We start from the raw sequence: 119,305 nt of genomic DNA, 5'->3' as shown, positions 1-119,305 counted from the left end.
CCATGAACAGTACACGATGTGCTGTGATTGGTCCAAAAAAATTTGAAAAGTCAAAGTTTGCGGCTACTGTTCATTGAACAGTAGCCGCAACACCCAAAACGCTCCAAAACGCGTGAAAAAAAAAAAAAAAAAAAAAAAAAACGTAAACGCAGACGCAGAAGTTTTCATCCCAATCCAAACGCAACCTTAGTGGATTAAAATGATAATTACCAAACTTATAAGGTATAAATTATATTTTACCAAAAAAAAAAAAACTAGATTTTGAAAGTTTAAAGTGCGGACTCCTAAAATTTGGTTGGATTATGCTAAGTACTTATACTTACAAAGCTAATTACAAAAATGTTAATATAGATCATATATAGGATCATATATATGAGCCACTATTGAGAAATTGAGGATAACCTCATTTCACTATGATCAAAAGATTATGGTTGAAGACACTTTTTTTTTTAGAGAGATAATTATAACATGTTGCTAACCTTGCAGCTCAAACCATTTTCCCCCTAAACCCTAAGCATTTTGTACATGGGGAGGTACCAATTCAGCTACAAGGTCTCTGGCATGGTTGAAGACACTTATTCGATCCCTTGAGCATCAATTAAAGGCTTGTCAGAATCTTCAACTTTTATCATCTTCATTTATTTTGGATTTGTAATCTTAAATTTTTGATGGCACATTTTAAATTCAATTAAAATTAGATTGAAATTTGTTAATCTAGAACTTAACATTAGCCATTGAGAAAAGGACGCAAAAGGAAAGATGCTCTAAACATTATGGTAAACAAAATAGGTATCGTGGGCTACCCCTTCAAATATATATATATATATATGTCCATTTTATCTATGATTTGAATCTCAATAATTTGGGTAAATATGCTTCCATGTTGTAATGGATAAGCTTCATGACCAACTGTTTGCTACCTTTTCTCTAGTCGTTTTTGTTTTTCTTGCCACCTCAATTCAATACCTATCAAATCTTGCCTACCCCATTGAAAGACAGGAATATTAATGCTTTTTAAAAGAAAGCTCAATATGCACAGTATGAGCTAAGAAGTATTATGTCAGAAATATCATGTATGGCTGGATTTAAAAATCCATTTGAGACTGTACTGTTTAATAAGAGAACTATATCAACATTGCATGCAAATCAGACTAGGTTGTTCCAAAGAATCGAATAAATTATACATTATTTAGTGCAAAAAAAAAAAAAAAAAATACATTTTTTATTTTGGTATTTCTAGAAGGTTGATATTTTAAATACATTTTTTCTAACGAACTTGGTTCTTTTATGAATTAGGAACGGAACCAAAAATTATATATATATATATATATATATTGCAAGAATTTCTTTTTTTGTCCTCTAAACTTTTTAAAGAGTTTTTTGTTGATAACTTTTGTTTGGTTTGAATTAGCTAGATTCCAACCCTTGCCAAAATTTTGTATAATTCGAAACCTATAATTCTGACCTGACGACGGAAGTTCTGCCAAAAATTTGGTTGATCCAAGCTTGAAATCCAATCACATTGTGGAAGTGTTGTCGAAATGCTACTAAGAAGCTGAGCTATGATCAATCATCATTTTGAGTTTTGCCAAGCTAGTTATCCAAGTTTAATCCTAAATTTTGTCAATAAATGCTTAATTTTTTAATACTTGTTCATGTAAAACTCTAAAAATTTCCATGAAATTAATAAAAAAAAACTATAAATGTCTTATCACTTGCAAGAAAGGTGGTCCCTAACCTATGAAGGCTGAGCCTCCTGGTTAGGGTACCCCGATACCAGTCTTCATAATTATATGTGATAGAAGTTAGAGCCATATAGTAGTCATATAAAGAGCTATAGGAGTGTTATGATGTTTATGGTATCACTAGTTGGGGTAGCACGTGCAAGGCATGTGCTTGCCATTATACTTAATAGTCACATAAAGTCAAATATAGAACCTATTATTAGCTTGTCTCTATAACATAAATTCCAATTTAGATCAAACCCACTTCTACAATCAAATCCTAATTAAAGAAGACACATATATTCTATGTCATGAAACAATATACTTTTCAATGCCATCAAAGCATTGAACATTATCAAAATTCGAAACATCATAAAGAATTTATAAACAATGATCTTTCTCTCAACTTTTTATACTCTTAATCTCATTTGCTAATCCACACTTTCTACTCTGTCAAAGGTTTAGGCTCTTAAGTACCTGTAGTGTTAAGCCATAAAACCTTCATGAATTGGCACCTCCATCATAGCACATTAGGTGACCACCTGTTAATGGAATGAATGTTGTTTACTACAACATACATACAATACAAACAAAACAAAATCGAAAAATATATTAAAACATTTCTCCTTTCATATTTGGAAAGAATGCCTAATATGCGTATATATACAAAACAAAACCAATAAATATATTAAAAACATTTCTCCTCACATATTCGGAAAGGATGCCTAATATGCATTGTAATGGTATAACCAAACTAAACTAAAACTATATTCAATTAGCCAAGAGTCCTGTAACTCAATTGGTTGGCACCTCTTAGTGTTTTCATCCGAGACATCAAGGGTTCAAACTTCAAATTGCCTCTCCCACAACTATCGAATTATATATATTTTTTAAAAAGGTTATATTCAATCAACCGGTTTCAATTTCATAATTCTATAACCATTTGTAATATTAAACTAAACTAAACAACATGTAAGAGACAAAATCAAAACATCCAAAAAGGAATAGAGCTAATTGATTCACAAAACTCTCTCTCTCTCTAGAGAGAACGAAGATATCAATTTAATTTTTTTAATTCTCAAAGTTAAATTCCATCATAGAGTTGAAAAAATTTCACCAAGTGACCGAGCTAATTTCTCCAAGTGCATTTGTTTCAATCTTTTTAGAGCTTCTTAATTTAAATGAGGCTGAAAACTATTTGAATTTCAGCATTGAGAGATTTAACATAAACAATATAATACTTTTGGTTCAATTCAAATACAACTTCTGATTTCCAACTGAATTTACCAATTACTCTAAAAGCTCAAGCTAAGAGACAAGAGTGTTCGCTACTTATTCACAAGTTCTAATAACCTCATTGCCTAATTATGCACCAAGTTTGATCCTTATTGACGAATTAAAAAAGAAGAAGAAGCATTCACTTAATTTTATTGCTTAAAATTCGAACAACCTCTCCTAAGAGAGGCAAAATTTTTAAGCTCTCCATTTGTTTACTTAAGAATATGAAAGAAAGCAAAATTTTGAGCAATTCATTCTTTTTTCTTCTGTTGGGATTTTCATATTTTAACTTTGATCTCAGCTTCCTAAATTCATAGCTTTGACAAGACAAGTAATAAGCTCAGCTTCTTTTTCGATTTTTCTCTTACTAAAAGACCTAAAATCCAAAATGACACAATTTGGACTATTATTTTTTTCTTTTCTTTTCTTTTTTCACCCCTCTTAAATTTCTCATAATTGAACTCACATCACCTCAACTAAGCTTATAGCTTCAACAAGAGAAGTAATAAGCTCACTTTCTTTTCCATTTTTCTCTTACCAAAAGACATCCTTAAATAACAAAACTTGTACCATTTCATTAATTTATACTTTTGTCACCTTCTGGATTTATTATAATTTAATTCTTACATAAACTAATAGCTTCAACATGACAAGTAAAAAGCTCTCTTTCTTTTTTATTTTATTTTCTAAAAATCCAAAATTACAGTAAAACACACACACGTATAGATGTGATATATAAAAGACCATGAAACAAACATTAGAAAAAAATGATATTCGGCCAAAGGAAACAAACACAACCTTATATATCAATATGTGATGTGCCATAAATCAAAATTATCCATTCCTTTGGCTTCCTAATTACTGTTTACAATTCTTGTGGCTTGACAAGCAAGAAAGGAGCTTTAACTCCAAGAAGCACATTTTTCTAAAGAAGTCACATTCACATAATTTCTTACTTTAACAAAGAAGGCATAATTTCAACAAATCATGTAAGTTAAATTTCATTTCTCTATTTATCTTGGTGGCAAGAAATAAAAAGAGAGTCAAAATTATGGTTGAATTAAGTTTAAATTGCAAAGAGAAATCTGATTTAAACATCTACTATATCATTTGTCTTAATGACAATTGTGAACCATGAAATTGTAATATTCCAATGCCAAAATAGGCTTAAACCACAAGCAAGTATTATGTAGTTTCCTATATGATAGGCCAAAAACGTATTGACCTCTTGTGATAAATTAATTGATTAATTAGTCAAGTTTATTAATTAATCAAATTAACATGCAATTGCGTGGTAGCACAAACAAATCACCAACTAAGTTAAAGTGCAACGGAAAATAAATTTGACATAGGTGATTTGTTTACGAATGGGGAAAACTATCTAGGCAAAACCCTACCGGGTGATTTTAAGGTCACCATTCCTGAGAATCCACTATTATCACAACAAGTGGTTACAAGTAAAAGAATCTCAGTACCTTATACCAACCTACAGTTGAACCCTTACCCCAATACCCAATTGGACTTGTTCTGTAATGACAATATCTCCTTGTAATGCACGACTCCTAGTATGTGACTAATCAATTGTGCAGATCCTAGTACGCAACTTTAATCACCAATTAGAGAAGGTTGTTGGCTATAAAGTTCTTTAGTTCATCAAGACGATGAAGATCGAGAAGATGCTTGGTCATAAAACCCTATGGTGTACAAACACAACAACTTCTACACAAGAACGATGAACTAGGGCAAACTCTGTCTCTGGTCACAATTTGCTTGAACAAACTTTGCCCAACACTTGTGCAACTTGTTCCCACTTTGACGGCCCTCAAAATAATCATTTTATATGTCTAGGGTTGTGAGAAAAGAAAGCCTAAACACATAATCACGGATTAGAGTCGAAACAGAACTGAAAATCTGTTTTTCTTAAACCTCAACAGATACCCTATCTGTTGAGCTGCTGTTGAGCCACAGCGCTGGAACAGCTCTTCAAGCTCGATAGATGGCTAGTTATCGAGTTTTAATAACATACATTTTTGAAACTTGAATCTTGGACAGATTTGCATGGCTTTAATACTTGATCTTGAAACAAAGTTTCTTGAAGTATTAAACACATCCTAAATTTACCCAAATAAAAGTAAAGTGCGTTTTGTCAAAAGATTAGCCAATTACATAAAATAGTGTCATATGCTCCTAACAAGTGAATCACATATATCCTAACACTATAAAATTTAACGAATGAGGAAAAACCAACATTTGCACAACTATTAACAAAGACATATTTATGCAATATTCTTATATTAAACAAAAATTTAATTACAAATTACAAAAAGTATAAAAATAAATAAATAAGTGAAAAATGATAAGGCAAATAGAAACAAAAAGGGAAAGATAATATTTGAACTCCAAAAAAAAAAAAAAAAAACACTTATAACCCAAAATATCTAAGAATTGTAAAATTCAAATTTGTAATACTTTTCTTCTTATCCTTTCTTAGTTACCAAATAGACTTCCAATTCATTTTACAAACTTCATTTGCTTACTTAAGAAAATGTCAAAAAATAAAAGAAATCAAATCCAAATTTTAATACTCACCCTTCGCTATCCCCACATCTGAACAGACACACACACACACACACACACAACCCAAAAGATCTAAGAATTTTGAAATTTAGATCTCTATACTTTTCTTCTTATCCATTTTCAGTAACCAATAGCCTTCCAATTGATTACACAAACTTCAATTGGCTAAATTAGACAATGCCAGAATATTAAAAGAAAACAAATCCAAATCTTGCTCTTAACCATTCTCATCTCAAAAGACATACATGCAATATTTTCAAAGCAAAGAAAAGAAGCATGGATATAGCTATATTCAAACGAAAATGTGAAATCTTACATGAGGAAAACTTTGGGCAGAATCAAGGACACCTTCTCCATTTGCAATGTACATAAATGGTGATTTTAGAAGCATAACCACAAAAAACAGCCTTGGAATCAGAATATACAGTAGGAGGAAAGAGAGATGAGATATGATTGAACCTATTCTGCCATGGTTAGGGTTTGCCTAGATTAATAGAATCCGATCCTTGATAATTTGGATAAATTGGCACTTTGGTTTTGTCAAGCTCTTTTTAGTTATGCTAACTTGATTTAATGCAAATAATTTTCCAAGCCAAATTTGTAAAAAAGACCTAGGATTAGAATTGGGATTAGCAACTCAAAAATCTCACAAATCAAAAAGGCAAAGAAATTAGGTATGAAACATCTTAACAGAATTCTGATGATGTTGTTCAAAATTAATATTCATATATGGGGTAAAAAATTTAGCCATACACACCGATTTAATGTACAAATATGCTTCCGAAGTTTAGAACACATAGTGTAAGATTTCCCATTTAAAATATAAAAGATTTAAAATATAAGATATATATATATACACACGCACACACATATATAAAGATTAGATCAACAGCTAAACTAAGCTTAAATAAATAATAAAAGAACAAACTTGATCATCCTCCCAAAATTCCAAGAACTATGAAACTAACATTCCAGAATAACAGAAATACAGAGTTAAATAAGAGAGAGTGACAGAAGCGCATTTTTAGAAAGAAGAAAGATGAGATGAAATCCAAAACCCATGATGAAAATGAATTAAACAAGAAGAAAAAAGATTAATTTGAGTGACAATTAATTTGATTACGGATCACTGATCACGTTATGCCTAGAATCAATATATCAAATATTTACAAATTGTAAGGTTGAATTTATTCAACCATCTAATTGGCTTTATTCCGTGCCAAATTTGTTTGTAATTCAGCATTTAGTAACCCTGTATTTAGGTGGGTTTGTTGTAAGGGTAGTGAGTGAGATAGAGTGAAGATTGCTCAAGAGTGTGCAAGAAAACAGAGTGTCGCGGCTGGGACTCGCGGGTGGACTCGCGGCTGCAAGCCGCCAGAAGCTACACACGTGCCAAGCATGCTGGAAGATGAACAGTCATGCTAGCTGGAGCACTACAGGACAAAACAGGACAACTGGCCATACGGTTATCTCGCGACTGGATCTCGCGACTTGGTCAAGCCGCGAGGTCAAGCCGCGAGCCACCCCTGTTTTGTAAAATCCTGACGTTTCACATTCCTCTCCACTCCAGTATAAATACCCCTTTAACCCACAATTGAAAGAGAGGTTCCAGAGAGAATTTTGAGAGAGAAACCCTAAAGAAAAACCAGATTGTTTTACCCACAATCTATACCTTAGAGTCTCTTTAAATTCCCTCACTCTCTTCCTCTCCATTGTCAAAACCTTGAGAGGCTTTATACCAAACCTGGTTCTCACCATTATCATCTCTGTGAGACAGTCGTTTGGAGTTCTGGGAAGCAGTTAGGAAGGAGTCAATCTTCATTGGTTGATGCTACGGTGTAGTAGCGGAATCCGGGAAGCTAGAAAAGAAAAAAGGTTCGGCGCAACCTCGTTGGAGCAAGAAGCTTGGAGGGCTTAGGTGCACTGGGTAGATTAGGCTTGGAGGGTCTATTGCTATCCTTGTATCCCAACTGTATTTTCTAGTGGATTGATTACCGCTTGGAGGGCGGCGGAGAGGTTTTTCGCCGAGGTCTTCGGTTTCCTCTTCGATAACACATCGGGTGTTATCTTTGTGTTTGCATCTTCCTTCCTCTCTATCTTTGCCTTTACATTATCTGCTGTGGTTTTATTTTGTTATGGCTTAGATAGTTGTTTAACCAATTTCACATTATAGCATATGTTAAGTTTCCGCACACTTATTGTTTGACATATTGCTTGTGTTGGTTAAGTTAATTTTTGGGGGTCTAAACGTTCAAAAGTGTTTTTGTACACGTTTTTGAACTTTCAATTGGTATCAGAGCGGGTACACTGCTGTTTGGTTTCATTACCATTGTGTGATCCTTGACTCCCTTTTGAGATGGATAGGTCTCAATCCCTAAATGCACCTCCATATTTTGATGGTAGTAATTATGCTTTTTGGAAGGTTCGTATGAGAGCCTTTTTGTGTTCTATTGATGAATCCGTGTGGGATGCTGTTGAGATTGGTTGGACCAAACCTGAGGCAGCCAAATCCACATGGGATAAGGCAGCACTTCCTGCATCTAATGCTAACAGTAAAGCACTAAATACTATTTTCTGTGGTGTGTCTCCAGATGAATTTCACAGGATTTCTCACATTACCATTGCCAAAGATGCATGGGAGATTCTGGAAACAACTTATGAAGGCACGAAGAAAGTGAAAGACACCAAGTTACAAATGCTGACCACTCGGTTTGAGGAGCTTAAAATGAGTGAGGATGAGTCTTTTGACTCTTTCTATGGGAAGCTAAATGAGGTGGTTGTCAGTAAGTTTAACTTGGGGGAGAAAACGGAGGACTCAAAGATTGTAAGGAAGATCCTTCGATCATTGCCGGAAAGTTTTCGTGCTAAAGTGACAGCCATTGAAGAGAGCAAGGATCTTGACGACATCAAAGTACAGGAGCTGGTTGGTTCTCTGCAGACTTATGAGATGTCGCTGCCCAATCAACGGAAGAGTAAATCCCTTGCTCTAAAGACCATTAATGAGAAGGTGGAAGATTAAGACTCATCGGGAGAAGATGTGGTTGACAAAGATGTAGCCTATCTTGTTAAAAATTTCAGAAAGTTTTTGAAATTAAAAAATAATGGCAAATTTGATGATAAGAGAAAATTCCAAAATTCTGGAAGGGAGAAGAGGGATTTCAAAAAGAAAGATGGAAAAGAATCCCAATCCACACAAGGTGTCACTTGTTTTGAATGCAACGGGCATGGACACTTTAAGAAGGAATGTCCGAATTATTTGAAATCGAAAGGCAAAGTGTATGCCACGACCTTGAGTGACTCAGACTCGTCTGACTCAGAATCTGAAGAGAGCTGTGATGGAGAGGGGAACTATTCAGCTTTTATGACAATTGCTCATGTTGAGTCGTCGGATGAGTTGAATTTGCTTGTACGAGACCTTGGAGAACATAGTGATGATGAATCACTAGGAATTGTTGAAGAATCAGAAGCTGAAGAAGAAGAAAGCACAGCAAACCTTCAAGAGAATTATAACTCACTCTTGGAGAAGTCGGGTGAATACACAAGGGTGGCCAAGGCTGCTGTGAGAAAAATGAAGAAGGCTGAGGAGGACTACAAAAGTCTCCTAATCCGGTATAGGGAGGCCAAATGCGAGATTGAAACACTGAATGGTGAGCTGTCCGAAGCTTACACTAAAGTGAGATTTCTTGAGAATGAGGTTGTGCAAGCAAATGCAAAAATAGAGAGGGTCACCACCAAGAAGCTAGATGATGTTATATCATCTCAAAAGAGCTTTTCAGACAAATCCGGACTGGGATATACCGGAGGAAGTAGTTCATCTGGAAATGTCACTAAAGAAGTGAAGTTTGTAAAGGCCAAAGATCCAGTTGTAGATGACCTTACTGGTGTGAAGCTCGAGGTGGAGGAGAAGAAGAATGTGGTGGACCAACGGATGCTGAATCATCGTAATCAGTCTGTGGGCAGGTCTGAATCTCGTGCCAAGTCACGTCCACGACCATAAAGAGGTCCTAGAGGAACGTATGTGTGCCATTATTGCGGACTTCAAGGGCACACTCGACCAAATTGCCAAAAGCTGAGAGCAAAGAACAGTGCAACTCCTCAAAGGTCAGGAGGACCCAGAATTGATAGGAGAACTTGGGCAGGTGATCAATCTAGAGAGCAAAATGGAGATCCCGGAATGATGAACGTGATGAAGATGATTGGTGCATTCACCAACTGCTTGGAAAGCTTCTCACGAAGGTTTGAAAGCCCTAACTCCCGTACCCAATCCTATAAGGAAATCACCCCAAACGCAAGTGACGTGTGGGTGAAAAGGGGTACTCATGCATAAGCATTACAACATGTCCATGCATTAATACTTCCTATGCTTTGTGACTATGTTTGTTTGGTATGCTTGTTGTTTTTGATTTTGGTTGTTTGATTATTCTCTTGTGAATATTTCTTAATTTTGTTTTATCATTCTTTTTGTTTCTTGTGTCAAAAATCCAAAAATCACATAAAAAAATTAGAAAATCAAAAAGCTTGATTGACTTTGTTGAGTTTTGTCTCAAAACTTGTTTTGCCTTGTACCTTTGTGCTAATGGCTGTGTGCATTTTCGAGCATTGCTTGTTTTCATGCACTCATATTACTGTGGGAAAAATCTTGAAATCTATGTGATTGTTGTAAATAGATCTTCAAACTTGTCATGAATGATTAGTGAATGGTTATGTTGATCTTGAGACATGCATAGACTTGTGTCTATATATCTTCCCACTTTTTATTTTTGTTTTGCTAAAAAGAGCTCACCAAATGTAAATCTCCAAATGAAAAGAGATATTGAGCTGCAAAAGCCTGTCGCACATTCTAGTATTTGACTAGGAAAAAGGGTAAGCGACCTTATATTAAAAGTGAATGTTCATTCAAAAAGGCCAAAGGCCTGTTCTTTAAAGAGAAATGTTATATATCCCTCTCACAATGAGAGATGATTGCCTCAAAAGATCAAAAAGATCAAATGTTATGATTGATAGTGGAGTCAAATGAAAAGCTCCAAGTTATGTTATCAAGATGTGTGGGAGGTCATATATTCATATTTCTATAATTGAGATTGGTCACATGATCTAGTGCTAATTGTGTATGCCTTGGTTGAATTGATCATTGAAGCTTCACATTAGACAAAGGACTATCTCATTGTTGATATCCACACACAACACACAAGTTTATGTTCAATAAATGCCATATTCATTAGTGTGATTGTACTTGATAAAATGTGTTTTCACATGCTCAATCTTTGTTAATTCAAGCACAAAAAGATTTTTGAGTGTTTTAGGTGTTTTTGGAAAGTATTTTGTTTGAAAAATCTGAAAATTTCAAAAATACAGTTTTGCCCTGTTTTGGCAGCTCAGTCGCGGGTATGTCAAGTCGCGAGCCTCAGTCACATCTTCGCTGGTCATTTTTGGCGACTTGTTCGCGAGTGGAAGGTCCAGTCGTGAGGTTCACTCAGAGATTTTCGCGGCTCAGCTCGCGACTCACTCGCGGGTAGACCTTCTAGTCGCGAAAAACACTTAGAAAAATTTTTCAAAATTTTGTTCTTGAGTGCTTTGGTGGCTTGAGCTGGCGACTGTGTGGCGACTTAATCTAGTCGCGAAAATCGCGTGTTTTGCAGAAACAGGAGCAGTTTTTAAACTTTTTCAGTTTTTCCCTCGAATTTTTGTGACTGTTCATCTTCTCTCTAAACTCTCTCCCTCCCAAACACTCCGTGCTCCCTTTTCCAATCTCTAGTGTTGCACTCTTGTAGCTCAAAATCGTCAAGTTACAGGTATGGGTTTTCTGTTTTACACTCTTTTCTACTTGATTTTGTGCTTTTACCCTTTGATTTTTCGCATATGATTGTGTTTTTGAAATGGGTTTTTGTTTCGGTTTCTGCTACCTGTTCTTGCTTAGCTTGTGGATGCTGTTGCTATAGTTTGTGTTAATGATAGTCATATTCTTATTGCTCTTCATCTTGTGCTTAGCTAAGTGTTTCTTTTATTTCAATCTGAACTTTGAGCTGTTGAGTTGTTTCTATTGGTTCTTTTTGAGGTTGTGAGTTTTACTGTGCTAGATTTGCATGTATTAGTGTGTTAATCTGTGGAAAGTTTCTGTTAGGCTCAATATACTGTTTGTGTGTCATATCATTTTTCCATTATCTGTCTCAATGTCATTTATCTGCCTTTAGGATAGTTTCACCATGTTGTTCATGTGTTTCCTATCCTAGGCTTGGTTTATCCATATGCTTGAACTAAGTAGCTTGTTGTTTAAGTTTTTAAAGTTCATTTGTATGGTTGATATCTCTTTGTTAATTACATGGTACTGACTGGTTATGCACATATATTGCTCTATGTTGTTGTGGCCTTTTCTGATTGTTCACAGATGGCTCCCTCACCTCAGAAGAAGAAATCTACTGCAAAGAAGGCTGACAAAAGATTAAAGATGGATTCTAGACTGTTTAGATCAGTTCACCACTTTGAGAGATACAAGGATAACTTCTTGAATGCAGGAATCATTCAAGAGAGATTTGTAGATTTGGAGGACTTAAGGCAAACATTTATTCCCAGCTGTTTTGAAGGAAGAGGATGGGAAAAGCTTCTGGGTGGTTTCCCTGTTGTGTGTGAACCCTTAATTAGGGAATTTTACTCAAATGCTGTGATAAAGGATAATGAATTGAGTTGCTGGGTGAGGGGTAAAGAATTTGTCTTGGATGCTCATGTCATAGATGATGCATTAGGGCTTGAAGGATTAGATGATGAAGAATTTATCAATTACAAGGATAGGAGTGTGTCTATTGAAACAATTCAACAAAGGATAGGTGGGCAGAGAGAAGGGAAATGTTTGAATACCACTGCCTTTCCAGTGGACATGAGGTGCCTTACAATAATTATGATGTTTAACCTCTATCCCATTAAGAAATTGACTACAATCAATTGTGCTAGAGCAGTCTTTCTGATGGATCTCAAAGAAAAGAACTTCATAGACATAAGTTCCCACATTTATGACACCATTGTGGATGAGACTAGAACCACCTCTAGGCCTAAATTGATCTTTCCAAGTTTGCTAATGAGGATTTTTAGGAGTAAGGGTGTTCCAATCCCTCAAGACATCAGTCCCATGTCTACACCCTCTGCAATAAACAAGCTTACCTGCAAAAGGATAAGTGTTAGGCTTCCAGGAGAAGAAGATGAAGGTGATGAAGGAGAGGCTGCCCCAATGGAGACTGAAGCAGAGGCAGCAGGGCTTGCATCAACTTCAACACCTAGGAGAAGTGGCAAAAGACACAGAACTTCAACTTCTGCAGACACACCTCCAGATGCTTTCCAGATCATTCTGGAAAGGCTTGATGGGATCAGGGCAGTCCAAACTGAGCACTCTGACAGGATGAGAGCTATGCAAGACCAGATTGATGTCTTGGCTGCTACACTTGACAGCTTCACAACTCAGCATGACCAGTGACCCTTTGGCCATTCCTGTCAAAAAGGGGGAGAAGTTCATTGATGATTGAGAAGCAGAAAAGCAGCTCTTAAGGGGGAGTAATTAGTTGAGGGGGAGTAATGTGTTTATATATGTTTATGTTGGGTATTTTTAGTGGTTTTATGGTTTTGATACACTGTGTTTTGGTGTATAACTGTTTCTAACTCATTTCATATACTCTTGGTTTAAACTTTAATATATGTTGATGATGTTATTCAGGTATTTGTTGGTTTGTACCCATGTGCTTTTGTAAGCTTTTAGGGTTAATGGTTTATGCATAGTTTGTAGGCTTTATGGTATGTACCTTGCTTAAGTGCAGCCTTTATGCTATGTTGAAATCAGTACTTTAATCTAAATGTTCTGCATTTTGGTTTATGTACTGTCACTCTTGTGCCCTTGTAGGATTGTTCCTAGATGCATATGCCTTGTGTGCTATGCATTGGTTGAGTGTTGAGCATACAAGTGTCTTGCCTTGTGCTTGTTAACTTGTATGTCCTTGTGTTCATTCCAAGTGTGAATGAGCACTGTGATCACTACCTTGTGGTGTTCACTTGGTTGATCAAGCCATGGTTTGTTTATTAACTCCATCTTTGCTTGATCACATATTGCCTGTTTCATATGCATTTATAATTTTCTGCTTACAATGATCATGGTGTATTGTTGTGTTTCAGGAGTATTATGTTCATATGATTCAAGTGCTTCACAGCTTCTAGAGTTAGGTGTGAGTGAGTTTTGTTCAACTGTTCCCAACTCACATGTTAAGTCTAGAGTCTGTTTTAGGGTTTTGTCACGGAATAGCCAAAGGGGGAGATTGTAAGGTTGAATTTATTCAACCATCTAATTGGCTTTATTCCGTGCCAAATTTGCTTGTAATTCAGCATTTAGTAATCCTGTATTTAGGTGGGTTTGTTGTAAGGGTAGTGAGTGAGATAGAGTGAAGATTGCTCAAGAGTGTGCAAGAAAACAGAGTGTTGCGGCTGGGACTCGCGGGTGGACTCGCGGCTGCAAGCCGCCAGAAGCTGCACACGTGCCAAGCATGCTGGAAGATGAATAGTCATGCTAGCTGGAGCACTACAGGACAAAACAGGACAACTGGCCATACGGTTATCTCGCGACTGGATCTCGCGACTTGGTCAAGCCGCGAGGTCAAGCCGCGAGCCACCCCTGTTTTGTAAAATCCTGACGTTTCACATTCCTCTCCACTCCAGTATAAATACCCCTTTAACCCACAATTGAAAGAGAGGTTCCAGAGAGAATTTTGAGAGAGAAACCCTAAAGAAAAACCAGATTGTTTTACCCACAATCTATACCTTAGAGTCTCTTCAAATTCCCTCACTCTCTTCCTCTCCATTGTCAAAACCTTGAGAGGCTTTATACCAAACCTGGTTCTCACCATTATCATCTCTATGAGACAGTCGTTTGGAGTTCTGAGAAGCAGTTAGGAAGGAGCCAATCTTCATTGGTTGATGCTACGGTGTAGTAGCGGAATCCGGGAAGCTAGAAAAGAAAAAGGTTCGGCGCAACCTCGTTGGAGTAAGAAGCTTGGAGGGCTTAGGTGCACTGGGTAGATTAGGCTTGGAGGGTCTATTGCTGTCCTTGTATCCCAACTGTATTTTCTAGTGGATTGATTACCGCTTGAAGGGCGGCGGAGAGGTTTTTCGCCGAGGTCTTCGGTTTCCTCTTCGATAACACATCGGGTGTTATCTTTGTGTTTGCATCTTCCTTCCTCTCTATCTTTGCCTTTACATTATCTGCTGTGGTTTTATTTTGTTATGGCTTAGATAGTTGTTTAACCAATTTCACATTATAGCATATGTTAAGTTTTCGCACACTTATTGTTTGACATATTGCTTGTGTTGGTTAAGTTAATTTTTGGGGGTCTAAACGTTCAAAAGTGTTTTTGTACACGTTTTTGAACTTTCAAATATATATATATATATATATATATATATTCAAAGACCTAACATTTTTACCAAAAACACAAAGCATACCTTATCTTTGTGAGGATGATATCCAAAAGATTAGTCCCTACTTTTGAATCAAATAGCTCAGCTTGATGGCTGCAAATCGAATTTAACAAATTAGCACTTCAAAAAAATTTGTTTAAACCAAAAAAATAAAAAAGAGGAAGATTACAACCCCATGACCAACCACATCACCACCACCACCACCATTACTGGAAACAAAAACAACAACAATTGATATATTCTTCTAGAACATTATAATTGTATGGTTCTTTTAATTCTTTCTACATGTAGGATCATTCATTTATGTGTATAGAGAGAAACATAAAGCACAAATTTTGCTATGAAATTGATGGAAAAACAGTAACTTTACAATCAAATGGAGTAGGTAGCTTTTCTTTTTGGCAAAATTGGTTTTGTCTCTAGTGTATAGGTCTGTATCATCAGTCCAATTTTTCCCATTGTTAAAAAATAGAGAGAATGACATGAGATTAGGCAAAAATGGAACCAAATTATGATTAGTGAAACTTCAAAGTGGAAATATGAGAGAGAGAGAGAGAGAGAGAGAGAGAGAGAGCACTTACCTATAGTGTGTTAGCAGAAAATACCAAAAATGGAACCAAATCCCCTTTCTTTATGATTTGTTTCTCTGTCCCTCTTTCAATATCTTCTCACCTTAGAAAGGAGAAATCCACACACACACACAACTCCATACCCAGCAGCTAAAATTTTAGAAAAAAAGAAACCCAAAATACCCATATTAGCAAATGAAAAGAAGAAATCAAGGAAATCATAAAGAAGATAAATTTAGAGAATGTAAATTCCTATGGTATGAGTTGAGAGAAAAACCAAAGCCATAAACCAGACCTTTGATTCTTATAATTGTTGAAAAGCCCTCTCCATCCAAGTAGGCAAAGCCCTCTCTGCTCTTTCAGCAAATATAGTGCGGAATTAGTGAGAGAAACTTAAGAGTTCTTTCAGCTCTGCTATCATTGATGAGGTCTCTTGTCTTTCACCCCTCTTTGTTTGTCGCTCTCACCCACTCCCATCTTTGTTTCCCTTCCACATGCAAAAAATAACAAAACGAATGACACCCAAAATACCCACTTAAGATCAATATCATAAACCTAAAAGACCCGTATTAGCAAACAATCAAAGATTGAAACCCACAAGGAAAAAAAATAAAAACACAGATCTTAAGAAAAAAAAAGAAAAAGAAAAAAAAGGAAATTTTGAAGAAACAGAGAAAAAAAAAAAAAAAAAGAGATACTTACTGGAAAAATTAGTCGATTTTCTTCCCTTTTTTTTTCTCAGATAGAAATTTGACTTCTGCTTGAGCCAATCTGGTCCCAAGATTTTGAAACCCGGAAAAACCTCGAACCACTCATTTTTGCGGTTCTTTTAGCCTCAAGAACCGCTCTATGGGAAAAAAGCAGGGACTTGTGTGAATCGCGGTTGGACCTCACGGTTCTGAGAACCATGACAAGACCGCTTCTCATGTTTCCCTACTTCCATTTGTATTTGAACCTTAAAAAAAAAGAAAAAAAAAAGGCAACGAAATGGACATTTTAGACCAGTCAGACCTAGGCTTTTTGTTTGAAAATATTCACTGAAAACTTGCTGGAAGTTTTGAATCTTTCATCGTCGAGAGGGTTATCTTGTTCGCTAGAAGCCGAAAGTAGCAAATCTTGTTTGCTAAATTGATGTTTTAGGGGAGATTTTGCTCGGATCTTGTTTGCAGACGACACAACTCCTTCTTCCTCTTTGTTTCTTCACTGCTTCTTCTTTCGTTCTTCATGGTCTCCTAAGTCCTACCTTCAGTTTAAACTTTAAATTAGATGACTTCTTTCAACTTTATTTTTTCTTTTTAGTTTGGTGAGCCTAGCACGTGTGACATGACAAAGCCTTGGAAAATTTCCATCTCATTCTGACTTATTGCCCCTCCCAACGTGACATGATGGAGAAGTGAATGAGCCTAGCACATGTGACATGATGGAGAAGTGGATGATGACAAAAATGAGTTTGAAAGTTGCTGACTCATTGCCCCTCCCCAACGTGAATATTAATATATGATTGTTTTTTAAATTTTGACTTTTTGGTTTTTTATTTTTTTTTATCATTATTATTATTATTATTAAGTTGGATTTTGAAACATTATAATAAAATTAGTGATATAAAAATGCATTTAAAAAAGTATTTATTTAGATTATTTAGATTATTTTAGTCATTTTTTCTATTTTTACTAATTTAGTATTTTTATTTATATTTAAAATAATTATGACATCATCACAGTTCGACCCCAGTTCGACCTCGGTTCGACCTCAAAAATCTTGAACCTTTTCCTTTTACGGTTCAATGAGTGGTCCAGGTCTGAAAACCTTGTCTGGCCCTGATTTGATAGAGAGAAAAGAGAGAGAGAGGAGATACAGAGAGAGTTCCAGACCCTTTCGCCTCTCTCCCTTTAATTGTTATTGTTTTATTCAGCCCAAACGCATTGTTTAGCCCTCCACAAACAGACAAAAACTTGACTAGACAAAAGTTATTGTTCATAGAGCATTCGCTCTTTTTATATAGTTAGTAGATGATATACACACCAAAAAAAGGACAATTTGGGAAATACACACATAGCACAATTTATTTTCTCTCTAAATGGTAAATTAAAAATCCAAACCACCATTTGACTGACCACATTTTTCAAAAGGCTTCAGCCTTTCTAGGTTAATGAGATCTAGAAATATGGCCAAACAAAGACAAGCCCCAAATTCTAGTGGGTAATATTGGAATTTCAAGTAGATCCCCCCATTGATCCACTAAATCCTACAAATGCTAAGAGCATTACCATCAGGTGTGCTAAATGCTATAATATTTATCATTGGGCACATCAAACACAAAAAACAGAGCATCATCAGGTGTGTTATATGTGCCAAAATTATGAGACATGCTATAGTACGCTCTCATTTTTGAGAGCGTACGGATGAAAATACCATTTCCGTTTATTATTATTTTATTCATCTTTCTCTCTCCATTCTCATCACTTTATTCCTTTTTTTCCCCCCTCTCCTCTCTCATTCTTCCTCAGACATTCCTATCAACACATCTCTTCTTCCACACTTTTTTCTTCTCATTGTTGTTACTTTTCTCTCTTCTGTTCAGCCTCACCGCGTCACCTGATGCTGATCTCTGTTGCTGTGGGGGTTTTTTTTTGTGGTAGTGATTTGATGGGTGGGTTCGGCAGTGGGTGGCTTTTCTCTCTTCCGTTCAGCCTCGCCGCGCCACCTGATGCTGATCTCTGTTGCTATGGGGTTGTTTTTTTTTTGTTTTTTGTTTTTGTTTTTGTTTTGTTTTGTTTTGTTTTGTTTTTTTTTTTTTTTTTTTTTTTTTTTATTTGTAGTGATTTGATGGGTGGGTTCGGCAGTGGGTGGCTTTTCTCTCTTTCGTTCAGCCTCGCCGTGCCACCTGATGCCGATCTTTATTGCTGTGGGTTTTATATTTTATTTTTTATTTGGCAGTGATTTGATGGGTGGGTTTGGCAGTGGGTGGCTTTTCTCTCTTCCGTTTAGCCTCACTGCGCCACCTGATGTCGATCTCTGTTGCTGTGGGTTTTTTTTTTTGGGCAGTGATTTGATGGGTGGGTTCAGTAGTGGGTGGCTTTTCTCTCTTCCATTCAGCCTCACCGCGCCACCTGATGCCAATCTCTGTTGCTATGGTGTTTTTTTTTTTTTTTTTTTTTTTTTTTTTTTTTTTTTGCAGTGATTTGATTGGTGGGTTCGGCGGTGGGTGGCTTTTTTCTCTTCCGTTCAGCCTCGCCGTACCACCTGATGCCGATCTTTGTGTTTTTCTGTGGTGGTGGTTTTGGTGTTTTGCTGTGGTGGTTCTAGTGTGAGATGGTGGTGGGGTGGGATGTGGGGTGTAGATGGGTGGGTGGGTTGGCGGTGGGTGGGTTAGCGGCGGCAGTGGGTGGGTGTATGGGATGCAGTTGGGTTGTGTTTTTTGTTGTTGTTTTTGTTTTGTTTTGTTTTTTTGTTTTTTTTTTTTTTTGGTTTGTTTTTTTTTTTTTTGTTTGTGTTGTTTTTTTTTTTTGTGGTGGTGGTTTTGGTATTCTGTTGTGAGACGGTGGTGGGTGGGATGTGGGTGGGGCGTTGATGGTTGCTGGCAGCGGGGGTAGGCTGTGGGTTGTGGTGGGGGTGGTTGGTTTTTTTTTTTTTTATTTTGTATTTTTATGTATTGTTGGATTTTTTAATGTTATTTTAATATTGGAATATATTATTTTAATATATAGAATTGAAGAATAGAAGATGTGATAAATGGTGAATGGTAAAATGATGTGCTAAAATGATAAAGTAAGTTTTTGGTGTGTCAAAATGGCATTTTTATGAGAGAGCTGATGAGAATATTCTAAGATAATAAAAGTGAAATCAGAAGCTAAAAATATAAGTTGTCCAACAAAATCAGAACTCATTTATAGCCCTACTTTGTATCTTGGAAGAGAATCACGAAAAGGTTAGGAGACCTTGTTCTTATTTTCTCTCTCTCTTAATTTATTAAACTTCGGTTCAATGTTCCTTACTTGGGCCAGAAGGTTCCCAAGGCTGGCTTGCTGGCTATATAAAGGGGGCTTCGTCTGTAACCTTTGTATCAGGAAAACAAGACAGCTACAATAGATTTGTAATCTGTTTGTTCTGTTCTTAATAGGTCCTAGATTGAAGTAATGTGAGGGTAAGAAAAGGAAAAGAATAAATGGAAGCACAGCATTAGCATCACAGTGGTGTTGCCCTTCATCCGTCCTTAGGTATCATTTTCCAATTGGGAATTAGGGATAAAAACTTATTCATTTTCCCAAATTTCATGAATCATCAAAAGGAGGGATGTATTTATGTATCGATCTAATTTATTTTTGGATAAAAATGCCGGTGGATATGCTTTCGGTTGTTTTTTTTAGACTAACATGCAATACGAATCTTATTATGCCTTCCCAAAAACATCAAATACCTTCCCCTCTATAGATAATCGAGAATATTTTTGCTTTGTACTAAGAATATCATAAATAAGCTATTGGCACAACTTGTACACGTTGTATGTTTGAGGGAATCATCAAGCTTTGATGATAATTATCCTTTAAAAAAAAAAGAAAAATTAAAACAAGTGAGAAATAGTGACTCAAATCCATAATTAGGTTAGAGTAGTGTTTATTATACATAAATTGTTTAACACAATTTTACACAATTCAAAAAACATGATTTCAGTTATTTTTTAGGATGTTTGTAAAATAGTTTGTGTGCAACAAGTTTAATCTTTACTTTATAAGAAGAAAGAAGGAATGCTATAGTCACTAAATCACAAGACTCATAACTCGAAGATATTATCTAACCATATATAAAAGTTGTTTTTTTTTTTTTTAAGATACAAGATAGAAATTCTACTCTAACCTAATCTAAGTGTATATGTGTGTGAAACTTCCTCCTGAAAACTTGAATCTCGGCCTTTGTCTCCCATACTCCACAGTGACCATCGCACTAAGGGTGTGCGGTGGTGTTGCCGTGTTGCTATTGTTAATATATATAGTTGTTTTCCTCTTTCATTGATTGATGTAAATTTTTAAATAATATGATGTTAAATTTTAAAGAGAAACCTTGGTATTTTTTTTTCCCCTTAGTAGATCTCAATAAGTTATACTAGTCACTTCATATATAAAAGCAACCTTGAAGTATTTTGAGATATTTGTAGTCAAGTTAGTAGCCTCATTAAATAACTTAACTGCCAAGAATTTTATAACTCAACTGACACCTTTAAGACTTTTTAACAAAGACATTCAAAAGTTCAAATCTTCTACCTCTAACTAATGAATTATAAGAATAATAAGTATAATTTTAATTAAATAAGCATTCTTAATTAAAATTACAAGTGTACATGTATGAAAATTACATGAACACATTATTATATTCAGGCTTAGCTTGTTTAATAAACAAGCTTAAACTTAGGCTTGAATTAAAATTATTTATTAAATAGATAAGGAAAAATAAGAATTTTCTACAAGTGGATTAGGGATCTATTCATAAAAATCTAAGCTATCTCTACTTTGCATCTTTGAAGAGAATCAGCATTCACCATTGGTGGGAGGCTTCGTTTTTTTCTCTCTCTTTTTTTACATTCTATTCAACGTTCTCTATTGGGCCATAAGATAGGAAAGATAGAGTCACTTGCTGGAAGTTCTATATAAGGGGGGGTTTCATAACCTTTAACTGTATCAAGAAAACAAAGATAGTTAATTCAGTTGTATATCTGTTTGTGCTGTTGATCTTTTGAGCAATATGGCATCTCAGGCAGACCTTATTAAGATTGGAATGGAGGGCTTTGCTTTGTTAGATGAATTCCATGGCCGGTCAAGGAGGCCCAGTATTCATCACCGAAGTCAAGTTCCAAAGAAACAGCCAGAGATGATGATTGTTTGCAAAATGCCAGCTCCAGAGATCAATGGTGGGACACTGGTTACGGATTTCACTAACGAAAAGGTAATTCGCTTCGGTACTGGGCTTAAATACTAGCTCTTTCTTGCATATACTTTGTGTAAACTACTATAGATACTCCTCTTGTATTACAGAAGTAATATGTATACTCTTCCGTAGCAAGTTAGAAAATATGCTATGTAATATAGAAAGCAGAAGCACTTTTTGGTAGCTCGCTTTCATGTAATCATGCAAGCACTCTGTATCTTCTAACAGCTCTCCTGTGTAATGATATAAGAGCTTATTTTTTTATAATCTTTGCTTTACTGTAATTATGCAAGTGTTTAGTCTGTTAATTTCTTCTAGCCCTACTGTACATATAGGCACATCTCCTCCTCTCTTCTTTCCCTCCATTAGACTTTCAGAGGATTGTAGAATCAAGAGCAAGGACTATTGAATAGAGTGACGTATATATCAAAAGCAAGTGCAACCAATTCGATTTACATATTTGATATTGGGTAAAATATGGTAGACATAGTGTGAGTAACAACCATCGCCCTTTGATATTAGGAGACCATTAAAGTGAACTAATTTTTGTTACTCTATATATATATTAATTAACCTAAAAATAGGTAAAAATACAATCCACACCCTATTAGTTTGTTGAATTGTCATTTTAGTTCATTAAGTTTAAATTTCGGTTTAGTTTGTTAACTTTGTCAACGTGATCATATTATTCCTTCTGTCCATTACTTTTTAAAAAACACCATTAATTCTCTTAAAATGGCACAACTTAAAATCATTTCTGATGTTACAAACATGAAATGATGTTGTTTTAATAGGATTAGTGTTGTTTTTCAAATTTAGTTGTATTATACTTAACTCTAAACTCAAGGATAGGATTACTCTACATGTATTTTAATCATATGACCTTTTAAATCACCAAAGCAAATTACAAAAATGTTATATAGATCATATATTAAAAAAAAAAAAGATTGCTAGTGGATAATTAAATTTTTATAAACTACTTAAAGTAATTTTTCTCCAAACTAGTTTGAAAGAAAATACTATAAAGTACAATTGCGATGAGTGATCACATCATAATATGGTGTGACCTTAAACATGCAATAACCCTACCTAATAGATGGTATTGATTCTTCACCAATGAACCACTATCGAGAAATTGTCGATAATCTTCTTTCACTGTGTTCACAAGATTTTTGAAGACACTTGTTCGATCACTTGAGCATCAATTAAAGGCTCGTTGAAATCCTTAACTTTTATCTTCTTAAGTTGTATCTTGGATTTGTAATCTTAAATTTTTGATGGCACATTATAAATTCAATAAAATTAGATTGAAATTCAATCTAGAACTTAAGATTAGCCATTGAGAAAAGTATGCAAAAGGAAAGATGCTTTAAACATTATGGTAAAGTAAACAAAATAGGTATCGTGGTCTATGCCTCCAAATATATATCCATTTTATCTATTATCTGAATCTCAATAATTTTGGGTAAATATGCTTCCATGTTGTAATGGATAAGCGCCATGAACAACTTTCTGCTACCTTTTTTTCTAGTCGGTTTTGTTTTTCATGCCACCTCAATTCAATTCCTATCAAATCTTGTCTACTCAGTGGCGGTTCCAAGATTTTTTCTTAGGTAGTCATGAAGAAACTTAAATTAAACAAAATCAAATAAAAAAGATAAATTTACATATTGACAACAACCAAAAATAAAAGCAAAAAAAAAAAAAAAAAACCCCAATACATAATGTCTTACAATTTCTTTCTACAAATATTTTTATTTGAAATCGTGGCATGATAATCTCATTATCAATGCTGTAAGCTACATCTTTTTCAAAATTTTAGTTAAATAAAATTTTTCTTGGATTTTTTTTTTTTTTTTTTTTTTTTTGGGGGTAAGGGCTCAATATATTGTTAAGAGGAACCAAGTTTGAGGACAAAATTTGACTACAAACTTAGTTGTAGCCTAAGATTATAACTTTCATTAAACAAATTAATATGGCTACATATTTTGAAAATCTAACTGTTAAATTGCATGTTTTTTATATTCTTAAAACACATGTCAAATTTTATATCAATCGGATGTTATTTACTATTTGATCCATAAACTTATTCTTTGTATATAATTTTATACTACAACAACTTGAAATTTAAACATTCGATTGATGACATAAGCTATTGATCTTTGATCTTCTTGAAGTTTAGCAAGCATGGAGGATATTAAAAAAAAAAAAAAAAATCTAATTGTGAATTTGTCAAAATTCATATTAAATAAAAAAAATATTGAGTGGAGTTGTAGCCTTAGTATAAAAATTTAGTGGGTTTAAAAAAATTATAAGGGTGGTCACACATTTTTTTAAGGGTAAAATAATTCATATTTTTTTTAATTATATATATATATATATATATATATATATATTTTCAGGTCAGGGTGGTCCTATGACCACCTAGCTCTAACGTGGAGTTGCTAGTGTGCCTACCCCATTGAAAGACAGGAATATTTATGCTTCTTGAGTAAGCTCAATATGCGTTCCTCAAAAAAAGAAAAGAAAAAAAAGTAAGCTTAATATGCACAACATGAGCTATGAGGTATTACGTCAGAAATTTCTGAAGGGAATAAATACAAAATTTTAGATTTGTGAGATGCAAAAATAGAGAAAAATATGCGCCAAAGAAAACAGTCACACAAAACAATATTTATGTGGTTTGATAATTTGTCTACGTCTACAGAGTTGCAGAGATTTTACTATTCACAGTGAAAATTACAAGATGCGATAGCCGACAGTACAGTTTTCTCTCTAAAAAACTACATGAAATCCTAATCTTCAAAACAACAGTTTTTCTATCTTGCGCATAGGATTCACAATGAGTTACAAAATGGGCCAAATTTTTTTATCTCGGAGCATTACTCCCAAACTCCCAAGCCTTTACTGCATGGACTAAATCTCAAAAAATCTCCCATTAAAAACCATAGTAATATTATTTCGGGTTAGATCATAACCCAGATCAAACACAACTAAGCTCCACAAAACCCAACAATTTCACATATTGCAGGATTTAAAAATCTATTTACAGATTGCACTTTCTAAGATAACTATGTGATCATTAATTGCATGCAAATTAGACTAGATTGTTCCAAAGAATCGAATAAATTAAATACATTATGCAGCACACACAAAAAAAAAAAAAAAAAAAAAATTATACATCCACCGAAAGACATAGACATCTAGATAACACACTTTTTTTTTTTTTTTTTTTAAAATTTTTTATGCTCACCTGTAACTCCAAATACAATTTTTTCTTTGTATTTCTAGACAGTTGATATTTTAAATTCATTTTTTCCTAAATATATGACTCAGGGACGAAACCAAATATATATAATATTGCATGAATTTTTTATTTATTTTCATCCTCTAAACTTTTTAAAGAGTCTTTTGTTGATAACTTTTTTTCAGTTTGAATTAGCTAGATTCCAACCTGACGGCAGAAGCCCTGCCAAAATTTTGTGTGATTCAAAACCCGATTCCGACCTGACTATGGAAGCTTTGCCAAAAATCTTGTTGTTCCAAGCTTGAAATCCAATCATACTGTGGAAGTGTTGTTGAAATGCTACTAAGAAGCTGAGCTGCAATCAATCATCATCTAGAGTTTTGCCAAGCTAATTATCCAAGTTTAATCCTAAATTTTGTCAATAAATGATTAATTTTTGAATACTTGCTCATGTAAAACTCTAAAAATTTCCAGGAAATAAACAAAACTATAAATTTCATAAAACTTGCTTGAAAGGTGGTCCTTAACCTATGAAGGCTGAGCCTACTAGTTAAGGTGCCCCTATATATACCAGTCTCCTTTATTATTTATATGAGATAACAATTGGAGCCATAAATAATATAATATGTTAGTCTCTTACAAATGTCGAAAAATTTGACTCTTCCAATCTCGAAAATTTAGATGAGTAGAGCAATTCCACTTAATATTAGGAAACCAATTCTTTGACAATTATATATATATATATAAAATAAGAATTAAGAAAACTGAATTTCAAAGTATTTAACAATATATTTTGGTAAAACATAAATATTATACAACAAACTAAGTATTATAAATAGGTCTTAAAAAACATAAAAAATATTTCAAATGAATTTGCAAAGTATCCACGGATAGCATGAGAAATTATCTAGTTAACTTATCCATCAAGAATTTTATAATTCAATTGGCACATTTGAGAAATTTCAAAGAAGACATTTAAAGGTTTAAATCTTTTACCTCTAACTATTGAATTATAATAACAATAAATATAATTATAATTAAATAAGCACTAACACAATTATTTTTTTCATACATATATGAAAATTTCATAAGTACATTATAATATTTAGACTAGCTTGTTTAATAAACAAGCTTAAACTTAGGCTTGAATTAAGCTTGTTTATAAAATAGATTAGAACAAATAAGAATTTTCTACAAGCGGATTAGTGATCTATTCATAAAATTCTAAGCTATCCCTACTTTGCATCTTTGAATAGAATCAACATTCACCATTGGTGGGAGGCTTCGTTTTTTTCTCTCTTTTTTTACATTCTGTTCAACGTTCTCTCTGTTGGGCCATAAGGTGGGAAAGATAGAGTCACTTGCTGGAAGTTCCATATAAGGGGGGTTTCACCTATAACCTTAGACTGCATCAAGAAAACAAAGACAATTAATTGAGTTCTATATATGTTTGTGTTGTTGATCTTTTGAGCAAAATGGCATCTCAGGCAAAGGCAGGCCTTGTTAAGATTAGAATTAATGAAGGGCTTTGCACTATTAGATGAATACTATGGCCGGTCGAGGAGGCCCAGTATTCATCACTGAAGTCAAGTTCAAAAGAAACAGCCAGAGATCATGATGATCGTTTGCAAAATGCCAGCTCCAGTGATCAATGGTGGGACACTGGTTACAGATGTTACTAACGAAAAAGTAATTCTCTTTGGTACTGGGCTTAAATACTAGCTCTTTCTTGCATATACTTTGTGTAAACTACTATAGATACTCCTCTTGTATTATAGAAGTAATATATGTACTCTTCTGTAGCAAAAATGCTATGTAATATAGAAAGCAAAAGCACTTTTAGGTAGCTAGCTTTCCTGTAATCATGCAATCAAGCACTTTGTATCTTCTAAAGCTCTCCTGTGTAGTGATATAAGAGCTTATTTTGATAATCTTTGCTCTCCTGTAATTATGCAAGCGTTTAGACTGTTAATTTCTTCTAGCCCTACTGTACATATGGGCACATCTCCTCCATTAATTATCTTAGTCTCTTTCTCTCTTCTCTCCCCCCATGCATGGACTACCGAAGAGATCGACTGATCGAGTACTGCCGTATATATTAAAAGCCAGTGCAACCAATTTGATTTAGATATTTGATGTGTAACAATCATCGCCCTTTGATATTAGGTAAGATTTTGAATGTGCTCCAATAAAGTGCAGACTGCCCAATTCAGAGACCATTATAATGAACTAAATTTTTTACATTATACTCCATACTTAACCTAAAAATAGGTAAAAATACAATATACACCCTATTAGCTAGTTTGGTCAATTGTCATTGTAGTTCTTTAAGTTTAAATTTTAATTTAGTCCTTTAACTTTGTCAACATGGTCATATATATTATTTCTTCCATCCATTACCATTTGTAAAACACAGTTAACTCTCTTAAAATAACACTATTTTAAGTCATTTTTTAATGTTACAAACATGAAATGATGACATTTTAAAAGGATTAGAGGTGTTTTCCAAATGCTAACGAACGAACTAACAAAAATGATTGCCGTCAAAGTTAACAAACTAAAATGAAAAAAAATTTAAACTTAGTGGATTAAAATGATAATTAACAAACTTAGAAGGTGTAAATTATATTTAAAAAAAAAAAAACTAGATTTTGAAAGTTTAAGGTGCAGACTCCTAAAATTTAGTTGGATTATGCTAAGTACTTATACTTACAAAACAAATTACAAAAATGTTAATATAGATCATATATAGGATCATATATATATGAGCCACTATTGAGAAATTGATGATAATCTCCTTTCACCATGATCAAAAGATTATTGTTGAAGACACTTGTTCGATCCCTCGAGTATCAATTAAAGGCTTGTCAAAATCTTCAACTTTTATCATCTTAAGTTATTTTGGATTTGTAATCTTAAATTTTTGATGGCAAATTATAAATTCAATTAAAATTAGATTGAAATTTGTTAATCTAGAACTTAACATTAGCCATTGAGAAAAGGACACAAAAGGAAAGATGCTCTAAACATTATGGTAAACAAAATAGGTATTGTGGGTTACCCCTTCAAATATATATATATATATATATATGCATTTTATCTATGATCTGAATCTCAATAATTTGGGTAAATATGCTTCCATGTTGTAATGGATAAGCTTTATGACCAATTTTCTGCTACCTTTTCTCTAGTCGTTTTTGTTTTTCTTGCCACCTCAATTCAATACCTATCAAATCTTGCCTACCCCATTGAAAGATAGGAATATTAATGCTTTTTATAAGTAAGCTCAATATGCACAGTATGAGCTAAGAAGTATTACGTCAGAAATATCACGTATGGCTGGATTTAAAAATCCATTTGAGACTGTACTGTCTATATCATCATTGCATGCAAATGAGACTAGATTGTTCCAAAGAATCGAATAAATTATACATTATTTAGCGCCAAAAAAAAGAAAAAAAATTATAAATCCACCAAAAGACATAGACTCATTTGGTAGAGAAGTTTGAGTAATGTTGTTTGTAATTTTTTGAAATACGTGTGGATGAAAAAATGTGTAATGTTATTTAAAAACTGAAAATGAGTTGTTTAACAACTCTACCAAACGAGACCTAGATAACACACTTTTATTTTATTTTTATGCTCACCTACAACTCCATAATACCTTTTTTTTTTGGCATTTCTAGACGATTGATATTTTAAATTCATCTTTTCTCCCGAACTCGATTCTTTTATGAATCAAGAACGGGATCAAAAATTTTATATATATATATATATATATATAATTGCAAGAATTTCTTTTTTTGTCCTCTAAACTTTTTAAAGAGCTTTTTTGTTGATAACTTTTGTTCGGTTTGAATTAGCTAGATTCCAACCCTTGCCAAAATTTTGTATAATGGAAACCTACTAAAAAGCAGAAGCTGAGCTATGATAAATCATCATTTAGAGTTTTGCCAAGCTAGTTATCCAAGTTTAATCCTAAATTTTGTCAATAAATGCTTAATTTTTGAATACTTGTTCTTGTAAAACTCTAAAAATTTCCATGAAATTAATATACAAAACTGTAAATGTCATATCACTTGTCAGTTTTTAGACCCCTTAAACAATTGATTAAACCTAGGTAATCAGCCAAGTTATTACTTAGTCCAATTAAGCAAGTCTAGGTTATCACAATAAAAGAGATCAAATCATGCAAAGCAGCGGAAAATAAATAACACATGATATGATCACCCAGGAAACCAAACCGATAAAAACCTGGGGAAGATTTGACCTAGTTATTCTTAAGGTAAACTTGAATCCACTATCAGAAATAATCGAAATTCATACAAAAGGACTTACAATCACCCCCGCTCGACTTCCTAATGCTACCAACCAGTAGAACTTACTGACACGACCACGTGCAATCTCCGAATCCACGAACTCCTTCTTTCTTTGGATTCCCACCAGCTACAAGCACCCCCGCTTATGTATTCTTTAAGCTTTAATGGCAGCAACTGTTTTGATCATCAAGGTGTAGAGAATATCTCCTCCTTGAAAACCCTAAGTTTGTGTAAAGGAAAGCTCCTCTAGATCTCACAAGAGATTTACACAAACTGCAATATGAGCAACACTAAAACGTGGCTAGGGTTTGCCTTTTATACTTAGGAAAAATAAGAAACCCTAAAAACGTTTTAAAACACATAGGGCTGAGTTGGACGAATCTGCATAAAAGCAATCTGCCCGACATTCGATCGGTCGAGCCTAAGCTTCGATCGATCGAGCCAGGCCGAAAGCCACACTGCTTTCTGCTTTACACTTGATTCCAACTTTACATTGACATACAACTTTGAGCTAGCTTTAAACACTTCTAAACACATTGTTTTGATCATGGTTTGCCAACAATACAAATTAGAGTTCTAAATACATAAAGTCCTAAACTTTAGAACCTAACATCACTTACAAGAAAGGTAGTCCCTAACCTATGAAGGTTGAGCCTCCTGATCAGGGTACCCCGATACCAGTCTTCATAATTATCTGTGATAGCAGTTAGAGCCGCAAAGTAGTTATATAATGAGCTATAGGGGGTGCTATGATATTTATGGTATCATATACACACCAATAAAAGAAGGACAATTAGGGAAATACACACATAGCACGATTTTTATTTTTTTTATTTTTACAAATGGTAAATTAAAAAATCCAAACCACCATTTGATTGACCACATTTTTCAAAAGGCTTCGGCCTTTCTAGGTTAATGAGATCTAGAAATATGGCCAAACAAAGACAAGCCCCAAATTCTAGTGGGTAATATTGGAATTTCAAGTAAATCCCACCATTGATCCACTATAAATCCTACAAATGCTAAGATAATAAAATTGAAATCAGAAGCTAAAAATATATATTGTCCAACAAAATCAAAACTCATTTATAGCCCTACTTTGTATCTTGGAAAAGAATCACGAAAAGGTTAGGAGACCTTGTTCTTATTCTCTCTCTCTCTCTCTCTTAATTTATTAAATTTCGGTTCAATGTTCCTTACTTGGGCCATAAGGTTCCCAAGGCTGCTGGTATGCTGGTCTATATAAAGGGGGTTTCGTCTGTAACCTTTGTATCAGGAAAACAAGACAGCTACAACTGATTTGTAATCTGTTTGTTCTGTTCTTAATTTTGAGCAATATGGCACCTCAGGCAAACCTTGTTAAGGCTGGATTGGAAGGCTTTGCTCTGTTGGAAGAGTACTCTGGCCGGCCCAGGAAGGCCGAAAGGCAGTACTTCCATCAAGGAAGTCATCAAGTTTTTAAGAAACAGCCAGAGATCAATAGCAAAATGGCCGCAGAGATCTATGGTGGGATAGTGATTACAGAATACAAAGCAAATCGCTACGGTAAAGGGCTTAAATACTAGCTCTTGCTTGTATCCTTTGTGAAAAGTGAAAACTACTGTAAATACTCCTCTTGTGTTGGAGAAGTAATATAATCTTCTATATCAAGCTAGAAAATATGCTTTGCTTGTAACATAGAAGCATTACTAGCATCTCTCCTGTAATAATATAAGACCTTTTTTTTATTTTTTATTTTTTTATATATTCTAGCTCTCCTGTAATTATGCAAGTTGTTACTTCGTTTCTTTCTTCTAGCTTCCGATCCTATGCATAAGCGCATCTCTGGCCTCGCCTCCATTAATTATCATTCTCTTTCTCTCTTCTCCTCCCTATGTGAATGAATTGCGGGATATATCATAGAAACAAGGCAAGGACTACCGAAGAGTGTGACATATCAAAAACTAGTGCAACAAATTAGATTTAGAAATTAGATATTGGGTGTGATTTTGAATTTGGTTGAATAGACAGAGCAGATCATTGCCTAATTCCCTAACCATTAAAGTGAACAAGATTCCAAAAATTGCAATAATACAAGAAATACAAAATAAAATATGAGCCTAACTGGTTTTGGGCGTAGCTAAGGAAACATAACTTAAGTTTGAGAAAGAAGATTAATTAGAGCTAGAAGAACGAAAAATAGCCCTGCAAATCAGTGGCTCTCCTTAATAGGCTCACTCGACTGAAACTTTTGATCCAAACTCTCGATTTGGTCGATCGAGCAAGTAGTATTGCTCAATTGAAAATTGAGTTTCTCAAAAAAAAAAAAAAAAAAAAGTACTGCTCAATGGAGAACTTCATACTGGTACAGTATAACACTAGTCTCTAGTCTTCAATCTCAGTCAACACTAAAAAGGCTTCTAACATTAGCGGATCAATGTGTTAATTTGCCAACCCCACTAGAAGATATTTGTCATTAAGAAAAGTAAGAAAAGGAAAGATGCTCAAAACATTAATATATAGTCAACAAACTACGTACCCTGTGAGCTACGGCTTCAAATATTCTTTTTATATATTATCTAGGTCCTCAATCTCAATAATTTGGTTAAAGAAACATTCTTCCATGGACCATGTTGGCATTGGATAAGCGCCCTGACAAGTTTCTGCCTACCCCAGCTAATTAAAGAGGGGAATTTTTAAACTTCATAAGTAAGCTCAGTACCAAAAGCATGATGAGCTAAGTAGTATTACGTCAGAAATTTCACGTATAGATAACCATACGGTTGCAATGCAAATAATGGTATAGATTTTCCCACGAAAGAATCTTATAAATTATACAACCACCGAATAACATTCAAATAACACATCTATTTTTGTATTTCTACGTACAGTTGTTCTAGATACTTGAGTCTTTATAACTTTGGACCAGAAAAGAAGAATACTATGCCACCGGCCCTTGAAAGAAATCAATGATCATATCCCAAAAATTCTACAAAGAATCACCGGCCAAATTTAGTTTACATGTGAACTAGCATTCTGTGATTCCTATATATTGGGGCCTAGCCTGTAACCTTGATACCAAGAGAGCAAGAGAAAGTTACTTGATTTGTAGATTAGTTAAGCAGTTAAGCATGGCATCTCAGGCAGAGCTTGTCAAGATTGGGTTGGAAGGGTTTGCCATAATAGACAAGTACTATGGTCGGCCTAGGAGGTCTGGAACAGGAAGGCCTTATTATCCTCCTCCGGGGTATCAATATAGTAGCCGGTTTTCTCAGATGAAAGAGCCCATTAACAATAGCAACATGCCAAATAGCAACACTGCGGGCCATGCTAATTACCGTGGGATACACAGCGAACTTCGCTGAGCAAAGTCAAGTTCATCTGATGAAGAGGAAAGCTATATTTAGTAACGAGGCAGACCAATAATGCTAAGCTGTTCTCAATATTTTCTTTTTTCTTTCTAGCTAGTAGTACTTCATATGGAAAAATAAAAATAAAAATAGAAGAACTTCCCTTGTGTAGTGATGAAGTATTATAGCTTAGATCAGATCTCAGTCCTGTAACTTTTGGACTTGAAGATTAGATGCACTTTGTATTATCTAGCTATCCTTTTCTAGTTTTATGCTTCTCCACTATTATCTCTGTCTTTCTCAATTTCTTATTGGTCTCATAGTGGATGACAATCCTGTAATGGTGAAGATGAAACATGGAAGAATTATATGTAAAATAATAATTTTAAACACTCAGTATGGGACTCAGTACGCACCTACATAACATATACATATATAATCAAATCCAAACAGTTTGAGATATCAGGTAACCCTCCTAACAATTTTAAACTAGTCAAATGTCTCATATGTTCAACCAAACAGCATACATTGAATCTATCACCATCCAAGATAAAATGAAGTGCATGAGGAAATGCACCATAGTTACAAAGTGATATTCTTTCAAGCACAACTTCCATAATTGTAGAATTTAAAACAAATTGGGAATGGCTAAGGATTAGATATATGAAACATCTCTTGTAGGACTAAATTTAGTGTGTGTTTGGCATTGATTATTTTTAGGCGAAAATCACATTTTGGTCCCTACATTTTGACCCGATTCCCGTTTTCGTCCCTAAGTTTTTTTTTTACCGCTTTTAGTCCCTCTCCAGAAAAGCGGTTCCATTTTAGTCCCTACCGTTACTTCATAAACGGATATGGCTGATGTGGCAAACGGCATTGGTAGTCAATAATAAAATAATCTCTACAGTACCACTGTTAGTTACTCCCACCCATTCCTAGTCACTTGCCACTCACGTGACCGTCCCTAACCAAGCAAAACCCCAAATCACCCAAATAGAAATCCCTAACCCCCAAATTTCCTGAGCTCCTCGCTCATCAGTCACCACACGGATTGAAGTCCCTCACCAGTCACGAACTCAAAAACACCTTCAAATCAACTGCTTTCCATGGATTCAAGCTCGATGTCATCGAGTGGAAGCTTGAGGAAAAGGGGCCCAGCCCGATGCTTCTGCTCGGAGAGACCCGTTGTGGTCGTTTCGTGGACATCTGACAACCCTGGAAGAAGGTTCTACGGTTGTCCAAATTACTGGGTAAGGTAGTATCTCTCTTTGTAATGTTTTTAAATTTCTGGGTTTTTAACTTTGGAAGCACTTCAGGTTCATTTTCGTTTCAATCTTGCTTCAATCTTGCAATCCCCTTTAGTCTAAGTCTAACCCAGCAATCCCCTTTAGTCTAAGTCTAACCCAGAATTTCTTTTCTTAAATAAATAAAAATTTTAAAAAATTTAAGGAAAAAAAAAAAAACTCAGCTTGTTGCTGACAATATAAATTGTGCTAATACAAGAACATTGTGCTAATACAAGAACATTGTGCTAATACTATTTTAGTTTCTGGTAAGGTAGTATTTGCTAATACTATTTGTTACTGTTTTTCATGATTTTGGTTGTTCATTTAACATCATTTATCTGGTCCTTGGGTGTCAGGTTGGACGCAAGTGTAAATTTTTTCAGTGGCTTGATGATGAAATCTGCGAGCGTGGGAAGGTGCTGATTCCGGAGCAGAGGCAACGGATTTTGACCCTTGAAGCTCAAATTGTAGGCTACAGGAAGAGAGAGAAGAGGCTGCTCATTTGCTTGGGGCTGTCTCTGGTGATAAGTGGGATGCTACTTTGTTTGATGCTTCTTCTGGTTGGCTAAATAGGTGGGGGGGAATGGGTCATTAGGTGGGTAGGTGTTAGTGGAAAAATGCCTGAATTTTGTTGTATGTATTAGTGGCAAAAGGCCTGAATTTTGGTGTATGTACTAGTGGAAAAAGGCCATAATTTGTGTTGGAATGTGTTGTTTGTAGTAGTGGGAAAAGGCCTGATTTTTTGGTGTAATTCTCTTTGCAATCCAAGACTTTAGCAATGGAATATGGTCTTTTTAATTAATCTATGATTTGTGTACCAATTTATTACATTATTGTTAAGTGTTTGTGCTTGTGATATTAACTGTGCATCAACTGTCAATTTGACACTGCAATTTTGAATGGAAACCAGCAGCAGCCTGCAATTTTGAATGGCTGCAAAATTCTCTTTATGTATTAAACCTGCATAATTTACCAAACCTGCATAGTTTCTGCATAACTTACCAAACCAGCAGCTCTTTATTCATACATCATTACACATTTATTCATACATCATTACACATTAAAGTGGTTACTCCCAGCACATTAAACTCCAATGCTCACCAAGTCTGCATAATCACCAAACTGCCCAACAAAGCTAAAAACCAGCAAATAGCTAAAAACCAGCAAATTTGAGTTTAAGCATTTTAAAAACCAAAGCTAAAAACCAGCAAAGCAAATCTGAATAATGGAAGCTGAATCATCATAACAATGGGAGAATAATTACAAAATATTTAACACCAATGGTAGTTTTTGGTGTACCACAATAATTACAAAATATTTAACACCAATGGTAGTTTTTGGTGTACCACAATAATTACAAAATATGTGACAAAGCACATTCATACAAAAAAGGATTTGGTCAGCCCATAAACATATGCCAATTGTTCTAGCAGTTACATAATATATGAAGAGTGCTTCAACATATAGCACAACAAAAAAAAGGTCCTGCTTCAGTTTGCTATCTTTTAGCAGATCTCATTGCTGCCATATATCTTGCTGCATTCCCAGTTGCATTCAAGGTTTCAGTACTGACTGCACTTCTCTTCCTCTGTTTTTTTGGTCTTCGATTGGACTGGTTATCAGTGGGGGTTGGAGGTGCACTTGTGGTCACATCATCATTAGAGCTTGGTTGTGCCCTGTGTACTGTTGGCTGAGCATCCTTGGCTGCCTGCAAGCATAAGCACAATAACAATTAATAGTTTGCCAACTGAAAAACAAAACAATGAGGATATTTAAGTCAAAGTGTATACTTACCCTTCTAGTGGTCCCACTGGCTTGGGATGCAGTACCAGGCAAGGAGGAGTTCCCTCCTACTTCTCCCTTGCAGCTCCTCTTGTTGTGTCCTAATTTCCCACATAACTTGCATTGTTTTGAGATGCCTAGGCCTCTTTTTTTTCTGTGACTTCTAGGTTCATCAGGCTCCAGTGCCCTCTTCTTTTTAGGCCTGCCAGGAGGTCTCCTCTTGATAGGGGGTTGCACAGGTGGCAGTCCAGTAGGACCCCACATATTCTGGCCATTGATGGGCTCTATAATGGGTTCATAGCAATCAATGTAGGTAGTCCTTTTGTAGCAAGCATTGACATACTTTTCAGCATCTTCTCTGTTGAAAAATATGCAAGAAATGGCATGGCAACATGGTATGCCAACTATGTCCCACCTCCTACAGCTGCATTTCTTCTCTTCCAAGTCCACAATGAAACTCTCAAGCCCATTCTTCACTTCAAACTTCATACGACCAGCCCAACATGCTATCCACTTGCTGCATGCCAACTTCTCCTTGTACAGCCTCTTCCTTATCTTAGGACACAACTCAGATTCCACCTTTGTAATCATTTCTCTGTTTCCTTGAAATCTAGTCATCAGATATAGCCTAATACACTCAAGCTGCAAGCACATAGAGAGAAAGGGAGAATTAATCATTCATGAATTACATAGGTCTATGGATCATAATGCACATGAAAGGGAGAATTATGCATACCATGGTGATTATAGGTTTGCTCCTGAACTTAACTATCGTGCTGTTGAAGCTTTCACACATGTTGTTCAAGACCGTGTCACTCTGCCCATCACTTTTGAACATGTGCCTAGCCCAAATAGTTGTTGACTGAGATTGCAGCCATTTGAATGCATCTTCATCCACCTCTTTTAGCTCATTCATTGCCCTCTCAAATGCTTGCCGATAGGTAGCCTTGGCTGCTTTCCAAAAAAGGTCTCTAATAATGACACCAGGATGATTTTTCCTCAAATTTTGGTATAAATGTCTGCAGCAGATCCTGTGCTCGTACTGTGGCCAATTGTTAACAAAGGTGTTCACCAACCCCTGCAAAGCACAATCATTTAATTCAGCAAGCAATGAAGCTACCATTAACTACAAATAATTCAACAAGCAATAAAGCTACCATCATACCTTCTGCTGGTCAGATATGAACACCCATTGCTTGTCATCTCCTATGTCAGCAAGCAATAAATTAAGAAACCAGGTCCAACTGTCCTTTGTTTCAGCCTCTACTACTGCATATGCGAATGGGAAGTATTCATCATTGGGATCTCTGCCAACAGCACACATCAGCTGACCACCTGTCTTGGTCTTCAGATGGCATGCATCTAGACCAATGATTGGCCTGCACCCTGCCAAGAAGCCCTTCTTGCAACCTTCAAGGCAGATGTACATTCTTTCAAAATATGGCAGCCCGGTTGCCAATCCATGCTCAGCTGCCAAATCACCATCCTCATAAGTATGCACCTTCATCAATATTGTGCTCCCAGGACTGCACCTTCTCAACTCATCACAGTACTCCCATAGTTGGTTGAACTGTGCAGTGTGGGTCCCATCAACAGCATCTTGAGCTCTCTCTCTAGCCCTACTTGCCTTGCCTGCACTTATGTCAACCACATACTTCTCATGCACAGCCTCCTGAATATGCTTAAGCTTTATGCCAGGCTGTCTCCTAACCCTCTTCACTAACTTCTTCCCAATGTATGATGCTGTGCACCTTGGATTTCTATAGCTTCTGCTGCATGTGTGTTCCATGTTCAGTGTTTTCAATCTAAAACTCTTCTCCCTTGGCACCTTTGCAAGGTAGGCAACAAAATTGCACCCTGGCTGGCATCGGGCTCTCACTCTCACCAAGTCATTTTTTACAAATTTTATACCCCACCCACCATGGACTGCATAATCAGTTAAGGCATCTTTAAATTGTTTAGCTGAGATGAACAACATATCCTTTTCAAACCTAAGGTTCTCAGCTTTGGCTACTGGCCTAAAGATTGGATATTTGCTGCTCCTAATAGAATTGTCAACCTCAGCAACAGGGATGTCATCATCACTTGAATCATCACCACCCTCACTGCCTGATGATGATTCATCAAGGCTAAGCAACTCCTCACTCTCATAGTCAGAATTCATGACACCACCACCCATTTGTCCTGCTTCAACCTCAGCATTTTCAGCTTGATTGTCCCAACTATCAGGACTATCTTCACCAATATTCATTGGTTGCACTTCTGGTTCTGGCTCTGCCTCTGCCTCTGCCTCTTCTTCTAAGTCACTCCTCTCATCCTCACTGCCCTCACTACCCTCACTGCCCAAGTATGCACCATCACTGCCCTCACTACTCTCCTCAACTTGGTCATCAACAACTGGTGCTTTGCCAGCCCTCCTAGCACAAGCTTCCTCATTAACAAATTCAGCATCATCATGGCCTCCAAATTGTGAAAAATCAGGTCTGTACTCTTCATTATCATTTTGAAGCACTCTGTCACTAGCAAAAACCTCTACACCTACACCTTCTACTTCACTACCAGGTAATGCAGCAGCTAAGGGATCAAAATCCTCCACTGGTAACTCAACTGGTTCATGCACTGGATGCTCCACAAAGACATGAATCTCCCCATATCCCTTCACCAAGTCAGTCATGAACATAGCAGCATCATCATCAACCACCTGATGGAAATTTGACCGCTCTGGGTCCACACCAGGCATTTTATACCATAGCGTATCTACTTCAGAGTAGCCAAAATCCCTACATATACTCTCAATCTCTACTTTTGACCACCTATCTGGGTCACAGTTATCCACTATATCAATTGTCCCTCCCACATACGCTTGAGGGTTCCACATGAAATGCCCACCATGGTGGACATGCAGAGTAAAAAGCTCATTCATCCTGCATGCAAGTCACGGGAAGAAAACAGAATGAAAATGAAAACAGAATGAAAATGAAAACAGATATTAATAATACTTTGTTAGGCTAATAAACAAATAAAAAAGCATATAATACCGACAAAGGGATCACAGGGACCCAGCCACTTCTTGAAAAGCAAGACACAATACAGACAATCAGTGCAAATACCAACACAAAGATTCCATGGTTTATCAAAGGTCAATATAGTGGTCCCTGATAAACAATGACACATAGTACAGACAAACAATGCAATTGCCAACAAAAATACAGTCAGTAATGTGGTCCCTGATAAACAAAAGTAAAACAAAAGCTATAAAGGGAGACGCAAATAACAAAAGCAACACACAACAGCCAAACAATATTCCACTATCATGGTCAGTATTATGTCCACTACAAAAGCTATAAAGGGAGAGAGGAAGAGAGCGAGTGAAAGTGAGACACAACGAGAGAGAGAGAAACAAAGATAGATTGAAATTCCAGAGCAATAACAAAACACAACATCTCAAAATTCCCAAATTCTCAAAACCCAACAACTGCGATTCAAACCCAGAACGATTACCCAGCACTTAAAATGGCATTCATAACATAAGAGAGAGAGAGTTGGAGAGAAATACGACCTTCGCAATCTGCTCAGCACGCACAAACACACTGAAGCTTGCCGATTTGTGGGATTTTTGTGCTTGCCGATTTGTGGGTTCTTTGATCGGTCTTGTGATCTTGTGATGAGCAACGGGAAAGGTAAGGTAAGAGATTAGGGATGAGATTAGGGATTTTCAGCAAGTTCGCCGTTAGATCTCATCTGACTGATTTGGGGTTTTGTTCGCCGTTAGATCTCATCTCACGTGAGTGGCAAGCGACTAGGAATGGGCGGGAGTAACTAACAGTGGTACTGTAGAGATTATTTTATTATTGACTACCAATGCCGTTTGCCACATCAGCCATATCCGTTTATGAAGTAACGGTAGGGACTAAAATGGAACCGCTTTTCTGGAGAGGGACTAAAAGCGGTAAAAAAAAAACTTAGGGACGAAAACGGGAATCGGGTCAAAATGTAGGGACCAAAATGTGATTTTCGCCTTATTTTTATCAGTTTATTTTACTATTCAACATATTTTTGTTACTATTCATGAATCCCACTACATTTTTTGGTATTATTCATGGGTCTCACTACTATTTCAGCTAACTTTGACATTTATCTATAGTACTTTCAATAAAATATTTTCAGTTTTAGCTAAATAAATTATTTCCAAATGGATATTTAGTGTGGGTTTGGATCCACGTTTGAGTTTTGAATTTACGTTTTTTTTTTTTTTTTTTTTGCTGCACGCATTTCAGAGGAGACAAAATTCACTGTTCCCGTACTGTTTAACATTGTTCACGCACTGTTTTAGTACTATTCATGGGACCCACAGTCACTTTATTTAAAAAAAAATTAAAAAATGGGTTCCATAGTACTATTCACACATTTAAAAATTAATTTTGCTACAGTGTTTTCAGTTTCAGCAAAAATAAGTTGTATCCAAACGGACAATATTATAAAACAAAGCACCCAAGATTTAAATAATAGAGAGATCCCTTACTGTCCATCCACTAGTTCTTTAAATCGAAGATACTCTGCAACGCTCAAATGATCCACACTGAGTTCAAAGACATTAACACAGACATATTCCCAAACACCAGGTCTTGGACGAAGTGCTATAGCCACAAAAGGAGGCAGAACAATAGTCTATAGCTTCCTACAACAATGAAAGTAGAAGACAAAATAGGAGGTGCACCTCGGTCACATAGCCAGATGCAGCAGTTCAGAGACGTCCTTGATCACTGTGGGTTTGTCGACCTTGGATTCTCGGGTCCTGCTTTCACATGGAGAGGTAGGCGCCGAGGTGAATGGGTTTGGGAATGGCTGGATCAGGGAGTAGTGAACTACGATTAGTAAGCAAAATTTCTAACAGGTAGGATCCGAAACTTGTCCTGTTTTACTTCGAATCATTGTCCAATCTTGCTAACTTTGGATTCAGAGGGAGAAAAGCAACGGTGGAAAAGAAAGCCCTTTAGATTTGAGGCAATGTGGCTTACTGATTCAGGGTGCCACCACACGGTCTCAAGAGCGTGGGAATCTAATCTGAGTGGTGCACCTATGTATAGAGTCTTGAAGAAGCTAAAGAAATGTAAGAAGCTACTGAAAAAGTGGAGTAAGTCACAGTGGTGATTATCAAGAGGTGATTAGGTTGAAATCGGAACTAAATTTACTTTTGGATAGAGAAGAGCAGATGTGGCATCAATGAGCACATGTGAAGTGGGTACAGTGTGATGAAAAAAACACCAGATATTTTCATGGTACCGCAACCTAACGAAAAAGAAGAAATTTCATTAAGGGCCTAAAGGATGATCAAGGGGTGTGGCAAAAGGAGGAAGAAGCTGTCTCGACCTTGTGTTGGCTACTTTGGAAGCCTTTTTACCTCTTCAGACCCTCAAAATTTGGATTCAGTTTTGGAGGGGGTCCAAGTAGTGGTTACTGAGGATATGAATGCTAAGCTTGTTGAGAGGTACACAGTCGAGGAGGTGGCAGTTGCAATCAAAGAGATGGCTCCGCTAAAGGCCCCCGAACCGAATGGTATGTCACCTTTGTTCTTTCAGACGTACTGGCCAGACATAGGTATGGACATAACTGAAGCTGTTCTTTCTAGTTTGAATTCAGGCTCTTTGCTGAAATCTATTAATCATACATTTATTACCCTAATACCAAAGGTTAAAAATCCTTAAATAGTAACTGAATTCAGGCCTATTAGCCTTGGCAATGTGATTTATAAGATTATTAGTAAAGTTATAGCAAACAGGCTTAAACGACTGCTTAATTCTATTATCTTAGAAACACAAGTGCTTTTACAGCTGGTAGGTTGATCACGGATAATATCTTGATAGCATTTGAATTATTACATCATATGAAAACTAGCTGCCTCGGGAAAAAAGGCTTCATAGCACTCAAGCTTGACATGAGTAAAGCCTATGACCGAGTGGAATGGGTCTTTTTGAAGAATATATTGCTGAGATTAGGTTTCCAACAGTCATAGGTTGATTTGATTATGGAATGTGTGACGACGGTTTCCTACTCTATATTGGTGAATGGGGAACCAAAAGGAATGATCTGCCCGACTAGAGGTATAAGACAAGGGGATCCTTTCTCCCATTATCTTTTCCTTTTCTACGTTGAGGGCTTGAATGCCATTTTGAGGAAAGCTTCCATTGGTGGGGAAATTGAGGGCTTTTCTTTATGTAGACGTAGGCCAAAGATTACCCATCTTTTCTTTGCGGATGATTGCCTATTGTTTTGTCGCTCCACCTTGGATGAATGTGAGAAAATTAAAGAGTTGCTAGCTATTTATGAAGCTGCTTCTGGCCAGATGGTCAACAAAGATAAGACCACTTTGTTTTTCAGCAAAAAGACTGATGATGAGTCCCAAGAAGTTATAAAACAGTCCCTTGATGTACAGGCGATTCAACACTATGAAAAATACTTTATGAGGAAAAACAAGAAAGCGTGCTTCACATTAGTCAAGGAACGAATTTGGGCAAGAATGAAGGGTTGAAAGGAGAAGTTGCTTTCTTAAGTTGGCAAAGAGATTATGATCAAGGCTGTCATAGAATCGATACCGGCCTATTCCATGAGTGTGTTCAAACAACCTACTATCCTGTGCAAGGATATTAAGACCATGATTAGGAAATTTTGGTTGGGGCAAGAAGAGAAGAAGAAAATTCATTGGGTGAAATGGAGCTCGTTGTGTTCCTCAAAATTAGTTGGTGGCATGGGGTTTAGGGATTTTCAGCACTTCAACAATGCTTTATTGGCTAAGCAAGTGTGGCGGCTCTTTCACCAAAAAGATACCCTTCTCTATAGGGTTATCAAAACGAAGTTCTTCCTAAGTGGGAGCATCTTTGATGCTGCTGTACCCGCAAAATGCTCCTACGCTTGGTGAAGCATACTGCAGGCTAGGGAGGTTATTCAGTAGGGTGCTATTTGGCGTGTTGGTGATGGACAAACGATAAAGGTTTGGGAGCATAGATGGTTACCTGACCTTGCACATAGTAAAATCTTGTCTCCTAGATTAAATTCTGATATCTCACGGGTTAGTGAACTCTTAATGCCCAATGCCCAATCTTGGAATGAGGATTTGATGGATCACACTTTTATGAGGTGGGAGGCCAAGGAGATTAAACGGATCTACGTCAGTGGACTTGAACAGGATGATGTCTTTGTTTGGCCATTCACCTCAGATGGGGAATATTCTATCTGAAGTGCATATCACTTGCTTGCCTCGGATTCAGTCATGGCTGAACAAGCTTCGACTTCGTCAGAGAATTAGAAGGTTTGGAAGGGCATTTGGCGTATCTGAGCCCCCAATAAAATTCGCCTTTTTATATGGAGAGCTGTCAAGGACTCTTTACCAACCAAAGAGAATTTGCACAAGAGACATATTCTATTAGATGTGACTTGTTCCCTCTGTGATGAGCATCAAGAAAAAATTATGCACGCTCTTTGGTTATGTGATCAAGCTAAGGCGGTTTGGAAATCTGAAGTTAGTTTTGTTGTGATGTATAAGACTCAATTTCAGGCATTCATGGACTTGTTTGAAACAGTACTGGGTAGAGGATTGGTCTTCCATGTGGCTTGGTTCTCTACGATCGCTTAAAGCTTATGGCAGAGACGCAATAGACTTCTAGAATCTAGGGTCTCGTACACAAGCCTTAACAACGGGCTCTTAGGTGCAAAGCTATACATGCCCTGTGATTTATCTATCTCATTTGGACGGTAACAGTTAAGGAATTCTCAAACTGCCAACCTCCTAGCACCGTCCGACATAACCCCATAAAGGACCTCCACTGCTATGAAGACTATTCAGGCATTTGGAGATACCTGGTTAACGGACAGGCCTAAGTGTTGGAGTAGCTCATGATGAAGGGAACTTAAGGGAAACCTAAGCCCAGCCTTCAACATTTGCTTGTACACTTCAACACCTTCCAAACCTTCGTAGTAACATTTCTCCAACTCATAGGGCAGATGGACGGAAATGTTATCTGGTATCTGATAATGGGCTCTAAATGTTTTGAAGTGTTTCTCTTTGATTGAGGAAGTGAAGTAATTTACTGACCACTCAGGTAGCATGACGAATTGCCTAAGTCCATTAAGACCCACAGCGGACTGAATTGGGAGGTTATTGTTGTTTGGTTCGTCATTAGAACCCTCTTCATCGCTCATCTCCAAACCATCATTCCTTGAGGACGGAGAAGAAGCAGACGGGCTCCTCTCTTCACTCTGACTATCGTGGTCTTCTTGACTTGACGGGTACACTTCCTCGTAGCCCGTTCCGTCACGGACAAATGACTGGTGACTTGACGCACTAGACATGTCCTACACGCGACGGTTAATCCTAAGACTTTGATGTGTTTGTAGTGGGCAACGGTAATGCAAATTTAAAGTGTAAAGAGAAGAAATTTTCTAAGTGGAAGGAGAGAAATACTCACCAAAATAGCAGGATGGAGGGATTAGAGCTACAGCAATGGGTAAAACGGCTAGATGGTCTCGTCTGTCTAGCAAGGGTGACAGATGTGCTCTGATTGTAGATTTCAGAGGAAAAGTAAAAAATGAGAGGGAGGAGGATTGGTTTTATATGGGGTGATAGCATGGAAGGCGAAGCGACACTTCTATCCAAGAGAATGGCCACTCAATGAACGTCACGTGTCCTGCGCAATAAATGATTTCAGGCCAGCCTGACAAGTTTGAGGAATTCGAATGAATCGTCACCCCACGGGTCCTTCCACTCAAATATCACGAACCCATGGGGTGAAGGGGGCAGCTAAAGAGGAAAAATTAAACATGACGGATCCATCTTGATGGACTCGACATAAGAAGAATATACTCGCATTGGATGGATCACATTAGGACGAACGCAGCGTGGATGGGTCGAGTGGCCACATGGCATCCAACTCATCATCACGTAGTCTCCAAGGAACCTTAAATACTTGTAACACATGATTAGCCCTGATTCATAGAGTCCCAAAACGAATGGAATTTTGATGAGACTAGAATTTAGAATATATGCGTATTAATGAGTATCTTTCTTATAAGGAAAAGACTTGTTTCGCAAGTCTTGGCGTATGACCCTATGCGACTATAAAAACCCAAAGACCCTCAAGAAAAAGGTACGCATTATTCACCCCTTTCTAACACTCTAGAGTTGTGAGAATAGTTCTAACTTGACATTCGGAGGATATTTGGTCGGCACCACACCGGTGCTCTCTATTAGGTCTTCTCTTTTTGTTGTGCAGGTCTTGCTTCGAGTGTGTGAGGACTGTGTGACTCACTAGTGATTTTTACGGCATCATCACTTAACAACATTGTCTAGCTCCCCTATCAGGTCATGAGATTGCAGTATCCCTTTTCCTTTTGCAACATGCCTGGCAAGACAAATAAAGATAATAGAAGTTAACCCTTATTAAGAATAAAATTTAAGTACAGTTACTTAGCTGTTGCACCTTATGTTCCCAAATTAAATTCAACTATATAGCTGTATTGAACAATAAATCATATGGTTAAATTTAACCGTTCTTGGAAAAAATAACACTTTTTTACTGCAATACTCAATACAATCATGTGGTTGAATTCAATTGAGAAATCTAAGTTATAGTATCTAAGTTTTGACTATATTCAAAAAGCTTAATCTCCCAAAACTCACAATGTTATCAAAACAAGGCTCTCATCAACAATTTAAGCCACAATGTTATCAAAACAAAGTCTCTCATCAACAATTCAAGCCACAGTATGTGCGTCCGTGTGTGGATGCGTGTGCTTAAGAGAGAGAGAGAGAGAGAGAGAGAGAGAGAGAGAGTAGTTGAAGAAATAAGAAATGTAATTCTAAAATCCTAATTTCTCATCAAATCTTTAATTGCACGTTTTCGATCTCCACATGCAATCTCAAAAATCTGATCTTTCTTAACCATGAAACCTTTATGCTAGCATCATCAAGTGATTCAAGTTATAAAGCTCGCATGCGTGTGTGTGCGTACTGAAAAATTCAAAATGCAAATCCAAAACCCAAATTTCTCAGCCAAGCCATCAATTTCATGATCAATTCAAGCACAGAGAGAGAGAGAGAGAGAGAGAGAGAGAGAGAGAGAGAGAGAGGAACCTGGAAAGGAGCGAAACGAGCTCGTTTCGCTCAGCAGAGAGAGAGTTTCCTGGAGCCTGTCTCGAATATTTTCGCTTCTCAAATCACACACAAAGCTTTGAAAGCGAAAGAAAACTAAAGAGAAAGGAAGAGAACCAGAGAGAGAAAGCAAGAGAGAATGGAAACGAAGAGGGGTGATAGTATTTATTAGCCGCAGAATATAGGAAAGTGAGATCGGGAAGGGTGTAGAAGTAAAGCAAAGAGAATGGAGCCAAAAGAGAAACGGCCATTGTTGCTGTTGTTGACGTTGCTCTGAGTGCGACGAAGTGTGAAACAAACCGTCATAATGTGAATCGGCACCAAACAAGAGCGAGAGTAGAGTGACCGATTTGCATGCAGAGCTCAGCTGTGGGCTTTTCAAAAGTAACGGATCTATGATTTTATGCTTTTTATTTCATTTTATTTTTTTTCTTTCCAATTTCGGTGCCCCTTTTCCTTTGTCAACTATAATATTTAAATATTGAATTATATCGGCATACCATTTTGAAACTGTTTTGGTTTAATATTATTAATTTACAAAATTTTTTTGATGAGATAGTTACAATATCATAATTCGAATCAATTTTCCACTGGACTCCTAAAATTTTTTATTTATTTTTTATACTAATGGAAAATAAAATTTAGAGAGTGACAGTTTGTATGAGCATTTGACTCATTTGAGTTGTCTCTTTTCCCATGTCTCGCACTTCTTGAAAGATTTGGTTTGGAGCAACTCTAATCTACAACTTTTGAAAGCTTTTGAATTTTTAGATTGTCTAGGATCATTACCGAGTCCTTATCCTTTGGTGTATTGGACTCCCAAACACACAAAAAAATTTGATAACTTTTTTCACATATCTTAAATTGGCAAGCTTTTACCATGTGGACCGACCACTAAAAATGATTTATATATATATATATATATATTTATAACTACCACTAACAATCAACCATATTTGCGTTTGTCAAATTTTTTTATCAATATATTCTTTTTTGCGTCTTTAGACATTCTCTTCATTAAATGAAACAAATCTCATTCTACTTTCATAGCCATTATTTGATAAATTTGAAAAAATTCAACCCGACAAATGCTATATTCACAACATTTTCACAATACTTTTACAACAAATTTTAAATAGCAAATTGTTACTAACTATTACTAGGGTGGAAAAAATAGTAAATTTAGTGGTGAAATTAAATTACAACTAATAATAATTTGCCACCTATAATTTTTTGTGAAAATATTGTAAACGTAGATCCAATAACTTGAGAGAAATCAAAGAAAATACCCAATTTGACCTTGGGTACTTGGACCAAGTGCAAAAGCAAATTGATCTGTACCTAACCCGCTTAATTCTGATTTTTCAAGATCCTGGACATGGTGACACTCACCGTCTCACTTGCCTCCTATGCCACTATTTTTGGAACTGTTAGTAGAGTTTTTGTGTGTCATTGTGTTATAACTCTTCTTCCTCTCTCTTGTGTCTGTGTTTGTTTCTCAAAAAAAAAAAAAAAAAAAAAAACCAAATTAATTACAAGTTGACAGATCCAAACAAAAGACAAGTAATTCAAGAGTGTAAAAAATCTATATCTTAGATTAAAGATGCAAGTTAGTAATGTAAAATCGATTTCATTGAGAAGAAAAAATCTATGTGAAATTATAATGTAATTTGTATTGTAGCATTATTTTTGGATTTTGACCTATGCGTAGCATGAATTGGAATATATACATTGCGTAATTCATTGTAAAGATGGTTTGGTCACAATCATACAAAATAAAAATTCTAGTATTGTAGACTTTGGGTTGGTGCATGGGGCCCAGAATTGGATTGAGAATCTGAAATGAAAGGATGTTGGAACATTGGGCATGTCGGCAGTGGTGAGCTTTGTGGAATTAGTGAGCTTTTGTTTTTTAGTAGATAAAACTGATAAATTAGTGGGCAATTAATAGGTCCTAGATTGAAATAATGTGAGGGTAAGAAAAGGAAAAGAATAAATGGAAGCACAGCATTAGCATCACAGTGGTGTTGCCCTTCATCCGTCCTTTGGTATCATTTTCCAATTGGGAATTAGGGATAAAAACTTATTCATTTTCCCAAACTTCATGAATCATCAAAAGGAGGGATGTATTTATGTATCAATCTAATTTATTTTTAGATAAAAATGCCGGTGGATATGCTTTCGGTTGTTTTTTTTAGACTAACATGCAATAAGAATCTCTTTCTCAAAAAACATGCAATAAGAATCTTATTATGCCTTCCCAAAAACATCAAATACCTTCCCCTCTATAGATAATCGAGAATATTTTTTCTTTGTACTAAGAAGATCATAAATAAGCTATTGGCACAACTTGTACACGTTGTATGTCTGAGGGAATCATCAAGCTTTGATGATAATTATCCTTAAAAAAAAAATTAAAACAAGTGAGAAATAGTGACTCAAATCCATATTTAGCTTAGAGTAGTGTTTATTCTAAATAAATTGTTTAACTCAATTTTACACGCTTCAAAAAACATGATTTCAGTTATTTTTTAGGATATTTGTAAAATAGTTTGTGTGCAACAAGTTTAATCTTTACTTTATAAGAAAAAAGAAGAAATTCTATAGTCACTAAGGGTACGTTTGGTACACTAAATGTGAATTACAACATGAATAGTAATCTTTATTACCAGGAATAAAATATGTTGTAATGGAATAACTAAACCTATTCATTAGTTTGGTTGTGAGTTGTAATATTAGAATAAAACTTATGATCTATTTTAGGAAATATCTCATTCATACAATTATATTTCCTATAAAATAATATATTTTAAATTTTAGAGAGATGAGTTTTTTTTAATGATTTTTTATTTCCATAATTGTTAGGTGGATATGGAAAGTTGATTTATTTGGAAATATATTAGTGTTGGAAATTATTATATCTACTAAGGAATAGCTATTACAACTCTTTTAGAGATGAATAGTTATTCTTCATTTTAAAGAATAGCTATTCATGAGGAATAATTATTCTCTGTAATAAAAACATAACCAAACTATTGAATAACTAAACTATATGAATAACTATTACATTACAGTGTCTATTACAGTCTACCAAATGTGCCATAAATCAAAAGACTCATAACTCGAAGTTTCTCAAAAAAAAAAAAAAAAAAAAAGACTCATAACTCAAAGATATTATCTTACCATATATAAATGTTGTCTTTTTTTTTTGGTGGTTGTTGTTAATATATATAGTTGTTGTCCTCTTTCATTGATTGATGTAAATTTTTTTATTAATATGATGTTAAATTTTAAAGAGAAACCTGGTATTTTTTTTCCCTTAATAGATCTCAATAAGTTATACTAGTCACTTCATATATAAAAGCAAGCTTGAAGTATTTTGAGATATTTGTAGTCAAGTTAGTAGTCTCAATAATTAACTTAACTGCCAAAAATTTTATAACTCAACTAACACCTTTAAAGAGTTTTTAACGAAAACATTCAAAAGTTCAAATCTTGTACCTATAACTAATGAATTATAAGAATGATAAGTGTAATTTTAATTAAATAAGCATTCTTAACACAATTATTTCTTCATGCCGTTTGAATGGCAAGTGTAAATGTATGAAAATTACATGAACAAATTATTATATTCAGGCTTAGTTTGTTTAATAAACAAGCTTAAACTTAGGCTTGAATTAAAATTATTTATTAAATAGATAAGAACAAATAACAATTTTCTACAAGTGGATTAGGGATCTATTCATAAAAATCTAAGCTATCTCTACTTTGCATCTTTGAAGAGAATCAACATTCACCATTGGTGGGAGGCTTCGTTTTTCTCTCTCTTTTTTTACATTCTGTTCAACGTTCTTTATTGGGCCATAAGATAGGAAAGATAGGGTCACTTGCTAGTAGTTCTATATAAGGGGGGTTTCATAACCTTTAACTGTATCAAGAAAACAAACCCAGTTAATTCAGTTGTGTATCTGTTTGTGCTATTGATCTTTAGAGCAATATGGCATCTCAGGCAGATCTTATTAAGATTGAAATGGAGGGCTTTGCCCTGTTAGATGAATTCCATGGCCGGTCAAGGAGGCCCAGTATTCATCACCGAAGTCAAGTTCCAAAGAAACAGCCAGAGATGATGATTGTTTGCAAAATGCCAGCTCCAGAGATCAATGGTGGGACACTGGTTACGGATTTCACTAACGAAAAGGTAATTCGCTTCGGTACTGGGCTTAAATACTAGCTCTTTCTTGCATATACTTTTTGTAAACTACTATAGATACTCCTCTTGTATTACAGAAGTAATATGTATACTCTTCCGTAGCAAGTTAGAAAATATGCTATGTAATATAGAAAGCAGAAGCACTTTAAGGTAGCTCGCTTTCATGTAATCATGCAAGCACTCTGTATCTTCTAACAGCTCTCCTGTGTAATGATATAAGAGCTTATTTTTGATAATCTTTGCTTTACTGTAATTATGCAAGTGTTTAGTCTGTTAATTTCTTCTAGCCCTACTGTACATATAGGCACATCTCCTCCTCTCTTCTCTCCCTCCATGAGACTTTCAGAGGATTGTCGAATTAGGAGCAAGGACTATTGAATAGAGTGACGTATATATCAAAAGCCAGTGCAACCAATTCAATTTACATATTTGATATTGGGTAAAATATGTTAGACATAGTGGGAGTAACAACCATCACCCTTTGATATTAGGTAAGATTTTGAATGTGGTCAAATAATGAGCAGACAGTCTAATTGAGAGACCATTAAAGTGAACTAATTTTTGTTACTCTATATATATTAATTAACCTAAAAATGGGTAAAAATACAATCCACACCCTATTTGTTTGTTGAATTGTCATTTTAGTTCATTAAGTTTAACTTTCAGTTTAGTTTGTTAGCTTTGTCAACGTGATTGTATTATTCATCTGTCCATTACCGTTTGAAAAACACCATTAATTCTCTTAAAATGACACCATTTAAAATCATTTCTAATGTTACAGACATGAAATGACGTTGTTTTAATAGGAATAGTGTTGTTTTTCAAATTTAGTCGGATTATACTTAAGTCTAAACTCAAGGATAGGATTATTCTACATGTATTTTAATCATCATATGACCTTTTAAATCACCAAAGCAAATTACAAAAATGTTATATAGATCATATATTAAAAAAAAAAAAAAAGATCGCTAGTGGATAATTAAATTTTTATAAACTACTTAAAGTAATTTTTTTCCAAATTAGTTTGAAAGAAAATGCTATAAAGTACAATTGCGATGAGTGATCGCATCACAATATGGTGCGACCTAAACATGCAATAACCCTACTTGATGGATGGTATTGATTCTTCACCAATGAACCACTATCGAGAAATTGTCAATAATCTTCTTTCACCATGATCGAAAGATTGTTGAAGACACTTGTTCGATCGCTTGAGCATCAATTAAAGGCTCGTTGAAATCCTCAACTTTTATCTTCTTAAGTTGTATCTTGGATCTGTAATCTTAAATTTTTTATGGCACATTATAAATTCAATCAAATTAGATTGAAATTTGTTAATCTAGAACTTAAGATTAGCCATTGAGAAAAGTACGCAAAAGGAATGTTGCTTTAAACATTATGGTAAAGTAAACCAAATAGGTATCATGGTCTACGCCTCCAAATATATATCCATTTTATCTATTATCTGAATCTCAATAATTTTGGGTAAATATGCTTCCATGTTGTAATGGATAAGTGCCATGAACAACTTTCTGCTACCTTTTTTGTAGTCGGTTTTGTTTTTCCTGCCACCTCAATTCAATTCCTATCAAATCTTGCCTACCTAGTGGCGGCTTCAGAATTTTTTCTCAAGGTGGTCATGAAGAGACTTAAATTAAACAAAATCAAATAAGAAAGATAAAATTATATGTTGACAACAACCAAAAATAAAAGCAAAAAAGAAAAAAAAACAAATATATAAAGTCTTACAATTTCCTTCTACAAATATTTTTATTTTGAAATTGTGGCATGATAATTTCATTATCAATGCTGTAAGTTACATCTTTTATCAAAATTTTAGTTAAATAAAATTTTTCTTGGATTTTTCTTTTTGTTTGTAAGGGCTCAATATATTGTTAAGAGGAAAAAAGTTTGAGGACAAAATTTAACTACAAACTTAGTTATAGGCTAAGATTATAACTTTCACTAAACAAATTAACATGGCTACATCTTTTGAAAATCTAACTGTTAAATTATATGTTTTTTATATTATTAAAATACATGTCAAATTTCATGTCAATGGGATGTTATTTACTATTTGATCCATAAAATTATTTTTTGCGTATAATTTTAGACTATAAAAACTTGAAATTTAAACATTTGATTGATGATATAAGCTATTGATCTTTGATCTTCTTGAAATTTAGCAAGCATGGAGGATATAAAAAAAAAATGTAATCTAATTGTGAATTTGTCAAAATTCATATTCAATAAAAAAATGTTGAGTGGAGGTGTAGTCTTAGTCTACAACCAAGTTAATTTGTTGCTAAACTTTGTCCAAAGTATAATTATATTGAGCTTAAAAAAATTTAGGGTGGTCACACATTTTTTTAAGGGTTAAATAATTATAAAATTTTTAAATTTTATATATAATAATGATTTATTTTTTCAGGTCAAGGTGGTCCTATGACCAACTAGAACGTGGAGCCGCCAGTGTGCCTACCCCATTGAAAGATAGGAATATTTATGCTTCTTGAATAAGCTCCATATGCGTTCCTCAAAAAAAAAAAAAAAAAAAAAAGAAAAGAAAAAGAAAGTAAGCTCACTATGCACAGCATGAGCTATGAGGTATTATGTCAGAAATTTTTGAAGGGAATAAATACAAAATTTTAGATCTATGAGATGCAAAAATAGAGAAAAATATGGACTGAAGAAAACAATCACACAAGACAATATTTACGTGGTTCAATAATTTGTCTACGTCTACGGAGTTGCAGAGATTTTATTATTCATAGTGAAAATTACAAGATGTGGTAGCCGGCAATACAGTTTTCTCTCTAAAAAATTACGTGAAATCCTAATATCCAAAACAATAGCTTTTTTTATCTTGTGCACAGGATTCACAATGGGTTACAAAACAGGCCAAATTTTTTTCTCCTAGAGCGTTACTCCCGAACCCCCAAGCCTCCACTCTATAGACTAAACCTCAAAAAATCTCCCATTAAAAACCATAGTCATATTATTTCGAGTCAGATCATAATTCATATCAAACACAACTAAGTTTCACAAAACCCAACAATTTCACACATGGCAGGATTTAAAAATCTATTTGCCGATTTTACTTTCTAAGATAACTATGTGATCATTAATTGCATGCAAATCAGACTAGATTGTTCCAAAGAATCGAATAAATTAAATACATTATGCAGCACAAAAAAAAAAAAAAAAATTATACATCCACCGAAAGACAGACATCTAGATAACACACTTTTTATTTTTTTATTATGCTCACCTGTAACTCCAAATACAATTTTCTCTTTGTATTACTAGACAGTTGATATTTTAAATTCATTTTTTCCCAAATATATGAGTCAGGGACGGAACCAAATATATATAATATTGCATGAGTCTTTTGTTGATAACTTTTTTTCGGTTTGAATTAGCTAGATTCCAACCTGACGGCATAAGCCTTGCCAAAATTTTGTATGATTCTGATAGTTTTAAGACCCCTTAAAACACAATTGGATTAACCTAGGTAATTAGCCAAGTTGTTATTTAGTCCAATTAAACAAGTCTAGGTTATCACAATAACAAAGATCAAATCATGCAAAGTAGCGGAAAATAAATAACACAAGATATGATCACCCAGGAAACCAAACTAGTAAAAGCCTGGGGAGGATTTGACCTAGCTACCCTCAAGGTAAACTTGAAACTACTATCTTGAAAGAATCGAAGTTCATACAATAAGACTTACAAGCCCCCACACTCGACTTCTTATTGCTACCAACCAGTAGAACTTACTGACACGATCACGTGCAAGTTCCGAATCCACGAACTCCTTCTTTCTTGGATTCACCACCAGATACAAGCACACCCGCTTATGTTTTCTTTAAGTTTCAATGGCAGCAACTGAATTGATCATCAAGGTGTAGATAAATCTTCTCCTTGAAAACCCTAAGTTTGTGTAAAGGAAAGCTCCTCTAAATCTCACAAGAGATTTACACAAACCGCAATTATGAGTAACACTAAAACGTGACCAGGGTTTGCCTTTTATACTTAGGACAAATAAGAAACCCTAAAAACGTTTTAAAACACTTAGGGCTGAGTTGGAAAAGTCTACAGAAAATCATTCTGCCCGAACTTCGATCGATCAAGCCTGTCTTTCGATCGATCGAGCCAGGCCGAAAGGCACAATGCTTTCCTGCTTTAACTCGATTCCAACTTTACATAAACGTACAACTTTGAGCTAGTCTAAAACACTTCTAAACACATTGTTTTGATCATGGTTTGCCAACAATACAAATTAGGGTTCAAAATACATAAAATCCTAAGACTTTAGAACCTAACAGATTCAAAACGCGATTCCGACCTGACTATGGAAGCTTTGCCAAAAATCTTGTTGTTCCAAGCTCAAAATCCAATCATAATGTGGAAGTTTTGTTGAAATGCTACTAAGAAGCTGAGTTGCAATCAATCATCATCTAGAGTTTTGCCAAGCTAATTATCCAAGTTTAATCCTAAATTTTGTCAATAAATGCTTAATTTTTGAATACTTGTTCATGTAAAACTCTAAAAATTTCCATGAAATAAACAAAACTATAAATTTCATATAACTTGCTAGAAAGGTGGTCCCTAACCTATGAAGGCTGAGCCTACTAGTTAAGGTACCCTTATATATACTTGTCTCCTTAATTATTTATATGAGATAACAATTGGAGCCATAAATAATATAATATGTTAGTCTCTTATAAATGTCGAAAAATTCGACTGTTCCAATCTTGAAAATTTAGATTAGTAAAACAATTCCACTTAATATTAGGAAACCAATTCTTTGACAATTATATATATATATATATATATATATATAATAAGAATTAAGAAAACTGAATTTCAATGTATTTAACTATATATTTTGGTAAAACATAAATATAATACAGCAAACTAAGTATTATAAATAGGTCTTATAAAGCATAAAATTTATTTCAAATGAATTTGCAGAGTTTCCATAGATCACGCGAGAAATTATCTAGTTAACTTATCCATCAAGAGTTTTATAACTCAATTGGCACATCTGAGAAATTTCAAAAAAGACATTTAAAAGTTTAAATCTTTCACTGTTCTACTAAATGGAGTTTATGGTCCTGTTTAGAACTAGGCTTCTTAGAGAGAGAACTCACCCTACTTCCACTACTACTACCTTGTTCATCCTTGTTCACTACAAACTTTGTAATCCTACAAACCTTGTAACTAGGACTAGTTCAAGTTTTGTAACTGTTAACCTGTAACTGTTGAGATCTTGTATTCACTACTACTATTGTAAGTGTTTATCCTACTTTCAATAACAAGTATTTTCAGCTTTATGTTCATTATTATACTTGTTGCTACCGCCACCTTGGACGGATTACCGCTATAACGGACGGGTCTAAATTGTTTTCATTTACTTTGAATTATTTTCATATATACTTGGCTGGTTCTACCGCCTTATGATTGTTCTTACCTTCAAGTTATTTATTTTCAAGTTACTTACATTATTTTCACTACAATATTACTGTGCTTCCATCTCTTACCATCAACTGTGCGTCCCCTTCCCCCTTTATGGTATCAAAGCCACTCTTTTCTGGCCGGTGGTAGTGTTGTTGTGTCTTTGTTTCTTGTCCCTCTCTTCCCATCAACTGTGCGTCCCCTTCCCCCTTTATGGTATCAGAGCCACTCTTTTCTGGCCGGTGGTAGTGTTGTTGTGTCTTTGTTTCTTGTCTGTCTCTACCCGAATGCTTGATATTCCATTGTTGTGTTCCCTTCTTACCGTCGTTGGCGCCGCCCTAGTCGTAAAGTGAATTCCTAGAACCTAACTGTAAGGCCCGTTTGAGCCAAGAGAGGGTGTGTAGGGCATGAGAGGTATAAGGTTGGTTAGGGTATGCGTTATGAAATGCAACGGTTGTGAGAAAAACATGATAACTGAGTGTTGAACCTAGGATAGTATGGATAGGTTGTGGAGATCCAACTCCTCTATCAGTTCCAGGACTAGTTGTCCTCCTGATATTGTAAATGAAGAAGATCACACTATTGATGATAATGAGTTGAACCCTGATTTTCATAATTGGAATATTCCTAAAGTTGATACTAAAACTGTTTATAAAACAAGTTTTGTTGAAAATACTTTTCATTCTGCTTACAAAGCCAAAACTGTTGAACAAATTTTCTCTATTTCTGAAGTTCATGAAAAATGCTATTTGTTCAATAAAAGGAATATTAATGACTTCCTTGCTGCTAAAAAATTTAGTTATCTGCATATTGGTATGGTTCAAGTTGTTATTAAACCACTTACTCGAAAGGGTATTAATGCTTTTGTTCTCATGTGTTTAAGAGATGCTAGATTTAAGATTTTTAAAGATAGCATTCCTGGTATGATTACTGCTTCTATGTATGATGGTCTTGTTTATTTTAACTGTTATCTTAATCTTACTCTTGCTTTGGATGATCCTAATATTGTTAAAGCTTTGACATTGAATATTGCTTCATATGGCTATCATATGGAAGAAGGAAGTAAGCCTTTTGCTTTGATTTATCGCATTTATTATAGACTAATGGGTACTCAAATGAATCCATGTGCTAATATTCCTAGAGAACCTTCAGGTAAAACCATGTTAATTCAATATTCAACTCTTGATGCTAAAATTCAAGTTCCAAAAATGATTCAATGGCAAGATGTTAAACTTCCTAATGATTGGTTGTTGGAACAAGAAACCCCTCCTGCTAAACCTGTTTTTGATGAACTTGATCTCACCCATATTCAACAATATCTTGATAGTACTGTTAAAATAAGTTTTCAAAACAATCCACCTTTGAGGATCAGCGAAGGAAGACATTCCTTTGCTGGATCTGAAAGTATTTCAAAAAGAGATTGGGAGATCAATGAATTTTTGAAAAAGAATTTGGAAAAATCCTCTGATTTAAAGCTAAAAGGAGTTTCCAGTGGTAATTCACAAGTTAGCACTCCTTTCTATTCTACTAAAGCTGAATCTTCCTCTCCTTATGACAATGTTGCTGTTAATGAAGAAGAACACTCTGTTTTTTTTACTCCATCTGACTTTGATTCTCCCCCTATTGAAAATCCTCTTGTTTAGCAAAATCAATTACGAGATTTGACTATTTTGGATGAACACTTTGAAGTTGATTTGGTTTCTTTATATGATGAATTTATGCTTGCAAAAAACATAACCAAAAGAAAATATTTCCAAAATAATTTTGTTCAGTCTAAAAAAGACCGTGTTAAAAGGAAATGGTTGGAAAGATGAATCAATTGAAAAAACATATTTTGTTTTTTGATTTTCTTGAAAACCACTATGTTTCAAAAGATGATGTTTCAAAACAACATTTAAATGTGATAAAGAAATCAAATTTTGTTAAAATAGATAAAACTATTATTAGATCTAGTCATCCTCCTCTTGACTCAATTTTGATAACTACTAAGAAAGATGAAGTGACAAAAGAGGAAGTGAAGGCCTCTCCTTTCAAAATTGCTGATGATAAAACTCCCATTGTTAGTCTTATTGAACAAAACAATTTTACTAATCAATCTTTGCATATTATTGGTCAACAACTTGACCGTATTGAAGAAAAAATTGTTGAAAAACCTGTTTCTGAAAAACCTGTTTCTGTTAAAACTGAGAAACCTTTGATTGATTTACCCAGTCAAAGAGAAAAAGTTATGTTTAAAATTTCTCAGTTCAAGACTCTTGAAATTGTTGAAAAAATGCTTTCTGATTTAAAAGTTAAAACTGAGGGTACTTCTACAAGTACTTTAGCTGCTCGAACTATTTCCAAAAAAGAAATTGTTTCTGAAGAAAATACAGATTCTGATACTGTTTCTTCTATTTCTGTAAAAAGAATCTTTGATAATGATTTCTCAGAAATTAAAAGATTTGTTGGAAACTCCAAACCCATGTCTTTTACAAAAAACTGGTATTCAAAACCCATTCCTCCTGATATGTAGTTTGAAGAGAGATCTTTTCAAACACAGTTTTCTGTCTCTGCTGATAAGTTTTATGAATGGAATATTGATGGTTTGTCTGAACAGGAAATCATTAATAAAATGAGTCACATGTCTATGGTTGGTATTGCTTATCAAAATAACCATGATCTTGATCAACCTGAAATTGTTAATTTGCTTGTTACTGGTTTTTCTGGTACTCTTCGTGGATGATGGGATTCGTATATCACTGAAGAATCCAGAGAATCTATTAAACATGCTGTTAAAAAAGAATGATGAAGGTTTGCCTATTTTTTATGAAAGTATTGGTTGTGGTATTCCTGATGGTGTCAATACTTTGATCTATACTATTCTCAAACATTTTGTTGGTACTCCATTCAATATTTCATCTCGTGTTTCTGATTATTTGAATAATTTGAGTTGTCCAACTATGTCTGATTAAAGATGATATCAAGATGTTTTTACTTCCAGAGTGATGCTCTGGAAAGATTGTCATAAGCCTTATTGGAAAGAAAAGTTTATTGACGGTCTGCCTCCTATCTTTGCTCATAAGGTAAAACAAGAATTAATAGGTAAAAATGATTCTATTGACTATGATAATTTGACCTATGGTGATATTTTCAGTACTATTAAAAAACTTGGTATCAATATGTGTAATGATGAAAAATTGCTAAAACACCAATTAAAGAATAAAAGAAAGGCTAAATATGAAATGAGAAATTTCTGTGAACAATATGGTTTGCCTCCTATTGCTCATTCTAGGCAAAAAACTAAAAAACATGATAAAAGCCATAAAAAAAAATAAAAAATACAGAAATAACTTTGTTAAACCTAATGATTTTTGTGCTAAGAAGAAAAATGTCTCTAAAAAATATGTTAAACAAAGATCAGGTAAAGGTAAATGTTTTAACTGTGGTAAATCTGGACACTTTAGTAAAGACTGTAAAGAAAAACTAGGTAATCTAAAAAACAAATTAAATATTGACGATTCTTCTTATTCTCCTAATATTAAAATTGGTAGTAGAGGTTCTTGTTGCAATGTCATTAAAACTAATGTTCTCACCAAGAGTAAAGAGGATAAAACTTTGGAAAAATTTAATAAAAAGAAATCTAAAGAACTAACTGTTAATGATTTACAACATGAAATTAATATTGTTAAACAAGAGATAAGCGAATTAAAACATGATTTTAAAGATATTAAAAGTGATAACAATAATCTTAAACAAGGACATGAGCATAAAGATGGAGATGAATCCAGTCAACAAAGTCTACAAGCTCTTCTTTTTGATAAAGGTATTCCTGATACTTTCACTAATTCTCAACTTGCTCTTGTTAATAAAATAATTCCTCCAAAATGGTTTACAAAAGTTAAAATTGTTGTTTCTCTTGATTATCATTTCACTGTTATTGCTATGATAGATTCAGGTGCGGATATGAATTGTATCCAAGAAGGACTAATTCCTTCAAAGTACTTTGAAAAATCTACTAAAAGATTGGTTTTTGCTAATGGTTTTCAGATGAAAATGAAGTATGAATTGAATAATGCTCATGTATGCCATGCTAATGTCTGTTTCAAGATTCCTTCTGTTCTTGTTAAAAATATGACTGATAAAGTGATTCTTGGTTTGCCTTTTATAAATGCTTTATATCCTTTTCTTGTTGAACATGATGGAATTACTACTGATCCTTTTGGACAAAAAGTAAAGTTCAAATTTGTTTCAAAGTTTGATATCGATACTAATACTGCTTCAAACATGATTCATGCTAAAATTAAACATCTTAAATTCCTTCAGCAAGAAGTTAGATATAAGAAAATTGCTGAACAAATTTCTGATAAATTATTGCAATCCAAAATTGATAATTTTCAGAAAATGTTGATTGATGATGTTTGCTCCGATGTTCCTAATGCTTTCTGGCATAGGAAGAAACATATTGTTGATTTGCCATATGTTAAAGATTTTGATGAAAAAAATATTCCCACCAAAGCTCGTCCTATCCAAATGAATGTTGAAACTGTTCAATTTTGCAAAAAAGAAATCCATGATTTGTTGCAGAAAAAATTGATTAGGAATAGCAAGTCCCCCTGGTCTTGTTCAACTTTGTATGTCCAAAAAAATGCTGAGATTGAAAGAGGAACCCCAAGATTAGTCATTAACTACAAACCCTTGAATAAGGTTTTAGAATGGATTCGGTATCCTATTCCCAATAAGAATGACCTTGTCCATAGGCTAAGTGAAGCTGTTGTGTTTTCCAAGTTTGACATGAAATCTGGGTTCTGGCAAATCCAGATTAGTGAGAATGATAGGTACAAAACTGCTTTTACCACTCCTTTTGGACATTATGAGTGGAATGTTATGCCATTTGGCCTTAAAAATGCCCCAAGCGAGTTTCAAAATATCATGAATGATATCTTTAATTCTTTCAGTCATTTCACCATTGTTTATATTGATGATGTTCTTGTTTACTCTAGCTCTATTGACAAATACTGGAAACATTTGAATGATAGGTACAAAACTGATTTTACCACTCCTTTTGGACATTATGAGTGGAATGTTATGCCATTTGGCCTTAAAAATGCCCCAAGCGAGTTTCAAAATATCATGAATGATATCTTTAACTCTTTCAGTCATTTCACCATTGTTTATATTGATGATGTTCTTGTTTACTCTAGCTCTATTGACAAATACTGGAAACATTTGAATTCATTTCTAGAAACTATTAAAAGAAATGGTCTTGTTGTTTCAGCCAAGAAGGTTAAACTATTTCAAACCAAAGTTCGTTTTCTTGGCTATGATATCTCTGAAGGACATATTCGTCCTATAGATAGAGCCATCCAATTTGCTGATAAGTTCCTGGATGTTATCATTGACAAAACACAGCTCCAAAGATTTCTTGGGTCATTGAACTATGTTGCGGATTTTGCAAAGATATGAGGAAACAATTCAAACCTTTGTTTGATCGATTAAAAAGTAATCCTTCTCCTTGGTCTGATGTTCATACTTCTATTGTTAAACAAATCAAATCTCATGTTAGGACATTGCCTTGTCTTGGTATTCCTACTGTTGGTGCTTTCAAAATTGTTGAAACCGATGCCTTTGACATTGGTTATGGTGGTATTCTAAAACAAAGAGTTTCTCCTGAGTCACCTGAACAAATTGTTCGTTTCTATTCTGGTATTTGGAATAATGCACAGTTAAATTATGGTACTATTAAAAAGGAAATTTTATCTATAGTACTATGTATTTCAAAATTTCAAAGTGATTTGTTAAACCAAAAGTTTTTGTTACGTATTGATTGCAAAAGTGCTAAATATGTTATTGAAAAAGATGTTGAAAATATTGCTTCAAAACATATTTTTGCTAGATGGCAAGCTATTTTAAGCGTTTTTGATTTTGATATTGAATATATTAAGGGATCTCAAAATTCTATCCCTGATTTTCTTACTCGTGAATTTCTGTAGTGTCACAATGGCAAGTAGAAGACTGAAAGATAATCATCCTATTGAAACTTCCAAACAAATTGTTAAAAAAGAACCTGCTTCTCCCCTTGACATTACTAACCGTTTCACCACCCTAGGAACCATCCCTAGGCCCAATTACTCCACTGTTCTTGCTTCATCCTATGACCCTTATGCCATAACCCCTGTTAACCAGCCCATTAAAACTGTTTTTCCAAAAAATTCCCCTCAATACATCAAAAAACAATATTTCCAACACTTGTTTTATATTGAACCCAACAGAGTCTCTATTTCTGATCCTCTCAAACTTGCTAAAAGTTATTTCCCTCCGATGTTTCATTGGATTCCGGAGCACAGAGAAAAGAATTTAAATTATTATTCTGATCTTCTGCGTCATGAAAAATCTATTATTATTAACACCATTTCTGATAAAGATGATACTTTCAAAATTATTTACCACAGTGTTTACTTGGTCAATTTTATTTCTGAAGAAAAATGGGGCTCTTCTCTTACTTCTACCAGAACAATGCCAAGTTCCCCCATTCCCTATTCATATTAAGATTATCTCACTGCTTGGTAAAGATTCATGCTGCACCAGAATGAAAACATGTCTCATTCCTGGTTTGTTAACTTTGACAAAAACTTCACTGGTTATTTGCCTCTTTGGTTCAACCGTTGGTGGACCCAATTTGGTCCTATTGCTGAAATATTTCTTGCGCCATTGCTTGATGCTTTCGAATGTTTCAAGAAACGTTATAGGTGTGATGCTTATGGAGCCAAATTTCCTGCTTTGCTTCATTTTGTTAAAAAATATAAAATACCTTGGATATTAAAATGACAGTATGAGAAAGACATTGATGTTCTCTCTAGGCATTGGTATGTAAAATGGTGGGGCAAATTCCCTCACACTCAACGTATTATTGCCACAGTTGCCACTATTTCCAGAGAATCTTCATCTGCTACTGCTTTGCCCATTGCAAAGGATCATTCCCTTGTTCAAACTCCTGCTCCTGCAGATGCTCCCTCTTCTTCTTCCAGCAAGAATGTTAAGCCTCCAGCAAAGAATAAGAGCTCCCCTATTGATAATTTGAGAAAAAATCCTGATGCTTTTCTAGCTTTACTCAAATGGGCAGAAGAAGCTGTTGCTAACCAAGAAGAATCCAAAGCCTCTTCAGAAGAATCTGTTGCCCACAACCCCTATTTCCCATATGATCAGGAGCTATTCGGTCATGATGAGGATAACACCCCAGATCTCCAAGAAGATTAAGCTTATTTGCCTGGCCTGCACAAAGGCCAAATGCTACACTGTTTACTTACTAACGAAATTCCACTATTATTCTCCACTTTTGATGATAATGTTCTGAAAAGATGATTCTTCATGTTTCACGTGACTTTCAGTCACACCAACTTTTACTTTTCACTGTTAACTTTTATTGTTCACAAGTACTGTTTACTCATTTTTTGCCTATTTAAGGGGGGTTGTCCCTTAAGGTTTTTGAACAAGTCAAGTTTAGTTCTGATTTCTCTTCCCTTAGAACTAGCCTTCTTAGAGAGAGAACTCACCCTACTTCCACTACTACTACCTTGTTCATCCTTGTTCACTACAAACTTTGTAATCCTACAAACCTTGTAACTAGGACTAGTTCAAGCTTTGTAACTGTTAACCAGTAACTGTTGAGATCTTGTATTCACTACTACTACTGTAAGTGTTTATCCTACTTTCAAAAACAAGTATTTTCAGCTTTATGTTCATTATTCTACTTGTTGCTACCGCCACTTGGACGGATTACCGCCACCTTGGACGGATTACCGCCATAACGGACGGTTCTAAATTGTTTTCATTTACTTAGAATTATTTTCATATATACTTGGCTGGTTCTACCGCCTTATAATTATTCTTACTTTCAAGTTATTTATTTTCAAGTTACTTACATTATTTTCACTACAATATTACTGTGCTTCCATCTCTTACCATCAACTGTGCATCCCCTTCCCCCTTTATGGTATTAGAGCCACTCTTTTCTGGCCGGTGGTAGTGTTGTTGTGTCTTTGTTTCTTGTCCGTGTCTACCCGAACGCTTGATATTCCGTTGTTGTGTTCCCTTCTTACCGTCGTTGGCGCCACCCTAGTAGTAAAGTGAAGTCCTAGAACCCAACTGTAAGGCCCGTTTGAGCCAAGAGAGGGTGTGTAGGGCATGAGAGGTATAAGGTTGGTTAGGGTATGTGTTACGAAATGCAACGGTTATGAGAAAAACATGATAACTGAGTGTTGAACCTAGGATAGTATGGATAGGTTGTGGAGATCCAACTCCTCTATCAGTTCCAGGACTAGTTGTCCTCCTGATATTGTAAATGAAGAAGATCACACTATTGATGATAATGAGTTGATCCCTGATTTTCGTAATTGGAATATTCCTAAAGTTGATACTAAAACTGTTTATAAAACTAGTTTTGTTGAAAGTACTTTTCATTCTGCTTACAAAGCCAGAACTGTTGAACAAATTTTCCCTATTTCTAAAGTTCATGAAAAATGCTGTTTGTTCACTAAAAGGAATATTAATGACTTCCTTGCTGCTAAAAAATTCAGTTATTTGCATATTGGCATGGTTCAAGTTGCTATTAAACCACTTACACGAAAGGGTATTAATGCCTCTGTTCTCATGTGTTTAAGAGATGCTAGATTTAAGATTTTTAAAGATAGCATTCTTGGTATGATTACTGCTTCTATGTATGATGGTCCTGTTTATTTTAACTGTTATCCTGATCTTACTCTTGCTTTGGATGATCCTAATATTGTTAAAGTTTTGACATTGAATATTGCTTCATCTGGTTATCACATGGAAGAAGGAAGTAAGCTTTTCTTTGATTTATCGCATTTATTATAGACTAATGGGTACTCAAATGAATCCATGTGCTAAGATTCCTAGAGAACCTTCATGTAAAACCATGTTAATTCAATGTTCAACTCCTGATGCTAAAATTCAAGTTCCAAAAATGATTCAATGGTAAGATGTTAAACTCCCTAATGATTGGTTGTTGAAACAAGAAACCCCTCCTGCTAAACCTGTTTTTTAGGAACTTGATCTCACCCATATTCAACAATATCTTGATGGTACTGTTAAAATAAGTTTTCAAAATAATCCACCTTTGAGAATCAACGAAGGAAGACATTCCTTTGCTGGATCTGAAAGTATTTCAAAAAGAGATCGAGAGATCAATGAATTTTTGAAAAAGAATTTGGAAAAATCCTCTGATTTAAAGCTAAAAGGAGTTTCAAGTAATAATTCACAGGTTAGCACTCCTTTCTATTCTACTAAAGCTGAATCTTCCTCTCCTTATGACAATGTTATTGTTAATGAGGAAGAAGACTCTGTTTCTGTTACTCCATCTGACTTTAATTCTCCCCCTATTGAAAATCTTCCTGTTTACCAAAATCAATTACGAGTTTTGAATATTTTGGATGAACACTTTGAAGTTGATTTGGTTTCTTTGTATGATGAATTTATGCTTGCAAAAAACAGAACCAAAATAAAATATTTCCAAACTAATTTTGCTCAGTCTGAAAAAGACCGTGTTAAAAGAAAATGGTTGGAAAAGATGAATCAATTGAAAAAACATATTTTGTTTTTGATTTTCTTGAAAACCATTATGTTTCAAAAGATGAGGTTTCAAAACAACATTTAAATGTGATAAAGAAATCAAATTTTTTTAAAATTGATAAAACCATTATTAGGTCTAGTCATCCTTCTCTTGACTCAATTTTGATAACTACCAAGAAAGATGAAGTGACAAAAGAGGAAGTGAAGGCCTCTCCTTTCAAAATTGCTGATGATAAAACTCCCATTGTTAGTCTTATTGAACAAAACAATTTTACTAATCAATCTTTTCATATTATTGGTCAACAGCTTGACCGTATTGAAGAAAAAATTGTTGAAAAAACTGTTTCTGAAAAATCTGTTTCTATTAAAACTGAGAAACCTTTGATTGATTTACCCAGTCAAAGAGAAAAAGTTATGTTTAAAACTTCTCAGTCCAAGACTCTTGAAATTGTTGAAAAAATGCTTTCTGATTTAAAATTTAAAACTGAGGGTACTTCTATAAGTACTTCAGCTGCTCGAACTATTTCCAAAAAAGAAATTGTTTCTGAAGAAAATACAGATTCTGATATTGTTTCTTCTGTTTCTGCAAAAAGAATCTTTGATGATGATTTCCCAGAAATTAAAAGATTCGTTGGAAACTCCAAACCCATGTCTTTTACAAAAAACTGGTATTCAAAACCTACTCCTCCTGATATGCAGTTTGAAGAAAGATCTTTTCAAACACAGTTTTCTGTTTCTGCTGATAAGCTTTATGAATGGAATATTGATGGTTTTTCTGAACAAGAAATCATTAATAAAATGAGTTATATGTCTATGGTTGGTATTGCTTATCAAAATAACCACGATCTTGATCAACCTGAAATTGTTAACTTACTTGTTACTGGTTTTTTTGGTACTCTTCATGGATGGTGGGATTCATACATCACTGAAGAATCCAGAGAGTCTATTAAACATGTTGTTAAAAAGAATGATGAAGGTTTGCCTATTTTTGATGAAAGTATTGGTCCTGGTATTCCTGATGGTGTTAATACCTTGATCTATACTATTCTCAAACATTTTGTTGGTACTCCATCCAATATTTCATCTCGTGTTTCTGATTATTTGAATAATTTGAGTTGTCCAACTATGTCTGATTACAAATGGTATCAAGATGTTTTTACTTCCAGAGTGATGCTCTGGAAAGATTGTCATAAGCCTTATTGGAAAGAAAAATTTATTGATGGTCTGCCTCCTATCTTTGGTCATAAGGTAAAACAAGAATTAATGGGTAAAAATGATTCTATTGACTATGATAATTTGACCTATGGTGATATTTTTAGTACTATTAAAAAACTTGGTATCAATATATGTAATGATGAATAATTGCTAAAACACCAATTAAAGAATAAAAGAAAGGCTAAATATGAAATGGGAAATTTCTGTGAACAATATGGTTTGCCTCCTATTGCTCCTTCTAGGCAAAAAAGTAAAAAACATGATAAAAGCCATAAAAAATATAAAAAACACAGAAATAACTTTGTTAAACCTAATGAATTTTATGCTAAGAAGAAAAATGTTTCTAAAAAATATGTTAAACAAAGATCAGGTAAAGGTAAATGTTTTAACTGTGGTAAATTTGGACACTTCAGTAAAGATTGTAAAGAAAAACCTAGTAAGTTAAAAAACAAATTTAACATGCTAAATATTGATGATAAAGGGCAAGAAGAGTTATTCAGAATCCTTGAATCAAACAACTCGTCTGATTCTTTGGAAGATGATTTTTCTTCTTCATCTGATTCTTGCTATCAATCTGCTGATGAGTCTTCTGATTCTCCTAATATTAAAATTGGTTGTAGAGATTCTTGTTGTAATGTTATTAATGCTCTCACTAAGAGTGAAGAAGATGAAAAATTAATAATTCAACTAATAAATCAAATTCAAAACCCTGAACTGCAAAAAGAATATTTGGATAGGTTTAAGAAAAATTTGATAAGAGATGAAACTGGTAAAAAACCAAAATCTACTATAAGCTTTGAAGAAACTTTAGAAAAATTTAATAAAAAGAAATCTAAAGAAATAACTGTTAATGATCTCCAACATGAAATTAATATTGTTAAACAAGAGATAAATGAATTAAAACATGAATTTAAAAGCATGAAAAGTGATAACAATAATCTCAAACAAGAATTGATAATGTTAAAAATTGATAAAGATCTTAATAAATCCGATAATGAACAAGATAAACGAAATGAGCACAACAATGGAGATGAATCCAGTCAACAGGCTCTTCTTTCTGATAAAGGTATTCCTGATACTTTCACTGATCCTCAACTTGCTTTTGTTAATAAAATACTTCCTCCAAAATGGACTACAAAAGTTAAAATTGTTGTTTCTCTTGATTATCATTTCACAGTTATTGCTATGATTGATTCTGGTGCAGACATGAACTGTATCCAAGAAGGATTAATTCCTTCAAAATATTTTGAAAAATCTACTGAAAGATTGGTTTCTACTAATAGTTCTCAAATGAAAATTAAGTATGAACTGAATAATGCTCATGTGTGTCATGATAATGTTTGTTTCAAGATTCCTTCTATTCTTGTCAAAAATATAACTGATAAAGTGATTCTTGGTCTACCATTTATTAATGCTTTGTATCCCTTTCTTGTTGAACATAATGGAATTACTATTGATCCATTTGGACAGAAAGTAAAATTCAAATTTGCTTCAAAGTTTGAAATTGATATTGATAATCTTTCCTATAAGAAAGATTCTCCCATGAACCAACTTATTCAGGAACTAGTGATGAGTTCTTACCAATATTTCACTGATGATTTTAAAGGTAATTTTTATAGTACTAAAATGTTAAATACTATCCATTATCCTAACATTATCAATGATTCTTTGCAGGAATCGGACAATGATGTGTGGATAAATACCACTAATAAGTGGGATAATAATAATAATATTCATATTTATACCACTAGTAAGTGGATTATTATGGAAAAGAAAAACAAGGGAAAAGCTCCTACACAGGACTATTCTCAAAACAAAAGAATCCCAGTAGGACCTTTTGCAATGCATGAAGGCGCATCTTCTGGGATAAAACCCAGCGGATCAACATCCTTTCAGGGATATGTCCCAGCTAAAATGACATATTCCAGTGGCGATATGATAATTGCTTTACAGGAAGTCTTATCTAGATCCTTACAATTTCATAATGGAGTCTATAGTGAATTACCAGATTCCATAAAATATATTCTTGATAATCTCTATGCTGCTTTTACTAGAAACAATCATTCCTTGTTTGAAACAACCCTTCAAGCTCTCGAAATCCACCTTGTTAATCTTACTGCTCAGAATGAAGCTTATATAAGCTATGCTAACCTTATTTCAGAAAAAATCCTTACTCCGGAAAATGACCTTATTTCAAACCTTGTTCCAGGAAATATTCTTATTTCAGAAAATGAGGCTTTTAGAAGCCATCTTGCTGACCATCCAAATATTCCAATTGATTCTTACATTAGTCAACTCTTTGGCAAAGAGGATATCCATTCAAAGGATAAAATGACTATAATGAGCACTGACTATGCTAGATTGAGTCTTAAGACCCAATCTATGGTAAGAAGTGCTTTTGCCAACTTGCCATCTGATATACAATCTCGTATTCTAAGAAGCAAGGCTATGTTTAGGTCTTTCGACCTATGGTTCAAATGTTTTAAGAAACTTGTCACAGCCACTATTCCTGATCCTGATGAATTGGATGAAGGTGATAATGTCTTTATTCAACTTGATTGGGAAGAACACTTTGGGAGTACTCTTAGAGTATATGAAAAGAAACACCCATTTCCTGGCCTCTTGATAAATTATGATGATGGTGTAATTGTTGCTAATGATTCAAATGATGATGATGACAGGGACCCTAACTGGCTTTCACAAATGTTTGAATATAGCTTTATCAGATTTATAAAATTAACAAGCCATTATCAAGCCAGCGAACTCCCACAAATTATTCAGAATGCTATTAAAGAATTTAACAGTCCTTTTGCTTCCATCAGGTGTTGGAGTACATTGCCAAAATGGGAAAGAGATAACTGGATGAACGTTCAGCCTTTAAAGCATCTCATTCTCATTAATGGTCACACTCACCAAAGACCATGGTTTGAAGGAAATTCTCAATTATCTTTTGATAATCCTTTTGGTCTTGCAGAATGTTGGAGAAATTATTTTAATAACCAAATTATTAATGTTGCTTAGAATTTATGGAAAAATTATCATTTCATGGGAAGCACAGATAGGATTTTTGTCTTTGGTCCCAGACCATATTCTGATGCCATTGCTCATTTGCAAATTGCTGATCATTGTAATCCAAGGAGTCTTCTCATCCCGGGGAAAACTCCAACATTTGAGCCAATTTTATATTATGGATTCTGTAACTAGTATGCTATTTACCATGAGCATGCATGTTAGGGGTGTGCAAAAAACCGACGAACCGAACAAACCGACCGAAACCGACCGAACCGTTGCCAAATTTTCGGTTTGGTTTCGGTTCGGTTTGGTTTCGGTTTCATTTTTTAAAAACCGAAATTTTCGGTTTTGGTTTCGGTGTTGGATTTTTTCATCCGAAACCGAACCGAACCGACCGAATATATATATATATATATATATATTTATGTAACTCTATTACATATCTGATTAGTGGCTTAGTGGTATGCTACGTTGTAGTTTTTCTAGTAATCCCAGGTTCGAGCCTTCGCGTGGGAGCTTGTGTATTTTTGCTATTTAATTTTTTAAAACCCTAGGGCATGAGATAAAGACGGAAATACCCCTCCCCTCTTTTATTCTTTTCTTTTCTTTTCTTCAGTTCAGCCGCCCCCTTCCTCAACTCTTTCTCTCAAATTTTTTTTTTTCTGTCTTTCAAAGAGTTCACCCCTCAGCCCCTTCTCTTCTCTCATCGCTCCATGCCTCCACATGCCGCCTCCACACATCGGCCTTCCTGCACCAGCCTCCACGGCCTCCACACGCTGGTCTCCACACGCCGGGCTCCCAACGCCGGCTAATCTTTTCATATTCACGGTGACCCCCTTTCTCTCTTTAATTTCTCCATAGTTTCCTCTCTCTTTTTTATATTCTGCCATTTTGGGTTTGTTTAATATTGAATCAATGCTATTTTTTCAATTTTTATGTGCAAAGAAAGTTAGGGTTTTGAAAAACCCATGTGCTTGGTTGTTTATTTTTTCAATTTCTTCTCTCTTTTTTATATTCTACCATTCTGGGTTTGTTTAATATTGAATCAATGCTATTTTTTCGTGTTAAAAAAAAATGCTATTTTTTCAATTTTTATGTGCAAAGAAAGTTAAGGTTTTGAAAAAACCCATGTGCTTGGTTGTTTATTTTTTCAATTTATTCTCTCTTTTTTATATTCTGGGTTTGTTTTTTTTCTTTGTTTGCTTTCTTAGAAAATAAATGTTAAGGAACCGAAACCGACCGAAAAACCAACCGAAACTGAAACAAACCGAAACCGACAGTTTTTCAACTATTTCGGTCGGTTTCGGATGAGACTTCTAAAAACCGAAAATTTCGGTTTCGGTTGGCTAGATAAAAAAAAACCGACCGAACCGAACCGATTACAGCCCTAATGCATGTGATTCTCCACAAGGTCCTTTTGACCCTTTTGATGGTTATCCATCCGATGCTCCCTCTAATGATTGATGAGGTCACTATTGTTACAAGACTGGTGCTACTTTATTTGTCTGGCTTGCACAAAAGCGAAAATATTTTAGTGTCCTTCAAATATGTTGTGGAAAATCTAGAACTGATTCATGATACTCCGGATTCTACGGAAGATTTTGATTCCCCTATTTGTCTAGCCTGCACAACGGCCACTATTTGTCTAGCCTGCACAACGGCCAAAATTATTACAATATTCAAAATGCGTCTGAAAAGCCATAAGCCATGATGATATATGAAGAGATGAGTTGAGGAGATACGTCTGACAAAGGCTTCAATAAAGCCAACAAAAGATGAAGTCTTTTAAAAAAGAAAGAAAAGAGATTCTATGGTTTGCATGATATTCCTTTTGCCCTTTTGCCATGCTTCTCCTGACAAGGTTGGACCAAGTAAAAGACAAAAAGCTCAGAAGTTTTTAATTCAAAAAGTGGAAAAAACACTATTTACTTTTACTGTTCACAGATTACTGTTCACTGACACTATTTACTTTTACTGTTCATGACACTGTTCACTCTGAAATTTTGCCTATTTAAGGGGGGTTGTCCCTTAAATTTCAAGGTTTTTCTAAGTCAAGTTTAGTTCTAATTTCTCTTCCCTTAGAACTAGCCTTCTCAGAGAGAGAACTCACCCTACTTCCACTACTACTACCTTGTTCATCCTTGTTCACTACAAACTTTGTAATCCTACAAACCTTGTAACTAGGACTAGTTCAAGTTTTGTAACTATTAACCTGTAACTGTTGAGATCTTGTATTCACTACTACTACTGTAAGTGTTTATCCTACTTTCAATAACAAGTATTTTCAGCTTTATGTTCATTATTCTACTTGTTGCTACCGCCACCTTGGATGGATTACCGCCATAACGGACGGTTCTAAATTGTTTTCATTTACTTTGAATTATTTTCATATATACTTGGCTGGTTCTACCGCCTTATAATTGTTCTTACTTTCAAGTTATTTATTTTCAAGTTACTTACATTATTTTCACTACAATATTACTGTGCTTCCATCTCTTAAGATCAACTGTGCGTCCCCTTCCCCCTTTATGGTATCAGAGCCACTCTTTTCTGGCTGGTGGTAGTGTTGTTATGTCTTTATTTCTTGTCCGTGTCTACCTGAAGGCTTGATATTCCGTTGTTCAAATTATCATAATCAATAGAATCATTTTTACCCATTAATTGTTGTTTTACCTTATGAGCAAAGATAGGAGGCAGACCGTCAATAAACTTTTCTTTCCAATAAGGCTTATGACAATCTTTCTGGAGCATCACTCTGGAAGTAAAAACATCTTGATACCATCTATAATCAGACATAGTTGGACAACTCAAATTATTCAAATAATCAGAAACACGAGATGAAATATTGGATGGAGTACTAATAAAATGTTTGAGAATAGTATAGATCAAGGTATTGACTCCATCAGGAATACCACGACCAATACTTTCATCAAAAATAGGCAAACCTTCATCATTCTTTTTTACAGCGTGTTTAATAGATTCTCTGGATTCTTCAGTGATATATGAATCCCACCATCCACGAAGAGTACCAAAAAAACCAGTAACAAGCAAATTAACAATTTCAGGTTGATCAAGATCATGGTTATTTTGATAAGCAATACCAACCATAGACATGTGACTCATTTTATTAATGATTTCCTATTTAGACAAACCATCAATATTCCATTCATAAAGCTTATCAGTAGAGACAGAAAACTGTGTTTGAAAAGATCTCTCTTCAAACTGCATATCAGAAGGAGTGGGTTTTGAATACCAGTTTTTTTGTAAAAGACATGGGTTTGGAGTTTCCAACAAATCTTTTAATTTTTGGGAAATCATCATCAAAGATTCTTTTTGTAGAAACAAAAGAAATAGTATCAGAATCTGTATTTTCTTCAGAAACAATTTCTTTTTTGGAAATAGTTCGAGCAACTAAAGTACTTGTAGAAGTACCCTCAGTTTTAACTTTTAAATCAGAAAGAATTTTTTCAACAATTTCAATTCTCTTGGACTGAGAAGTTTTAAACATAATTTTTTCTCTTTGACTGGGTAAATCAATCAAAGGTTTCTCAGTTTTAACAGAAAAAGATTTTCAGAAACAGGTTTTTCAATAATTTTTTCTTCAATACGGTCAAGTTGTTGACCAATAATATGCAAAGATTGATTAGTAAAATTGTTTTGTTCAATAAGACAAACAATGGGAGTTTTATCATCAGCAATTTTGAAAGGAGAGGCCTTCACTTCCTCTTTTGTTACTTCATCTTTCTTAGTAGTTATCAAAATTGAGTCAAGAGGAGGATGACTAGATCTAATAATAGTTTTATCTATTTTAACAAAATTTGATTTCTTTATCACATTTAAATGTTGTTTTGAAACCTTGTCTTTTGAAACATAATGGTTTTCAAGAAAATCAAAAAACAAAATATGTTTTTTCAATTGATTCATCTTTTCCAACCATTTTCTTTTAACACGGTCTTTTTCAGACTGAGCAAAATTATTTTGGAAATATTTTCTTTTGGTTCTGTTTTTTGCAAGCATAAATTCATCATACAAAGAAACCAAATCAACTTCAAAGTGTTCATCCAAAATAGTCAAAACTCGTAATTGATTTTGGTAAATAGGTGGATTTTCAATAGGGGGAGAATTAAAGTCAGATGGAGTAACAGAAATAGAGTCTTCTTCCTCATTAACAGTAACATTGTCATAAGGAGAGGAAGATTCAACTTTAGTAGAATAGAAAGGAGTGCTAACTTGTGAATTACTACTGGAATCTCCTTTTAGCTTTAAATCAGAGGATTTTTCCAAATTCTTTTTCAAAAATTCATTGATCTCTTGATCTCTTTTTGAAATACTTTCAGATCCAGCAAAGGAATGTCTTCCTTCGTTGATCTTCAAAGGTGGATTGTTTTGAAAACTTATTTTAACAGTACCATCAAGATATTGTTGAATATGAGTAAGATCAAGTTCATCAAAAACAGGTTTAGCAGGAGGGGTTTCTTGTTCCAACAACCAATGATTAGGAAGTTTAACATCTTGCCATTGAATCATTTTTGGAACTTGAATTTTAGCATCAAGAGTAGAACATTGAATTAACATGGTTTTACCAGAAGGTTCTCTAGGAATCTTAGCACAAGGATTCATTTGAGTACCCATTAGTCTATAATAAATGCGATAGATCAAAGCAAAAGGCTTACTACCTTCTTCCATATGATAACCCGATGAAGCAATGTTCAATGTCAAAGCTTTAACAATATTAGGATCATCCAAAGCAAGAGTAAGATTAGGATAACAGTTAAAATAAACAGGACCATCATACATAGAAGCAATAATCATACCAAGAATGCTATCTTTAAAAATCTTAAATCTAGCATCTCTTAAACACATGAGAACAGAGGCATTAATACCCTTTCGTGTAAGTGGTTTAATAGCAACTTGAACCAGACCAATATGCAAATAATTGAATTTTTTAGCAGCAAGGAAGTCATTAATATTCCTTTTAGTGAACAAACAACATTTTTCATGAACTTTAGAAATAGAGAAAATTTGTTCGACAGTTCTGGCTTTGTAAGCAGAATGAAAAGTACTTTCAACAAAACTTGTTTTATAAACAGTTTTAGTATCAACTTTAGAAATATTCCAGTTACGAAAATCAGGGATCAACTCATTATCATCAATAGTGTGATCTTCTTCATTTACAATATCAGGAGGACAACTAGTCCTGGAACTGATAGAGGAGTTGGATCTCCACAACCTATCCATACTATCCTAGGTTCAACGCTCAGTTATCATATTTTTCTCACAACCGTTGCATTTCGTAACCTTATACCTCTCATGCCATACTCGCCCTCTCTTGGCTTAAATGGGCCTTACAGTTAGGTTCTAGGAATTCACTTTACGACTAGGGTGGCGCCAACGACAGTAAGAAGGGAACACAACAACGGAATATCAAGCATTCGGGTAGAGACAGACAAGAAACAAAGACACAACAACACTACCACCGGCCAAAAAAGAGTGGCTTTGATACCATAAAGGGGGAAGGGGACGCACAGTTGATGGTAAGAGACGGAATCATAGTAATATTGTAGTGAAAATAATGTACGTAACTTGAAAATAAATAACTTGAATGTAAGAACAATAATAAGACAGTAGAACCAGCCAAGTAGTATATATCAAAATAAATCAAATTAAATGAAAACAATATTTCGAAGTAAATGAAAGCAATTTAGAACCGTCTGGTATGGTGGTAATCCGTCCAAGGTGGCGGTAGCAACAAGTAGAATAATGAACATAAAACTGAAAATACTTGTTATTGAAAGTGGGATAAACACTTACAGTAGTAGTAGTGGATACAAGATCTCAACAGTTACAGATTAACAGTTACAAAGCTTGAACTAGTCCTAATTACAAGGTTTGTAGGATTACAAAGTTTGTAGTGAACAAGGATGAACAAGGTAGTAGTAGTGGAAGTAGGGTGAGTTCTCTCTCTAAGAAGGCTAGTTCTAAGGGAAGAGAAATCAGAACTAAACTTGACTTGTTAAAAAACCTTATCGTGGTATTCCTGATGGGGTCAAAACCTTGATCTATACTATTCTCAAACATTTTGTTGGTACTCCATCCAATATTTCATCTCGTGTTTCTGATTATTTGAATAATTTGAGTTGTCCAACTATGTCTGATTACAGGTGGTATGAAGATGTGTTTACTTCCAGAGTGATGCTCCAGAAAGATTGTCCTAAGCCTTATTGGAAAGAAAAGTTTATTGACGGTCTGCCTCCTATCTTTGCTCATAAGGTAAAACAAGAATTAATGGGTAAAAATGATTCTATTGATTATGATAATTTGACCTATGGTGATATTTTCAGTACTATTAAAAAACTTGGTATCAATATGTGTAATGATGAAAAATTGCTAAAACACCAATTAAAGAATAAAAGAAAAGCTAAATATGAAATGGGAAATTTCTGTGAACAATATGGTTTACCTCCTATTGCTCCTTCTTGGCAAAAAAAGTAAAACAAATTTAACATGCTAAATATTGATGATAAAAAGCAAGAAGAGTTATTCAGAATCCTTGAATCAAACAACTCGTCTGATTCTTTGGAAGATGATTTTTCTTCTTCATCTTATTCTTGCTATCAATCTGCTAATGATTCTTCTGATTCTCCTAATATTAAAATTGGTTGTAGAGATTCTTGTTGCAATGTTATTAGTGCTCTCACTAAGAGTGAAGAAGATGAAAAATTAATAATTCAACTAATAAATCAAATTCAAAACCCTGAACTGCAAAAAGAATATTTGAATAGGTTTAAGAACTATAAGCTTTGAAGAAACTTTAGAAAGATTTAATAAAAAGAAATCTAAAGAACTAACTGTTAATGATCTTCAACATGAAATTAATATTGTTAAACAAGAGATAAATGAATTAAAACATGAATTTAAAAGCATGAAAAGTGATAACAATAATCTCAAACAAGAACTGATAATGTTGAAAATTGATAAAGATCTTAGTAAATCCGATAATGATCAAGATAAACAAAATGAGCACAACAATGGAGATGAATCTAGTCAACAGGCTCTTCTTTCTGATAAAGGTATTCCTAATACTTTCACCGATCCTCAACTTGTTTTTGTTAATAAAATACTTCCTCCAAAATGTTTTACAAAAGTTAAAATTGTTGTTTCTCCTGATTATCATTTCACTGTTATTGCTATGATTGATTCTGGTGCAGACATGAATTGTATCCTAGAAGGATTAATTCCTTCAAAATATTTTGAAAAATCTACTGAAAGATTGGTTTCTGCTAATGGTTCTCAAATGAAAATTAAGTATGAATTGAATAATGCTCATGTGTGCCATGATAATGTTTGTTTCAAGATTCCTTCTGTTCTTGTCAAGAACATGATTGATAAAGTGATTCTTGGTCTGCCATTTATTAATGCTTTGTATCCCTTTCTTGTTGAACATGATGGAATTACTATTGATCCATTTGGACAGAAAGTAAAATTCAAATTTGCTTCAAAGTTTGAAATTGATATTGATAATCTGTCTTATAAGAAAGATTCTCCCATGAGTGAACTTATTCAAGAACTAGTGATGAGTTCTTACCAATATTTCACTGATGATTTTAAAGGTAATTTTCATAGTTCCAAAATGTTAAATACTATCCATTATCCTAACATTATCAATGATTTTTTGCAGGAATCAGACAATGATGCGTGGATAAATACCACTAATAAGTGGGATAATAATAATAATATTCATATTTATACCACTAGTAAGTGGATTATTATGGAGAAGAAAAACAAGGGAAAAGTTCCTATACAGGACTATTCTCAAAACAAAGGGTTCCCAGCGGGACAACCTTTTAAAATGCATGAAGGTGCATCTTCTGGGGTAAAACCCAGTGAATCAACATCCCTTCAAGGAGATGTCCCGGCAACGGTGACATATTCCAATGGTGATATGTTAATTGCTTTACAAGAAGTTTTGTCAAGAAATTTACAATTCTACAATGGAACCTGTTCAAAATTACCAAATTCTATTAAATTCATCCTTGATAGCCTTTAATTTGCTTTTATTAGAAACCACCATGATCTTTTCCAAAAAACCCTCAGAAACCTTGAAATCCATCTTGTTAACCTTATTGCTCAAAATGAGGCTTATGTGAGCCACCAAGTTAACCCTATTTTAGAAAATGATCTTGTTTTAGAAAATAACTTTGCTTCAAAAAATGAGGCTTTTGAAAGCCATCCTGTTAAACACCCAAATATCACAGATGAACCCAATACTAGTCAACTCTTTGGCAAAGAGGACATCCATTCAATGGATAAAAAGACTATTATGGGCACTGATTACACAAGATTGAGTCTTAAGACCCAATCTTTGTTGAAAAGTGCTATTGCCAACTTGCCAACAGACATACAATCTCGTATTCTGAAAAGCAAGGCTATGTTTAAGTCTTCTGACTTATGGTTCGAACATTTCAAGATACTTGTTACAACTGTTATTCCTGATCCTGCTAATTCAGATGATTTTAGTGACATTCTTCAACAAGCTGATTGGAAAGAACACTTTGGGAGTAGTTTCAGAGTGTATGAAAAGAAACACCCGTTTCCCTGCCTTTTAGTCAATTATGATGATGGTTCAGATGATGTTAAGAGGAGTCCTAACTGGCTCTCCCAAATGTTTGAGTATGGCTTTATTAGGCTCATAAGACTAACAAGCCATGACCAAACCAGCTAGCTCCCACAAATCATTCAGATTGCTATTAAAAAATTTGAAAGTCCTTTTGTTTCGATCAGATGCTGGAGCACTTTGCCACAATGGGAAAGAGATAACTGAATGAATGTCCAGCCCTCAAAACATCTCATTCTCATTAATGGATACACGCACCAAGGGCAATGGTATGAAGGAGACTCTTATTTATCCTTCAAAAATCCTTGGGCTCTCGCAGACTGCTGGAGTAATTATTTTAACAATCAAATTCGTGAAGTTGCTCAGAATTTATGGAAGAATTATCAATTTATGGGGAATTTAGATAGAATTTCTGTTTTTGGTCCGAGACCTTATGCTAATGCCATTCCTCATTTGCGGATAGCAGATCACTGTAATCCAAGAAGTTTTCTCACTCCAAGAAAAACTCTAGAGTTTGAGCCACTTCTATACTGTGGATTTTGTAACCAATATGTTCTCTATCATGAGCATGAATGTAATGATGATCCTCCATGGGAACCATATGATGACTACCCATCAGATGCTACTTTCACTGATTGATGAGTTTATTCCAGAGGTTACTACTATTACAAGACTGGTACTACTTTATTTGTCTGGCTTGCAGAGTTTATTCCAGAGGTTACTACTATTACAAGACTGGTGCTACTTTATTTGTCTGGCTTGCACAAAAGCCAAAATATTTTATTGTCCTTCACAAATATGTTGCGAAAAATCCGGAACTGATTCATGATACTCCGGATTCTATGGAAGATTTTGATTCCTCTATTTGTCTAGCCTGCACAATGGCCATATTCAAAATGCATCTAAAAAGCCACAAGCTATGAAATGATGATATATGAAGAGCTGAGATGATGCTTCTGACAAAGGCTTCAATAAAGCCAACAAAAGAAGTCATATTGGAGTTTTTTTTTTTTTTTTTTTTTTTTTTAAAGAAAAGAGAATCTATGTACATGCATGATACCATATTGCCATGCTTCCTTTTGCCATGCTTCTCCTGACAATGTTTGGACCAAGAAAAAGACAAAAAGTTCAGAAGTTTTTAATTCAAAAAGTGGAAAAAACACCATTCACTTTTACTGTTCACAGATTACTGTTCACTGACACTGTTCACTTTTACTGTTCATGACACTGTTCACTCCGAAATTTTGCCTATTTAAGGGGGGTTGTCCCTTAAGTTTTAGAGTTCAAAAAGTCAAGTTTAGTTCTGATTTCTCTTCCCTTAGAACTAGCCTTCTCAGAGAGAGAACTCACCCTACTTCCACTACTACTACCTTGTTCATCCTTGTTCACTACAAACTTTGTAATCCTACAAACCTTGTAACTAGGACTAGTTCAAGCTTTGTAACTATTAACCTGTAACTGTTGAGATCTTGTATTCACTACTACTACTGTAAGTGTTTATCCTACTTTTAATAACAAGTATTTTCAGCTTTATGTTCATTATTCTACTTGTTGCTACCGCCACCTTGGACGGATTACCGCCATAACGGACGGTTCTAAATTGTTTTCATTTACTTTGAATTATTTTCATATATACTTGGTTGGTTCTACCGCCTTATAATTGTTCTTACTTTCAAGTTATTTATTTTCAAATTACTTACATTATTTTCACTACAATATTACTGTGCTTCCATCTCTTACCATCAACTGTGCGTCCCCTTCCCCCTTTATGATATAATTATAATTCAATAAGCACCAACACAATTATTTTTTCATACATATATAAAAATTTCATAAGTACGTTATAAAATTTAGACTAGCTTGTTTAATAAACAAGCTTAAACTTAGGCTTGAATTAAGCTTGTTTATAAAATAGATAAGAACAAATAAGAATTTTCTACAAGCGGATTAGGGATCTATTCATAAAAATCTAAGCTATCTCTACTTTGCATCTTTGAATAGAATCAACATTCACCATTGGTGGGAGGCTTCGTTTTTTTCTCTCTTTTTTTACATTCTGTTCAACGTTCTCACTATTGGGCCATAAGGTGGGAAAGATAGAGTTACTTGTTGGAAGTTCTATATAAGGGGGGTTTCACCTATAATCTTAAATTGCATCAAGAAAACAAAGACAATTAATTGAGTTCTATATCTGTTTGTGTTGTTGATCATTTGAGCAAAATGGCATCTTAGGTAGAGGCAGACCTTGTTAAGATTAGAATTAATGGAGGGCTTTGCACTATTAGATGAATACTATGGCCGGTTGAGGAGGCCCAGTATTCATCACTGAAGTCAAGTTCCAAATAAACAGCCAGAGATCATAATGATCATTTGCAAAATGCCAGCTCCAGTGATCAATGGTGTGACACTGGTTACGGATTTCACTAACGAAAAAGTAATTCGCTTTGGTACTGGCTTAAATACTGCTCTTTCTTGCATATACTTTGTGTAAACTACTATAGATACTCCTCTTGTATTACATAAGAAATATGTGTACTCTTCTGTAGCAAATATGCTATGTAATATAGAAAGCAAAAGCACTTTTATGGCTTGTTTTGATGGAGGGGGGAAGGAGGGAGAGTAGAGTAGAGTAGAGTTGGCTAAAAATAAGCTAATTTTATACTAAATTTACTCTACTCTACTCTACTCTCCCTCATTAATCCAAACAGACCATTAGGTAGCTAGCTTTCCTATAATCATGCATGCAAGCACTTACTTTGTATCTTCTAAAGCTCTCCTGTGTAGTGATATAAGAGCTTATTTTGATAATCTTTGCTCTCCTGTAATTATGCAAGCGTTTAGTCTGTTAATTTCTTCTAGCCCTACTGTACATATGGGCATATCTCCTCCATTAATTATCTTAGTCTCTTTCTCTCTTCTCTCCTCCCATGCATGGACTATGGAAGAGATCGAGTACAGCTATATATATCAAAAGCTAGTGCAACCAATTTCATTTAGATATTTGATGTGTAAGATATTAGGTAAGATTTTGAATGTGCTCCAATAAAGTGCAGACTGCCCAATTCAGAGACCATTAAAATGAACTAAATTTTTTACTTTATACTCCATACTTAACCTAAAAATAGGTAAAAATACAATATACGCCCTATTAGCTAGTTTGGTCAATTGTCATTGTAATTTTTAAGTTAAAATTTTAATTTAGTCCTTTAACTTTGTCAACAAGGTGTTATATATTATTTCCTTAAAATAACACTATTTTAAGTCATTTTTTAATGGTACAAACATGAAATGATGTCATTTTAAAAAGGATTAGATGTGTTTTTCAAATGCTAATGAACGAACTAACAAAAATGATTGTTGCCAAAGTTAACAAACTAAAATGGCAAAATTTAAACTCAGTGGATTAAAATGATAATTACCAAACTTGTAAGGTATAAATTATATTTTACCACACAAAAAAAAAAAAAAAAAAAAAAAAAAAAAAATCTAGATTTTGAAAGTTTAAGGTGCGGACTCCTAAAATTTGATTGGATTATGCTAAGTACTTATACTTACAAAACAAATTACACAAATGTTAATATAGATCATATATAGGATCATATATATGAGCCACTATTGAGAAATTGACGATAATCTCATTTCACTATGATCAAAAGATTATTGTTGAAGACACTTGTTCGATCCCTCGATCATCAATTAATGGCTTGTCAAAATCTTCAACTTTTATCTTCTTAAGTTATTTTGGATTTGTAATCTTAATTTTTTTATGGCACATTATAAATTCAATTAAAATTAGATTGAAATTTGTTAATCTAGAACTTAATATTAGCCATTGAGAAAAGGACGCAAAAGGAAAGATGCTCTAAACATTATGGTAAACAAAATAGGTATCGTGGGCTACCACTTCAAATGTATTATATATATAAATAAATAAATATATATATATATATATATATATATATTCCATTTTATCTATGATTTGAATCTCAATAATTTGGGTAAATATGCTTCCATGTTGTAAGGGATAAGCTTCATGAACAACTTTCTGCTACCTTTTCTCTAGTCGTTTTTGTTTTTCTTGCCACCTCAATTCAATACCTATCAAATCTTGCCTACCCCATTGAAAGACAGGAATATTTATGTTTTTTAAGTGAGCTCAATGTGCATAGTATGAGCTAAGAAGTATTACGTCAGAAATATCACGTATGGCTAGATTTAAAAATCCATTTGAGACTGTACTATCTAATAAGAGAACTATATCATCATTGCATACAAATTAGACTAGATTGTTCCAAAGAATCAAATAAATTATACATTATTCAGCGCAAAATATATATATATATATATATATATATTTATATTTATATATATAAATCCACCAAAAGACATAGACATCTAGATAACACACTTTTATTTTATTTTTATGCTCACCTACAACTCCGTAATACTTTTTTTTTTTTTTTTTGGTATCTCTAGATGGTTGATATTTTAAATACATTTTTTCTCCTGAACTTGGTTCTTTTATGAATCAAGAATGGAACCAAAAATTATATATATATATATAAATTGAAAGAATTTCTTTTTTTGTCCTCTAAACTTTTTAAAGAGTTTTTTTGTTGATAACTTTTGTTCGGTTTGAATTAGCTAGATTTCAACCCCTGCCAAAATTTTGTATAATTCGAAACCTATGATTCTGACCTGACTATGGAAGCTCTACCAAAAAATTGGTTGATCCAAGCTTGAAATCCAATCACATTGTGAAAGTGTTGTCGAAATGCTACTAAGAAGCTGAGCTACGATAAATCCTTGTTTATAGTTTTGCCAAGTTAGATATCCAAGTTTAATCCTAAATTTTGTCAATAAATGCATAATTTTTGAATACTTGTTCGTGTAAAACTCTAAAAATTTCCATGAAATTAATAAACAAAACTATAAATGTCATATCACTTACAAGAAAGGTAGTCCCTAACTTATGAAGGCTGAGCCTCCTGGTCAAGGTACCCCGATACCGGTCTTCGTAATTATATGTGATAGTTGAGCCGCAAGGTAGTCATATAAAGAGCTATAGGGGTGCTATGATATTTATGGTATCATATACACACCAATAAAAGAAGATGGACAATTAGGGAAATACACACATAGCATGAATTATTTATTTTTTTAAATGGTAAATTAAAAAATCCAAACCACCATTTGACCGACCACAAAAGCAAAACTCATTTATAGCCCTACTTTGTATCTTGGAAGAGAATCACGAAAAGGTTAGGAGACCTTGTTCTTATTTACTCTCTCTCTCTCTCTCTTAATTTATTAAATTTCGGTTCAACGTTCCTTACTTGGGCCATAAGGTTCCCAAGGCTGGCTTGCTGGTCTATATAAAGGGGGTTTCGTCTGTAACCTTTGTATCAGGAAAACAAGACAGCTACAATTGATTTGTAATCTGTTTGTTCTGTTCTTAATTTTGAGTAATATGGCACCTCAGGCAAACCTTGTTAAGGCTGGATTGGAAGGCTTTGCTCTGTTGGAAGAGTACTATGGCCGGCCCAGGAAGGCTGAAAGGCAGTACTTCCATCAAGGAAATAATCAAGTTTTTAAGAAACAGCCAGAGATCAATAGCAAAATGGCTGCAGAGATCTATGGTGGGATAGTGATTACAGAATACAAAGCAAATCGCTACGGTACAGGGCTTAAATACTAGCTCTTGCTTGTATACTTTGTGAAAAGTGAAAACTACTGTAAATACTCCTCTTGTGTTGGAGAAGTAATATAATCTTCTATAGCAAGCTAGAAAATATGCTTTGCTTGTAACATAGAGGCATTAGTAGCATCTCTCCTGTAATAATATAAGACCTTTTTTTTTTATATATATATTCTAGCTCTCCCGTAATTATGCAAGTTGTTACTTCGTTTCTTTCTTCTAGCTTCCGATCCTATCCATAGGCGCATCTCTGGCCTTGCCTCCATTAATTATCATTCTCTTTCTCTCTTCTCCTCCCTATGTGAATAAATTGCAGGATATATTATAGAATCAAGGCAAGGACTACCGAAGAGTGTGACATATCAAAAACTAGTGCAACAAATTAGATTTAGAAATTAGATATTGGGTGTGATTTTGAATTTGGTTGAATAGACAGAGCAGATCATTGCCTAATTCCCTCACCATTAAAGTGAACAAGATTCCAAAAGTTTGACGTTGTGGCCTCCCAAAAATCCATGTTGCTAGTGTTTAACATTTGCAATGAACTGTGTAGTTTAATTGTTACTTTTTTATTTTTCCAACATAGTTCAGGGTTCAAATCTTCTTTCCCTCGTTATAAACTGTTGAATTAATATTTTTTTACTTAAAAAAAAAAAAAAACTTGTATTTAACTCTGCTAAGTTGTAACTGACAGTGTAATAGAATAAGTTTCTATCACAAAATGGTGGATGCAATAGTGGTGGCTAATTTAAGAGGTTCACGGAAGATAAGTAGTTGCTATGGTAGAATAAACAGAGGAAGAGAGAATTTGAAAACAGGATATAACTCAGCCGGTTGGTCAAAGCTACCAGTTTAGTTACTGTGATTGTAACGTGGTAGTAGAGGATGCTAGAGATGCCAATGTTGGTGCTGAAGCTAGATGATGTAAGACAGTTTACAATGGAGCAACGCCTTATTGGGCCATTTTGGAGTCTCAAATAAGATAATAGACCTCAATTTTTTTAATATACGTGAAAAATCAAGAGGGAAAGTACCCTAAATACAAACATTTGCACTTGGAAAAAAAGTAAATGGTCAAGAGTTGTCAGTTAACGATGATGATTTGTCGAGGGGCGGCATCAATGGTTGTGGACATCGTGAAGATCGAGGAAGGTTCTCAAAACCCCATCTCCGAGGCCATCTTGGAAATCATGATTTCAGTGGTTATTTTTTCACTTGTATTTTTTTTTTTTTTTTTTTTGAGAATGTTTTCACTTGTATGTAAATATGTGCAATAGATTGTGTATAATAAACATTGCTCTATTCATAGAGGAGAGACCTACATCTATAGGCTTAATGTCAAGGGAGTATAGCTAGTACAAAAATTACAATAATACAAGAAATACAAAATAAAATGAGCCTAACTGGTTTTGGGCATAACTAAGGAAACATAACTTAAACTTAAGTTTGAGAAAGAAGATTAATTAGAGCTAGAAGAACCAAAAAAAGCCCTGCAAGTCAGTGGCTCTCCTTAATAGGCTCACTCGACTGAAACTTTTGATCCAAACTCTCGATTTGGTCGATTGACCAAGTAGTATTGCTCAATTGAAAATTGAGTTTCTCAAAAAAAAAAAAAAAAAAAATGTACTGCTCAATTGAGAACTTCATACTGGTACAGTATAACACTAGTCTCTAGTCTTCAATATTCTCAGTCAACACTAAAAAGGCTTCTAACATTAGCGGATCAATGTGTTAATTTGCCAACCCCACTAAAAGATATTTGTCATTAAGAAAAGTAAGAAAAGCAAAGATGCTCAAAACATTAATATATAGTCAACAAACTACGTACCCTGTGAACTAAGGCTTCAAATATTCTTTTTATATATTATCTAGGTCCTCAATCTCAATAATTTGGTTAAAGAAACATTCTTCCATGGACCATGTTGGCATTGGATAAGCACCCTGACAAGTTTCTCCCTACCCCAGCTAATTAAAGAGGGGAATTTTTAAGCTTCATAAGTAAGCTCAGTGATGAGCCAAGTAGTATTACGTCAGAAATTTCACGTATAGATAACCATATGGTTGCAATGCAAATAATAGTATAGATTTTCCCACGAAAGAATCTTATAAATTATACAACCACCGAAAAACATTCAAATAACACATTTATTTTTGTATTTCTACGTACAGTTGTTCTAGATACTTGGGTCTTTATAACTTTGGACCAGAAAAGAAGAATACTATGCCACCGGCCCTTGAAAGAAATCAATGATCATATCCCAAAAATTCTACAAAGAATCACCGGCCAAATTTAGTTTACATGTGAACTAGCATTCTGTGATTCCTATATATTGGGGCCTAGCCTGTAACCTTGATACCAAGAGAGCAAGAGAAAGTTACTTGATTTGTAGATTAGTTAAGCAGTTAAGCATGGCATCTCAGGCAGAGCTTGTCAAGATTGGGTTGGAAGGGTTTGCCATAATAGACAAGTACTATGGTCGGCCTAGGAGGTCTGGAACAGGAAGGCCTTATTATCCTCCTCCGGGGTATCAATATAGTAGCCGGTTTTCTCAGATGAAAGAGCCCATTAACAATAGCAACATGCCAAATAGCAACACTGCGGGCCATGCTAATTACCGTGGGATACACAGCGAACTTCGCTGAGCAAAGTCAAGTTCATCTGATGAAGAGGAAAGCTATATTTAGTAACGAGGCAGACCAATAATGCTAAGCTGTTCTCAATATTTTCTTTTTTCTTTCTAGCTAGTAGTACTTCATATGGAAAAATAAAAATAAAAATAGAAGAACTTCCCTTGTGTAGTGATGAAGTATTATAGCTTAGATCAGATCTCAGTCCTGTAACTTTTGAACTTGAAGATTAGATGTACTTTGTATTATCTAGCTATCCTTTTCTAGTTTTATGCTTCTCCACTATTATCTCTGTCTTTCTCAATTTCTTATTGGTCTCATAGTGGGTGACAATCCTGTAATGGTGAAGATGAAACATGGAAGAATTATATGTAAAATAATAATTTTAAACACTCAGTATGGGACTCAGTACGCACCTACATAACATATACATATATAATCAAATCCAAACAGTTTGAGATATCAGGTAACCCTCCTACCAATTTTAAACTAGTCAAATGTCTCATATGTTCAACCAAACAGCATACATTGAATCTATCACCATCCAAGATAAAATGAAGTGCATGAGGAAATGCACCATAGTTACAAAGTGATATTCTTTCAAATTGGGAATGGCTAAGGATTAGATATATGAAACATCTCCTGTAGGACTAAATTTAGTGTGTGTTTGGCATTGATTATTTTTCTCAGTTTATTTTACTATTCAACATATTTTTGTTACTATTCATGAGGCCCATTACATTTTCTGGTACTATTCATGGGTTTCACTACTATTTCAGCTAACTTTGACATTTATCTATGGTACTTCAATAAAACGTTTTCAGTTTTAGCTAAATAAACTATTTTCAAATGGATATTTAGTGTGGGTTTGGATCCACGTTTGAGTTTTGCATTTGTGTTTTTTTTTTTTTTTTTTTGCTGCACGCATTTCAGAGGAGACAAAATTCACTGTTCCCGTACTGTTTAACACTGTTCACACATTGTTTTGGTACTATTCATGGGACCCACAGTCACTTTATTCAGAAAAAATATTAAAAAATGGGTTCCATAGTACTATTCACACATTTAAAAATTAATTTTGTTACAGTGTTTTCAGTTTCAGCAAAAATAAGTTGTATCCAAATGGACAATATTATAAAACAAAGCACCCAAGATTTAAATAATAGAGAGATCCCATACTGTCCATCCACTAGTTCTTCTTTAAATCGAAGGTACTCTACAACGCTCAAATGATCCACACTGAGTTCAAAGACATTAACACGGACATATTCCCAAACACTAGGTCTTGGACAAAGTGCTATAGCCACAAAAGGAGGCAGAACTATAGTCTATAGCTTCCTACAACAATGAAAGTAGAAGACAAAAGAGGAGGTGCACCTTGGTCACATAGCCAGATGCAGCAGTTCAGAGACGTCCTTGATCACTGCGGGTTTGTTGACCTTGGATTCTTGGGTCCTGCTTTCACATAGAGAGGTACGCGTCGAGGTGAATGGGTTTGGGAAAGGCTGGATCAGGGAGTAGTGAACTACGATTGGTTAGCAAAATTTCAAACAGGTAGGATCCGAAACTTGTCCTGTTTTACTTCGGATCATTGTCCAATCTTGCTAACTTTGGATTCAGAGGGAGAAAAGCAACGGTGGAAAAGAAAGCCCTTTAGATTTGAGGCAATGTGGCTTACTGATTCAGGGTGCCACCACACGGTCTCAAGAGCATGGGAATCTAATCTGAGTGGTGCACCTATGTATAGAGTCTCGAGGAAGCTAAAGAAATGTAAGAAGCTATTGAAAAAGTGGAGTAAGTCACAATGGTGATTACTTTTGGATAGAGAAGAGCAGATGTGGCATCAACGAGCACATGTGAAGTGGGTACAGTGTGATGACAAAAACACCAGATATTTTCATGGTACCGCAACGTAACGAAAAAGAAGAAATTTCTTTAAGGGCATAAAGGATGATCAAGGGGTGTGGCAAAGGGAGGAAGAAGTTGTCTCGACCTTGCTTGTTGGCTACTTTAGAAGCCTTTTTACCTCTTCAGACCATCAAAATCTGGATTTAGTTTTGGAGGGGGTCCAAGCAGTGGTTACTGAGGATATGAATGCTAAGCTTGTTGAGAGGTACACAGCCGAGGAGGTGGCAGTTGCAATCAAAGAGATGGCTCCGCTAAAGGCCCCCGATCCGGATGGTATGTCACCTTTGTTCTTTCAGACGTACTGGCCGGACATAGGTATGGACATAACTGAAGCTGTTCTTTCTAGTTTGAATTCAGGCTCTTTGCTGAAATCTATTAATTATACATTTATTACCCTAATACCAAAGGTTAAAAATCCTTAAATAGTAACTGAATTCAGGCCTATTAGCCTTTGCAATGTGATTTATAAGATTATTAGTAAAGTTATAGCAAACATGCTTAAACCACTGCTTAATTCTATTATCTCAGAAACACAAAGTGCTTTTACAGCTGGCAGGTTGATCACGGATAATATCTTGATAGCATTTGAATTATTACATCATATGAAAACTAGCTGCCTCGGGAAAAAAGGCTTCATAGCACTCAAGCTCGACATGAGTAAAGCCTATGACCAAGTGGAATGGGTCTTTTTGAAGAATATATTGCTGAGATTAGGTTTCCAACAGTCATGGGTTGATCTGATTATGGAATGTGTGACGACGGTTTCCTACTCTATATTGGTGAATGGGGAACCAAAAGGAATGATCTACCTGACTAGAGGTATAAGACAAGGGGATCCCTTCTCCCATTATCTTTTCCTTTTCTACTCTGTGGGCTTGAATGCCATATTGAGGAAAGCTTCCGTTGGTGGGGAAATTAAGGGCTTTTCTTTATGTAGACGTGGGCCAAAGATTACCCATCTTTTCTTCGCAGATGATTGCCTATTGTTTTGTCGCTCCACCTTGGCTGAATGTGAGAAAATTAAAGAGTTGCTATCTATTTATGAAGCTGCTTCTGGCCAGATGGTGAACAAAGATAAGATCACTTTGTGTTTCAGCAAAAAGACTGATGATGAGTCCCAGGAAGTTATAAAACAGTCCCTTGATGTACAGGCAATTCAACACTATGAAAAATACTTTATGAGGAAAAACAAGAAAGCGTGCTTCACATTAGTCAAGGAATGAATTTGGGCAAGAATGAAGGGTTGGAAGGAGAAGTTGCTCTCTCAAGCTGGCAAAGAGATCATGATCAAGGCTGTCATAGAATCGATACCGGCCTATTCCATGAGTGTGTTTAGACTACCTACTATCCTGTGCAAGGATATTGAGACCATGATTAGGAAATTTTGGTTGGGGCAAGAAGAGAAGAAGAAAATTCATTGGGTGAAATGGAGCTCGTTGTGTTCCTCAAAATCAGTTGGTGGCATAGGGTTTAGGGATTTTCAGCACTTCAACAACGCTTTATTGGCTAAGCAAGTGTGGCGGCTCTTTCACCAAAAAGATACCCTTCTCTATAGGGTATTCAAATCAAAGTTCTTCCTAAGTGGGAGCATCTTTGATGCTGCTATACCCGCAAAATGCTCCTACGCTTGGCAAAGCATACTGCAGGCTAGGGAGGTTATTCAGAAGGGTGCTATTTGGCGTGTTGGTGATGGACAAACGATAAAGGTTTGGGAGCATAGATGGTTACGTGACCTTGCACACAATAAAATCCTGTCTCCTAGATTAAATTCTGATATCTCACGGGTTAGTGAACTCTTAATGCCCAATGCCTAATCTTGGAATGAGGATTTGATTGATCACACTTTTATGAGGTGGGAGGCCAAGGAGATTAAACGGATCCACGTTAGTGGACTTGAACAGGATGATGTCTTTGTTTGGCCATTCACCTCAGATGGGGAATATTCTGTCTGAAGTGCATATCACTTGCTTGCCTCGGATTTAGTCGTGGCTGAACAAGCTTCGACTTCGTCAGAGAATCAAAAGGTTTGGAAGGGTATTTGGCGTATCCGAGCCCCCAATAAAATTCGCCTTTTTATAGGGAGAACTGTCAAGGACTCTTTACCAACCAAAGAGAATTTGCACAAGAGACACATTCTATTAGATGTGACTTGTTCCCTCTGTGATGAGCATCAAGAAAAAATTATGCACGCTCTTTGGTTATGTGATCAAGCTAAGGCGGTTTGGAAATCTGAAGTTAGTTTTGCTGTGATGTATAAGACCCAATTTCAGGCATTCATGGACTTGTTTGAAACGGTACTGGGCAGAGGATTGGTCTTCCATGTGGCTTGGTTCTCTACGATCACTTGAAGCTTGTGGCAGAGACGCAATAGACTTCGAGAAAAGCAACCTTCATGGCCCCTTCACAAAGTCAATAAGCGAGCAAAGACTATGGTGACAGAGTACTTTGAGATCCATAAGCAGCCACCCAAGATCCAAAGGAGAGTAGTCCCGACGTGTTGGCTACCTCCATCTAAAGGTGTGTTTAAAGCCAACTTTGATGCAGCTTTTTTTGGCAACTCGGGTATGGCAGGTATTGGAGTTGTTGTTCGCGATTGTGAGGGAGAAATAATTACTGCCCTTAGTCAGAAAATTTGTGAGCCTCATTTAGTGGATGTTGCTGAAGCCTTAGCATGTAGTAGAGCAGTTGCTTTTGTAAGGGAGTTAAGTCTTTTCTCTGTGGTTGTTGAAGGAGATAGCTTGCAGGTTGTCCAGGCAGTCACCAACTGAAAGTTCAAAAACGTGTACAAAACACCTTTGAACGTTTAGACCCCCAAAATACAACTTAACCAATACAAGCAATATGTCAAACAACTAGTGTGCGGAAACTTAACACATGCTATAATACGAAATTGGTTAAAGACTATCTAAGCCATAACAAAATAAAACCACAACAGATAATATAAAGGCAAAGATAGAGAGGAAGGAAGATGCAAACACAAAGACAACATGCGATGTGTTATCGAAGAGGAAACCGAAGTCCTCGGCGAAAAACCTCTCCGCCACCCTCCAAGCGGTAATCAATCCACTAGAAAATACAGTTGGGATACAAGGACAGCAATAGACCCTCCAAGCCTAATCTACCCAGTGCACCTAAGCCCTTCAAGCTTCTTGCTCCAACGAGGTTGCGCCGAACCTTTTTCTTTTCTAGCTTTCCGGATTCCGCTACTAGACCGTAGCATCAACCAATGAAGATTGGTTCCTTCCTAACTGCTTCCCAGAAATCCAAACAACTGTCTCACAGTGAAGATGATGGTGAGAACCAGGTTTGGTATAATGCCTCTCAAGGATTTGACAATGGAGAGGAAGAGAGTAGGGGAATTTGAAGAGACTCTAAGGTATAGATTGTGGGTCAAACAATCTTGTTTTTCTTTAGGGTTTCTCTCTCAAAATTCTCTCTGGAAGCTCTCTTTCAATCGTGGGTAAAAGGGGTATTTATACTGGAGTGGGAGAGGAATGTGAAACGTCAGGTTTTACAAAACAGGGGTGGCTCGCGGCTTGACTAAGTCGCGAGATCCAGTCGCGAGTTAACCGTATGGCCAGTTGTCCTGTTTTGTCCTGTAGTGCTCCAGCTAGCATGACTGTTCATCTTCCAGCATGCTTGGCACGTGTGCTGCTTCTGGCGGCTTGCAGCCGCGAGTCACCCGCGAGTCCCAGCTGCGAGTCTCTGTTTTTTTGCACATTCTTGAGCAATCTTCACTTTATCTCACTCACTACCCTTACAACAAACCCACCTAAATACAGGGTTACTAAATGCTGAATTACAAGCAAATTTGGCACGGAATAAAGCTAATTAGATGGTTGAATAAATTCAACCTTACAATCTCCCCCTTTGGCTATTCCGTGACAAAACCCTAAAACAGACTCTAGACTTAACATGTGAGTTGGGAACAGTTGAACAAAACTCACTCACACCTAACTCTAGAAGCTGTGAAGCACTTGAATCATATGAACATAATACTCCTGAAACACAACAATACACCATGATCATTGTAAGCAGAAAATTATAAATGCATATGAAACAGGCAATATGTGATCAAGCAAAGATGGAGTTAATAAACAAACCATGGCTTGATCAACCAAGTGAACACCACAAGGTAGTGATCACAGTGCTCATTCACACTTGGAATGAACACAAGGACATACAAGTTAACAAGCACAAGGCAAGACACTTGTATGCTCAACACTCAACCAATGCATAACACACAAGGCATATGCATCTAGGAACAATCCTACAAGGGCACAAGAGTGACAGTACATAAACCAAAATGCAGAACATTAAGATTAAAGTACTGATTTCAACAAAGTATAAAGGCTGCATTAAGCAAGGTACATACCATAAAGCCTACAAACTATGCATAAAACATTAACCCTAAAAGCTTACAAAAGCACATGGGTACAAACACAAAAACATCCTGAATAACATCATCAAAATATATTAAAGTTTAAACCAAGAGTATAAGTTAAGAGTTAGAAACAGCTATACACCAAAACACAGTGTATCAAAACCATAAAAACACTAAAAGTACCCAACAAACATAAACCTAAAACCATAAGTTTAGAGGATAAGACTAAAAACAAAAGTATGACAAAAGTATGTGTGTACTCCCCCTATCACTATGCACACTTCCCTTTGAACTTTTCTCCCCCTTACTGAATGCTCTCCCCCTTTTTGTCACGAATAGCTAAAGACTGTCGTCCAACTTTCGTTGAATCTCATCTAGCTGATTCTCCATAGTCTCGAGACGCATTTGGACATGGTTGTTTGTGGAGTAGAGAAGTGCCACAAGCTCATCAACGCGTTTCTGAATATGCTCAAGTACACTGCCGACTCTATCAGTATGAGGAGCAGTCTGTGCTTGCGGAATACTAGCCGGTGAAGCTTCAGGAACAGCACGTGATGTAGATATGGTATGTGCATGTGTCTCTAAGTCAGGGGCAGATGGAGTAACCAGAGAGATGTGAGCACTTCTTGGTGATTTAGAGGAGTGACTTCTGCTAGCTTGAAGAGTGAACAAGGAAATGGGACGTTGACGAGTCAACATTTTTCCATCTGCAGGAGGAATAATGCCTGCACGAAGAATGAGCTTCATGATGAGACTGCAAAATGGAGACCGTAGCATCAACCAATGAAGATTGGTTCCTTCCTAACTGCTTCCCAGAAATCCAAACAACTGTCTCACAGTGAAGATGATGGTGAGAACCAGGTTTGGTATAATGCCTCTCAAGGATTTGACAATGGAGAGGAAGAGAGTAGGGGAATTTGAAGAGACTCTAAGGTATAGATTGTGGGTGAAACAATCTTGTTTTTCTTTAGGGTTTCTCTCTCAAAATTCTCTCTGGAAGCTCTCTTTCAATCGTGGGTAAAAGGGGTATTTATACTGGAGTGGGAGAGGAATGTGAAACGTCAGGTTTTACAAAACAGGGGTGGCTCGCGGCTTGACTAAGTCGCGAGATCCAGTCGTGAGTTAACCGTATGGCCAGTTGTCCTGTTTTGTCCTGTAGTGCTCCAGCTAGCATGACTGTTCATCTTCCAGCATGCTTGGCACGTGTGCTGCTTCTGGCGGCTTGCAGCCGCGAGTCACCCGCGAGTCCCAGCTGCGAGTCTCTGTTTTTTTGCACATTCTTGAGCAATCTTCACTTTATCTCACTCACTACCCTTACAACAAACCCACCTAAATACAGGGTTACTAAATGCTGAATTACAAGCAAATTTGGCACGGAATAAAGCCAATTAGATGGTTGAATAAATTCAACCTTACACCAACAAAAGGGAGAACCTAACTTTTTTTGGACATGTGATTAAAGAGATTCATGGTTCATGTTCTAATTTTACAAGGATTAGTTTTCAACATGTTAGGAGGGAGGGCAACAAGTTAGCTCATGCCCTTGCACGAAGAGCAGTTTTATCTGCTGACACTAATGTATGGGTGGAAGAACTACCCGCTGATTTGGAGTATGTATTCCAAATGGATTTGTTTTGATTAATAAAATTTTGCTTACCTGATTCTCAAAAAAAAAAAAAAAAAAAAAGCTTCCTATAGCAACATATAAACAATTAGTTTGTAGAACTAAAACAACATAGCAAAATTAAGTTATGCAATTTGTCCTTCTCTTCTGAAGTATATGGACAAATGGAAATGGAAAAAAAAAAAAAGTTGGCCACTTTTTTGCACCACTTTTGAATCAAAAGTTTTTAGTATGGAAAGAGAAAGATCGCCCCATTCACAAAGATGGTGAAATAAGAGAAATAAAATCAGTCAATGCAACAATCCAAAATATAACATAAAACAAAAGGCCATTAAATTGATCATTACTTCAATTTATCTCTAAATTGCTTCTCCCACATCATGTTGGGAGGTAAGTTGGGTTTGGCGTTCCAAATAAATCATATAAAATCAGGTAAATTATTCCTTTTGAAAGCATAACTATATAGATATATAAACTAACTAAACATATAGGCTGTACGATTACACAATTCCCCAAATCTTAAACAGTAAAATGAAAAACTTTATCTCATTTATACCAAGTAACCCTTGCTACAGGCAGCACTGAGTTATGAACTTCCTGAATCATTATATATGAACAAGAACTAACTTATCATCTAGGTGACTTATGTGGAAATAAGCATAAGCAAAAGCAAAGAACGCATTCCAAGTCTTAACACATTGTATTTTGTATTCAAAAAAATAATTTCTTTTAATTCTAAACAATCCAACACACTCATCTTCAAAAACCTGAAATGCCCTCACTCAAACAACATTAACTAAGGAGTCACTTTTTTTTTTTTTTTTTTTTAATAAGATTTTTCCCCAAGAGGGGGAAAGGAAAATTAAAACTAGTGATCCTCACGATGAAGCATGTGTGATCCTCACTTGAATACTAACCAAAACCAAAATTTTATGACAATATCATTAATTTAAAACACACCCAGTTTGAAATAGTATGTCTAACCATAAGGAGCCAATCCAAATCCATGACTAAAAAAAAAAAAAAAAAATACATGCATCATATATCATGATGGTAGAAAATCAAGGCGAGTGTGTAAACCTGTGCAGATTGAAGGACTTTGCTGAATGGGCTATCCTTAAGCATCTTCATTGATTCATCTTCCTTAATGAAGAGGAAAAATTAAACATGACGGATCCATCTTGACGGACTCGACATAAGAAGAATATACTTGCATTGGACGGGTCACATTAGGACGGACGCAGCGTGGATGGGTCGAGTGGTCACGTGGCATCCAACTCATCATCACGTAGTCTCCAAGGAACCTTAAATACTTGTGACACACGATTAGCCCTGATTCATAGAGTCCCAACACGAATGGAATTCTGATGAGACTAGAATTCTAGAATATATTCGTATTAATGAGTATCTTTCTTATAAGGAAAAGACTTGTTCCGCAAGTCTTAAGGTATGGCCCTCTGCGATTATAAAAACCCAAAGACCCTCAAGAAAAAGGTACGCATAATTCACCCCTCTCTAACACTCTAGAGTTGTGAGAATAGTTCTAACTTGACCTTCGAAGTGTATTAGGCCGGCACCATACCAGTGCTCTCTGTTAGGTCTTCTCTTTTTGTTGTGCAGGTCTTGCTTCGAGTGTGCGAGGACTGTGTGGCTCACTGGTAATTTTTACAGCATCATCAGTTGGCGCCGTCTATGGGAATCGATAGCAATTCGTAAGCCATACAAATGCTTCCCGGACAAAGAGTTGCATGGTACTTACTCGCTCGATGGCAACCACTAACAACGTTCAAGGAGACGAGCCACGACCCACTGCCCTAGAGAGACAGGTCCAAACCCTCACAGCAGTGGTGGAATGCCTTACCAAATAGAACGAAGTCCTAGAGGAGCAACTACGACAAAAGAACGTAGTCTTAGGTATCCAAGAAGAGGATCAAGAAGGTACCAGTGCTGAACGAAGGGACCAGGAGGGGCCGGAAGGAAGTAATGCCCCAAGCAGACCCGAAAGGTAGGACAAGAGTCGTCCCTCAACTGTTGAAACGGCTCCGCCCCACATTGTCACGGAGATGCAAATGATGAGAGAACGGATGGACTTCATGATAAACACACTTAAAGGGAGAGTGTCTAGTGATCTCGACGATTTGATCCATCGAATCGACTCACCATTCATCATGACAGTCAATTCTTTCCCCCTTCCACCAAAGTTTCGTATGTCGCAGATGGAAAACTACGACGGAAGTAAAGACCCGCTAGATCACTTGGAGTCCTTCAAGACCCTCATGCACCTTCAGGGGATATCGGACGAGATCATGTGCAAGGCCTTCCCCACCACACTGAAGGGCCCTGCAAGGGTCTGGTTCAGCAAGCTGACGCCCAACTCCATTAGTTCCTTCAAGGAGTTAAGTGCCCAATTCGCATCGCACTTCATCAGGGGACACAAGTATAAAAAGTCTACTGCATGCTTGATGAACATAAAGTAGAGGGAGGACGAAACACTGAGGTCCTACATAACTCGTTTCAATAAGGAGGCCCTCTCAATTGATGAAGCGGATGACAAAATACTCGTAGCAACATTCACCAACGACCTACTTAAAGGAAAATTCTTAGTTTCTCTATATAAGAACGATCCAAAAACCATGTCGGATGTGCTCTATAGGGCTACCAAATATATGAATGCGGAGGATGCATTATTAGCCTGAGAAGAGAAGCCTAGAAAGAGGGAAAGATAGGAAGACGCTTGGCAAGATAGGGGTCGAAAGATGGCTAGAACTAGAGAATGACGAGAAGATCGACGCTCCGGACCCTACACTGGGAAATTCGCAAGTTTCATAGTGCTGACGGCCCCAATAGACCAAGTCTTGATGCAGATAAAAGACGAAGGAGCTCTGACGTTTCTTGGTAGGCTAAAGGGAGATCCCAATAAGAGGTTAAGGGATAAGTACTGCTGGTTCCACCATGATCACAGACATGACACAGTCGACTGCTACGATTTGAAGCAGCAGATAGAAGCTCTTATAAGACAAGGGAAACTGCAGAGGTTCATTCATAAGCAAAGGACAGATCCACCACAAGAGCAAGCCCCACGATGGGAGAATGAACGCCCTAGACCCCCCATTGGAGATATAAGGATGATAGTAGGGGGCACAACTGAAACCAGGTCGTCCAAAAAAGCCCGTAAAACCTACCTCAGAATGGTCCAGAATGTCCAGCTAACAGGCTCCGTACCTAAGATGGCATGAATCGACAACCCTGTAATCGAATTCTCGGAAGAAGACACTCGAAGGCTCCACCACCCGCATGACGATGCACTTGTCATCAGCCTACGAGTAGGAGATTATAACATGCACCGGGTTCTGATCGACAATGGTTGCTCAACAGACATTCTGTATTACCCGGCCTTCCAGCAGATAAGGATTAATAGAGAACAACTGGTCCCGATAAATGCCCCCCTCGTTGGTTTTGGAGGCACAAGGGTTTTCCCCCTTGGCGCCGTCACATTGTCAGTAACGGTAGGCGACTACCCGTAGCAAATCACCAAGGACATAACATTCCTCGTGGTCGACTTGGTAGACTCGACCGCAGGATATGAACTTCTGAGCTTCATGGATGCTTTTTCTGGTTACAACTAGATCAAGATGGACAAAATGAATCAAGAAAAAACTTCCTCTGTTACGAGCCGGGGACTTTTCTACTACAAAGTAATGCCATTCAAACTCAAAAACGCAGGGGCGACGTATCAGAGATTGATGGACAAGATGTTCGTCCACCAGATTGGGAGGATTGTGAAAGTTTATGCAGACGACATGTTGGTGAAAAGCGTAAGGGAAAACAACCACTTAAGCGACCTTCAAGAAACTTTCGACACGCTCTGAACGTACAATATGAAGTTAAATCCGAGTAAATGTGTATTCGGAGTCACTGCGGGGAAGTTCCTAAGATTCATGGTATCTCAAAGAGGTATAGAGGTCAATCCAGAGAAAGTATGGGCCATAATGGAGCTAGCTCCACCAAAGACAATCAAGGAAGTGCAAAGCTTGAATGACAAAATAGCGGCATTAAATAGGTTCGTCTCACGGGTGACAGACAAATGCCTCCCCTTTTTCCGCCCATTGAAGAAGTCATTTGAATGGACGGACGAATGCCAACAAGCGTTTGAAAACCTTAAGGCGTATCTGTCATCTCCCCCATTACTCAACCCATCCAGGCCAGGAGAAGAGCCATACATATACTTAGCCATCTCAGAAGCCACTGTTAGTGCTGCTTTGGTAAGAGAGGAAGATGGAGCTCAGAGACCCATCTACTTCGCAAGCCGAGCGTTCGAGGAGCAGAAGAGAGGTACCCCTAGACGGAGAAGCTGGCCTTCGCATTGGTAACTGCGGCACAAAAGCTCAAGCCGTACTTCCAAGTGCAGACCATTGTGGTCCTAATGGACAAACCTCTGAAAAGAGTCATGAATGGCCTCGAAGACGCAGGACGGATAGCTTTATGGGCTGTAGAATTGAGCGAATTCGACATACAGTACCGGCCGAGGACGGCCGTAAAGGGATAGGTTGTGGCTGACTTCATCGCCGAGTTCACTCTCATGGACGGCCAGGGGGCAGAAAAGATTCCCTTGTGGAATATTTACACAAACAGATCTTCTAATAGGCAAGCAGGTGGAGCCGGTGTAGTGCTATTCTCCCCAGAAGAAGATAAGATTGAATGCATGATCCGACTCGAATTTCAAGCGACAAACAACGAGGAAAAATACGAAGCCTTGATTGCAGGATTAGACCTCGCTAGAGCAGCAGGGGTAGAAAACATGATCATACATTGCGATTCACAAGTCTTAACCAGTTAGGTCCACGACGGCTACGAATGCAAGAATGAAAGAATGAAGAGATACCTCGATGAGGTGAAGGGTAGGATTAGTAGTCTCCAAATCAAGTTCGTCCAAATCCTAAGGGAGCAGAATGAATGCGCCGATTGACTTGCTAAGGCTTGTCCCCAATCAGGTATTATATTTCATCCAAACTTCCTTGCTTATTGATGAGGGTGCAAGTGTGTAGGAGATAGGTACTAAAAACAACTAGACCGCGCCATTGATCTCCTACCTAAAGAATGGAATGCTACCGGACGGGAAGGATGCCGCAAGGAAGCTAAAGGTCCAAGCCTCACGATTCATCATTATGATGGATGTTTTATATAAAGAGGCTTTTCCCGCCCAATCATACAAAATAAAAATTCTAGTATTGTAGACTTTGGGTTGGTGCATGGGGCCCAGAATTGGATTGAGAATCTGAAATGAAAGGATGTTGGAACATTGGGCATGTCGGCAATGGTGAGCTATGTGGAATTAGTGAGCTTTTGTTTTTTACTAGATAAAACTGATAAATTAGTGGGCAATTAATAGGTCCTAGATTGAAATAATGTGAGGGTAAGAAAAGGAAAAGAATAAATGGAAGCACAGCATTAGCATCACAGTGGTGTTGCCCTTCATCCGTCCTTTGGTATCATTTTCCAATTGGGAATTAGGGATAAAAACTTATTCATTTTCCCAAACTTCATGAATCATCAAAAGGAGGGATGTATTTATGTATCAATCTAATTTATTTTTAGATAAAAATGCCGGTGGATATGCTTTCGGTTGTTTTTTTTAGACTAACATGCAATAAGAATCTCTTTCTCAAAAAACATGCAATAAGAATCTTATTATGCCTTCCCAAAAACATCAAATACCTTCCCCTCTATAGATAATCGAGAATATTTTTTCTTTGTACTAAGAAGATCATAAATAAGCTATTGGCACAACTTGTACACGTTATATGTTTGAGGGAATCATAAAGCTTTGATGATAATTATCCTTTAAAAAAAAATTAAAACAAGTGAGAAATAGTGACTCAAATCCATATTTAGCTTAGAGTAGTGTTTATTATAAATAAATTGTTTAACTCAATTTTACACACTTCAAAAAACATGATTTCAGTTATTTTTTAGGATATTTGTAAAATAGTTTGTGTGCAACAAGTTTAATCTTTACTTTACCTTAGGGTACGTTTGGTACACTGAATGTGAATTACAACATGAATGGTAATCTTTATTATCAGGAATAAAATATGTTGTAATGGAATAACTAAACTTATTCATTAGTTTGGTTGTGAATTGTAACATTAGAATAAAACTTATGATCTATTTTAGGAAATATCTCATTCATACAATTATATTTCCTAGAAAATAATATATTTTAAATTTTAGAGAGATGAGTTTTTTTTAATGATTTTTTATTTCCATAATTGTTAGGTGGATATGGAAAGTTGATTTATTTGGAAATATATTAGTGTTAGAAATTATTATATCTACTAAGGAATAGCTATTACAACCCTTTTAGAGAGGAATAGTTATTCTTTATTTTAAAGAATAACTATTCATAATAAGGAATAACTATTCCTTGTAATAAAAACATAATCAAACTATTGAATAACTAAACCATAGGAATAACTATTACATTACAGTACCTATTACAGTCTACCAAACGTGCCCTAAATCAAAAGACTCATAACTCGAAGTTTCTCAAAAAAAAAAAAAAAAGACTCATAACTCAAAGATATTATCTTACCATATATAAATGTTGTCTTTTTTTTTTGGTTGCTGTTGTTAATATATATAGTTGTTGTCCTCTTTCATTGATTGATGTAAATTTTTTATTAATATGATGTTAAATTTTAAAGAGAAACCTGGTATTTTTTTTTCCCTTAATAGATCTCAATAAGTTATACTAGTCACTTCATATATAAAAGCAAGCTTGAAGTATTTTGAGGTATTTGTAGTCAAGTTAGTAGTCTCAATAATTAACTTAACAGCCAAAAATTTTATAACTCAACTAACACCTTTAAAGAGTTTTTAACGAAGACATTCAAAAGTTCAAATCTTGTACCTATAACTAATGAATTATAAGAATGATAAGTATAATTTTAATTAAATAAGCATTCTTAACACAATTATTTCTTCATGCCATTTGAATGGCAAGTGTACATGTATGAAAATTACATGAACACATTATTATATTTAGGCTTAGCTTGTTTAATAAACAAGCTTAAACTTAGGCTTGAATTAAAATTATTTATTAAATAGATAAGAACAAATAACAATTTTCTACAAGTGGATTAGGGATCTATTCATAAAAATCTAAGCTATCTCTACATTGCATCTTTGAAGAGAATCAACATTCACCATTGGTGGGAGGCTTCGTTTTTTTCTCTCTCTTTTTTTACATTCTGTTCAACGTTCTTTATTGGGCCATAAGATAGGAAAGATAGAGTCACTTGCTGGAAGTTCTATATAAGGGGGGTTTCATAACCTTTAACTGTATCAAGAAAACAAACACAGTTAATTCAGTTGTATATCTGTTTGTGCTATTGATCTTAAGAGCAATATGGCATCTCAGGCAGACCTTATTAAGATTGAAATGGAGGGCTTTGCCCTGTTAGATGAATTCCATGGCCGGTCAAGGAGGCCCAGTATTCATCACCGAAGTCAAGTTCCAAAGAAACAGCCAGAGATGATGATTGTTTGCAAAATGCCAGCTCCAGAGATCAATGGTGGGACACTGGTTACGGATTTCACTAACGAAAAGGTAATTCGCTTCGGTACTGGGCTTAAATACTAGCTCTTTCTTGCATATACTTTTTGTAAACTACTATAGATACTCCTCTTGTATTACAGAAGTAATATGTATACTCTTCCGTAGCAAGTTAGAAAATATGCTATGTAATATAGAAAGCAGAAGCACTTTTAGGTAGCCCGCTTTCATGTAATCATGCAAGCACTCTGTATCTTCTAACAGCTCTCCTGTATAATGATATAAGAGCTTATTTTTGATAATCTTTGCTTTACTGTATTATGCAAGTGTTTAGTCTGTTAATTTCTTCTAGCCCTATTGTACATATAGGCACATCTCCTCCTCTCTTCTCTCCCTCCATGAGACTTTCAGAGGATTGTAGAATTAGGAGCAAGGACTATTGAATAGAGTGACGTATATATCAAAAGCCAGTGCAACCAATTCAATTTACATATTTGATATTGGGTAAAATATGTTAGACATAGTGGGAGTAACAACCATCACCCTTTGATATTAGGTAAGATTTTGAATGTGGTCAAATAATGAGCAGACTGTCTAATTGAGAGACCATTAAAGTGAACTAATTTTTGTTACTCTATATATATTAATTAACCAAAAAATAGGTAAAAATACAATCCACACCCTATTAGTTTGTTGAATTGTCATTTTAGTTCATTAGGTTTAACTTTCAGTTTAGTTTGTTAGCTTTGTCAACGTGATTGTATTATTCATCGGTCCATTACCGTTTGAAAAACACCATTAATTCTCTTAAAATGACACAATTTAAAATCATTTCTAATGTTACAGACATGAAATGACGTTGTTTTAATAGGAATAGCGTTGTTTTTCAAATTTAGTCGGATTATACTTAAGTCTAAACTCAAGGGTAGGATTATTCTACATGTATTTTAATCATCATATGACCTTTGAAATCACCAAAGCAAATTACAAAAATGTTATATAGATCATATATTAAAAAAAAAAAGATCGCTAGTGGATAATTAAATTTTTATAAACTACTTAAAGTAATTTTTCTCCAAATTAGTTTGAAAGAAAATGCTATAAAGTACAATTGCGATGAGTGATCACCTCACAATATGGTGCGACCTTAAATATGCAATAACCCTACTTGATGGATGGTATTGATTCTTCACCAATGAACCACTATTGAGAAATTGTCAATAATCTTCTTTCACCGTCATCGAAAGATTGTTGAAGACACTTGTTCGATCACTTGAGCATCAATTAAAGGCTCATTGAAATCCTCAACTTTTATCTTCTTAAGTTGTATCTTGGATTTGTAATCTTAAATTTTTTATGGCATGTTATAAATTCAATCAAATTAGATTGAAATTTGTTAATCTAGAACTTAAGATTAGCCATTGAGAAAAGTACGCAAATGGAAAGTTGCTTTAAACATTATGGTAAAGTAAACCAAATAGGTATCATGGTCTACGCCTCCAAATATATATCCATTTTATCTATTATCTGAATCTCAATAATTTTGGGTAAATATTCTTCCATGTTGTAATGGATAAGCGCCATGAACAACTTTCTGCTACCTTTTTTGTAGTCGGGTTTGTTTTTCCTGCCACCTCAATTCAATTCCTATCAAATCTTGCCTACCTAGTGGCGGCTTCAGAATTTTTTCTCAGGTTGGTCATGAAGAAACTTAAATTAAACAAAATCAAATAAGAAAGATAAAATTATATATTGACAACAACCAAAAATAAAAGCAAAAAAAAAAAAAAAAAAAATCCAAATATATAAAGTCTTACAATTTCCTTCTACAAATATTTTTATTTTGAAATTGTGGCATGATAATCTCATTTCAAAATTTTAGTTAAATAAAATTTTTTTTGGATTTTTCTTTTTGTTTGTAAGGGCTCAATATATTGTTAAGAGGAACAAAGTTTGAGGGCAAAATTTAACTACAAACTTAGTTGTAGTCTAAGATTATAACTTTCACTAAAAAAATTAACATGGCTATATATTTTGAAAATCTAACTGTTAAATTATATGTTTTTTATATTCTTAAAATACATGTCAAATTTCCTGTCAATGGGATGTTATTTACTATTTGATCCATAAAATTATTCTTTGCGTATAATTTTAGACTACAAAAACTTGAAATTTAAACATTTGATTGATGACATAAGCTATTGATCTTTGATCTTCTTGAAATTTAGCAAGCATGGAGGATATAAATAAAAAAAAATGTAATCTAATTGTGAATTTGTCAAAATTCATATTCAATAAAAAAATATTGAGTGGAGGTGTAGTCTTAGTCTACAACCAAGTTAATTTGTTGCTAAACTTTGTCCAAAGTATAATTCTATTGGGCTTAAAAAAATTTAGGGTGGTCACACATTTTTTTAAGGGTAAAATAATTATAAAATTTTTAAATTTTATATATAATAATGATTTTTTTTTTTTCAGGTCAGGGTGGTCCTATGACCACCTAGAATGTGGAGCCGCCAGTGTGCCTACCCCATTGAAAGATAGGAATATTTATGCTTCTTGAGTAAGCTCAATATGCGTTCCTCAAAAAAAAAAAAAAAGCCTCAATGTGCATAGCATGAGCTTTGAGGTATTATGTTAGAAATATCTAAAGGGAATAAATACAAAATTTTAGATCTATGAGATGCAAAAATAGAGAAAAATATGGACTAAAGAAAACAATCACACAAGACAATATTTGCGTGGTTCGATAATTTGTCTACGTCTACGGAGTTGCAGAGATTTTACTATTTACAATGAAAATTACAAGATGTGGTAGCCGGTAGTACATTTTTCTCTCTAAAAAACTATATGAAATCCTAATATCCAAAACAACAGCTTTTCTATCTTGTGCACAGGATTCACAATGGGTTACAAAACGGGCCAAATTTTTTTTTCCTGGAGCGTTACTCCCGAACCCCCAAGCCTCCGCTCTATGGACTAAACCTCAAAAAATCTCTCATTAAAAACCATAGTAATATTATTTCGACTCAAATCATAATCCATATCAAACACAATTAAGTTTCACAAAACCCAACAATTTCACACATGGCAGGATTTAAAAATCTATTTGCCGATTTTACTTTCTAAGATAACTATGTGATCATTAATTGCATGCAAATCAGACTAGATTGTTCCAAAGAATCAAATAAATTAAATACATTATGCAGCACCAAAAAAAAATAAAAAAATAAAAAATTTATACATCCACCTAAAGACATAGACATCTAGATAACACACTTTTTTTTTTTAAGCTCACCTGTAACTCCAAATACAATTTTCTCTTTGTATTACTAGACAGTTGATATTTTAAATTCATTTTTTCCCAAATACATGAGTCAGGGACGGAACCAAATATATATAATATTGCATGAGTCTTTTGTTGATAACTCTTTTTCGGTTTGAATTAGCTAGATTCCAACCTGACGGCAGAAGCCCTGCCAAAATTTTGTATGATTCAAAACCCGATTCCGACCTGACTACGGAAGCTTTACCAAAAATCTTGTTGTTCCAAGCTTGAAATCCAATCATAATGTGGAAGTTTTGTTGAAATGCTACTAAGAAGCTGAGCTGCAATCAATCATCATCTAGAGTTTTGCCAAGCTAATTATCCAAGTTTAATCCTAAATTTTGTCAATAAATGCTTAATTTTTGAATACTTGTTCGTGTAAAACTCTAAAAATTTACATGAAATAAACAAAACTATAAATTTCATATAACTTGCTAGAAAGGTGGTCCCTAACCTATGAAGGCTGAGCCAACTAGTTAAGGTACCCTTATATTTACCTGTCTCCTTAATTATTTATATGAGATAACAATTGGAGCCATAAATAATATTGAAAGTTCAAAAACGTGTACAAAACACCTTTGAACGTTTAGACTCCCAAATTACAACTTAACCAATACAAGCAATATGTCAAACAACTAGTGTGCGGAAACTTAACACATGCTATAATACGAAATTGGTTAAAGACTATCTAAGCCATAACAAAATAAAACCACAGCAGATAATAAAAAGGCAAAGATAGAGAGGAAGGAAGATGCAAACACAAAGACAACACGCGATGTGTTATCGAAGAGGAAACCGAAGTCCTTGGCGAAAAACCTCTCCGCCGCCCTCCAAGCGGTAAACAATCCACTAGAAAATACAGTTGGGATACAAGGACAGCAATAGACCCTCCAAGCCTAATCTACCCAGTGCACCTAAGCCCTCCAAGCTTCTTGCTCCAACGAGGTTGCGCCGAACCTTTTTCTTTTCTAGCTTCCCGGATTCCGCTACTAGACCATAGCATCAACCAATGAAGATTGGTTCCTTCCTAACTGCTTCCCAGAAATCCAAACAATTGTCTCACAGTGATGATGATGGTGAGAACCAGGTTTGGTATAATGCCTCTCAAGGATTTGACAATGGAGAGGAAGAGAGTTGAGGAATTTGAAGAGACTCTAAGATAGAGATTGTGGGTGAAACAATCTGGTTTTTCTTCAGGGTTTCTCTCTCAAAATTCTCTCTGGAAGCATTCTTTCAATCGTGGGTAAAAGGGGTATTTATACTGGAATGGAAGAGGAATGTGAAACGTCAGGTTTTACAAAACAGGGGTGGCTCGCGGCTTGACCTCGCGGCGTGACTAAGTCGCGAGATCCAGTCGCGAGTTAACCGTATGGGCAGTTGTCCTGTTTTGTCCTGTAGTGCTCCAGCTAGCATGACTGTTCATCTTCCAGCATGCTTGGCACGTGTTCTGCTTCTGGCGGCTTGCAGTCGTGAGTCACCCGCGAGTCCCAGCCGCGAGTCTCTGTTTTCTTGCACACTCTTGAGCAATCTTCACTCTATCTCACTCACTACCCTTACAACAAACCCACCTAAATACAGGGTTACTAAATGCTGAATTACAAGCAAATTTGGCACGGAATAAAGCCAATTAGATGGTTGAATAAATTCAACCTTACAATCTCCCCCCTGGCTATTCCGTGACAAAACCCTAAAACAGACTTTAGACTTAACATGTGAGTTGGGAACAGTTGAACAAAACTCACTCACACCTAACTCTAGAAGCTGTGAAGCACTTGAATCATATGAACATAATACTCCTGAAACACAACAATACACCATGATCATTGTAAGCAGAAAATTATAAATGCATATGAAACAGGCAATATGTGATCAAGCAAAGATGGAGTTAAGAAACAAACCATGGCTTGATCAACCAAGTGAACACCACAAGGTAGTGATCACAATGCTCATTCACACTTGGAATGAGCACAAGGACATACAAGTTAACATGCACAAGGCAAGACACTTGTATGCTCAACACTCAACCAATGCATAACACACAAGGCATATGCATCTAGGAACAATCCTACAAGGGCACAAGAGTGACAGTACATAAACCAAAATGCAGAACATTTAGATTAAAGTACTGATTTTAACATAGCATAAAGGCTGCATTAAGCAAGGTACATACCATAAAGCCTACAAACTATGCATAAAACATTAACCCTAAAAGCTTACAAAAGCAGATGGGTACAAACACAAAAACATCCTGAATAACATCATCAAAATATATTAAAGTTTAAACCAAGAGTATAAGTAAAGAGTTAGAAACAACTATACACCAAAACACAGTGTATCAAACCCATAAAAACATTAAATAGTACCCAACAAACATAAACCTAAAACCATAAGTTTAGAGGATAAGACTAAAAACAAAAGTATGACAAAAGTATGTGTGTACTCCCCCTATCACTATGCACACTTCCCTTTGAACTTTTCTCCCCCTTACTGAATGCTCTCCCCTTTTTTTGTCACGAATAGCTAAAGGCTCTCGTCCAACTTTCGTTGAATATCATCTAGCTGATTCTCCATAGTCTCGAGACGCATTTGGACATGGTTGTTTGTGGAGTAGAGAAGTGCCACAAGCTCATCAACGCGTTTCTGAATATGCTCAAGTACACTGCCGAATCTATCAGTATGAGGAGCAGTCTGTGCTTGCGGAATACTAGCTGGTGAAGCTTCAGGAACAGCACGTGATGTAGATGTGGTATGTGCAGGTGTCTCTGAGTCAGGGGCAGATGGAGTAACCGGGGAGATGTGAGTACTCCTTGGTGATTTAGAGGAGTGACTTCTGCTAGCTTGAAGAGTGAACAAGGAAATAAGACGTTGACGAGTCAACATTTTTCCATCTGCAGGAGGAATAATGCCTTCACGAAGAATGAGCTTCATGATGAGACTGCAAAATGGAATAACTCCTCGAGCTGCAAATCGACACGCGGTCTTCCTCAAGGTGTAGTAGATGTGAGCACATATATCAATGGGGGCTCCTGTAATAAGGTCACAAAGAAATAGAGCTCTCCCAAGATTGATGAATGTAGTGTTGGACAGTGGGTAGAGATTGGTGAACATGATCAACTTTAGTGTGGTCAGCTCAGGTGCAAACTTTGCGGTGCTGATGGATGTTCCTGTACTGGATACTTCATGATCGTATCCTAGGATTTGTAAAATTTCTCCAACTTCTGGATTTCGTTCATCGTAAGGAGTGATGTTCACATTCTGAGGTCTGGTGATGCCGAGAAGATCTACGATGGAGTCTGGGGTAACACTAAACTCTGTTCCTCTGACCCAAAAAATGAGTTCAGGTCCAAGATCAGTTGCATTGGAGAAGCATTCTTTGACCAGCTCATCCATTGGATCATCAAAGTTCCCGAACAAGTTTGCCCAATCTCGTTTCTCAAAGATTCGAGGGATGAAAGTGGTCCCTAAGGTGTTGAACTCTACCACCCGTTCCACTATAGTGGTTGACTTGTCAAACACGTTTGAGTAGGCGTGTGAGTTAAGCGGAAGTCTGAACCTATCCTCATTGGGATCTTGAGATGCCTGAGATGATAGTCGAGTCCTTTTAGCAACTGGTGTTGCTGGTTCGTCAGCAACAATGTCTTTACCCCTGGAAGATCGACGAGACATCTGCAAGAGAACAGACCCACAGCAAAGAACCAAACAACAATACCACACAAGATAATTGTCAACAAGATTTAGTGTAAACAAAATTTCAATATATAAACACAAACTGAAGATAGTGCAGACCCAACCAAACTTCCAACAATACAAAGAAGCACAAAATAACAGGTGCAGCAAAATGGTGATAGTGCACCAAGACATAGATAGACAACACAACTGACAAAACTGTCAATGAGACAGGTTGTCATGACCATGGTTGAGAGACATACATTATGTTATCATAAAAACTCAGTAACCAATACCGAACACCAACATCAATACTTAAGCAAGTGAAATGAGTAAGTCAAATAGACACCAAACCCATTTAAGAAAAGATTTTCAGACTCAATAATAGGCAAAAATCAGAACAATGAAAAACACATTGTGACCGCTCAGCATGAAAACAGGTGAGAACAATATCAAACAAGACACGCCATACCTATTACACAAAGAGAGAAGTATTTCGAACACACTATCAGTCCAAACGGTAACAAAAATATGCAGGAAAAAGGAAAATGAGATTGAGAAAGCAAAACCCATACCTTTTCTTGATGATTTGGATAAGAAATGAAGCACCAATAAGGTTTGAAAATGGATTCACGAAGTGTTTGGAAGGAAGATAGTTTAGAGAGAAGATGAACAGTTACAAAAGTTCGAGGGAAAACTGAAAAGAGGTTTAAAAACTGCTCCTGTTTCTGCCAAACACGCGTTGTTCGCGACTTGATTAAGTCGCCACACAGTCGCCAGCTCAAGCCGCCAAAGCACTTAAGAACAAAAATTTGAAAAATTTTTCTAAGTGTTTTTCGCGACTGGAAGGTCTACCCACGAGTGAGTCGCGAGCTGAGCCGCGAAAATCTCTGAGTGAACCTCGCAACTGGACCTTCCACTCGCGAACAAGTCGCCAAAAATGACCAGCGAAGATGCGACTGAGGCTCGCGACTTGACATACCTGCGACTGAGCCGCCAAAATAGGGCAAAACTGGATTTTTGAAATTTTCAGATTTTTCAAACAAAATACTTTCCAAAAACACCTAAAACACTCAAAGATCTTTTTGTGCTTGAATTAACAAAGATTGAGCATGTGAAAACACATTTCATCAAGTACAATCACACAAATGAATATGGCATTTATTGAACATAAACTTGTGTGTTGTGTGTGGATATCAACAATGAGATAGTCCTTCGTCTAATGTGAAGCTTCAATGATCAATTCAACCAAGGCATACACAATTAGTACTAGATCATGTGACCCATCTCAATTATAGAAATATGTATATATGACCTCTCACACAACTTGATAACATAACTTGGAGCTTATCATTTGACTCCACTTTCAATCATAACATTTGATCTTTTTGATCCTTTGAGGCAATCATCTCTCACTGTGAGAGTGATATATGACATTTCACTTTAAAGAACAGGCCTTTGGCCTTTTTGAATAAACATTCACTTTATAAAAGGTCGCTTACCCTTTTTCCTAGTCAAATACTAGAATGTGCGACAGGCTTTTGCAGCTCAATATCTCTTTTCATTTGGAGAGTTACATTTGGTGAGCTCTTTATAGCAAAACAAAAATAAAGAGTGGGAAGATATATAGACACAAGTCTATGCATGTCTCAAGATCAACAAAACCATTCACTAATCATTCATGACAAGTTTGAAGATCTATTTACAACAATCACAAAGATTTTAAGATTTCTCCCACAGAGATATGAGTACAAAGAAACAAGCAATGCTCGAAATTGCACAAAGCCATTAGCACAAAGGTACAAGGCAAAACAAGTTTTGAAACAAAAACTCAACAATGTCAATCAAGCTTTCTGATTTTCTAATTTTTATGTGATTTTTGGATTTTTGACACAAAAGAAGAAAATGATTGATAAAACAAATTTAAAAAAAAATTCACATGTAGACAAGCAAACAACCAACATCAAAAACAGCAAGCAAACCAAACAAACATTGTCACAAAGCATAGGAAGTATTAATGCATGGACATGTTGTAATGCTTATGCATGAGTACCCTTTTTCACCCACACGTCACTTGTGTTTGGGGTGATTTCCTTATAGGATTGGGTACGAGAGTTAGGGCTTTCAAACCTTCCTGAGAAGCTTTCCAAGCAGTTGGTGAATGCACCAATCATCTTCATCACGTTCATCATTCCGGGATCTCCATTTTGATCTCTAGATTGATCACCTGCCCAAATTCTCCTATCATTTCTGGGTCCTCCTGACCTTTGAGGAGTTGTACTGTTCTTTGCTCTCAGCTTTTGGCAATTTGGTCGAGTATGCCCTTGAAGTCCGCAATAATGGCACACATAAGTTCCTCTAGGACCTCTTTGTGGTCGTGGACGTGACTTGGCACGAGATTCAGACCTGCCCACAGACTGATTACGGGGATTCAGCATCCGTTGGTTCACCACATTCTTCTTCTCCTCCACCTCGAGCTTCTCACCAGTAAGGTCGGCTACAACTGGATCTTTGGCCTTTACAAACTTCACTTCTTTAGTGACATTTCCAGATGAACTACTTCCTCCGGTATATCCCAATCCGGATTTGTCTGAAAAGCTCTTTTGAGATGATATAACATCATCTAGCTTCTTGGTGGTGACCCTCTCTATTTTAGCATTCGCTTGCACAACCTCATTCTCAAGAAATCTCACTTTTGTGTAAGCTTTGGACAACTCACCATTCAGTGTTTCTATCTCACATTTGGCCTCCCTATATCGAATTAGGAGACTTTTGTAGTCCTCCTCAGCCTTCTTCATTTTTCTCACAGCAGCCTTGGCCACCCTTGTGTACTCACCCGACTTCTCCAAGAGTGAGTTATAATTCTCTTGAAGATTTGCTGTGCTTTCATCATCACTATGTTCTCCAAGGTCTCGTACAAGCAGATTCAACTCATCCGAAGACTCAACATGAGCAATAGTCATAAAAGCTGAATAGTTTCCCTCTCCATCACAGCTCTCTTCAGATTCTGAGTCAGACGAATCCGAGTCACTCAAGGTCGTCGCATACACTTTACCTTTCGATTTCAAATAATTCGGACATTCCTTCTTAAAGTGTCCATACCCGTTACATTCGAAACAAGTGACACCTTGTGTGGGTTGGGATTCTTTTCCATCTTTCTTTTTGAAATCCCTCTTCTCCCTTCCAGAACTTTGGAATTTTCTTTTATCATCAAATTTGCCATTATTTTTGAATTTCAAGAACTTTCTGAAATTTTTGACAAGGTATGCAACATCTTTGTCAACCACATCTTCTCCCGATGAGTCTTGATCTTCCACCTTCTCATTAATGGTCTTTAGAGCAAGAGATTTACTCTTCCGTTGATTGGGCAGCGACATCTCATAAGTCTGCAGAGAACCAACCAGCTCCTGTACTTTGATGTCATCAAGGTCCTTGCTCTCTTCAATTGCTGTCACTTTAGCACGAAAACTTTCCGGCAATGATCGACGGATCTTCCTTACAATCTTTAAGTCCTCCGTTTTCTCCCCCAAGTTGAACTTACTGACAACCACCTCATTTAGCTTTCCATAGAAAGAGTCAAAAGACTCATCCTCACTCATTTTGAGCTCCTCAAACCGAGTGGTCAGCATTTGTAACTTGGTGTCTTTCACTTTCTTCGTGCCTTCATAAGTGGTCTCCAGAATCTCCCATGCTTCTTTGGCAATGGTAATGTGAGAAATCCTGTGAAATTCATCTGGAGACACACCACAGAAAATAACATTGAGTGCTTTACTGTTAGCATTAGATGCAGCAAGTGCTGCCTTATCCCATGTGGATTTGGCTGCCTCAGGTTTGGTCCAACCAATCTCAACAGCATCCCAAACGGATTCATCAATAGAACACAGAAAAGCTCTCATACGAACCTTCCAAAAAGCATAATTACTACCATCAAAATATGGAGGTGCATTTAGGGATTGAGACCTATCCATCTCAAAAGGGAGTCAAGGATCACACAATGGTAATGAAACCAATAGCAGTGTACCCGCTCTGATACCAAATGAAAGTTCAAAAACGTGTACAAAACACCTTTGAACGTTTAGACCCCCAAATTACAACTTAACCAATACAAGCAATATGTCAAACAACTAGTGTGCGGAAACTTAACACATGCTATAATACGAAATTGGTTAAAGACTATCTAAGCCATAACAAAATAAAACCACAGCAGATAATAAAAAGGCAAAGATAGAGAGGAAGGAAGATGCAAACACAAAGACAACACGCGATGTGTTATCGAAGAGGAAACCGAAGTCCTCGGCGAAAAACCTCTCCGCCGCCCTCCAAGCGGTAAACAATCCACTAGAAAATACAGTTGGGATACAAGGACAGCAATAGACCCTCCAAGCCTAATCTACCCAGTGCACCTAAGCCCTCCAAGCTTCTTGCTCCAACGAGGTTGCGCCGAACCTTTTTCTTTTCTAGCTTCTCGGATTCCGCTACTAGACCATAGCATCAACCAATGAAGATTGGTTCCTTCCTAACTGCTTCCCAGAAATCCAAACAACTGTCTCACAGTGATGATGATGGTGAGAACCAGGTTTGGTATAATGCCTCTCAAGGATTTGACAATGGAGAGGAAGAGAGTTGAGGAATTTGAAGAGACTCTAAGGTAGAGATTGTGGGTGAAACAATCTGGTTTTTCTTTAGGGTTTCTCTCTCAAAATTCTCTCTGGAAGCACTCTTTCAATCGTGGGTAAAATGGGTATTTATATTGGAGTGGGAGAGGAATGTGAAACGTCAGGTTTTACAAAACAGGGGTGGCTCGCGGCTTGACCTCGCGGCTTGACTAAGTCGCGAGATCCAGTCGCGAGTTAACCGTATGGCCAGTTGTCCTGTTTTGTCCTGTAGTGCTCTAGCTAGCATGACTGTTCATCTTCCAGCATGCTTGGCACGTGTGCTGCTTCTGGCGGCTTGCAGCCGCGAGTCACCCGCGAGTCCCAGCCGCGAGTCTCTGTTTTATTGCACACTCTTGAGCAATCTTCACTCTATCTCACTCACTACCCATACAACAAACCCACCTAAATATAGGGTTACTAAATGCTGAATTACAAGCAAATTTGGCACGGAATAAAGCCAATTAGATGGTTGAATAAATTCAACCTTACAAATATAATATGTTAGTCTCTTATAAATGTCGAAAAATTTGACTGTTCCAATCTTGAAAATTTGGATTAGTAAAACAATTCCACTTAATATTAGGAAACCAATTCTTTGACAATTATATTTATATATATATATATATATATATATATATAAGAATTAAGAAAACTGAATTTCAATGTATTTAACAATATATTTTGGTAAAACATAAATATTATACAGCAAACTAAGTATTATAAATAGGTCTTATAAAACATAAAAATTATTTCAAATGAATTTGCAAAGTTTCCATAGATCGCGCGAGAAATTATCTAGTTAACTTATCCATCAAGGGTTTTATAACTCAATTGGCACATTTGAGAAATTTCAAAAAAGACATTTAAAAGTTTAAATCTTTTACTTCTAACTATAGAATTATAATAATAAATATAATTAAATTAAATAAGCACTAACACAATTATTTTTTCATAGATAAATGAAAATTTCATAAGTACATTATAAAATTTAGACGAACTTGTTTAATAAACAAGCTTAAACTTAGGCTTGAATTAAGCTTGTTTATAAAATAGATAAGAACAAATAAGAATTTTCTACAAGCGGATTAGGGATCTATTCATAAAAATCTAAGCTATCTCTACTTTGCATCTTTGAATAGAATCAACATTCACCATTGGTGGGAGGCTTTGTTTTTTTCTCTCTTTTTTTACATTCTGTTCAACGTTCTCACTATTGGGCCATAAGGTCGGAAAGATAGAGTCACTTGCTGGAAGTTCTATATAAGGGGTGTTTCACCTATAACCTTAAATTGCATCAAGAAAACAAAGACAATTAAGTGAGTTCTATATCTGTTTGTGTTGTTGATCATTTGAGCAAAATGGCATCTTAGGCAGAGGGAGACCTTGTTAAGATTAGAATTAATGGAGGGCTTTGCACTATTAGATGAATACTATGGCCGGTTGAGGAGGCCCAGTATTCATCACTGAAGTCAAGTTCCAAAGAAACAGCCAGAGGTCATAATAATCGTTTGCAAAATGCCAGCTTCTGTGATCAATGGTGGGACACTGGTTACGGATTTCACTAACGAAAAAGTAATTCGCTTTGGTACTGGCTTAAATACTACTCTTTCTTGCATATACTTTGTGTAAACTACTACAGATACTCCTCTTGTATTACATAAGAAATATGTGTACTCTTCTGTAGCAAATATGCTATGTAATATAGAAAGCGAAAGCACTTTTATGGCCTGTTTTGATGGAGGGGAGAAGGAGGGAGAGTAGAGTACAGTTGGCTAAAAATAAGTTAATTTTATACTAAATTTACTCTACTCTACTCTATTCTCTCTCATTAATCCAAACAGACCATTAAGTAGCTAGCTTTCCTATAATCATGCATGCAAGCACTTACTTTGTATCTTCTAAAGCTCTCCTGTGTAGTGATATAAGAGCTTATTTTGATAATCTTTGCTCTCCTCTAATTATGCAAACGTTTAGTCTGTTAATTTCTTCTAGCCCTACTGTACATATGGGCATATCTCCTCCATTAATTATCTTAGTCTCTTTCTCTCTTCTCTCCTCCCATGCATGGACTATGGAAGAGATCGAGTACTGCTATATATATCAAAAGCTAGTGCAACCAATTTGATTTAGATATTTCATGTGTAAGATATTAGGTAAGATTTTGAATGTGCTCCAATAAAGTGCAGACTGCCCAATTCAAAGACCATTAAAATGAACTACATTTTTTACTTTATACTCCATACTTAACCTAAAAATAGGTAAAAATACAATATACGCCCTATTAGCTAGTTTGGTCAATTGTCATTGTAATTTTTAAGTTAAAATTTTATTTAGTCCTTTAACTTTGTCAACAAGGTGTTATATATTATTTCTTCCATCCATTACCATTTGTAAAACACAGTTAACTGTCTTAAAATAACACTATTTTAAGTCATTTTTTAATGGTACAAACATGAAATGATGTCATTTTAAAAAGGATTAGATGTGTTTTTCAAATGCTAATGAACAAACTAACAAAAATGATTGTCGCCAAAGTTAACAAACTAAAATGACAAAATTTAAACTCAGTGGATTAAAATAATAATTACCAAACTTGTAAGGTATAAATTATATTTTACCACCAAAAAAAAAAAAAAAAACTAGATTTTGAAAGTTTAAGGTGCGGACTCCTAAAATTTGGTTGGATTATGCTAAGTACTTATACTTACAAAACAAATTACACAAATGTTAATATAGATCATATATAGGATCATATATATGAGCCACTATTGAGAAATTGACGATAATCTCATTTCACTATGATCAAAAGATTATTGTTGAAGACACTTGTTCGATCCCTCAAGCATCAATTAATGGCTTGTCAAAATCTTCAACTTTTATCATCTTAAGTTATTTTGGATTTGTAATCTTAATTTTTTTTATGGCACATTATAAATTCAATTAAAATTAGATTGAAATTTGTTAATCTAGAACTTAACATTAGCCATTGAGAAAAGGACGCAAAAGGAAAGATGCTCTAAACATTATGGTAAACAAAATAGGTATCGTGGGCTACCACTTCAAATGTATTATATATATATATATATATATATTCCATTTTATCTATGATTTGAATCTCAATAATTTGGGTAAATATGCTTCCATGTTGTAAGGGATAAGCTTCATGAACAACTTTCTGCTACCTTTTCTCTAGTCGTTTTTGTTTTTCTTGCCACCTCAATTCAATACCTATCAAATCTTGCCTACCCCATTGAAAGACAGGAATATTTATGCTTTTTAAGTGAGCTCAATATGCATAGTATGAGCTAAGAAGTATTACGTCAGAAATATCCCGTATGGCTGGATTTAAAAATCCATTTGAGACTGTACTATCTAACAAGAGAACTATATCATCATTGCATACAAATTAGACTAGATTGTTCCAAAGAATCGAATAAATTATACATTATTCAGCACAAAAAAAAAAAAAAAATTGTATATATATATATATATAAATCCACCAAAAGACATAGACATCTAGATAACACACTTTTATTTTATTTTTATGCTCACCTGCAACTCTGTAATACTTTTTTTTTTTTTTTTGGGTATCTCTAGATGGTTGATATTTTAAGTACATTTTTTCTCCTGAACCTGGTTCTTTTATGAATCAAGAACGGAACCAAAAATTATATATATATATATATATATATATATATAAATTGAAAGAATTTCCTTTTTTTGTCCTCTAAACTTTTTAAAGAGTTTTTTTTGTTGATAACTTTTGTTCGGTTTGAATTAGCTAGATTTCAACCCCTGCCAAAATTTTGTATAATTCGAAACCTATGATTCCGACCTGACTATGGAAGCTCTACTAAAAATTTGGTTGATCCAAGCTTGAAATCCAATCACATTGTGAAAGTGTTGTCGAAATGCTACTAAGAAGCTAAGCTACGATAAATCCTCGTTTATAGTTTTGCCAAGTTAGTTATCCAAGTTTAATCCTAAATTTTGTCAATAAATGCTTAATTTTTGAATACTTGTTCGTGTAAAACTCTAAAAATTTCCATGAAATTAATAAACAAAACTGTAAATGTCATATCACTTACAAGAAAGGTAGTCCCTAACTTATGAAGGTTGAGCCTCCTGGTCAAGGTACCCTGATACCAGTCTTCATAATTATATGTGATAGTAGTTAGACTGTTAGGGCCGCAAGGTAGTCATATAAAGAGCTATAGGGGTGCTATGATATTTATGGTATCATATACACACCAATAAAAGAAGATGGACAATTATGGAAATACACACATAGCATGAATTATTTATTTATTTAAATGGTAAATTAAAAAATCCAAACCACCATTTGACTGGCCACAAAAGCAAAACTCATTTATAGCCCTACTTTGTATCTTGGAAGAGAATCACGAAAAGGTTAGGAGACCTTGTTCTTATTTACACTCTCTCTCTCTCTCTCTCTCTCTCTCTCAATTTATTAAATTTCGGTTCAACGTTCCTTCCTTGGGCCATAAGGTTCCCAAGGCTGGCTAGCTGGTCTATATAAAGTGAGTTTCGTCTGTAACCTTTGTATCAGGAAAACAAGACAGCTACAATTGATTTGTAATCTGTTTGTTCTGTTCTTAATTTTGAGCAATATGGCACCTCAGGCAAACCTTGTTAAGGCTGGATTGGAAGGCTTTGCTCTGTTGGAAGAGTACTATGGCCGGCCCAGGAAGGCCGAAAGGCAGTACTTCCATCAAGGAAATCATCAAGTTTTTAAGAAACAGCCAGAGATCAATAGCAAAATGGCTGCAGAGATCTATGGTGGGATAGTGATTACAGAATACAAAGCAAATCGCTACGGTACAGGGCTTAAATACTAGCTCTTGCTTGTATACTTTGTGAAAAGTGAAAATTACTGTAAATACTCCTCTTGTGTTGGAGAAGTAATATAATCTTCTATAGCAAGCTAGAAAATATGCTTTGCTTGTAACATAGAGGCATTAGTAGCATCTCTCCTGTAATAATATAAGACCTTTTTTTTTTCTTTTTTTTTTTTATATATATATTCTAGCTCTCCCGTAATTATGCAAGTTGTTACTTCGTTTCTTTCTTCTAGCTTCCGATCCTATGCATAGGCGCATCTCTGGCCTTGCCTCCATTAATTATCATTCTCTTTCTCTCTTCTCCTCCCTATGTGAATAAATTGCAGGATATATTATAGAATCAAGGCAAGGACTACCGAAGAGTGTGACATATCAAAAACTAGTGCAACAAATTAGATATTGGGTGTGATTTTGAATTTGGTTGAATAGACAGAGCAGATCATTGCCTAATTCCCTCACCATTAAAGTGAACAAGATTCCAAAAGTTTGACGTTGTGGCCTCCCAAAAATCCATGTTGCTAGTGTTTAACATTTGCAATGAACTGTGTAGTTTAATTGTTACTTTTTTATTTTTCCAACATAGTTCAGGGTTCAAATCTTCTTTCCCTCGTTATAAACTGTTGAATTAATATTTTTTTACTTAAAAAAAAAAAAAAACTTGTATTTAACTCTGCTAAGTTGTAACTGACAGTGTAATAGAATAAGTTTCTATCACAAAATGGTGGATGCAATAGTGGTGGCTAATTTAAGAGGTTCACGGAAGATAAGTAGTTGCTATGGTAGAATAAACAGAGGAAGAGAGAATTTGAAAACAGGATATAACTCAGCCGGTTGGTCAAAGCTACCAGTTTAGTTACTGTGATTGTAACGTGGTAGTAGAGGATGCTAGAGATGCCAATGTTGGTGCTGAAGCTAGATGATGCAAGACAGTTTACAATGGAGCAACGCCTTATTGGGCCATTTTGGAGTCTCAAATAAGATAATAGACCTCAATTTTTTTAATATACGTGAAAAATCAAGAGGGAAAGTACCCTAAATACAAACATTTGCACTTGGAAAAAAAGTAAATGGTCAAGAGTTGTCAGTTAACGATGATGATTTGTCGAGGGACGGCATCAATGGTTGTGGACATCGTGAAGATCGAGGAAGGTTCTCAAAACCCCATCTCCGAGGCCATCTTGGAAATCATGATTTCAGTGGTTATTTTTTCACTTGTATGTTTTTTTTTTTTTTTGGAGAATGTTTTCACTTGTATGTAAATATGTGCAGTAGATTGTGTATAATAAACATTGCTCTATTCA

The 119,305-nt window shown here is 35.4% G+C and overlaps 2 protein-coding genes and 1 long non-coding RNA gene across 5 annotated transcripts; 2 read left to right on the top strand and 1 right to left on the bottom strand.

Annotated features, from left to right (window-relative positions):
* Positions 1–21,176: 21,176 nt before the first annotated feature.
* Positions 21,177–103,177, top strand: LOC126688999 (uncharacterized). 3 transcript variants are annotated; one of them, XR_007644383.1, is made up of 2 exons: positions 21,177–21,532; positions 52,263–52,406. XR_007644383.1 is itself a non-coding variant. In XM_050383965.1 (2 exons), the coding sequence occupies exons 1-2, from the start codon at positions 21,332–21,334 to the stop codon at positions 25,064–25,066; spliced, it is 321 nt and encodes a 106-aa protein (XP_050239922.1). In that variant the 5' UTR covers positions 21,190–21,331; the 3' UTR covers positions 25,067–25,266. The 3 variants fall into 3 exon arrangements, 2 of the variants coding, with proteins under 2 accessions (XP_050239922.1, XP_050239923.1); XM_050383965.1 differs by lacking the exon at positions 52,263–52,406 and adding an exon at positions 24,947–25,266 and having other exon boundaries at positions 21,190–21,532; XM_050383966.1 differs by lacking the exon at positions 52,263–52,406 and adding an exon at positions 103,106–103,177 and having other exon boundaries at positions 21,196–21,532.
* On the top strand, positions 33,124–34,497 carry LOC126689001 (uncharacterized). The gene is made up of 2 exons (XR_007644384.1): positions 33,124–33,659; positions 34,052–34,497. It is a non-coding gene; the product is annotated as an uncharacterized LOC126689001 (long non-coding RNA).
* LOC126688998 (uncharacterized) lies at positions 34,919–38,223 on the bottom strand. The gene is made up of 4 exons (XM_050383964.1): positions 36,643–38,223; positions 36,214–36,555; positions 35,490–36,119; positions 34,919–35,403 (listed from the first exon to the last, which is right to left on the bottom strand). The coding sequence occupies exons 1-4, from the start codon at positions 38,215–38,217 to the stop codon at positions 35,194–35,196; spliced, it is 2,757 nt and encodes a 918-aa protein (XP_050239921.1). The 5' UTR covers positions 38,218–38,223; the 3' UTR covers positions 34,919–35,193.
* Positions 103,178–119,305: the final 16,128 nt, after the last annotated feature.

Source organism: Quercus robur, chromosome 6 (genome assembly GCF_932294415.1).
Source record: "Quercus robur chromosome 6, dhQueRobu3.1, whole genome shotgun sequence".
Taxonomy (NCBI): domain Eukaryota; kingdom Viridiplantae; phylum Streptophyta; class Magnoliopsida; order Fagales; family Fagaceae; genus Quercus; species Quercus robur.
This window is presented reverse-complemented; position numbering and strand designations above follow the sequence as displayed.

Excerpts from the sequence above, each read along its gene's own strand:
- LOC126688999 (XM_050383965.1), top strand. The coding sequence starts at position 21,332 with ATGGCATCTCAGGCAGACCTTATTAAGATTGGAATGGAGGGCTTTGCT. Across the intron at positions 21,533-24,946 it reads CGGATTTCACTAACGAAAAG|TTTGAATTAGCTAGATTCCA; the intron begins GTAATTCGCTTC and ends ACTTTTTTTCAG.
- LOC126688998 (XM_050383964.1), bottom strand. The coding sequence starts at position 38,217 with ATGCCTGGTGTGGACCCAGAGCGGTCAAATTTCCATCAGGTGGTTGAT. Across the intron at positions 36,556-36,642 it reads TCATATCTGACCAGCAGAAG|GGGTTGGTGAACACCTTTGT; the intron begins GTATGATGGTAG and ends TGTGCTTTGCAG. Across the intron at positions 36,120-36,213 it reads GCAAACCTATAATCACCATG|CTTGAGTGTATTAGGCTATA; the intron begins GTATGCATAATT and ends ATGTGCTTGCAG.